General features: G+C 44.5%; 4 protein-coding genes across 4 annotated transcripts; 2 read left to right on the top strand and 2 right to left on the bottom strand.

Moving 5' to 3' along the window:
* The first annotated feature begins 983 nt into the window (after positions 1 to 983).
* Hal (histidine ammonia-lyase) lies at positions 984 to 29,479 on the top strand. The gene is given in 19 exon segments (XM_051172971.1): positions 984 to 1,531; positions 2,026 to 2,086; positions 2,191 to 2,218; positions 2,856 to 2,930; positions 3,040 to 3,112; positions 3,228 to 3,294; positions 3,711 to 3,748; positions 4,306 to 4,431; positions 6,048 to 6,187; positions 8,280 to 8,327; positions 9,483 to 9,630; positions 10,808 to 10,903; positions 11,011 to 11,069; positions 12,657 to 12,737; positions 14,472 to 14,537; positions 14,615 to 14,780; positions 19,334 to 19,468; positions 27,013 to 27,269; positions 29,254 to 29,479. Coding segments are annotated over 19 exon segments (2,052 nt in total). The 5' UTR covers positions 984 to 1,284; the 3' UTR covers positions 29,395 to 29,479.
* A 9,600-nt stretch (positions 29,480 to 39,079) lies between these two features.
* On the bottom strand, positions 39,080 to 50,147 carry Amdhd1 (amidohydrolase domain containing 1). Its single transcript, XM_051139794.1, has 8 exons — positions 49,879 to 50,147; positions 47,495 to 47,601; positions 46,671 to 46,735; positions 44,726 to 45,003; positions 42,013 to 42,238; positions 40,913 to 41,037; positions 40,391 to 40,484; positions 39,080 to 39,645 (listed from the first exon to the last, which is right to left on the bottom strand). The coding sequence occupies exons 1-8, from the start codon at positions 50,013 to 50,015 to the stop codon at positions 39,442 to 39,444; spliced, it is 1,236 nt and encodes a 411-aa protein (XP_050995751.1). The 5' UTR covers positions 50,016 to 50,147; the 3' UTR covers positions 39,080 to 39,441.
* A 4,251-nt stretch (positions 50,148 to 54,398) lies between these two features.
* On the top strand, positions 54,399 to 95,470 carry Ccdc38 (coiled-coil domain containing 38). The gene is made up of 16 exons (XM_051139785.1): positions 54,399 to 54,485; positions 58,163 to 58,263; positions 59,422 to 59,584; positions 64,549 to 64,613; positions 70,603 to 70,766; positions 70,876 to 70,956; positions 73,734 to 73,885; positions 75,735 to 75,815; positions 77,751 to 77,808; positions 80,900 to 80,972; positions 84,540 to 84,691; positions 86,733 to 86,868; positions 91,021 to 91,206; positions 91,963 to 92,168; positions 94,153 to 94,246; positions 94,985 to 95,470. The coding sequence occupies exons 1-16, from the start codon at positions 54,446 to 54,448 to the stop codon at positions 95,096 to 95,098; spliced, it is 1,866 nt and encodes a 621-aa protein (XP_050995742.1). The 5' UTR covers positions 54,399 to 54,445; the 3' UTR covers positions 95,099 to 95,470.
* Positions 95,471 to 95,554: 84 nt separating this feature from the next.
* Positions 95,555 to 101,471, bottom strand: Snrpf (small nuclear ribonucleoprotein polypeptide F). The gene is made up of 4 exons (XM_051172762.1): positions 101,406 to 101,471; positions 100,299 to 100,424; positions 96,611 to 96,675; positions 95,555 to 96,118 (listed from the first exon to the last, which is right to left on the bottom strand). Exons 1-4 carry the CDS (start codon positions 101,469 to 101,471, stop codon positions 96,052 to 96,054), a joined length of 324 nt encoding a protein of 107 aa, XP_051028719.1. The 3' UTR covers positions 95,555 to 96,051.
* Between the last annotated feature and the right edge of the window lie 37,385 nt (positions 101,472 to 138,856).

Consider the following 138,856-nt stretch of genomic DNA (forward strand, 5'->3'; position numbering starts at 1 on the left):
AACGCTGGGTGTGGGTATTATGGGTGTTTGTAGTGCAACTGTTGTTGCTGTTTTCCTGAAGTAGAAAGAGGCCAGAATTTCTGTTGATATGATCACATTTCCCTGAACTGACAGACTACTAAAGCGCACCCATTTCTTAGAATCCCTTCTCATGCTATCGATGGTTCCTTCACACTGGTGGGAAAGAGCTGGGTCGGGGAGGGGTACCCGGGGAGACAGGAAAGACACTTATTTGAGTTAGGGATATCCAGGGCAAAGATAAGGAGTATTCACAAAACAGCTGCAGCCATGTGGGGTGTTAAAGTCCGAGCCCCGGGGAGACTGATCCCGAATGCTTCTGTAGCGTTCTCATCCAGCCGGCGCTGACCTAAGGGCTGTCATCCACGAATTCACTTGGTCCTTCCAGGCGCCCATTGGGATAGGCGAGAAAGCCAAAACCCAGGGAACTCAGAATGACTGCGAACCACGGAGCCAGGATTCACTGCAGGTAGCTGCTGGAAATCACAGCAGTAATCACTTTGCCTCTGGATTAGGAAATGGGATGATCATTCACTCACCGCAGAGCCGGAAGCTGTGCGCTCACCACGCCGCACTGATTCATGCGTCTAGACACAACCTTTAGTTGTGAAAATTGTCTCTGCCTCTTCTCTGTTCTCTTTTTGTGGAGTACTGGCTTCGGACGCACAAGGCAGTGGCAGGGAGGCGTTGCTCAACACGTGTTTGTGGAATAAATAAATGAATGAGGATTGCCACACTCCTGGGTGTCACAATTGACCGAGGGGATGCATTTTATCAATTGAGTAACTCCCTAAAGAGGGGAATCATGGTGTTTATAAGCAGCTCTCAAAGCAGATTCAGAAAGGGGGAAGGAGAGAGAGAGACAGAGACAGAGAGACAGAGAGAGACAGAGAGACAGAGAGAGCGCTGGGGACCCTGGTCAGGAGGGGTGCTGGCAGGGCCTCGGACTTTCCAGGGTAAGAGACCCCTGGTTTTTCTGCATTCAAAGAGGGCTTATTTAACCTAATCTCTCTCCTGCTTTTAGCTCAGCTTCCACGAAGGCCAAAGGATCACCGGAGACCGCAATAAATATTTGTTCAAAGTGTGAACGAGCGAGGGAAGGGGGAGTGTTTTGAAAGTCCATTCTCAGCCTCCCTGCCAACCACACCCCAGCAGGCACTCCCCTCCCGGGTAAAGGATAAAGGCTCTCGCCATCAGGGGCGGTAGGGAGAGAGCCAGCCCTTGGTTGCAGTGGCCTGTTGCTCAGAAGGGTTATAGTAGGGAGCCATGCCTAGGTACACGGTGCACGTGCGTGGGGAATGGCTGGCCGTGCCCTGCCGGGACGGGAAGCTCACTGTCGGCTGGCTGGGCCGCGAGGCCGTGCGACGCTACATGAAGAACAAACCGGACAACGGTGGCTTCACCTCAGTGGATGAGGTGCATTTCCTTGTGCGCCGGTGCAAAGGCCTGGGCCTGCTGGACAACGAGGACCTGCTGGAGGTAGCCTTGGAGGACAATGAGTTCGTCGAAGTGGGTGAGTGGCCGCAGGGGAATGGGAGGAAACGCTGTGGCACGGCCTGGAAGAAGTCACCCTTGTGATCAGGGGAAATGAGAAAAATAGGCTTGAGGGCTTGTCCTGGGGGCGGGGGGTGGGGGGTGTGCCTCAAGTCAAGCCTTAGCATCCAACTTTTGCCCAGCCTGCAACAGAGGTAGAGAGGCAGGTCATATGTGACTGAGTCTGGACTTGAACCCAAGGCTACAAGATCAGAGTCCCCTTGCAATTACGGAACCCTTCTGTGACTTCCGGGGTGGGAACGGAAGCAGCTAGAACTGGTCATCCACCTACATCCCTCATCTACCCTTTCTGCCTTTTGCTTTCCTGTATAAAGACACCATGACCATGGGAAAATGTAGCTATTTCTATGAAATGCAAGCTCAGGACACGGAGGGGCCGTTCTTGGGTCTGACACCAGGCCTAATGTGGCACCCTGTGACCTGCAAGGCCCCTCTCTCCGCTTCTTGTTTCAGTCATTGAAGGCGATGTAATGTCTCCTGACTTCATTCCCTCACAGCCTGAAGGAGTTTTCCTGTATCCTTTCTGCATCCTTTTTTGGGTGGGGGAGGGGCTGGTCCTGACCCAGTTGGGCCTGGGGCTTTTCCATACTGCTAGTACTTTCCTTTACCTGGCTTCAGATACAGCAAATACAGGGAGCCTGAAAAGGTAAGCTGCAAGCTAGTTTCTTTGTGTGGGGAAAGGAAGCAGTGTGACATCTGATGTGCACCCCTCCCCTTTAAGGAGGAGGAGACTATACCTGAGTGAACCCCACACTAAAGACAGGTTTCATCCAAATCAGAATGGTACTGCAGAGAGCCTGCCCTCTGCTTTTCCTGCCCAGTGTTCCTGTAAGCCAGCCATGTTCATTTGGGGGGAGGGGGGGGAAGGGGCGTTCGAGACAGAGTTTCTCTGTGTAGCTTTGGCTGTCCTGGACTCGCTTTGTAGAACAGGCTGGCCTCGAACTCACAGCGATCTGCTTGCCTCTGCCTCCCTGAGTGCTGGGATTAAACGTGTGCGCCACTGCGCCGGCCATGTTCTTACCGTATTTTTTGGACTGTAAGATGCACCTGACCATAAGAGGCACCCAGTTTTTAGAGCAGTAATACAAGAAAAACAGTAAAAACAGCAATTGGACCATAAGGTGCACCCTAACCCCCCCCACACTTTTGGGGGGAAAGTGCGTCTTATGGTCCAAAAAATATGATAATTAGCACATTAATGCCTCAGAACAAAAATAAATATCGCTGGCGTCAGGCTGTGTCCAAGCTCCTCCCACTCACTGAGACTCTCTCCTTCTGTGCAGTACATTGATATAGATGGGGACAATCTGAGCACAGAGGACCTGGTCAGCTTGGGAAAGGGACATTACAAGATAAAGGTATGTGGGAGGGGGAGGGAGGGAGGGAGGGAGGGAGGGAGAGCTCCCTTCTGTTTCCACTGGATGTGGAGGGCTTTCACATGCTCGCTCCTGGCCACTGCTTTCCTAGCTCACTCCGATTGCCAAGAAGAAAGTGGAGCAATCCAGGGAAGTCATAGACCGCATCATAGAAGAAAAGACAGGTATCTTTTCCTCTGGATCTCCTAACAGTATTTTTATGGACAAACGTAAAAATAAAATCTCGGTCATATCTAATCACGAGGGCATCTGTTTTCGTTTTGTTTTGTTTTGTTTCAGTTGTTTACGGCATCACCACAGGTTTTGGGAAATTCGCCAGAACTGTCATCCCCATCGATAAGCTGCAGTAAGTCTCAGGTGCATGCGCTCACAACCCCACATGCCCCAACTTTGAGATCTTTCCTTCCATGAAGATCATTCACATTTTTATACCACACTGACATTTGTTGAGCAAATGTCAACCTTCTGAATGCTGCGCCCCTTTAATACAGTTCCTCCTATTATGGTGACCTCCAACCATAAAAATTATTTTTGGTGCTACTTCCTAGCTGTAATTTTGCCAGTTATGAATCATAGTATAAATATCTGATATACAGAATATCTGACATATGGCACCCCCCTCCAAAGGGGTCATGACCCCCGCGTTGAGAACCACTGCTTTAGAGGGAGCCTTGGGTCTTAACTGTTGTTGCCTCTATATTCCCAGCTGAGGGAGCACGTTCAGCCGTGGTGTCTAAGAGGGTTCTCATCTTTCTCTTCCAGGGAGCTTCAGGTCAACTTAGTTCGCTCCCATTCTTCAGGTAAATTGTTCCTAGTGTCTCTTGTCTCCTAAAGCATGTTAGATCATATGACTGACTAGGATAGTGTGAGTCCTGAGCTGCAAAGCCACATCCGCTGGTGTGTTCTAAATGCATTCCAGTTCTGGGTGCTGGGGACCCTGGAGTGTGAGCAGATAGTATCAGACCAGACTGATCTGCTGTTGCTGCTTAGGGTTGAGATATGAGCACGTGTCCCATCTTATGAAGAGGGTGGTACGTTTAGGGAAGAAAATGAAGGTTAGCATTGGGGCATGAGCTATGTAGGATGAACCCTGAAGGAGCTTGTGCCAAGGTGCTCCCTGCAGTGCTCTGAAGGTGAGGTTCACTGAAGGGCCTGAGGAGAAACTGGGCCTTGAGCTTGGGCTGGACAAGGCTTTGAGAAACAAGACCGGTAACAGGGAGTACTATCCACACAGCTTCAGAAAGCCAGGAGACTGGCAGAAGTAGGGAAAGACCTGAGCGGTGTGTGTGTGGGTGGGGGGTGGGGTGGGTGGGGGCTTCTGGGAGCAGAAAAAGAAAATGGCAATTGTGCTTTGTAGGTGTTGGAAAGCCGCTCAGTCCTGAGAGGTGTCGGATGCTCTTGGCTTTGAGGATCAATGTTTTAGCCAAAGGATACAGCGGGATTTCCTTGGAGACCCTGCAACGAGTTATTGAAATATTTAATGGTAAGACAATGAATCTTTGGTCTGGCGTTTCAGAGAAGTTGGCTACACCCCATGACGGAGACTTGGATGACTGGATGCTGGGATTTTAAAAGGAAAATAATCAAGATGAGTGCAAGAAGAGGTTTGGGAAGGAGGAGATCCAGTTGGCAGTTGGGAGGCAAGAATGGCAGCTCTAGTTATTCCTGTTAGGGTCAGCCCATGCTGGAGCTTTCACCAGCACCAGTGCGCCTGTAAGTTCAGGTCTACACGGAGCTGTCTATTCAGCAGTGCCAATGCGCGGTCAGAGAAACTGCACCAAGTCATCCATGAACATAATTCCTGGATGATGTCCATCCCTAGGGCAGTGGTTCCAGATGGCAACAGGGCATCTGAACTCTTAATTTGCACATGGGAATCTAACTTTGCAAAAAGGGTCAGAAATGTGGAAAGCTTAATAATTGACCTTGTCATGAAGCCATTGTAGGGGAAGATGTGATGCAACTAAACTCAACCCTTAAAAGGGAGCTCACCCGTGCTCGGAGAGATGAGTTTAGGCACCTCTGGGTCCCCAATGCTCTGAGAGTTTCCCAGGTCAGCTATAGTTTGGGAAGCTAGCCCATGGTTGGCACTGGTGTGTATAACTGATGCTATTTAGCACCAGCTAGAGAACCACAAACACCACCATTGGGGCTTTTATTTTAGGAAACAGAAGCCTCCTGTTCTGGGTAACTTTGGGGGAAATTTCTATAAGAAATTTCACATGCTTATGCATAAATGGTGACAATGTATGGGATGGTAACGAGAGAGAGAGAGAGAGAGAGAGAGAGAGAGAGAGAGAGAGAGAGAGCGCAGACAGAGATAGAGAGACAGAGAGTATGTGTGTTTTGCCTGTGAATTTATTGTCCTAAAAGAACTTCATTAATAATGCTTCGGTGTGCCTCATTCTTCTAGAACAGTCCATGGTGTTTAAAGTAAATACTTACATGTTTCTAAGCATATTCTCCAACAGCTTTTAATGACTCCATATAATGTGGTCACCTGAATGTCCCTTAATTCTCTCTTTTGATGATTTCTAACTTTTTGGTCTTATAAACCTGGATGTGATGACCAACAGCTAGTTTACAGCCGTGTTCTGATATTGCTAGAATCCTAGGAGTGGGGTCATGGCGGCCTGACACTATGCCCTTGCCTCTGGGCGACTGTCCCTGCACATACACCCCCACAAACATTTTCTCTCCTTCTTTCTTTTCTTTATCATTACCTCCCTTCCTGCCTTCCCTTTTTTCTTTCCTCCATCCTCACTCCCCTCTTTCATAACATCTCAGCTGATTATTTTTTTTTTCCCCTAGACAGGGTTTCTCGGTATAGCCTTGGCTGTCTGGGAACTTGCCCTGTAGACCAGGCTGGCCTTGAACTCAGAGATCCACCTGTCTCTGCCTCCCAAGTGCTGGGATGAAAGGAATGTGCCACCACCATCTGGCTCAGCTGATTCTCTGAGAAATTATCACTTTTGTATATTTATTCTACAAAGTGACTTTACACTCTGCTGGAAGTGAGGGCTGACTTCACTGGCAATGCAAAGATTATCAAAATGGCATATGCACTCTTGAGGTGACTGGTGACTATTTGTCTTGCAGCCTCCTGCCTATCCTACGTTCCAGAGAAAGGAACCGTGGGTGCCAGTGGAGACCTTGCTCCACTCTCTCATCTTGCTCTGGGACTCATTGGAGAAGGAAAGATGTGGTCCCCAAAGAGTGGCTGGGCTGATGCTAAATACGTAAGCTTTGAGTAACAGCTTCATCCATAGCGATCCTCCTGTGCAGGAGCCAGGAGACCCATGCATGTGTTGTTATGTCACTTCATCTTTATAGCAATCCAGTTACAGATATGTCAACTCAAGCCTAGGAGTCAAACTAGGAAACAATATTTACTGGCTTCCGTATCCACCCACCGGCATCCAAGATATGTGGATCTAGGGAGTAAAGTATAGTTGCTAGCTTTTTGTTTGTTTGTTTGGTTGGTTTGGTTTCGTTTGGTTTTTCAAGACTCTCTATGTAGCCTTGGCTGTCCTGGTCTCACTTTGTAGATCAGGCTGGCCTCAAAATCACAGTTCTGCCTACCTCTGCTTCCTAAGTGCTGGGATTAAGGGTGTGTGCCAGAGGAGTTTTATTCTGCACTCCCAAGACTGCTGGTGCACACTGGGGAGGTCATAATGGGTCACAAGTGCATTTGGGAGCTTGTCTTACAGGTACACAGTGGTGAAAGATAGCATTTGCTATGTGGCTTTTAGAAAGTACAGTGTTTTCCTTGATGAGCTGTTCAGAAAGGCACATTTTATACAAGGATTTTAGTGTTTTCTTGTATGTACACGTCCTGACTGAGCATCTCACAGCATTATGTAAAGTGTCCTCTATGAACAGTTGGTGAGATGTACCCCAAAAGTAAGTGAAAGGATAGAGGACCAAGGAGGAGGAAGAAGAGACTTGATTGTCCTTTGAGGGGCCTGGGTTCCAGGTCATCTTCCTTCCATGAAGCCCATCTTAGTTCTGTCCCTCTGTCCCTCAATGACCTTTACGCAGCAGCCAGCCTGACCTTGGTCAACAGCAAATCCAAACACATCCTAGATAAACTTCTAGCAATCCCCTCATCTTTAGGATAAAGTTCAGACATAATATGGCTTCAGGAGGGTTGATCCCCGACTGGGTGGTGGTGGTGCACCCTTAATCCCAACACTTGTGGAGGCAGAGGCAGGTGGATCTCTGAGGTAGAAGCCAGCCTGACCTATAAAACAAGTTCTAGGACAGGCAGGGCGACACACAGAAATCCTGACTTGGGAAAAGAAAAAAAGAAATGTGTAGTTTTCCACATTATCCTCACAGCCCCTCTTCCTGAGGCCCTGGAGTTGGCCTACAGCTATGTGTTCCCACTAGGCAGAGGCCCTGGAGACGGCCGGCAGCTATGTGCTCCCACTAAGCAGATGGCAATGCTTCCATTCCTTTATTTATTTATTTTTTCTGAAAACTCCTCTAGGAATCTACCCTCTCTGCACCTTGATTCTTTCTAGGTCACCCACACATATGTGGTTATTTCTCATTTGTTTCCTGTATCTGCTCTCAAGCATTCAGCCTGTGAATGGCCTGGTTCCCCTGAGCCTGTCCAGCTCTTCTTTTCCTAACCCCAGCCTAGACCAATGCCCTGCATGAGAAGTATTCAGACCTGGAGAAACGAACAGAGTGAAGTGGCTCCTGTCTGCCTTTCTCCTACTTCAGCTCCACCCTTCCTTTCCCTGACCAAGCGAAGCTCGACTTAGCAAAACCTTTTCTGTTATGTAAGGGAAAGAGCACGTTGCCCTTTTCTTCTTCGCATTCTGGATCTACTTAGTTGAGGAGAGGGGGCATAATCTCCTCCTCATTGAGGTGCACACATTTGCCTCCCAAGGCCTGCTCCGAGGTTCTGTCAGTGACAGCAGATGCAGAGACAGGGGTAGAGGATGATTTGGGGGTCTTGCTTTGGGTATGGTAGCATATGGGCAGCCAGCCCTGAGCCCAGCCTTACCCAAGAGTAGGGATATGTGAGTGAATCCCAAAGCTTGAGGCTCAACACAGAGCAACTTGAAAGCAAACATGTTTCTGTAAGTCACTGAGTCCTTGGTTCAAGAGTCCAAAAGATATTTAAAAGCTAAGTCTGCTTTCAGACCAAATAGGGGTAGATGCTGGCCCTGAGAACCTGGTTAGAACAAGTTTATACAGGCTTAATCTTTTATGGGACAAATTTTGGAACTGCAAGGATTTCATTGGGCTCCACATGAAGTAAAAAACAAACTGGTATGTCCAGTAATAATCACATCCATGCTTTTAATTATTCAATAGGTCCTAGAAGCTCACGGGTTGAAACCTGTTGTTCTGAAACCAAAAGAGGTAAGTCAAGAAAAACTTGTTTGTGCTAATAAATCTTTACATATTCGGTTTTCATCCATAATGCCAGCCTCATTGATTCTTTAAGATAAACACAGCTTATGTGTTAATTGACAATTGCTCACCGAAGAAAGGGCTCCTCGGTGAGCATTTAAGATTAGTCATGCCACAAGTTCCTGTGGGTTCTCTAAGAGCATAAACTTCAAATATAATTTTCTAAGGAGCTTGATAAGATATGCTTGGTCCAGACCCAGAAAGACACGCATGGTATATACTCACTTATAAGTGGATATTAGCTCAACATAGATGTCCTCTAAGAGATTCCACCCAATGGACATGCAGCCAGACTCTGGGTGAAGAGCTACGAATTATATGGAAGAGTTAGAGGGTGAAAAGGTGGGAGTGGGGATGGGGAAGTTGTCAGGAGCTCTACAAGGAGGCGGTCAAGCTTGGCAGATCTGGACCCAGTGGGGCCCGCACAAACCGATGCACCAACCAAGGACATTGCAAGCAAAGGACCTAGACCCCCTGTTCAGATGTAGCCAATGGAAAGCTCACTCTCCACATGGGGTGGGGGGACAGGGGACTGTCTCTGACAGGAACTCTGGTGCCCTCGATTTGATTACTGCCCCTTAGGGGAGGACCCCACCTGTCAGAGGTACAGGGGACGGGAACAGAATGGAAAAGGGAGGGAGGGTGGGAACCGGAAGATAATAGTGAGGGGATTACAATTAGGATGTAATGTGAATTAATAATAATGATGGTGCTGCTGATGCTGATACATTCAGTCAAGATTCCTTAAGATGCTCTCAGCCACAAGTTTAGACCAGGATAGTTTTAGGATATTTCATCTATGATGGTGTGAAGTTAATCAACAACACAACACAGCAGGGCTGATGCTGCTGCACACACTCTGCACTGCAGGGCCACATGGCTGCCTTGACAGGGGACTAGCCAGCTAGTACCCTTTGGCCAGCTCTGTGCTAATGACCCCAGATGTGGTGCCACTCAAGCTCATGAATACGCACGGCTGCCCCCACACTTTCAAAACCACAGACACACAGCTCAGCTGACTGGCTAGTTTCTGTCAAAAGCAGAAGATGCCAAATCTGCTTGTCTGCTCATTGCAGTAGGAAACGTTACTCCCTTCCCCCACAGGGCCTGGCACTCATCAACGGGACGCAGATGATCACTTCCCTGGGCTGTGAAGCTGTGGAGCGAGCCATTGCCATTGCCCGGCAGGCTGACATTGTGGCTGCCTTGACCCTTGAGGTGCTGAAGGGCACCACCAAAGCCTTTGATACCGGTCAGCACGTTCTCTTTGGTTACCCATTCAACCAGGCTGAGGTGGTTGACATTTTTAGACATGGAAGTGGAGGGGGTGGATGGCACAGAAGAGCAAGAAGACCCAGTATAAGCCAGGACTGCCTCCACTTTACCTGAGTTCTGAAGACAGACATTGACCTGGAGGGTTAAGGGACCATCTCCAGGTCCTCCAGTAATCTGGGCATGCTAAACGAAGAGTTGTTTGGGGGAGTCAGTTGGTAAGACTTGACAGTCCAATGAAAGGGGCCGAGGAGAGCTCAGTAGGTGAGGATCTTGTTGGGCAAATATAAGGATCTAAATTAAATCCTCAGGACTGACTTTTTAATAATCAGACTTGGCAGCCAGGCAGTGGTGGCACACGCCTTTAATCCCAGTACTTGGGAAGCAGAGGCAGGTGGATCTCTGAGGTCCAGACCAGCCTGGTCTACTGAGTAAGTTCCAGGACAGCCAGAGCTGAGTGGAGAAACCCTATCCCGAAAACCAACCAACCAACCAGACTTGACAGTGCATGTTTGTACTCCCAGAGCTCAGGAGATAGAGACAAGATCCCCTGGCCAGCCTAGCTTACTTGATGAGCTTCAGGGCAACGAGAGACTCTGTCTCAAAATAAAATTTAAGGGGAGGGGGGGAAGTGGACAATGCCTGAGGAATAACACCCGCACATGTCCTTTGAGTTCCATACACGCATTCATAAACACTCAGTCACCTATTTGGGCGCTCGCACATGCGCAGACAGATGGGCACGCACATGCTCACACCTTAGGATTACTCTGGTAAGAAAACTGGGAAGGCAAAAAGAATATGCCAAAGACTCCATGTTAATAATATGTAGATCAGAAAATACCCAGAACTGAATTGGTTAAATTAAGCCACTGTGTATGTTCCCTGTTGTCATTAGTCCAGGTCTTTGAAGTGTGGGCCTTGAGTCTTGAGTTAAATTTCTAGTGTTTTCCGCAAAGAGTTTGCACTCCAACATGTACAACAGAGAAAATCAAGTAGATAAGGGGAAATTCACCTTTGGGTTGAAGTTCTGCAGGATGGGTGAGAAGCCCCAGGGACTTCAGCGGGCTCAGCACCTTGGATGGCCCTCCACTCTCTGATGTCATCATTCCGCTACCAGAATCGCTCGGACTCCTTTACTTCCTTATCAATTCTAGACATTCACGCTGTCCGCCCTCACCGAGGACAGATTGAAGTTGCTTTTCGGTTCCGGTCACTCTTGGACTCAGATCACCACCCATCAGAAATCGCAGGTCTGGACAAGTTGGTCTGAGTGGGCTCGTTGATGCTATCTGTGTGCTCTGGGGGAGATCAGTAACGTGTTCCCTGTTTTCTGGCCCCCCCACCCCTCCCTGCACAGAGAGCCACAGGTTCTGTGATCGTGTTCAGGATGCATACACCTTACGCTGCTGTCCCCAGGTAAAGTCAAGAAATGAGACCAACAAGGGCTCTTTGCCCAAAGTCAGAGGGGAGAAAAAAAAAGAAAGAAAATCACACACGCCAAATGCAATTCAAATCTCTTTACTGCTACTGTTAAAAACAGTGCATTTTATACTTGCATTTCTCCAGTTATTGTCAACTTCTCACTGGGTAAGCTAAGCCTCCCATATCTTGGCCTCCTATGTTGATGGACTGCAACAATTAAGTTGCATTGGGGATTCTTCCTGGCTCTTCCAGGAGAAAAAAATTATAATCAGCTAGTCTGGGATGTTTATGGGAAAGCCTCATTATGTCTCTCAGAATTCAAGTGTTTGTGAGGCATACCTTATCTTCAATTTACTATCAAGCATAATCATAAATGGATCTCTGAGATGACTTTAAGTAAGAAGCGGGTGCAACTTTTTTAATATGATCAGACTGATGAAAGATTACAGTCATCTCAAGAAATGATTTGTCAGTCAAGTTCTGGTGGAGAGAATAAAAGGGCGTTTTCCCTAGAGTAAATACCTTCATTATCTGACTCACCAAGTCCTACTTAACTGGCTTATTAAACAATAGTTCAAAAGCATCCATGGGAAAGAATTGCCAAATTAACTGAACCATAAGAATAGGTCCTGATTTAAGAGCCCCTGCTACCCTAAAAAAAATGATCACTGGCTCCAAATGACGGGCTCCATTATCAGTGTCTTCAAAATATTAGTTCACTGAATTTTCCCAACTGTGAAGTTGGCTCTTTTTCCCATTTTGCAGTCAGGACCTGATGAACAGGGTTCAGTACCCTCCTTGGCCAAGATCACACCATGAGATCTTTATCTCCTGGACTTCTGGGAGAAGCCCAAAAGTGCACTGTGGCTTTCCCAGGACAAGGTGCTGGGTGGATGCTTAGGAGCATCTTCAGTGTGGTCCTTTGTATGTCGTGACCACCATCCCCTTGATGGCTACCATCTACGTGATCTCTGTGACTCATGTCCAAGAGATGCCTACACTACCTTTACTTCTTATGAACAGTAAGGTGGCTTCCATCGGCTGCTTTCCAAATCCGTTCCTGTTTCAACAAGATTTCAACCTAACTTGCCTGCATCCATCATCCACTGGCATGGAAGTGAAATTCTTTGTTGCTAGCGCCGTCACTTTTTCCTACACTACACTGCTTTGCATATAAATCTAATATATTTTTGTATTTATTTTAATATATTTATTCTAATTTGTTTCACCAAGAACTTACCATCTTCTTGGTGGTCTTCACATCCTAAGTGAGCTAATTATACACTTTATGCTCATAACTGCAAAACAGAAGGAGCTGGGTATAGTGGCACATGCCTGTAATCTCAGCACTCAGGGAGGCAGAGGCAGATGGATCTTTGTGAGTTACAGGCCAGCCTGGTCTACAAAGCAAGTCCAGGACAGCCAAGGTTACACAGGGAAACCCTGTCTTGAAAAAATGAAAAACAAAAATAAAAAACAAAGACAAAAAAGTTACACGGAAAAGCCTAAGGTGGTATCTTAGAAGAGTACTAGCATTTTTATTGGATATTAACCCTATGTCTTATTTTGCTTGTACTTTAGGTCCACGGTGTGGTGAACGATACCATAGCATTTGTGAAGGACATCATTACTACAGAACTGAACAGTGCCACAGACAATCCCGTATCTTTTGAATGCTTGCAGTTTTCTCTAGCTGGCCGTGCTATGATCCGCCCACACAATCCTTCTTAAAGCATCTGTCTTGTGTTGTTTTGCTTCGCAGGTAGATGAGTTAGTCCCTGAAGCTCAACACTTTGGTGGCTTCTGCTAGGTCAGAGTTGGTAGGTAAGTGGCAGAAGCAGACCTGCCACTTAGGTTCTGAGTCTGACATCCCGACCTTTTGAAATCGGCCCCTAAAAGATTAAAGCAGCCCTTGCCGCATCTGTGGATATGCTTCACAAAGACACTGGCTGAAAACCTGCTGCGGAGGTCGCTGGGGGTGATGAGAGCGTCATAGACTGGCCTTCACTTCTGCAGCCTGGTTCTACTGATGCGGGAGGCGATAAGCAGAAAACTCTGTGCTAACACATCAAAATGTTTCTGATGAGCTAAGGCTTCTCCACTCTCAGGTTTTTTCCTGATGTGGGCATGACTCAGGCCTCAGTTTACATATTTGCACATGCAGTGGGGGTGCTTACATTCCTTGTAGGGATGACTACATCCCTTGTGTGTGTGTGTGTGTGGTTCTTAACAGGATCACTTTCCCCCAGAGCATCTGGTTCTTTTTTCTTTGACGCTGAGATGGTTAAGTCAGGGACCGGTCTTCACACAGGCATTGCTGCCTTTGGAAACAGGCAAGCCTCTTAGGAACCCTTTCCTCCATTCCTCAGCTGCCTTCATTCCGAACACTGGGCAAACTGCTGACGGTGCAGCTGGGAGAGCAGATGTTTAGTTACATAACAGCTGCATCAGCCTTCTTACCTGGGGTTTGACGGTGCTCTTTCTGTGTGCTCTTTCTGTAATGTATGCTTTATAAAGCCCCCAGAGGGAACCTGTTGGCTTCTAGAACCAGGAAGGAGGGGCTGTTGCTGTCTTTGTCTTTGTGCCTGCTGGCTTAAGCAAAGTGTTATAGATTGGAACCGTTTCGGAGGGCATTTTCACACCCTGTGAGTCCAAAGTTCCCTCCTGCTGAAGTGGCTCTATCGGGCCTGCTGACTACCAACTGTTGTTGAACACTGGTGCAGGATCTCAGAGGACAGAGTGGGGAAACATCCCCAGCATTGATTCAGACATGGTGCCCTACAACCGAGTCTTCTATTCAACAGCTTCTTCTATGAGCAGGGGTTCACAGCTCCATGGAGGAAATAGACTTCAAACAAGTGGTCCAGGTTCACAGATTTAGCTCTTGACTATAAGTGCTAGACTGGCAGATCAGAAAAGCTACGGGAGTTGGCATCGCTGGTCTCAAAAGAAAACAATCTCCTGCACCATGCTTTCTGGCCTCAATTACATGCACACAATTTCCCTTCAATGTGCATGTTTGTGTGCGTGCGTGTGTGTTCCTTTATGTGAATGGTTCTCTACATTTCTAATGCTGCGACCTTTTATTACAGTTCATGTTATGGTGACCCCCAGCCATAAGATTATCTCGTTGCTACTTCGTAACTGTAACTTTGCTATTGTTGTGAATCGTAATATAAATGTCTGTGTTTTCTGATGGTCTTTTGGGCATCGCAACCCATAGGTTGAGAACCTTTTTTATGTCAACAACTACCTATGGCAAGACTTGCTCTTTCCCCTATCTATTATATCAGTACAATGACAGTCACCTCAATACTGCAAATAAGCAGACGGGGACAGGAGCTGCCTTTGAAGAGGCCAACAGTGTAGCCTTTAAGCCTTAACCTGTTTTGAAAGATGGTCTTTGCCAGCCGAGGAGAGACAATCTCAGGAGGAAATTTCCATGGTGAATACCCAGCCAAGGTAAGCATTCTAAACATGCCCCTGCCCCTGAAGGTGCACCCCAATGCAGGCCACCTGAACTGAGGTGTTCTTTTTAGGCCCTGGACTATTTGGCTATTGGCGTCCATGAACTTGCGGCAATTAGTGAAAGAAGAATTGAAAGGTTGTGCAATCCGTCCCTCAGTGAGCTGCCTGCCTTCCTGGTGTCTGAAGGAGGTCTGAACTCTGGATTCATGATAGCCCACTGCACTGCAGCAGCCCTGGGTAAGGACACTGCTCTTAGCTAGATCACAAGCCCATCCACCAAGGGCCTTTCCACTTTTCCCCAGAGTATCGGCTTTTGCCTTGAAATGAGCCCCGTTTCTCCACTTTCATGTTCATCCTACCTTCCATGCCTAACATAGCAAGCATGTTGACTCTTAACATTTTCTAGAGAAAAGAAAAACTAAACAACGAAATGCTGGAAGATAACAATGCAACAGTCAAGCATAAATGGACAATTGCTCCAGAGAGAGGAATCAGACTATCAGAGGGTGGGGGGCGGGAAAGACAGATGATTTATGGTTGACGGCAGAAGTTGAGCCAACCTGAATGATTACATTTGGAGATATTCTATTAGATTCTCTATCCATTAAAAGATTAAGATGTTCTCTCTCTCTCTCTCTCTCTCTCTCTCTCTCTATATATATATATATATATATATATATATATATATGTACATACACACACACACACACACACACACACACACACACACATATATATCTTCCAAGAAGCAATATGCTTCCGGAAAACTGAGCTATAGTGTAGCTGGCTTCTGACTTGAGATTGCAAGGGGTTCATCAGAACAAAGCCTGCCACTAAGTTAGTGCCAAGGGCCTTGCTCATTTCTCCTCACTTCATCTTAACACCACCCGCAGACAGGAGGCACTGTTAAACCTCATTGGCCAGATGAATGATGGGTGACCAGAGAGGCTAAGTGGCTTTCCCAACATTGTACAGTAGTTGGATGTAGAACGGAACTCAAATATAGGCATATTGGTACCCAACTTTGTGTACTCACTTCAATGAACTCTTTTGTATGATTGCCATCATCACCACCACCACCAGCACCATCACCACTTAAGACCTCATTTGCCACCAGAGGTGCTGGCCCACGCCTTTAATCCCAGCACTCGGGAGGCAGAGGCAGGCGGATCGCTGTGAGTTCGAGGCCAGCCTGGTCTACAAAGTGAGTCCAGGACAGCCAAGGCTACACAGAGAAACCCTGTCTCAAAAAAAAAAAAATCCAAAAAAAAAAAAAAAAAAAAGACCTCATTTGCCATCACTACCACCACTACCATCACCGTCACCATTTAAGAACTTTAATAACAGGTACTTTTCGGTTTGTTGACTTAAAACAAAGTCAAGTAGTAAACTTGTTACAAAACAAAAATGAAATTCTTAAAACAAAAAACTTAAGCGGATATGAAGCAACTTAAAAATCCTTAATGGCATACTGAGAAAAACCAGGCATTTAAAAAGCAAAAATAAACAAACAACAGCAGCAACAAAGCCTGGATTTGTCATCACCAAAAAGAAACCTCTTTAGGTAAAAGTAACAAAAACCACATGCTTCACAGACAATGCAGATAGTTCTATCCTATCTGGTCAAGCAGTAAAGAAAACAGGCCGTAAGGCCTTCAGCTCCCATCTTCTTACTCCATGTTGCTGGACTATCATGTTCCCTAATGCTTTTTTTCCTTGTTGGGTCACTAAACTGGTTGATGGAATTGCTGGTAAGCTTGCATTTCTTCAGGCCCACCCTGCTTTGCATAAACAGACAAATCCTCCGTGGGTGGATTGGCTGCTTGTATCTCTTTGCCATCTTGTGGTTTAAGATTCTCTGGGTATTAGGGTTGTAAATGAAGTTGCAACACTTTGAGGTGGCTGCCGATCCTGGGTCTCATCCCCTTGCCCTTATCATTGCTATCTTCTCTAGGCTGTCTTTGGGGAGACGGGGACCCCAAGGAATCATGGTCTGTAACCCCACAGTCTGTCTTATTGGTCTACCTTGCTGTTCTGCACTCTGGCTGCCAGTACCCTGTGTCTACCCTTCCTGCACAGGAGGGGTAGAATAGGGTAGTCCCAGCATGTAGAAAAAGGGAACCCCTGTCTAGAATAGGGTGGTTGTTTCTGGGGTCTTCTAGAGTATTGTCTGATCCCTGGGTCTCTCCCCAGCTCTCCTTATTCTGGTATCCTGCTGGTAACCAAGTGGAGGACTTCTACCACAAGTGGGCTACATTTCTACTGCCTTGGGCTCAAAGACCACCAGGGCCTGTAACATTGCTTTTGCACATCTTTCTGGTGTCATTCCTCTTGAGGAAAACATATTCATTCCTTACAATGACCCATCTTACTGTTCTGAAAACCTTCCTCCCCAGGCAGGCGCTGCAGATATAATACTGCCTGGGGTCCAGGCCTAGCTGCTGTTGGTTGCCAGGAGGATGGCTGGGGTGCACTGTGGCAGCTGTGGCTCCTCCTAAGTGTGATTGTCACTAGGCTGCTGGGGCAGCGGGACTGCTCAGGGCTCTCTGGGGCCCACTCTCTGCTCCTGCTGCTGACTGATACCAAGAATCTTATGTTTATTGGTACATAAGCTTAAAGCACAGTGACCAGATTCAACAAAAGTGTAAGATGCCTAGTTTTATTTGAATTACTTAGAATCTATTTACTCTAAAAACGAAACCAACAACAAATCCCCAACCAAACAGCTTTTGTTCAAAATCCCAATTTATCTGAGCATCCTGTATTTTCTTTACTGATCCTACCTCACAGGACTAAATAACAAAATGGTTAGTTAAAAGCATCCAGCGGGGCCAGGCAGTGGTGGCACACACCTTTAATCCCAGCACTCAGGAGGCAGAGGCAGGCAGGTCACTTTGAGTTGGAGGCCAGCCTGGTCTACAGAGCTAGCTCTAGGACAACCAGGACTATGTAGTGAAACTCTGTCTGGAAACAACTACAAAAAGCATCCAAGGGAATCTCAAACCCAGACCTGCCATTTATAATCAGCGTGCTTTCAAGCTTCCTTATCCTGTTGATGCATCCTCAGATCTCTGCTGCCCAGAGCACACAAAGACATCTGTACCTAACAGGCCTGTCTTGTGGGTCCAATGAACTAACTATACATATAAAGGCTTGGCGCTCTGCCTGGCATCATGAGCCCTAAAGTAAATAGTAATTTCTGTGTACTAATACTAGCTTTTTTTTTTTTTTTTTTTTTTTTTGGAGACAGGTTCTCACTGTGTAGCTCTAGCTAGTGGAGCACTCAGAGGTAGACCAGGCTGACCTGGAACTTGTAGAGATTCACCTGCCTCTGACTTCCTGGGGCTGGACTTAAAGGCAGGCAACACCATGGCCAACAATAACACACTCTTCAGCCCTTCCTCATTCAGGCTTTACACTAAAAGTCAGTACAGTCAACTAAGAAAGAACCATTGAGTTCACCTTCTGCTCTGGCCCAGCATCACCTATTTTCTCATCCCATTTTCTTAAATGCATCCTTAACACAGTGATCTCTCACTTTATGGTGGTAGCAGGGCAACAGTAATTGATTTCTAGAGAACACTATGGGCCTTGAGAAGACTGGCTTGAGTGAGTTCAGCCTTGTAAGCTGAAGATGGCTTCCTTACTGGGAATGTTTGTTTCTTTATTAAGTCACTTGCCTTTTGGGTACTTGTACATTTGTACTTTCTATAGAGGGTCTGAGCAATACGAACCAGAACACAGGTTTTCGTGACAGAACCTGAGAGATCTTGTCCGAACCAGGACAAGCTGATCACCTCAGTTTAAACCTGGATCTTTGCAGGGTAGGGTCAGTGCCTCTCAACCCCTCCTAACGCTGTGACCCTGTAATACGTCGTGGCAACCTCCAACCATAAAATTATTTCACTGCTCCCTCATAACTGGAATTTTGCTACTGTTATGAACAGTAATATAAATATCTATGCTTTCCAATAATGGTCTTCAATGGCCCCTGTGAAAGGGTTGGGAACTGCTACCTGGCATCATAGGAAAGAGCAGGAGCTATTTTCTAGGTCAGTGGAAGAAAGACATGGAAATCGACCTTTCCTAACATCTAGAGCTGGGGACAAGGAACTTGGATAGTTTTGGTATTTGTTCCTAAGGTGTAGGTCCCCAAGTCGGCAACATGGTGTCACGTGGAAATTCATTAAAGCAATGGGAACTCAGGCCTGAGAGACAACAGTATAGATGCTCCTCACTTTCCAGACATCATTGGCTACCACGAAGCCCTTGTCCAAGCCAACAACGCCTACCTGGTGTTGGACTGGAACCGCCTCAGAGACCCACTATCACCCAAGATTGCCAGGCCCATCATCAGTTCTCAATGCCATGCCTAAATTCTAACGTGGAGCATCTCTCACAGTAAGCAAATCACTCTTATGTAGATCAAGTCACTCATCACACTTTCCCCCACCCCACCCCCTCCTCACCCATCTCCCCGGCATGCTAAATACTTCTAGTATTTTTGGCATGGTTTTACAATACGAACAATTCCCACATTCTCATCTTCATCTTATTTCAGACCTTGCCAGGATCTAAGGATCTTTCCCACTTTGGGAGAAAACTGACCTTGTGTGTTTTTCCACTGTGACTCTGTACCAGTTGGTGCAGCTCAGGCCATGGTCAAGAGCCCCCCTGGAGAGGGCTTTTCATGCTGTGGAGACTTTGGCGGCAGGGTGGGGTGGGGGCCTTGTTATGTTGGCAGTGTTTCTTCTGAGGCATGCTGTGTCACTTGCACTGGTCTCTTGCAGTTTCTGAGAGCAAGGCTCTGTGCCACCCTTCCTCCGTGGACTCTCTCTCCACCAGTGCTGCCACGGAGGACCACGTCTCCATGGGAGGATGGGCAGCCAGGAAGGCCCTCAGGGTTGTCGAGCATGTGGAACAAGGTAAAGCCAGCAGCGGGAGGTGGGCCTCATGGTAAACTGGTGTTCTGGGTCTTCCTTGAAATGAAATCACTGCCCACAGAATCAGTATTCTCTGAAGACTCACTTGAAATGCAGGTCCTCTGGCCCCTCCCAGAAATGCAAGGGAGGGGTAGGAAATGTGGCTCAAGCACTTTCTAGGCCATGGGGTCCCTCACTGAAGATTAAGAACCGAGGAGCTATGCAGCAATAACCTGGGTCCTTATATATCTTTATTTTAAATGAGGTGAGGCATTTGTTTGAATATTCAAAAGTGGAGAGAGTCGGTCCGTGCACCCTCAAAAGCCCCACCCTGATTTTGAGGAGCTCAAACATTTGCTTCCCTTTTTGTTTTCCCAAATTATTTTCAAGCAATTCTCCATAGTGTTCATATATACTTTCTCTCCTACATATGAGTGGCTTCAGGCTGGAGAGGCGATTCGGTGATTGGGAGCATATAATACTCTCGTAGATAACCTAGGTTCAGTTTCCCAAATCCGTGTCATCCAACTGCCTATAACTCCAACTCTGGCCTCCACAGCTCCCGGCACTCAATGCATCTATGAACAGGAGGGCGCAGGCATACACACACACAATTAAAAGTCAATAATAAAAACAAATATTTTGAGATTATAATTACAACATCTCTCCCTTCCCTTTCAGCCTTCCAAACCCTCTTATATGCCCCTCATTTCTCTTTCGAATTCATGCTTTTTAAATTGTTACTGCATGCATATGTACCTAGATACACATATATATTCCTAGGCATAAGCCAGGTCTGCACAACACTAATTGTATGCATGTTTTCAAGCTGTTTGGTACTGGAAAACCAGTTGGTGTGATATTCCATGGGGGAAGACTTATTTCCTCTGCTCTCAGGATTCCGTAGTTGCTGGAAGTTCTTTGTGTAGGCTTTCCCCCCAATTCCGTCAATATGTCTATTGGTGTCTTTATTCACCTCCTATTATGAATGCTTTCCTCTCAGCCAGGAAGGATGTCACACCACACCCAGCAAAATTAAACATCTGAGCCCTGGTTTCAACACCAAATACAAATTCAAAATCTCCCAGCTCCAGCACCTCAGCCTTTCTATTGGGCTTTTCCAACTGAGCCCCGGTTCCCAAAATAACGACTCCGAGATTTTATTATCTGTGAATAAATGCCTAGCTCATAAGCTTGGCCTCTTCCCAACTACGTCATAACTTATTTTACTCATTTCTTCTACTCTGTGTGTGCCACATGGCTGGTTACCTCTCCTCACTTTCACGCGTCCATTTTCCTCTGAGTCCGGGGCGAATCTCCCGCCTCTATCCCAGAGTTCACCTCTCTCCACCGGAACTCCCACCTCCTAGTTCCTGCCTCACCTTTTTATTGACAGGTGAGGCTTCCAGACACTACACAGCAGAGTCTCTTTACAGGTTTGTTCAGTCTGGACCCCAGACCCCTGTTTTAAATTCTGTCGTCATGATTCTAAATTTCTTTTCATCTAGAATCATTCTTTGCCCCCCCCACGCCCCCCTCCCGGTTTTCCTTCTGGCTTTTGACTCAGCAGGAAACCAGACTAGTTTTCCTGTGAAAAGACCAGTGTTGCAGATTCTCTGGTCGCTTCTTTGTGGTAGCACTTTCATGTTTTCTTTTTCCCTAGGCATTTCTGACGTTGTGCCGTTGATTTCGAAAGGTTTAATGACATTTAGATTCACCGGGCTGTCGGGGAGGCATCACTGGCAGAGCTGCGTTAGGTCACCCTCTCTCTGCCTTACCAGTTGCTGCGAGTCCTTGATGACGGTGGAATCGCTGTGCTTTAGATCTAGTCTAAGTTCCCGAGCTGTCACAGACTCGCCCAAGTCCTGTTACAGGAGGAAAGAATAGCCTAGGCTAAAGCTGACGTAAGTTGAGGACTTTTTTTTTTTTTTTTTTTTTTTTTTAGACAGCTATTTTCATTTATAGCCTAACTCCTATAAAGTGTATATATAGTTCGACAGTTTTAGTACACTCACTGAATTGAGCAGCCATAAATCTTGGACCATTTTCATCAACCCTCCCCGAACCTCCCCCCAAAAACAATGAAGTCTTTAGTTTATCACACCCAATTCTCCTGTTTCCCCCAGTGTTAGGCGAGCACTAATTTAGGTCCCTCTAGATTTGCCTGAGGTAGCCCTTTCATGTAAACAGAATCAGACACCAGATATTCCTTTAGTCTGGGTTCTTTTACCTAGTGTCCTTTCTCTCCGGTTTTGTTTTGCTTTGATGGTCCTGAGCAACACTCACATTGACTTTATGCATTCATAGTGGAAGGACTGGTTTGTTTCTACCTTTGGGCTGGCAGGTAATGGTTTTTTATGGAGCAAATGTTTTCACTTGTCTGGATGGAATGGTTGAGTCATAGCTCTCCACTGATCCATCTTTTTTGTTTGTTTGTTTTGTTTTGTTTTGTGAGACAAGGTTTCTCTGTGTAGCCTTGGCTGTCTTTGTTTCTCTGTGTAGACCAAGCTGGCCTTGAACTCACAAGAGATCTGCCTGCCTCTGCCTCCCGGGTGCAGGGATTAAAGGCATATGCCACCATACCTGGCTTCTATCCATCTTTACGAGGAGCCTAAAAAGGTTTTCCGCAGTGGATGCACAGTGCTACATGCCTACCAGCAGAGGTTAAGGACACCCATTTCTCACATCCACAGTAGAACTTGTGACCTGTCTATCGTAGTGTTTATCCAAATGTCCACACACGTCGGACTCATCGCCCTGACCAAACGATTGCGTTCTCACTCCATCCATGTAGCTGCCCAAACTTCTCACACATCTTCCTTGGCCTTGGCTTTTTATTTTTTCCTTATTTGTTCTGATCTGTTCTGTTTTGTTCTGGGAGCACTCAGTGCCTCTGATACAGCAAGGCTTGTTTGTCTTTCCACAATGGCAACGATCTCGTCTGCTTCTACCATATCACTAGATGGATCGGTTTCACATGTATTGCTCGGATGTTAACAAGGCAGTAAAACTGGCACCATCTGTCCAAAGGGTCACCTGGCTCATCAGTGCTGTTCTCTCTGTTTACAACACGGAAAGGGAATCAGCCACTAACCAACAAGCATCAGCTGTATTATAAACTTGTTTGTTACCCAACTTTGTTTTTATTACAAATGGCTCAGCAAATACCTTTAAAATTTGGAATCCAGTAGTGCAGGCTCTCAGAGTGAGATAATAGCCGGCTTATCACAGTGTCCACTCACTATCCTTGCTTCAGTAGCTAGAGTGGGAGTGTGGAAAGTGTAGAAAGGCACCTGCCACTTGAGCAAGTATGTAAGAGAGTGGGTGAGATGCACCCGCCTTCTGCCATTATGGAAACCAACGTCTGTTCAGAGAAGCAGACATTGGCCAACTTGACAACTCTTTGCCAAAAAAAAATTCTGAAAGCCAGAGGTACGGGAGGAAAATACAGAACCTGACTGAGACTGAAGGGACCAGAAATGTCATCTTTAAAAGAGAACTCAAGGTCTGGGTGTGGTGGCACACACCTTTAATCCTAGCACTGGGGAGGCAGAGGCAGGTGGATCTATGTGAGTTTGAGGCCAGCCTGGTCTACAAAGTAAGTCAAGGACAGCCAGGGCTGTTACACAGAGAAAGCCTGTTTTTGAAAAACCAGGGCGGGAGGGAGGGAGGGAGAGAGAGAGAGAGAACCCAAGATTAAGACCTGATTAACATATGGCCAAGTGTGTCTGTGTGTGTGTCTGTGTGTCTGTGTGTGCACATGCGTGTAAGTGTATGAAATGAATTACTGTTATGGGGGAAAGGTAAGGGGTATGCAAAAAGTCAGTTGCTTTAAGATGCATTGCAATGAAGACGTAGGACATGCAAGAACGTGTATCAAAGCTCGAGGAAGGATTGCTGGGTGATGGTCAGTGTGTAGAGGAGGTGACTAGAGGTATGAGGCACAGGAGCATGGCCTTGATGAGGCAGTTGCTTTGGGGTGGAAGAGGACTGGAAGTACAGTAGCTGACTGGAAGAAGGACGGAAACTGGGTCAAAGGGAATGCCTTCGAGATTGCAGGGCAGCAGAGCTCTGAAAGGATGGAGGGCTGTTGCATTTAAATTAGCCCCGTGGGAGCTAGAAGCCCTGGACAGGTTTTCCATGCCTCTGAGTAGCACATGCATTTGCAGTATATTTATGGAGTACTGTAGCATTTTTGCTTAGGATACTTTTTTTTTTTTTAATTCCGAGTAATGTTTTTCTTTTTCTTTTCTTTTTTGTTTGTTTGGGTTTGTTGTTGTTGTTGTTGTTGTTTTGAGACAGGGTTTCTCTGGGTAGCCTTGGTTGTCCTGGACTCACTTTGTAGACCAGGCTGGCCATGAATTCACAGCATTCCATCTGCCTCTGCCCGGCCCCCCCACCGAGTGCTGGGATTAAAGGCGTGCACCACCACCGCCCAGCCCGAGTAATTTTTTTCATACATTATATTCTGATCACTGTTTCACCTCTGATTATGGTTTCCACTCCTCATTTTCTACCAGATCCTCCCCACCCATCCAACAAAACACCTTCCCTCTCTCTCCCTCTCTCTCTCTCTCTCTCACACACACACACACACACACACACACTAAGGCCAATCAAACAAACACACAAGAATAAAACAAAGCAAACAGACATAGAAGAAATAGGGAAATAGGGAGAAAAAAAAAAAAAAAAGAAAGAAAGGAGTTGGAGAGATGGCTCAAAGGTTAAGAGCACTGTCTGCTCTTCCAGAGGTCCTGAGTTCAATTCCCAGCAACCACGTGATGGCTCATGACCATCTATCATGTGATCTGATGCCCTCCTCTGGCATGTAGGTGTTCGTGCAGATAGAGAACTCATATGCATAAAATAAATAAATCTTTAAAAAAGAAAAGCATGAGAAACGCATTCACAAGCAGAGATACGCGTACACATGCACATACACGAATGCACAAACTTGGCTCCAACAAGACCATTGAGTTCATTTTGTGTTTGGCTGTGTAGTGCTGGGCACGGGCCTCTTTTAAGCCTGCTTTCTATACCCACTGAGATTCCCTGGAAGAAAACTAAGTTTTCCTTTGCAAGCATTTATCACTTGGATATAGCTTCTGGGTTAGGGATGGGGGCTTGTGTCTACTTCCTCTCTCAGTTCTGGGACCCCCATCTGGCTTGAACCTGTGCAGACCATGTGCATACTAGCACAGCCGGTGTGAGTTTATATGTATGTGTGTTGGTCCTATTGTATCTGGAAGGCACTGTTTCCTTGATGCCTTCCATCCTTACTAGTTCTGACAGCCTTTCTACCTTCTCTTCTGCATAGATCCCTGAGGCCTGAAGGTGGGGTGGGGGTGTCTGCAAACACATTCCATTTAAGTCTGAGTGTTCTAAGACCTCTCACTCATATTGTCCAGGTGTGAGTCTCTCTGTATTAGTTCTCATCTGCTTCAGTAGGAATCTTCTCTGATGGTGGCTGAGACACTGATATATGCAGTGCAGCAAAACGCTGTTAGAAGTCATTTTTTCCCCTGTTCTTTTATGAGAACAATAGTATTTGGTTTTTCTCCAGGTTAGTGGCCCTTTTTAAAAATAATTTATTTAATTTTATTTTATGTACATTGGTGTTGGGGCAAGGGTGTCAGATCCCTTGGAACTAGGACTACAGACAGCTGTGAGCTGGCATGTGGGTACTGGGAATTGAACCCCTGGTCCTTTGGAAGAGCAGACAGTGCTCTTAACCACTGAGCCATCTCTCCAGCCCTGCTTAGGATGGTCTTAATTCATGTGAACTTTACTAAGATGAAGAAACTAATCCTAAAACTAGATGACACTGCCATGATTCTCTGGTATTTCCAATGTGCTTGAATGACAGCTTCCACACAGAGTAGCCATTGAGCTAATTTTCAAAAGAGCACTGTATGAAAAGCATCCATCTAGATGAAGATGCAGCAAAGCCTTGGCACAGTTGATGGACTTAGGGAGGACTGATGGTTACAGAGCAACATGTGTCACAAGTAGCAACTTGAGAGTTTTTCGAAGTGTTTCGTGTTTATCTTTCAACTATGTGCTGCCTGCCGCTTTCTGTCTTTGGCTGCACCTGTTACGGCACCGGTAATACAGCACATTACCAGTACGTGTCATCTGTTCTCTACCTGCGTCTCATCTCGTAACTCACTTAATTTATAATATAATAATAGAGGATGCCACCTTAGGGAGGCATTGCTGTAGTCCCATTTGGCAAGTCTGGCAACCAAAGCAGAGGTCAGTGTGCCCAAAGCTGTACCATCGTAATGTAGGTGATGAGGTCTAAACCCAGGTTCAAGTCCACTGTCTTCAACACTTCCTGTCAACAGAAGAACTACAGCTCCTGCCTCAGAAGGGATAAGAGACAGTTTACTCTGGAGTGTCTCCTACGAGGGGCTAGGAGCACAGATTTAGGTTACGCCGAGTTCCATGTTCCAACATGGTAACCCTTTGCGTAGTTTTATTGTGCCAGAAGAAAAGAACATCTTAAATCCAAGCACATTGGTGGGAGCATTAAGTAGGTGGGTTACGGTAGAGCAGAAAATTCTCTGCCCTCGTCTCAGATGCTATTTGGTGCCATTCTTAGCTTTGGGGTTGGAGGGAGATAGTGATGTGCTAAGTTAATATGTCCCAGAAGGTTTCACATGATGGTCACAAGGGCACAGGGATGAGCAATAAATGACTATTAAGTACACTCATGATAGCCCAAGCTAGTTTGGATTTTGGATTTGCAGCATTCCAACCCTCAATGGCCACAGTCCATTAGCTTTGTAGAATCTTTAGCTCAGGCATGGTTTTATTGTCACCCCCTGATAACTACAGTTCACAGTGGGTAGCCCATATGGCATATTAAAAAAAATTGACTTCCTGCCTTTCAGTTGACAAAGCACACTACAAATTCATGTGAGTACAGAAAGGTCACAAGGGAGAGAGGACAAATGACCCACTGTGAACCTAGAAGAAAAGTCACATCTTTATTTAGTAAAGCTGGGGCTCCACGTGGAATTCGGGGTGTGTTGGGCTCCTCCCTGGCTAGGTTAAGAAGGCTGGTAACCTATCCTGGTAAATGTTTCCATTCTCATCAGTGAAGATACAACCAGGAGGTTAGAAAAGGAGGTTTAAAACTAACTTAGGGCTGGAGATATATGCAGCTCAGTTGGTATAGTGCCTGCCTCCTAGCATGCACAGGCCTTGTGTTCAATCCCAGAACCACATAAACTGCTTGTAATGGTGTGTGCCTGGAATGCCAGCCCTGGGAGATGAAGGCAGGAGGATGGCGGATTAAAGGTCATCCTTGGCTACAAAATGAGTGGGAGGCCAGCCTGGAAAACTTCAGATCCTGTCTCAAAACAAAACAACAGAAAGCTAAAAAGCACGGTAATAAGGCAGCTTTGTCCTATAAACACACGGGCAACCAGCTGTCTGTGTGGTTGGGCTCCCAATGGTTGCAATTGTGGGTGATTTCAGGCCCTGAAGGAGGAAGCTAGACTTTAACCAACTACTTCCGCCACGTTTTTTTGATTCAGTGCTGGCCATTGAGCTTCTTGCGGCCTGCCAGGGCATAGAGTTTCTACGTCCCCTGAAAACCACCACTCCACTGGAGAAGGTCTACGACCTCGTGCGCTCTGTAGTGAGGTAAGGCCAACAGGTCGTCCACGGTGGGTGTCTGCGGACGAGGGGCTGTGGTGGCTCACGGCTCTGTTTCCTCTGTAGGCCCTGGATAAAAGATCGCTTCATGGCCCCGGACATCGAGGCGGCCCACAGGCTGCTGCTTGAGCAAAAGGCAAGCTGACAAGCTTTATGGCTGTGGGAAAGGGAAGCTGTGGGAGCTGGGTGTGGAGAGACCATCTCAGCTGTTCTCTCCAGGGTGTTCCCGGGGTGGGGCAGGGGGCCACACAAAGATATAGGGCTGATTCACAAGGGACCAAAAGACATTTGATAGTCCCCCAAAGGCCCAGGTTGGACCCAAATATTGACAGTGGAAGGATTAGAAGCAGAAGTGGGTTTTAAATGGAGCGTGGAGACAATTACTCATGGGGAGAGTATAAGGGCAGCAGTTCACTAACCTTCTGTAAGATGTCCTCTGCTGCGGGGCATGGTGGCGCACGCCTTTAATCCCAGCACTCAGGAGGCAGAGGCAGGCGGATTGCTGTGAGTTCGAGGCCAGCCTGGTCTACAAAGTGAGTCCAGGATGGCCAAGGCTACACAGAGAAACCCTGTCTCGGAAAAAAAAAAAAAAAAAGATGTCCTCTGCTATGCTAAAACACTTTCTCCTGTTCTTAGCAGAACTGCCACCACCAAGAGAAGAAGACACAGTGAAATCCCAGGGTTCCACTGTGTCCCTGTACCTGCCTGACTAGGCAAAATACAGTTTTCTTTATTATTTATCTCCTTTAGTTATATTGACCATATCGTCTTAGGTCTTAGGCAACTGCTGTAGATGCCTAAAAGGCCTAGTCATCTTTTAAAACACACACACACACACACACACACACACACACACACACACACACACACACTATGCAAGTTAATACATATGTATATACTACATATGTACTTATATATGTCTAATAAAATATATGCATATCATTAATTTAATATACATAATACCATATATATGTATATATGTTTGTATATATACCCTAATGACTTAAAAGGTTTAAGATACATATGTACATATATATATACACACACACACACACATATACACACACGTATATATGTATGACCTTATATATCTTAAACCTTTTAAGTCATTAGTGTCCCATGCCCTAGAATCACTTGATTTCCCTCAGAACTGTGTGGGGGAACAAAACTTGCCTTGTATGCTTTACATCTCTTACCCCAAATAAACCTTTGAGGGGACACTTCTTCCCTGCCACCAGTACAAAGAAAGGTACGTGAGGGGCTAGCTTGTGACAGAACAAACATTCTTTTTTGGGGGGGGCGGGGGAGAAATTTTTTTAGACAGTATCTCTGGCTGTGTGGTTCAGGCTGGCTCAGAACTCACTGGGCAGCCCGGAGTAGCCTCAAAATTCATGGCAGTCTTCTTCCCTCGGCATAGTCCAGATCCAAGGGTGTTAGGGTTCAGGCAGGAGCCACCACACTAGCCAAGAATGTATTTCATGAGGCTGTAGAACAGGAAAGACTTCGTGGCTGTCAGGGGCCACTGGCAGGGAGAAGGAGGGAGAAGGAAGCTACAAACCCACAATGGGGCCTTAGGAAAATAAGTTTGGCAGATGAAGAGGAAAAATTTGACTATGCAAGTGACTCTCTTATCATCCAGTGCAAATTCCGCTTCCACCAGTAGTTCTCAGGTGGAGGGTGGAGGCGACTCTGATGGGCGGGGACATGGACTGTATTAGCATAATTATGGCCATAGAAATACAGCCTTAGGGGAACTCACTGTACCACGCACACTGCATCCAACACACCCTCCCGATGCATCTAGAATTTCCCCCTGAGCTGCCAAGGCTCTGCTTTGGTTTCTGTGGGTTTGCTTGTTTTGCTCTGGAAGAGGTACAGCTAAAAAACCCTTAAAATCATGAGCACAGTTTTGGACTTCGTATTTTATAAGCCCTTTAACATCTCCGGCAACTAATTGACACGGACTCTGTGTCAAATGGCTCAAAAAAGCAAGCAAGCTGCTGGTATGTGTTTGGCCAGGTACGGAGGTTGCTTGGATTTGGGCCAAAGCTCATGGTTCATCACTGTATGTAGAAACAACCTTGTCCAGATTTCAACTTTGTCCCTTCCTCGCCTCTCAGGTCTGGGAAGTGGCCGCACCGTACATCGAGAAATACAGAACGGAGCACATCCCAGAGTCCAGACCGCTGTCCCCAACAGCGTTTTCACTAGAGTCTCTGCGAAAGAATTCAGCCACAATTCCAGAGTCAGAGGATCTTTAATTGGCTTCCTCCTCACGGCTGGGCAACTCAGAGGCACCTGGGCCGTGTTGAAGGAGAGGCCCAGGAACCGCCCGTGACGTGCAGAGCCCGTCTCTTTTCAAGCATGCCTGGGTTAGCAATACAGCCGCTGAACCCAGAGCTCTCTTGTTGCTGTGTTTCGAAGGGTACTGGGTGCCTTCTGGTTGTGGAGTTTTCTTTCTTGACAATATAAACAGGCTATTTACTTTTAAAAACAGCCACAGTTCCACAGGTGTGTTTTCAGTCTTAGTATTAGGCGAATCGATTCAGAGCATTCTTCTTTAAAACATTGGATTTTTGAGAACGTTTAAAAGAAAAGAACAGTCCTGGGAAACTCTCTACTTGGCAGATTGTACTATACCACAATCTGACAAGGATGTTTCCAGTCAGGATTTATTCTTAAGGCTCTCTTCCTTCTGTTAATTGAATCCCAGAAAAGAGTCTTGAGCAAGGGGAGCTAGTTCAGGGGTGCAGACACATGAGCCTCCAAATTGAGTGCAGATCTCGAGCACCAGGGTAAAAAAACCAGGTGCAGTGGTGGGGCCTCTGAGCCTGAGCACTGGGGGACAGAGGAAGCTCCTCGGGCCTCACTGCTCAGCCAGTATGGAAAAATAGTGACTTTTAGATCCAATGAGAGACCCTGGCCCAAGGGAAAAAAAAAAAAAAAAAGGCGCGCGCGTGTGTGCGTGCGTGTGTCTCCTGGGTGATAGAAGAAGACATTTTGCCGGGTGTGGTGGCACACGCCTTTAATCCCCGCACTTGGGAGGCAGAGGCAGGCGGATCTCTGTGAGTTCAAGGCCAGCCTGGTCTACAAAGCGAGTCTAGGATAGCCAAGGCCACACAGAGAAACCCTGTCTCGGGGGGAAAAAAAAGACATTTTAACCTCCACCTCTGGACTTTACATGTGCACATGTACATTCATGTACACACACACACACACACACACACACACACGAGAGAGAGAGGGAGAGGGAGGTAGGGAGGTAGTAGGCGGGGGGAGAGTAATAAGTAAGCCTGAAGCCATTAACTACAGCGGCTGTCTGTGTCCTGTTAAGTACAGGGGTGTTTAAACCACCCCTCAAAAAATGAAAAGGACTTAGGGATGAATATAATAATTGTCCCTGTCTCAGCCATGCTTTTATATTTCTCAAAACCCTATACAAATCTCTGAAATGCTTGGTGATGTGCTCAAGTTGAAGTGTGAAGTGAGTGCGGTCATCTCCCATAGTTTCTCGCACTGCACGTGTTGGTAGTATTGCTACTAAGGAGTCTCCCATCCCACATTTGAGGGTGAGGGTGGGGGCCAACCCATTGCCTGCAATAGGTAATCATTAAAATGTGCTTTGTTGACACAGACCAGATGGAGCCCTGGGATGGATTGCCCAATCTCTGTTTCTCCCCCAAGCAGATAAAGAACCTTTTGGGAAGGTTTTGTGTAATTGCTCAGAAGGCTCACGTGACCAACTGGCATCCCAGGGCTAAGGTTGATGACTTTGCACCCATCATTGTAAACATGTGCAAAACACTGCATGTGCAGGAGTCTGAACTTGTGCCTAGAAAGACTACAGCTGGTTAACTAACACACTTGCCAGCATCCTGAGCTTGCCCGAGATGTAGTGCCCAGTGGGTCCTCACCGTTCAGAGCAGCCTTCATCCACAAGCACGGCCTTCAGCAACTCAAGAGGTGGAAATGGGCCCAGGATCAGGCTTACTTGCAGGCTACTATTGGAGTTAATTTTTGCTGAGTGTCAACACACACACACACACACACACACACACACACACACACACACCCTTTACCCACCATTCTGGTACCCAAGCTGCAACAGAAGCAGTGAGCCCCAGCAAACGGCTCTTCTCACCCCTGTTTTGGAAGTTCTGACTTTCTGTTTACTCCTGCCTCTCTTTGACAGCTCCCATCCCCAGGTTTTGTAGAGCTCTGTTCAGTCCTAATCTTCAAGACCATGTGGTAGACGGGGACAAACTATACTGATGGCTTGTTACCATTGTGTCCTACGATTTGGGGAGAAGTTGAGCCTCGGGTCTTGTGTGTATTAAGCATATGCTCTAGCGCTGAGTTGCACCCCCGCCTTCTATTTTTATTTATTCTGAGCAAAGTTTAATACCTCATATATGCTTTTCTGCTGCTGTGGGAAAACATTCGAGCAGAAGCAGCTTGGTGGAGGAAAGGATTTCTTTCAACATTACACTCCCCTAGGCTGCGGGAAGTCAGGGCAGCAATCTGGAGGAACACTGCTTCCTGGACGTTGACTGGCTCACTCTATAATTTTCTTATGCAGCCCAGGACCAGCCACCTAGAGATGATGCCACCCACAGTGGGTTGGGCCTTCCCATTTCAAATATCAATCCAGATAATCCATCACAAACATGGCTGCAGACCAATCTGATTGGGTAGTTCCACAGCTGAGATGTCCCAGTTGACTCTGGGCTGTGTCAAGTGGACAAGTGAAGCTAACTGGGACATCCCTCTACCTCTTTAGAGAAAGCCTTTTCCAAGTTTCTGACAGATTCAGTCAGAAAAAGATCATTGGTCTTAGACAAGGTGCTGACCCCGGTGCTTTTCCTGTGAGATGTGGCACAAATGAGTTGGCATATCAGGGCTCCTTTCTGCAGGGTGCTTGCCTGGGTTTCTTTCCTGCGGGCAGTAGGAGAAGGTGACGTCTCAAGCAAGAGGTCCTCCAAAGCTTCTGTTGCTGATTCCCTAGTGACCAACACAAGCCACATGGCAAGCTAGAGTCGGAGACTCAAGGGCATGGGCTTATGACATAGTATGCTTGTGACTATTATCAAACAATCTACCCAATTTATAAAACCCAATACATACTTGGAAAGAGATACTTTTCATACTGTAGTGTGCATGTGTTTTATTTTTGGGTCTGGCCATTATAATACTTTTATTAGGCATTACAGTATCATAAGCCAATGGTTCCCAACCTGTGGATCATGGCCCCTTTGGGGGTTGAATGGCCCTTTCACGGGGGTCGCCGAAGACCACTGGAAAACACAGATATTTATGTTTCATAACAGTCACAAACTTGCAGTTATGAAGTAGCAATGAAAATAACTTTATGAGCTGGGTGGGAGTGGCACATGCCTTTAATCCCAGCACTCAAGAGGCAGAGGATGGCGGGTCACTGTGAGTTTAAGGCCAGCCTAGTCTACAAATTCCAGGACAGCCAGGGCTACACAGAAAAGCCCAGTCTCGGAAAACAAACAAACGAACAAACAAACAAAAATAACTCTATGCTTAAGGGTCATCGCAATATGAGAAATTGCATTAAAGGGTCACAGCATTGGAAGATTGGGACCCTCTGTGATAAATAACTGATTTTAAAAAAACAAAATAAATAAGCAATTGATCATTTTGCCCTTTTTGATTACATTTGTTAAAGGCACTAATTTGTTAGGTGTGAACACTGAAAACAAAGAAAGAAAAGTAGAAGGCATTCACTCTGCTTAGAAGCAGCCCTGCTTAGTATAGATGTGACTATAAATGGCCCTGGCCTTTCTGATTCCTGCCTTAGTTCAGGGAAGTCCTGGGACTGCAACAGGCCTAATGACACGAAGAAATGTATTAGCGCCTTCTAAGAAAGCACTTTTCTCTCCTGCGAGCTAGGGAAGTCATCTTTCTCTCCTGCTTGACCTGAATGAGGACACACGGAGTGGGGCCTTTTGACTGACATCTAGACCCAGGGCATTGCTGGATAGCAGGACAGAGGCAGGAAGGGATCTGGGTCATTGTGTGTTTCAGTTGCTATACGTCCTAAAGGGGGCTTGCCCTGTTTCTGAATTTCCAACAGTGAGCTGAAAAAGCTGCTTTGACTTCCATCTCTATTTCTCCCCAACCCCCCTTTCCTTCCTCCCTTCTTCCTTGGGATTGAATTTAGGGCCTTATTACGATCTTGGTGAGTGCTCTGTCCTTTTATTTTTTTCTTTTTGAGACTTTTAGGTAATGGAGGACCGAGAGAGAGCACTGGTTTAGCACAGATGGCTACTAAGATGTGTAAGAGGCCACTGGGTGCTTTGATAACACCACAAGCAACAGGAGAAGCTAGGGTAGGGGATAAAACTGCAGAACTAAGAGAACTTGTTACTTTGATAGATTTAGGCTGGGAGGGGTCTTGGAGTCTGGTGTCTTAGATAAAGTACTGGATAAGATATAAGGTGTGTTAGTCCCCTCTACAGGGGCAACATCTGTGATCTGACCAGGACAGGGTACCACTAGTTACCTACTCTGTAGGTTAAGCAGGCCTTGCATTCATGCTACCTGTTTCAGCTCCCCAAGTAACTGGGATTACAAGCTTGTACCACCAGGCCTGACTTCCCCTTACCTTTAAAAATTGTAGATTTTTTTTTTTTTGTATTATGTGTGTCTAGGTGTTCTGCCTGCATATATGTCTGTGCAACATGTGGCATGCCTTGTACATGTGGCAGCCAGAAGAGTGCATCAGATTCCCCTACAGTTACTCTTGGGAAGAGTAGCCAGGGCTTTTAACTGCTGAGGCATCTCTGAAGTGCCACCCCCAACACCAACACACACAGACACAGACAGACAGACAGACAGACAGACACACACACACACATTTTTAAAGTTACATCCAGTCAGAGTTTTGACACCTGTCAGGAGTATCGTGACACCTAGCACAGTGTGTGCAACTAAGTCACAGCATCACCTGGCCAACACACTCAAGAACTTTCCCTCTAGTTGAGGGTGACTATTGTACCAAGCAAGTGTCCTAGAGGCTGACGGAACAAGTGCAATGTGACGAGATCATCAGGAAGGCCCAAAGGAGGTGGTCAGACTGGCCTCTGCTAGTGTGAGTCAGAGAAGAAACAAAAAGGAGAAATTGGAGGAAGTGTTAGTGTCAGAAGATATTCATGTCAGGAACTCCTGACCAACTCCTGTGGTTGGTCAATTTCTTAAAAAACAAATATATATATATATATATAAATTAGGCATGAGGTTGGCGCAATGGCTCAGCGGTTAAGAACACTGCAGTTGCAGAGGACCTGAGTTCAGTTTCCAGCACCCATATGGTGGCTCGCACCTGTCAGTAACTCCAGTTCCAAAGGACCCTACACCCTCTTCTCGCCTTACTCACCAACCATGCAAATGGCACATTTACACACATTCAGGTAAAATGCCCACTCACAAAACATACAAATAAATCTTAAAAGAATTTTCTATAAAATCTCAGGTAGCCCAGGCTGGCCTTGAACTCACTGTGTAGCTGAAGCTGACCTTGAGTTCCTGATCTTCTTGCCACTATATCTTTAGTACTAGGATTATAGGCATGAGCCATCACAGGACTTGGTAGGTGAATTTCTAAAAAAGGGGTAACCGACATTACCCGAATCTTTGTCCTTGACAGTTTACAGCCCAGGCAGGGGGCCAAGCTAGAAAACAAATGATCATAGTGTGTAGAAATACTACGGGGAAGTAATTTGAAGAACCAATCAGAAACCAGATCATAGGAGAGAGCATAATTTATAGTAACTGCACAGGTGGGGTAGGGTTGGTTTCAGGTAGGGGTGGGAGTAGGGGTCCTCTAGACTCCTGAAAGTGTCTAACTATGGCCAGACTGACACAAGGTAGTATCCACCACATGGGTTCCGGGTGATGATAGCTTTCATAGAACCAACCAGAAAACATGCAGCTTCATATTTTAGACTCTAAAATTTAGAGTAATTTCCTGCTGGAAAAAAAAAAGATTTCTTGCCAAGATGTGTAACATAGTAAAGGTTTCAGCTGAAGCCATCTTTGGTTTTCACCTGAAATATCTGATGAGAATACACCCAACACTGTTCTAGAAATTCAAAGTTGAAATGCCCCAGCTAACTGCCTGTTCTTGGCTTCTGTGTAACTGTTTGCTTGCTTCCCACTGCAACTGCCAACCTTCTGTGTCCTTCGTCTCTAAAATCTCCCTGTAACATACGTTAGAGGCCTCTCTGTGAGAAGTGTTTCTCTCCAGGCAGTGGCTTGCCTGTTCAATACAGACTCTCAATTTGGACATTAGTCACACTGAGTGATCTCTGGACTTTTACTCCATAACAGAGGCTGGCATTGCCTTTCTTTACCTCTCAACTGCTTCCTCTCAGAACCAAGAGTTGGACATTTCAGTTTCTGGTAAAGCTAATCTAAATGTGAAATTAGTATGTTTTATCAGTGAGTTATTCTTTTAAGGGAGCAAGATTTCAAAGCTGTCTGGCATTAACTTTACTTTCTACCATCCATTTCGCCCCTAATAAGATCATATATTGACTAAAGGTAATACCCAGCTTGGAATCAGAGCTTCAGACAGAAAGGGTGTGGCCTCTGCATTTTCCAGATACATAAAAATAATCCACAGTAATCAAAGCCTTGTGTTTGTCTTTTTTGAATATATTAGCTCAGCACAGCACCCAGCCCACACATTATTATCTCAGAAGGTGATCTCATCTCAGATAGAGCCTCCCAAAGGGAGAAAAGGTCCTTGATAGGCAACTTCTTGTCAGGCAAAAAAGAAACTGAATTGAACTAAGATGACCCATAAGCCTGTGGTTCTTTTTCTTTCTCCCCTCTGTGTTTTGTTTTGTTTGACTGTGTTTCAGACAGGATCTCACTATGTAGCCCAGGCTACTATCTGGTCTAGTAACTCCACCTCCACCTGCCTAGTGCTAGATTTCAGCTTACACATGGTAGAGGGTTGTCTTTGGAAGGGATTAAGGCACTGGACAGTGGTGGCACATGCCTTTAATCTCAGCACTTGGGAGGCAGGGGCAGATGGATCTCTGTGAGGCCAGCCTGGTCTACAGAGCAAGTTCCAGGACAGTCAGGGCTACACAGAGAAACCTTGTCTCGAAAAACCAAAACTAAGCAGGGCGGTGGTGGCGCACACCTTTAATCCCAGCACTCGGCAGGCAAAGGCAGGCGGATCACTGTGAGTTCGAGGCCAGCCTGGTCTACAAAGCAAGTCTGGGACAGCCAAGGCTACACAGAGAAACCCTGTCTCGAAAACTAAAGAAAGAAAGAAAGGAAAGAAAGAAAGAGAAAGAAAAAGCAAAACCAAGCAGAGAGAGAGAGAGAGAGAGAGAGAGAGAGAGAGAGAAAGAAGAAGAAGAGGATGAAGAGGAGGAGGAGGAGGAAGAGGAGGAGGAAGACAGAAGAGAAAGAGACTAGACATTTCTCCTGGGACTGTAGATAGTCATATAGAGGCCTTTCTTATAAAAGTCTGGAGTTGACCCCACCTAGTCTCTCTGTCTTCTGGCTGGAGATGCCGTGCTTCCTACCCATCACTGCAATCAGCCGTGAGTTGACACAGCACCAGAGGTTGGGGATGGGGGCTCTCCAGCTCTCATGACCAGGCTATTTGCAACTAGAACCGACATAACTGTGAGTTAAATAAACCTCTTCACTCCACAGGTAGCATGCCTCAGTTGTTGCAGCAGCAAAGTCTGATTAATGCAGGAGCTTGCCTTCCTTTATACTGGATGTAGCAACACCTCATTAACTCCAGCTCTGTCATCTTGAATTTGATAATGGCTTAGCAAGTAATGTTTCCTTGTGAAATCACTATTTTGTAAACAGGACACCAGTTGATAATGCTATCGTTGTAATGATCACGAAAGCATTTTACAAATTTTCATGTAAGCTGGTGTGGCTTTAGAAATACCAGCTTATGTAAACAGTCATTGATTTTGAAGCAAGTTTGTGATTTGTCCTTTAGACGGTTCAAAGAATTCCACAGACAAAACTGCTGATCTACTTTGAGCTGTCAAGAAACAACAATGGTAATAATGGTGAAGATTTATTGAGAACCGTAAATAAAACCTTTCCCATGGTTTTGTGATATAAATTTTTTTTAACGTAAAGATTTTTTTTTTTAAAAGGCTACTTCATTGGTGTTGATTAAAATGCATCCGTATAGGAGACTTTCCAGGTCTGTGCAAGATACAAGTCTCGAACTCTGTGGTAAAGCTTTATTCCAAAGGCTGACGAGATGTTAGAAATGAAAGGGCATCTCTTCCCCAGAAGGCCCCGACTGATTAGGAAGCATCTCAAAAGACAAACTGTGGGGAGAGAAGAGACTGTTGCTTCTTAGGAAATGGTACCGTCGACCTCATGGGGCCAAAGCACTTGCAGAAACAAAGCAGAGCTCTCAGGCAGAGGAATATCCGCGCTCTCTCATTGTACTTATCTCCGGACATTTGTAGCCAGTGTGTGAAAAACGACTCTGCATTTCACCACGATAGGTTCACCTGTTTGTATGTCCAGGACCATAACATGTTTAGGTCAAATGCGTCAGTCCCTCAGGGTTTCAAGTGAAGAGTAAAACACTGATGTATGATTGGGCTTCAGTGGCATAGTCCTGGCAAGCCACGAAAGTGGTTTCACTTCTATGGCCGTATTTGATGCAGAGGAAGTGTCTTCTTCTCTGTTCTTCCAGATCTATCATTTTTAAAGTGAATTTTTATCTTACTGCATTTACTTATGCAGAGGTGAGGTGGGGTGTTGGGTACATACCCTGTGTGTCTGTGGAGTCAGAGGGTAACTCTCAGGGGTTCTCCCCACCTGCCATGTGAGTCTCGGGGATCGAACTCAGGCCATCAGGTGTGGTGACAGGAGACTTCACCCACCGAGCCATTTCACTTGCCCAGCTCTATCACTTTTTATAGATGACTTTTCCTTTAGCTATAACGTAATCAATTAATTCATGGTGTCCTCCAAACTGGTAAATCAAGTGTTCCCATCTAGAAAGAAATCAAACAGTTGTTTCAAAGGCATAGAAATCAAAAGCATCACCGGGTCAGTTAATACAAATATAAAGTGAATTCGGGTGCATGAGTGTGTGTGTGTGTGTGTGTGTGTGTGTGTGTGTGTGTACATTCATATATTTGAGTACATGTGTGGGGGCATGCCTGCTCACCTGTGTGGGTGCGCGGGGAGGCCAGTGGTCCACATTGGGGGTCTTCCTGAATCACTACCCTCCTCCTTATATTTTGAGGCAGGTGTGTAACTGAACCTGGAGTCTCTCTGTTGAATGAGACCGGCTGGTAGGCAAACCTTAGGTATGCCCCAGTCTGTTTGCCCAGTTGCTCAGAGCACAGGCCTATCCTGCTAAGCCTGACTTTTTTACACGGGCACTGGTGCTAAACTCCAGGCTCTCGTGTTCGTACACCAAGTGCTTTATGAACTTAGCTAGTTCTCTAGCCCCGGAAGTAAAGAGAAACTGATTCATGAGTGACACATGCACATTATCTTTGATGGGAGGAGAAGATTGTTCCAGAAGGAGTGAAATCATGGAGCTGCTCTCTTCTGTTGAACATGGGACCCAAGGGCTCATGAGGCTTAAAGAGACAAAACACTTCCAATATTTAGATTTAGACACTAGGAGCCAACTTGTAGCACTGGTGGCCCAGGTCGTAGCTGACCACGGTGAGTACTAAGAACCCAAGAGTAGAGCTGGGGAGATGGCTCAGCAGTTAAGAGCACCGACTGCTCTTCCAGAGGTCCTGAGTTCAATTCCCAGCAACCACATGGTGGCTCACCACCATCTGTAATGTGATCTAATGTGCATGGTATACATAATATATAAACAAACAAAAAATATTTTTAAAAAAGAGTTAAAAAAAAAAAAAAAAGAACCCAAGAGTAGAGCAGCCAAGTGGAGGCTTTGAGAGCCTTTTGAGTGCATGAATCAGAGAACAAATAAGCCAGAACCAGAGTGACAAATCGAGCTGCAAACAAGCAAAAGGTCAGGAGGCGAGCACAAAACCAAACACACAGGCCCAGGGACGAGTCCCAAGTCCAGGAAAATAGCAGGAATAGGAGGCCCATGAAAAATGCAAGGCAGATCAAGAAACTTGGATACTTGATTTATTGTGTAGTTGAAGATCTCAGGCAAGACTTTCTGGTTGGAAAGGAGTAAAGAGAGAAGGGGCCGGGTAGTGTGGGGTCTACGCAGAGCCCGATACTTATTAATAACAAGTGGAAAAGGCTCTAAAACTTGTCTATATCAACTAAGACAGCTAATGGCTGCTATAGTTAGTGCCAGCCTGGGAGAACACGCACCTGGATGCATTGATGATGATGACATCCCCCTGTTTGCCAACTTCCAACGATCCGTGCATGTGAGATTTTCCCAGCGCATAAGCCGCATTGATGGTGGCAGCGGCCAAGGCCTCTGGCATGGACATTCTCATGTTCACACAGGCCAAGTGCATGACCATTGGCTAAGGCGAGAAGAGAGAGCATCGGAGAAGAGCAACAGAGCAGCAGCTGCTAGCTAGGACGCCTCGCCACACAGCATAAGTGAGGACAATTAAATGTGTGCCTAGAGGGAATAGCTCAGGAATAGTTTGTGCTTAATGTGCGAAAGGCCACAGATTTTTATACCACTCCATTTAATATATATATATATATATATACACACATAAATATATATGATATTATATATCACATAAATATATATTACACACATGTATAATATATGGATTATATTACATATTATACACATATATGCAACATATAGCTAAGTTGCTACTGGAAAATGCGAATTTACACATAAGATTTTCAAGCTTTGGGGAAATTTCCTTTATTATTTAACAGTCCTGTGTGTTTAATATTTACTTACAATTTTTCAAAACCCTTTGCCGTGTAAAAAGTTTGCCTCCACGCTTACTCACTAAAGCATCACTGACTTTGTGCTGCGCCTCAGAGAAGGAAAAGGATTCATTACAAAGCCTTAAGTCTGAATTAGAAGATGATTCAAATCGGGATTTATCTCTTCAGACCCGGATGCATTTGTGTGTGCAGAAAAAGTCAATTATTTATACTCCTTTCTCCTCTTTCTTCTCAGGGAAGTATCTTTATATTTTTAAATATATCTCTACAACTAATGAAAAATTGAAACATCTATAAGATCCATAGTTTACTTTGTTCAGAAAAAACAAAAACAAAAACCTGAAGAGTCGTTACCATGGAAAAGCAGTACGCATTGGGGTTGAAATCGCTGCCCAGGGCAACTATGACTCCCTCGTCTAACATCTTCCTGGCTCGAGGCTGCTTCAGCCTAAGGGGAGGAGAAAAAGGTGTCAGTCTCCAGGTAGAGCTTTTGCAGGATGGAGTCAAGAACAAAGAGAACATTTCATGTTCTAGAAGAGGAAAGAAAGCTGCAGGGTAAGTGGAAGAGTGGAGGAGAGTTCTAACATCACCCAGCATTTTATGGCTTTATCTCTTGTTTGCATCTTTAGGCTGATGACTTTGTACCACTGGCATCTAAGTTTCTACTATTAGCATTCTCAGGTCTTCTTCTTCTTCCTCTTCTTCTTCCTCTTCTTCTTTTTTTCCTTCCTCCTCCTCCTCCTCTTCTTCCTCTTCTTTTTCTTCTTCTTCTTCCTCTTCTTCTTCCTCCTCCTCCTCCTCTTCCTCTTCCAATGCACCTCCAAAGTCTGTATCCTCACAACCTGGACTTGAAGGCATTGTAAGAAAAGTCCTCACCTCAGCATGTAGGCTGTAGTGGGCAGAAGGACAGCCGAACACCCAGCTGCAGCCATGGCGGCAACGCCTTCGTCGCTGACTTCCTCCAGGTGGCTGATCGCCCGTGCTCCCAGTTCAGCCCCAAGCTAGATGGAATGGACAGAGAAGGAAAGGTTTAACATGCAACAACAGCTCAATAAAATACCGTGACGTTGCTTCCCCTGCTGTTAAGAAAGATTCACAAAACCCCCTCCCCGGTGGATAGTGTTTGTCAAAGACAGCCATTTGAAAATGAGCGTGTTAGTGGTAAAACCTAGTCTTAAGGTGGAGTTAGTGGTAAAACCTAGTCTTAAGGTGGAGTTAGTGGGAAAACCTAGTCTTAAGGTGGAGTTAGTGGTAAAACCTAGTCTTAAGGTGGGGTGTGGCGGCTCACGGCTGTAATCCAAGAGCTTGAAAGACCGAGGCAGGAGAATGATCAGGCTAAACTGGCTACATAGTAAGTTCCAGACCAGCCCAGAACAATATAAAGAGACCTTGTTTTTTGTCTTTGTTTGTTTGTTTTAAACGCAAACACACACCAAAAAATGAATCTTAAACATAATTAGTATTTTTCTGAAACAGTTCTGTGACTCTCAGGGATCAGAATAAAAATGAAAATAATATCAGTAATAAAACATAATTAACTCTAGTATTCTCAGAAACAGGACGAAGACGGATACCTTGGCATTCCATCCACTAGCCTTTCTTCCTTTTCTTTCTTTTTCCCAGGGTCTTTTCCACAGGTCTGGAATTCACCAGATGCTTAGGCTAGAGCCCCAGGGATCCGCTTCTCTCCACCCCTCCAGGGCCAGGGTTATAATCACATCCCACCACGCCCACACTGCTTCCCTGGGTCCTGGGGTCAGACTTGGGTCTTTGTACTCCCAAGGCTAGCATTTTACTGAGGGAGCCATCCCCTAGTTCCTCAAGAAAGTTTCTAGAAAGGTCAGGGGTTCCCAGGCTCAGCCAGACCAGGAACTTCCCATTTCTCTATCTTTCCAGAAGGGCACTCCTAGCTCGGAACAGATGAACCGCCTGTCTGCAGCGCACATGTGCGGGAGGGAGCCGATGGCCAGCCATACCTCAGCAGCTTTCATCGGGTGGAGTTCATCCCCATGGAAGTTGATCTGGAACCCCATCTTCTTTCCATCTTCAAGAATCCTTCTGGTGGTATCCAGGTCAAAGACGCCCTTCTCGCAGAACACATCTATGTTGTCCACATGTAGTTCCCCGTTTTGGCCAAGTTCCTTCAGCCTTGGCAGGTGATTACTGATGATGTCATCAGCAGCTTCAACAGCAGTTTTTCCTCTAGTGGAAGAAAATGAGATTATCCTGGGCATATTCTTTATATGTGTGATACTTATATATTTTTAACATGCATATCTTTAATATATGTGATATGTAATGCATTGCTTAATGCCTATATTTATTATGTGCCCTACCTATACATTTAAGAATATATAAAAAAAAAAAACAAAAACAAAAAATAAATAAAATTAAAAATTAAAAAATGAATAAATAAAAAATAAAGCCCAGGACAGCCAAAGCTACACAGAGAAACCCTGTCTCGAAAAACCAAAATAAATAAACAAATAAATAAATAAATAATATATAAATTCAATAAAGGAAGGATAATAAACAAAATAGGAAAATGATCTTAAGCCTCAAAAAGGGAAAGAGTCTAGGAAAGAACTCAGCATTTGACAGTTGTGCCATGCTCACACAGTAAGTGTAGTAACGAGACTTCTGTTTACAGGACCTTGCTATATACAGAGATGTAGACTGCTTGGCCTCACTAAGTCCATAGGAATGCCAACAAGGCCGAATCTCTGTATCGAGGACACTTAAGGACACCCTGGCCCTGACTTTTTTCTTTTCCTCTAGTCACAAGTTTTCCTGGAGCCTTCCCCTAAGGCCCCCCTGTCTCGGAAACAGGAGTGGAACAGGAAGAAGAAAGCCTTGAGACATTCCATACAACTCAGAAGTTCTTAGTCACCAGCAAGGGCAGAGCTTTTGACATCAAATGGGGGGGGGCACCCCTCCTCACTCTGTAACTTTAGGCACATGATTTGGCTGTGATCCAAGCATCAGGGGCAAATCAGTGGGAATCAAGACACAAGCCATAGCAGCTGGCCAGCAGCTGGAGACGGTTTCTGTAAAACTCCAGCACAGTGGCTCTCACTCAGCAACACATGTATGTAGACCAGAACGGGTCACCAAGAAGAGTACTTGCGTAAGTTTTTTTTTTTTTTTTTTTTTACTTCTCACAACGATGATATAGAACAGGGTTATGAAGTTCTTTATTACACGTGTGGTTTTTTCGTGCTTGAAACCATTAAGAAACGCCCTTAAAAATCACTTAGCTAACAGTAAAGGTGCATTTAAACTCAGGTTTCAACACTTAAAAAAATAAAAAAATAAAAAGCGGCTATCTAACACTTTATATTCCACTTGAAAACATCTACAACTTCCAATAGACAGGCTCTTACAAAAAGTCTCAGTTCAAACTTTAAAAAAAAAAAAATGCTAAAAGCTTAAAACAAAGAGTACTACAAATATTAAATATTTATATTTTTCTGCATCATCAGTTGTATGACTTTTTTTTTTTTTTTTTTAGGCAGGCTCTCACTATGTAGCCCTGGCTGGTCTGGAACTTGCTATATAGACCAGGCTAAGCTCAAACACAGTGATCCTCCAGTTCTGCCTTTTGAGTGCTGGGATTAAAGGCATGCACCATCATGCCTGGAATGTGTTTTGTTTTTTAATTGTTAGTGTTAATTTTTTGGTTCCTTTGATTGAAGGCAGTAAGTGAATATCTACACAACACAGCGACACAGCGATAAGCGACGTACTGTATTCTTTCAAACTACTCCAAAACAGATTTGAAGCCTTTTCCCCACAAAAAAAGTGGTAAATGGAGCCATGCCTATGTCAGTGTGAGTCAGCCACTTCACAATGCCCAAATATCTTACAGATAGTAATTATGCCTTTTAAAGCACGAACTTTATTTGATAATGTAACATAATAATTATGTACAATTGTAAACTACCAAACAAAGTTCATGAAGGGGAAAACATTTTTTTAAATAATGGAAATGATTTAAGTTTAGATAGTGTTTGTAACATAAGCCTATGGCTTAAGTCTGTGCTTCCTTCATCAAGCTGAAGACCGGGCAGAGTTTGGAGACACCTGTTCTGCCAACCTTTCGGATCTGGACCCCGGGGCCTTCCTCTTCCTACAAGTTCCAGGACAGAAAGGAACTGCACAGCTAGGTTATCGGTGCCTAAGGAGACAGAGGTCTCCCCATCAAGCCAGGTCTCGGAAATTCTTTACCTAAAGGAAGGGGGAGTGGGGGGTGGGGCGGAAATTACCTGCAATTGAGGAAACAGATTGACAAAAACCCTTCTGCAGACACTTAGACTACACAATTTGGTTTCTTAGACGAAGTAACTAGTAATCTTTATAGTGGTTTGTGTCAGTTGATTATCATCGGAAATTATTTGAATTAGTAGCTGTAATTTGAAAAGACTCGCAGGGGAAAAGAAGGCTTGGCGTATTGCCTCCTTTTTCATCCTTAAGGGACTAGGAAAACTGATGAAGCTGCTGGAACCCCCTTCCCAAAAACATCTGGGCACCACGACTGGCCTTTAGAAGCAAAACACCATTCCAGAAGCTTCTCTGGATGGTCTCCTGGCAAGAGCAGAAGTGCTAGAGAGCCTCCACCCTCCAGAGAGCACAGCCCCGGGCTCTGGTCCCAGTGCCTGAGTGCCTGCTGGACCCCACCAAGGAGATTACTTGGGTACTGAGTGAGCCCCGCAGTAAGTAGCTGAGAGGCTGAGGGGCAGCTCCCTCCGGGCGCGCTCGATGACTCGCAGCATCTTGAGCTCAGTCTCCAAGTTGAGGCCATATCCGCTCTTGCACTCCACCAAGGTGGTGCCGGCCCTCATCATGCGCTGCAGCCGCTGCCGGAAGGAGCTGAACAATTCCTCCTCCGAGGCTTGGCGAGTGTGCTCCACCGTGAAGTTGATCCCTCCTCCAGCCTGGTGAATGTCCATGTACGTGGCCCCTGCCAACTGAACGCATGCATGTCTCCCTCAGGGAGGTTACAGGCAGGTCTACAGAACCTACCTCCCCCAGCGACAGTAGAAGATGATTAAGGGGTTCAGCAGTTAAGAGTAGGTGCTGCTGTTGCAGAGGACTGGGGTTCAGGTCCCAGCATCCTCGTGGCAGCTCACAACCAGCTGCCATTCTAGTTGCAAGGGAATCCATTCTCCCCGCCCCTCCCCCACGTGCTTAAAAATAAAAAGAATGCTAAAATAAAATCAAATTTACAAGATGGTTTTAAGAAGCAGCTGGGAACTATGCCAGCACTCAGGACGTGGAGGCTGGGGGAGCTCAGAAGCTCAAGGCCTAGGCCAGCCTGGCCTATGTGAGACCTTCGTTCAATCAATCCATCAGTCAATGAAATTAGTTTAAGAAACAATAGGGCACAGGCACCGATGGCCAGATCAGAAAGGAGGGCACAAAATTCATAAAGACTGTCTTAGATGTGCAGAAGGAAGTCCCCCCAAAATACTTGAGAGGTAAAGATGGGCCGTGGGGTGGGTGGGCAAACGGGCATCTGAAGGCAGTGACAATTAGTTAGCCCTCAGGTACAGGAGTATTTCGATGTTTCAACAGTGCGTAACCAGCCAGCCCTCAGTTCACTTTGCGTCCCTCGGCATGTTTGAGAAAACAAAGCACAGAGGGTTTCAGGAACCCAAAGCGATCATTCGGTAATCTACTAACCAAGACTAGGGTCAGACTCTATGTCGTTGGGTACCAGAGTTTGGAGCCTAATTGCTGTCCCTCAGGCAAATACAAAGGTTCCGTCTATCATCCCAGTGGCACTAGTTCTCTGGACAGCAGGAAGTGTGGGCCAAACAAAACATGCAGGCCCTTGGGCTAGACTTGGCCTGGCCCAGCCGTCCTCAGCTAGTCTATATCCTCCCTTCCCTAGACCTTGCTTTCTCCAGCGTCTGTACGCACGCTGACAGCATTTGGGCCACGGTCTCTATGATGGCTTTTAGTTCTGAAGGTCGATGCAATAATAAATTTATCTTAAAAGCAGTTCTGATTCGTTGGAAAAGGTGCGTGGGGGCTGAAGAGGAGGATTCTTAGCAATACTGTCACTGCTAGGTTGCACTTCTCCCCCCCACCCCTTAACAATCGCTCCATTTAGGGCCTGGCTATGACTCCTGTAACTGGTAACAACTGTATTTTATGGTCTTCATAAGTCTCATACTTCTGAGGGGGAAAAAAGAATAATGTAAGGCAGTTTATTGAGTTACTTTTTGCTTAGTGATAGGTTTTTCCAAGTTCATCCACATGAAACAGTGATTTTTCAAACTCTTCCTTGAAACTTGTTGCAAAGTTACTTGTTCAAAGTTCCAAGTAATGGTTTAGAATACAAGAAGTGAGCAGAAATCAGCCAGCAACTCTGTTTCTGTTTTTGTTTTTTAAAAAGTCTACAGTTGAAAATCTTCAAACACCTCTTTTTTAAAAAACTGGTTACTAGCTCTACACATCATATAAAGATTTGGGGGCAGTTTCAACTAAGTCAATTTTATTGTAGCACGTGTTCCTTATTAAGACCAGTAAAGATAACCATTAAAAAGATAACACATCATAGGTTGCCCACTTATGTAATCATCGGAGGAAACGGCCTGTTTGTGCTTTACTTTTGGGTCATTGCAGTTACCTTCATTGCAAACTCATGGACTCTTTCACCAGCCCACACGGGATGTGTGTGTGCGTCCACCAAACCTGCAACCAAGGGTGAAGAAACAGAAGGTGCTTAGACCAAGCCTGACCTCATCACACTGCCCTGAGGGCATGCATGGTGATGGCCATCCAGCTTGGAGGAGAGAGAGTGCAAGACTTTGTGAGATTCCCTCTATTTGGCTGATCTAGAACATTCTAATAGAGAAGACTAACTCAAGACAATGCAAATATGCCTTAGAGGCGTCTAGCTCGCAAGTTCAGTACCTATGCTCACCCCAAACAAACCTTGATGCCAGGGCGGCAAAACTATTAACTGAGGAAAACTGAGAACGGTATCACCAAGGGCTAGAAACTACAGTCTGCTACTCTGACAAGGTATCACAATAAGAAAGGTGCAACTAGCTTCAAGAAAGGAATACTTGGGCTGGAGAGATGGCTCAGAGGTTAAGAACACTGCCTTCTCTTCCTAAAGGTCCTGAGTTCAATTCCCAGCAGTCAGGTGGTAACTCACAACCGTCTATAATTAAATCTGGTGCCTTATTTGGTGTACAGGTGTACATGCAGGCAAAACATTGTATACATAAGAAAAAAATTAATCTTTTTTTTAAAGGAAAGAATAATTAAAGAGAATCTGTAATCACTTTCCGACACTGGCAAAGCAGAACTTCAGTACGTGGAAGAAGCCACAGGCACTTTTGAACACTGTGGCTAAGACTCTTTTGTAAACATATCTTCCTCTTTACTGTGCTAGAGCCACTGTTAAAATTGTTTTCAGAGTTTTATGAAAAGGTGTGTCAGTACCTGGTAAGATGCATTTCCCAGAGCAGTCAATTCGTTCCTCAAAAGTTTCTCCGGAAAACTGTCTTTGGATAACGTCAGTGGGGCCGATAGCTTTTATGAGTCCATCCCTGAGGGAGAAAAAGAAAAAAAAAAAAAAAAAATCAAGAAATAGTTACTAAGTTTGGGGAATTTTTTCTGAAAACTCTGGTTAATGATTTAAATATGCTTTGGGTGGCCTAATGCTAGCTAACATTTAATGTAGCTCCCTCTTGACCTGGGTTTTTAGAAAAGAACAAAGACAAAAAGTCAAACCACGTGTAGAAGAGAGTGACTGTCATTTTTACCCCTCAGTGCTCCACTTTCCCACAGTACTAGATCCCTAAAAGATGCCTGAACACAGGCCCACTCAGAGTAAAGACTACATCTCCCAGACTCCTGTTAGTCACTGGTCCCTATTTGTTGTGACTCCAAAGGCTCCTGTGTTCTCCCATGTTGCAGTTTTCTGAAGCATGCCTCTGGAAAAGGAGTCAGGACCAGAAGGTTCTGGTCTCATCAGTGAATTATCTGCTGATGGCTTCCTACGTTTGTTGGGGTGTATGGTGGAATTTAGGAGACGTGATTTAGCCACAGGGAGTGGGTTCTTAGGAGCATGCTTTTTGTAACTGTCTGTTCTCCCAGGCCCCTTTGTCTCTGCTTCCTGGCCTCCAGGGGATAAGCCTCTTTGATCTGCTGTGTCCCCCTTCTGACATTTGACCCCATCACATACCTAGAGCAACGAAGCTGTCACAGTGAAACCCAAAAGACCTTTCCTTCGTTCATTCCCTCTGGGTATCTTGTCCCAGTAATGGACCACTCACACGAGTGCAGGGACATTTTGAGGAGGGCAAACTTAAGAATAGAACAAGAAACTAAGTCTTAATTTTATTTTTTTAAATAGTATTCTGATTCTTGAATCCTGACAGCTTTTAGCTGGCTGAGTTCAATAAACTACCCACTTTGCAGTAAATCTGGTGGCAGAAAGGACCAGCCAGGTCAAACAGGATGCCCTCACTTGGGACTCGCTGCTTAGGAATCCCTTTCTCCTCTTCTATCAGAGGCGTGCCCAGTAGGCCTGGAGCTGAATCAGGCAGGAATCCTGCAAAGTGTGTCAGGAGTGTGATCTGTGTTCTCAGGAGTCCAGCCCTAAGATGGAGGCTCCCTGCCTGTGCCTGCCTGTGTAGGATGACTCTGAAGGCGTGGAGTTCTCCTCCTGGCCACATTAACCACACAGCTCTCTAACGTCTAAGAACAAGGGTTGTCATCTAATGGTGGGTTTCTAGTGTCACCTTGGAACGAAGCACGCATGCAGTATCACAACTTCTCAAGGAAGCTAGAAATCATTGGCCAAGGGTGCTAGGATTTTTGGCATTTTAGTAGCTTTGGACATTCTTTGGGGGCATGGTGAGATTTCATTGTTTACTACTAAGTGGGGATAACAAAAAATAAATAAATAAACTATAAAATAATATACAGTCATAAAAGCCGGGCGTGGTGGCACACGCCTTTAATCCCAGCACTTGGGAGACAGAGGCAGGTAGATCGCTATGAGTTCAGGGCCAGCTTGGTCTACAAAGTGAGTCGAGGACAGCCAAGGCTATACAGAGAAACTCTGTTTCAAAAAAAAAAAAAAAAAAAAAAAAAAAAAAAAAAAAAAACACCAACAGCAAACAAACAAACAAAAACAAAAAACAACAAAACACAGTCATTCCTTTTCTTTGAAAGGCGTGGGTGTTTGTGTCTTTTTATTGACTTCAGAAAACAATCAAAAAGCATGCATGTTAGCGTTAATTCCCTGATTCAGGGTTTGAGTGATTTTGCTGGTCTGCTAGGGTTTTGTTTGTTTGTTTGTTTCAAAACAGGGTCTGACTTGGCTGCCCTGGAACCATGTAAATCAGGCTGGCTTTGAACCTCTTACTTCTGCCTATAGAGTGCTGGTATTAAAGGCATGGCCAGTGTGCCCAGCTACATAATACATACCACAGGTCCTTTTTGAAGGAAGGGGAAGGGAGGATGTGCCGTTAGTATTATTTAAAAAGGTTTCTTTGTTTTGTTTTCCTTTTTAGTTCTTGTTTGTTTATTTATTTATTTGAGCCAGGGTCTCACTCGAAAACTCTACAGGCAGTCAAGGATTACCTCACCTTCTATCTCTTGAGTGTTGGGATTACAGACCTGGATCAATAGCCAGAGTTTTAGGGAGAAAAGGAATCTATAGATTTTTTGTAGGAGCGGTATCCCAATTTCACCAGCTAATAGCACTTTAGAAGCTTTAGTGGGATCAATGATCATAATGAAAGACGCTCTGAAGGTGTTTTGTTGGAGAAATGGCTTCTAGGGAACCCCACCCGGCCTGTCTCCCTACTACTCACGTGCCCACTACCAGGCTGGCGCCCTCCAGCACCGCCAGGCTGCGCAGCGCGGGCCCGGCCAGGAAGCGCTCGCCGCAGGCGCACACCAGCACCACTTGCTGAGCATTCTCCAGCAGGAGGCGGTGGCCACTCGCCATGGTCCTTCTAGCCACTGGCCGGATGCAAGGACTGTAGAGTCCTCCGGCTGTGGCTCTCTGGTGAGGCGGGGCTGGCCAGAGCTGGGCGGGAGCTCGCTAGCAGCCGGTGTCAATGACAGGAGCAATGCCAACAAGAACGGCCTCTTGGCAGTAAACTTTACCGTGGACGCCGGTGTTTTCAGGTTTCCTTTTCCGGTTTTGGGTCCCCAACCCCTAACGTGTGTGTGTGTGTGTGTGTGTGTGTGTGTGTGTGTGTGTGTGTGTGTGTGTGTGTGTGTGTGTGTGTGTGTGTGTGTGTGTGTGTGTGTGTGTGTGTTAGAGAGAGGCTACAGGAGCAGACAAGTGTGGGAGAGCTGCTGTGCCTGTCCCGCGAGGCGACCGGTGCACGGGGTCAGCTACTGGGTCCGCGCGGCCTCCTAGAGCGGCTGCGGGTGCGCACTGTTCGGTTGGTCAGCTCGGCTCTAGGGTCTGCTACCAGGCGGTCCCCAAGATGAAGGGGACCTGGGGTAGGGAAGAATGGAGCTGAGACCCCGAGTATCAGTTTGATGCCTCTCCCTGCTTTGTCCCTACCCTCTACGTGAAGGATAAATCTCAGCTGTGATACAAACTCGTTGAGGTAAAACTAGATCTGATTTCCGTGTCCTCCACAGCCACTGGACTCCCACCGTGGTGTGGTGGCCTCTACACACGTCGCCACCACGCTGAAAGTTGTAGACGGCATCCAGTTTGTTTAAAGGAGGCTGGCAGGCACCAGGACTTGTTTAGATTATTTTAACTTTAAAAACTTTTTTTTGATATTATAATCACAATTACATCGTTTCCCTTTTCTCCTAAACCTTTCTTGTTCTCTTTCAAATTCAAGACCCCTTTTACCTTGTTTAGGAAATGATGTAAATATATATATGTATATATGTATATATATACATATATACACATATGTGTGTGTACACACACACACACACACACACACTGTGTGTATATCTCTGAATGCACAAATACTACCTGCTCAGTCTGTATAAATACTTGTGCATATATATTTTTAGGGCTTTTCTTTCTTTCTTTCTTTCATTGAGACAAAGCCTTACTATATAGCCCTGGCTGTCCTGGAGCTCTCTATGTAGACCAGGATAGTCTTTTAACTCAGAGATCCACCTGTCTCTGGCCACTCATCTCACTTTAAAGCCATTATAAAACAGACAGCAAAAATATCTTTAGATGAACATATTAGAAACAATCATCCTTTAGCTCCACACCATGTCTTATAATAAAATACTAGAAAAACAAACAAACAAACCAACAAACAAAAAAAGAAGAAGTTATAAAATAAGTAGACAGTGTGGGTGAAAAACCCAATGGCTACTCACAAGTAGAAGCACAATCAAATGTCCCTGCTGTGGAAAGAAGAAAGAAAGAAAGAAAGAAAGAAAGAAAGAAGGAAGGAAGGAAATGAATTAGCGGCCAGCCTGGTCAAAATGAAAAAAGGAAGGGGGATGAAGTGGTAGAAATAGCAGAGGATAGAAACTCAGTCACTTATACATAGAGTATTGCTGGATTTTTATAGTATAAAATTTCTGCTGGCCTGCGCACTGGCAGACACAGGCATGAAGGATGGGTTCAGATTGAGGTTCAACAAATGTGTCCTGCTCTTTTTTCCGTTACTTCTCTTCTGTCCTGACTTCAGGGAATCTGATTAGTTTCCCCAAGTCACAGTTTTCTTAGCCTTATATAGGCAGACTTGTTTCTCTTTTGTGGATTTATTTGACCTTCAGATAAAATATAAGTCACTCGGACCAATACTCATGTATAAATGAGTAACGACATTCCCCTTGTTATTAGTTTATTGTAATGCTATTTTCCTTTATCTCAGCTGGGACTAAGGAATAAACTTCAGGCTTACAGTGCCAGTTTCTCCCCTGACTTCACAGAATGTACCACATACTGTGCCTGTGGTCTGTATATTCATGGAAAGCATAAAAAAAAAAATTGTACTTTTTATAAAATGGGTATTTAGGTCAATGGGTGGCCTGGAAGCATCTGATTGGCCATCCAAGGAGCCATTACCTGAGAGACACCTGCAAACAGAGGGTTTGTAGACACAGGAAAGCTTTGGAGAGGCTCCGCTGGTAAGAACGCTTACTGCTCTTCCGGAGGAGCCAAGGTCAGTTCCTAGCACCCACGTTAGGCAGCTCTCTACTGCCTGTAACTCCAGCTCCAGGCGATCGGACCCCTGATAGATACTTCCTTGTGCACACGCATGTGCGCGTGCACACACACACATGAGACACACACACGACACACACACACACACACCATTTCAAACTATAGCATCATCATAGCATTGGCTTTACAAAGCTGCTCTAACGTCACCGACTCACATGAGGACTTCTTGTAGCCTTCCTTCCACCTGACCCTTGACCTTTAGTTTTTTTCAGGTTTTGTGGGGTGATCAGAAATGTCACAGAAAGCAGCAAGCCTGACACCAACAGGACAGAAGAGGTCAAGCTGATGGGCATTGCTTCAACCTTCTGTTCCGCTTCTGACCTAATTAAAAGAGGCGGGGCCGTAGGGTAGGCCAAGGACCCAGGGGTCGCTGGCTTCTAGGTAAACAACAAAGTGCTGCCTCAGAGATAGCCACACCGTTCAAGGCCACAGTTCACAGCTTTTCCTCCTAGTATTTGTCAAAGGTGGGTGGGGAGGAGGTGGGGAGAATACTGGAAGGGCATTGGGTCAGGAAGAGTTGGCCTGATCTTTAGATGGGAGATACACACAGACACACAGACACAGACACACACATAGAGACACAGAGAGAGACGCACAGACACATGCATGTGTATGTATGTATGTATGTATGTATGTATGCATGTATGCATGTATGTATATCATGCTCCAAACAGAAGCTCTGTACTTCCCCCCTACTCCACCCCCACCCCCATCCCACCCCCGACCCCTCGCATCACAGTCTTTTCTTGTTTCCACTGAGGGCAGCTCCATCTGTTCTCAGCCTCAGCGCTATTGGACATGCTCCATCTATACCAACAGTGAGTCAGGGAGGCTCTTAGAAAAAAAATATCTAGAATTCTCCTGCCTCCACTACTGTCCCATGGGACCCTATTGTCTCTCTCCCTTCCGGAAGACTGTACCTGTACCACCTCTGAAAAAAATGATGGCTCCTGGTCATGCTCCACACTTGTGAGCTGCGGGAGTCTCTAAGCTCTCGGTGTTTTCCAGCCACTAGTACAGTGGCTCTCAACCTTCCTAACACTGCGAGCCTTTAATACAGCTCTCCCTGTTGTGGTGACGTCAACCTCAAAAGTATTTCTGTTGCTACTTCATAACCGTAATTTTGCTACTGTTACGAATCATGTAAATCTCCGTGTTTTCTGATGCTCTTAGGCGATTCTAAGCAGTTAAACGTGCCCCCCCCCCCCCCCCGGGGTCAGGACCTGCAGGTTGAGAACCACTGCATTAGATGCTGGCCAGGAACCGAAGACATTACTTCTGTTCAGCCACCGTGATGTTTTCTTATACTCAGGACAGTGCCCGGCTGACTTGTCCAGGGTGGAGCTCCTTGCTCCTCTTCTGTTCTCCCTTGTTCTTCCTCAGACCTCATTAGTCATTCAGGGGATACATACAAAGGAAAGACAAGGGTATCGGGAGTTCCAAAGGCCATAGCACCAATTTGTCATCCATTTTCCTGAGTTAATGTGGAATTTTTTTTAAAAAATTGCATCATCGTTTATGGATGTTCACAACTGAGTTGCTTTCTCAAAATTTTTGTTTTCATTGTCTATCATCTGTCTGTCTGTCTATCTATCTATCTATCTATCTATCTATCTATCTATCTACTATCTATCTCTGTCTACCCATCCATCTGTCCATCTACCTGTCCGTCTGTCCATCTGTATTTTGGCAGTCCTTAAACTTTTACAGCTGAAGTGTGTCCCCCGCCACCCAGCCTCACTCTGAGCCTGTCCAGAGAGAAAGGAGGGTGTGGCAAATCTGTCGCTGCAGGCGCTTGCTCACCAGTCTTCATATGTAGGTTTCTTTACCCACAACATCCCTACACTTTGGAAATACGCTAACTGGTTGCTGATTGGTTGATTGGTTGATTTCACGTATGTGCATGTGTGGAGGTCAGAGGACAACCTAAGGGACTCAGTTGCCTCCTCCTACAGAGGCCAAAAGAGGGTGCTGAAGGCCCCCAGAGCTGGAGTTACAGATAGTTGTGAGCTTCCCAACAGGGGTGCTGGGAACCCACCTCAGGCCCTCTGGAAGCTCTCAGTAGTTGAGTTGTGACTCCAGCGCCTATATAAAGATTGTTTATGATTTTACGATAGGCATATATTTTATGTTGAGCATATTCGCTTGTGTGCCTACAGGATTTTGAAGAGGATGTAGTTCATTTTCTCTGGACAGGACCAGGAGACAAAATGTCATCCCAATTTTTGCAGACACCTACGAACTCTGGAGGTAAGTTGATGTGTTCTTGCTGTGTGCCTGGTATGACCAGGCTCTGGTGGCTAGGGGTAAGGGTGAAAGCTACATTGCCGGCATAAAACGAGAACAACTTGTAAGCCCAGCTGAGAAGTTCGGGTTCGCTGGAGCGCACTAACTCGGAACTGTCAGCTAAATTGCTTCAGCATCCTGTAGCTGAAGCAGTTAACTTAGTTAGGGTCATGATGAAGGGCGGGAGGAGCTGTGCTCTGTGGGAATACGCCATCTTTCTTCCTCTCCTCATCTTTCCGCTTTGTGATAAGATGGGGATTCGAGTGCCCTGACGCAGTTCTAAATGCGACAAATACTTAACACCTAACACGGGTCATGGACACTCTCCAGGCGTGTTCTTCTCTGGAGCTGATAAGAATCGTCAAGGGACAGAGGTAGCAAACATCGGCTCTAATGTGATAAAGGAGCTATTGTCTCAGAGACGGAGCGGATCCGAGAAGGAAAGGAGAGAGGGAGGCAAGGCGGCGTAGAAAGGAAGGAGCAAGGGCGCTTCAGGGAAATGTCCCAAGAGTAATCCATTTTGAGACCCTGTTGGCTTTCCCTTCAAAGCACTCCCAGAGCCCAGCCGGTTCCCTCCAGCTCTAATCCCACTGTCTGAGGCACTTTGGTTTCTACCCCAGCTCTCCTGCTTGTAGTCACTTCTCATTGGCCTGCGAAGAAACCACGTGAGCTCTTTATCCAAAGTCTACTAGCAGTCCATCTTACTGAGAGTCAAGGCATGTGAGACACTGACCTGCCTGGCTACTGCCCCCTCCTGCTCCCCCGCCCCCGTCCCTCCCCCCAATGGCCTCCTCTCTCTTTCCTACTGCAGGCAGGGCCTTTGCACTTATCGTTACCACAGCCAGAAATGCTCTCCCACAGATCTGTCACTTCATCAGTGTATCCGTTCCTCCACTCGAGGCTGCTCACCCCCTGGACCTTGTCACTTGTATCATAAAGCTGTTCACTTGTTATGTTTATTTTTAATCTCTTGCCCCTCCCCCCCATCTACCTCTTCAGCTTAGTGTATGGACAGAGTCTCTGCTTTGTTTCCTTTCCTCTTATTTTAATTTAATTTAATTTTTTAATTTAATTTATTCAGATTACATCTCTATTGTTATCCCCTCATTTGTATCCTCTCCTCCCATTCCCCCTCTCATCTCCCTCTTTCACCCTATTCCCTTCCCCTAGGTCTGTTCTGTTTCCTAACATGTATGTACTACCTGGTGGTATAGGCCTTTCATGGGTATTTGTTGACTGGATAAATTAGAACCAGGCAAACAGAGTGGGGCAAAGATAAGAAGGGAATGGGCCTATAAGTCACAGACAGAATAATAGTCCCCACCAAACCGCACATTATACACCTTGGAACCTGTGAATGTGTAACTTTACTTGACACAAAATGTGATTTTTGTGACATGAAATGTAGACTTTTAAAATGTGATTGAGTCAAAGAGCTTGACATGGGAAGAATATTCTGGATTATCTAATGGGCCTGGGGTAATCCAAAAGTCTGCCCAAGAAGGAGGCAGGTATGTCTTAGAAGGTAGTGCGATCACAGAAACACAGGATGAGTGCGTTCTGAATATGGATGAAGGGGCTGCAAGCATGCATGGCGGAGCATGCTTTAATAAGGGAAGAAATAGGGAGTTTCTACCTAGAGCCTCCAGAGAAATACACCCCTTTTTAGCCCATCATTAGGAGACTTTTTCCAGGCTCCCAACCTCCAGAATTTCAAGCCAGGAGGTTTGTGGTGCTGTCCCAGCCCCCGTGGGACACTGACAGTGAAAGGCCGCTTGTTAGCCATGGATGAGCCTGGGGTGACCGGTGTTCAGCTAGTGACTCAAAGTGGCAAGTTGTAGATCATGGGCCCAAGGTTCAGCTTGCTCTATAGCCTACAGAAGGACCAGGCAGGAGGCTCAGGGTGGGTTTTAATATACAATGTAGGGGTAAGGTGTTATTCGGGGGCCCAATATTAATATTGCCCTCTCTTAAGATCAGTCTACCCAGAACCTGAAAACAGGAACACATTTTCAAAAAGGGTCTTCACAGAAATAACTAAAGGATCATGGATTTTATGGCCCATTTCAAATACAGTTAGTGGCCATTCTTGGTGGTGCACTTACTCCTTTAATTCCTGAATTTAGGAGGCTAGTCTGGTCTTCATGGTGAGTTACAGGACAGCCAAGGGCTACATAATGTAACCCTGTCTCAAAAATCAAAACAAAACACACCCCCCCCCCCAATTAAATTCAACTAGTGTCCTTACAGGAGACTGGAGGCGGGAGGGAGGGTACGTGGGCTGTACCCAGCCTACTCCTCTCTGAGAATATCAGTGGCATTCATCCTTGTTCTGTAGTAAGGGACAGAGGATGGGCACAGGCAAGGCCATGGTTTTAGGCCCAGAAAACAGAACCACTGGGAGGAAGGCAATTCACTGTGAGAAAAGGGCTCCTGTGATTACGGAGACCACAGGCAAAGCTAGAGACTCAAAAAAGCTGGCCTTAGAGTCTAGCCTAGTGCAAAGGCCTGAGCCCAGGAGAGCTGATGGTATTGGGCCCAGTCTGTTGAGCATGGGTGGGGATATGAAGTGAAATGTCCCAGCTCAAAGACCAAAACACTCGTGTGTGTGTGTGTGTGTGTGTGTGTGTGTGTGTGTGAGAGAGAGAGAGAGAGAGAGAGAGAGAAAGACAGACAGACAGACAGACAGACAGACAGAGTGTGTATGTGGGCGAGGGGTGGATATTTCTCCCTCCTCAGCTCAGGTCCTCTGGGGATTGGTTGACAGCCACGCATATTGGGAGGGGCAGCCTTCTTTGCCGACTCTACCAATTTCAAGGCTAAACTCACCTGGAAAAACCCTCACAAACACCCGAAATAACATCTAATCCAGGCAAACCATGGCCTAGCCAAGCAAACATATGACATTAACCACCGAGGCTACTCAGCCCTATACCACTGTCCCTCTGCTGAGCACTGGCCTGTTGTCCATGCTTTCCCACGTCCCTGCTCTCCATGGGGCTCCAGCCTCTGCTACCTAGCTGTCTCTCCTTCATGTATTATGAGGTCTACAGTGTCATCTTCATTGACATCTTTGTGCCCCACAGGGCTCCTAAAGAACCAGCCACGCTTCCCCTGCTTTTAGCAGATACGTGGCCCTCCATGGTTGACACCCCTTTGCGTGGACCAGCCACATTGCACTTGGTCTTGAGTGCAGTTACCTATTGCATATGGTCACTCTATGGCCAGCTTTCTAAGGACCCGGCAGATGTGTGCCAAAAGTGGCCCATACCACATCACAGCCCTGCTGGTGGTTGGTGGGCACAGGATCTTCTCCGCATCTCTACATCTCTAAGTGTGATCTCGTTGTTCTACCAAAGACTCCTTAGCTATGGTTCACGACTCCTGAGACACTGGGTCCTGAGCTTGTGCTGTAGACAGTGGGAACAAAGATGTGGCTCTTACCCAGGAGGTCCAGGGGATATAGGTCTAGTTTCAACTGGAGGTCAAGATCCATCTGCACCCCCACCTTCTTAGAGAGTCCTGCATCCCATTTCTCTGCTCCAGCTGCCAAGATCCTTATAATTCTGGCCAATAAAGCAACTAACAACTCCTTTCTTTGCCCCCTCTCTCTCTTCTTTCTTCTTTTTCCCTCCTTTCAGATAGAATAAAAGAGGATGCAGCCAAAACGGAAAGACCTTACAAGATCTTTTTCAAAGATCTCTTCCTTTTCAAGGAAAATGAGATGGCTGCCAAGAGTAAGGTAAGGTTTTATTAAGACCAGAGTCCCAACAAGGTCATAACCATCTTTTATGCTTTTAGCTACAATGGCTCTCACCGGTGTGTATGGGTAGAGACATGGCGTCAAATGCTGATATGCCTGGTCCTCTATTAGCATCATTTTGGGAAGATGTGTGCACACAGAAGACAGGGGTGAGCAGGGACCGTCAGAGATTGTGACACCTTGTGGGGGGAAGGCAGCTATGCCATTACCAACCAGCTTGACAGACATGGGTGTATCTGATGCTCATGGTTTTCATAGTGCACAGGTGGTATGTCATACCTCATTGGCAAAGCACAAAAATGAAAGCACATCTCACCACAGGTAGCACCTTGGGGACGACAGGCCATGGAATCAGAGCTGTGTAATGGGTCCAGAGAGGTTGGCTCTGATAAGATAAGAGAGAAGGGGAAAAGGAGACAAGAGAAGCCACTGTGGTGAAAGGCGTTGTGTTCCTTAGAATAATCCAAAATATGTCAAAGCTGTTATAAATAAACAAGTCTATAAGGAGTTTTTGGGGAGAGGAGAAGAAAGAAGGGGTGAAGAGGCCAGGAGGATTATTTCTAGAGTAATTTGGGATTTAAAAAACAAAACAAAACAAAATAAACAGACAAACAAACAAAACTCAGCAGTGTGCCTGAGATTCCATTTTCTTCCCAAAGATAACTGATTAGACTCTCCCTAGCACTAGGTAGAGTGACTAGAACAGCTAGAAACACTGCAGCATATTCATCTGAGGTGAATTTTCTACAGCCGTTGTGTTCCTTTGTTGAGCTTAATAAAAGGCTAAACTGAGCGAAGGTGAAAGAAATCCAAAGTCTGGGTTTCCTGTGCCCCACCCCTTAAGTTTTCAGTTCCAGAAAGCTAAAACCTTTGGAATTTTCATGTTTTCCCTAGATTTTACCTGGATAGATATTTTCCTGTCTCTGTTACTGAGATAGTTTTATTAAAGGCTCAACCTTCAGACTACATTCTTCCTTGTCTCCATGAGAAGGAAATGGATGCCGGGCACATGCCTCCCGGGTGAGCTGCAGAGCTGCATAAGGTCAAAGGTCCTTGCTATTTACATATGAGCACTATTGTAACAATATGTTAATTTGGTGCATTAATATTCTGTTTATGCTTTTGCACCTTGGACAGGAAAGAATCATGAGCCGCAGCATGAAAGTCTACCAAAAGTCAACATTCTCATCCCGAATGAAGAGTCGCTCACACCTCGGCCAGCTGGCTCTTTATGAAGGCGGTGGTGGCTCTTACGACAATCTGGGCCTAGACCCTACTCTGATTCTCAGACTGACAGAAGGTAAGTCAATGTTTCTCTTAGTCTTTTTCTTTTTTTTAAAAAATAATTTATTTTTATTTTATGGACATTGGTGTTTTGCCTGCATGTATGAAGGAGTCAGATGCCCTGGAACAGGAGTTACAGTGCTGAGAATTGAACCTGGGTCATCTGGAAGGGCAGCTAGTGCTCTTAACCACTAAGCCATCTCTCCAGCCCCAGATGTTGCTTTGGATATTTGCTGTTCACCAGAGCTTTGGAGGTTTTCTGATGGTAAGAGAGACAGGGTCAATGCTGCTCTACTGTTGTAAGATAAGTCCACCAGGGACCACAGCATAAATACTTCTTTTTTGTTTTGTTTTGTTTTTCTTGTATAACCCTGGCTATCCTGGAACTCACTCTGTAGACCAGGCTGGCCTTGAACTCAGGGATCTGCCTGCCTCTACTCCTGTTGGGATTAAAGGCGTGTGCAGTCATTGCCCAGCCAACACAGACATTCTCAAAGCCAGAGGAAAGGCTTTATTGCTGGCTAGTGGATGCTTGGGGAACTTGCCTAAATCATACAGTCCCAAACCTCATAGTCATTTGTCTTTTACGTAAAAAGAAAACAACAAAAACAACAACAAAATTCATCTTGGTTACTACACTTCAGTTAGCAAGAAGTACAGACGCCAAAAAGCAAGGTTAGTATGTTTGGCGATTTTTTATTTGTGGCCTTTCCTAGAACTATGGACTAGGTCTTCGCTGCCATCTTGGCAAGTGTTGGGACCTGCTTGCTGGGTCTTAAGGTCAGAACGGTGCCTTTGACATGATGTCATTTATGCTAAGTTCTGGGGCCGGTTAGAATATGGCGGGTACGATCTTTGCAGTAAGCTTGAGAGCCAGAAGAAAGAAGCTGAAGTCAGAATACAATTTCCCAAAAAGATCATTACTTCTGCTTTTGGGAAGGAAGGAAGTTAGTGCCAAAGTAACAGTGTTGATATTGACAAAGGCAAATAATAGGAAGGCAGTAGCCCTAGGCACCTGGACTATTTGAGGTGTGCAAATAGCGACATTTCCTAAGGATGGAGGAGCTTGGGGGGGGGGTCCAAACAACATGACTCAGACATGTAGCATCAGGAAGCTGATGGGGTTCTGTAAACTTGCCTGTCATTACAAGAACAGGCCTGGTTTAAGGACCTGGTTATCAGAGATGTCATAAGTATTTCCCAGGCGTCACAGATCAAGAAGCACCTACAAACGAAAAAACAAAACAAAACAAAAACAAAAACAAAACTCTGCAGTTAAAAAGGCCAGAATGGCTGGCTGAGAAAAGGGTCTTTGGGTTCTCCTATAGAGAAAGTGAGCCCTGAGGCTGGAGAGATGGCTTAGCAGTCAAGAGGGTTTGGCAAGACTCTTGCTGAGGACTGGCGTTCAGTTCCCAGCATGCACATTAGTGGCTCACCACCAGTTGTCTCTCCAGTCTGAAGGGATGTAATGCCTTCCTCTGACCTCCTCAGGTACCAGGCAAGCATGTAGTGCATGTACATGAATGTAGGCAAAATATCCATATACATAAAAATAAATGAATAGATCTGAAGAAAAAAAGAGGAGCTGGCTATATAGTCAGCAGGTAAGGGCACTTGTGTTCTTCCTGAGGACCCAGGGTCTGTCCTTAACATCCACATGGAGGCTTGTAACTACCTGTAACTCCAGTTCTAAAAGATCAGACACTGTCTTCTTGCGCCTTCTGGAACCAGGCATATGTGTGGTTCGGAGATTATACAGGCAGGGGAAAAATACTTTACACATAAATTAAGAGTAAATAAATCTTTTTTAAAAATCCTTTAGGCTTATTTGTTTTATTGTTTTGTGTTTATGAGCATTTTGCAATCATATATGTAAGGGTGTGTCAGATCCCTTGGGAACTGAAGTTGACAGTTGATTGTGAGCTGCCAGGCAGGGGTTCGAACCTGGATCTCCTGAAAAAGCAACAAGTGCTCGTAATTGCTAAGTCAACTTTTCAGGTCCCCAAAGCATCTTTAAAAAAGAAGAAGCAAGCCAGCCACATTAATTGATTTAGACCATCCTGTAGGTGGATATCTGACTGAACAACAGTATTCAGCAGGCAACCGTGAGGGTGTGCCTACAGCAGGTACCTGGGCTCCATCTTGTGCGTTGTTGAGTCTTGGGCCATCAAGAATATTTAAAGTGACAGGTGACATCTCTACAGGTCGTTACCAAAGACCTGACCGTGGTGATCCTTACCACCCCAACAGTCTTCCGATCACTAGAAATCACAGCTTTGCAGGGGGACCCAGCTCTCCTCTATGTCATTGCTGTGGAACAGGACAGTGCTGGCTTCTTAAAAGTGAACGCCACAGGGCAGCCTCCTCAAAAGGAAAGGGGAGAACTTTTATGTACCATCGGAGGCTCTGTAAACAATGTGGCAGATTGCACCAGACAAGCCATATGGATTTTTCACCTTAAAGACAGCTCCCTCTGATTGCATCTCCTATCAGGGACTTATCTGAGTGAAATAATTTTCCATAACCTTACAGACTCTGTATGAATTCTGATAAGAAAAAAAAAAAGTCTATATGGGAATGAAACAAGCCAGTGGCCCCACTAGGGAGCCTGGATTCTTGTGTACCTGTGTTTGCACGGGTGGTGAGCGCCTAGGTCACCATCAGAAGAAATATGCAGAGGCCTAAGTGCTGCCGGCAGAGCAGTTTACTTACATCTGCTCATTGTCTAAATAATGACAGGCAGGCTTTGTCTTTGCATTTAAAGGCAACACCTCTAAACCAGAGGTGGTGATGCGCTCCTACCATGCCAGAACTCAGGAAGTCAAGGCAGGGGAATCGGGGTTCAAGGCCATCCTCCACCCTAGATCAAGTTTGAGGTCAGCAGCGGTTACCAGAGATCCTATCAAAAACAAAACAAAACAAAACAAACAAACAAAAAAAGAGCCAGGCAGTGGTGTCACACACCTTTAATTCCAGCACTCGGGAGACGGAAGCTGGTGGATCTCTGAGTTCAAGGCCAGCCTGGTCTACAGAGCAAGCTCCAGGACAGCCAGGTCTATACAGAGAATCCCTGCCCAGAAAAAAACAATACCAAAAACAAAACACATCATCAACTCCGAATAGGCTCTGTTGCAGGCTTTGTCTGCTCAGATATCTCTTAGTGTGCCTCAAAACACCGATCCCTGGTGGAGCTATTTGGGAAGGGTTTAACCATGCATTGCTGAAAAACCTTTCTGCCAGCTGCCAGAGCCACCATTACAATGAGTCTTATTAAAAGGAGAAGATTAAAAGGAGAGAATCTTGCCAATTCAGGCAGCCAGGGCCACGCTAAGTAGCTTGAATTAATATTTGAAGCATGGGCAGTCCAAAAATGCGTTATGGACATTGAAACTGGTTTTCAGCTGGGTTGGAGCATGCACACTTCCCACCCCCCAGACAACACACAGGTGCCAGTGAGCACACACACTTGCACACACACACACACACAAGTGCACACATATACAACCCACGTGCACATACACACTGGAGGGTGGGGGAAGAATAAATTAAATTTGAATCTAATGAAGTAAGGATGAGGAATTGAGGGTCATGTGAAACAGCATTCTCAGGATGTAATATAGTCTGTGGGAGATCCTACAGGAAAATTGGCTTGGTTTTCTGAATGGATGAATGGTGAAGGTTGTGGAGACAGAGTGGCAGAAAGTTGGGTGTGGCTGGGATATAAAAAGATGAGTCTCTAGAAGGACTCACAGACCAAGATGGTCTGACTTTAGATTATAAATTTCAGGATCAATATGATTTTTGTTGTTGTTGTTTGTCATGAGGGTCTTAGGGGCTTGGTGTGTTGTTTTGTTTTGTTCAAGACAAGGTTTCTTTGTGTAGCCCTGGCTGTCTCTGAACTTGCTCTGTAGATCAGGCTGGCCTCAAACTCAGAGCAATCTTCCTGTCTCTGCCTCCCAAGGTATGTGCCACCACTACCCCTGACAAGGTCAATGTTTGTAAGACAACTGGAAAATGCAGCCTAGGTCAGATATGAGATGATGTTAAGTAATTGTTTGTTGGGGGTCAAGGATGGCAGGAACATTGCTTTTTTAGGTCTCTGGTAGAGTTATACACTATAGCACGTACAGACGAACTACTCCAAGATGTTTATTTTTCTGTACAATATTCTAGTAGAGGAAAAGTTAAGGAGAGATATCAATGGGCAAGACCTATCAAATATCAACCATGTTGAAGTAGCTGAACTTTGGGCTGTACTGTTATAAATCTTAGTGATTTCCAGTGTGTGGGATTTTTAAAGTATTAAAAACATAGCTGTTTCTAAGTGATAACCACTTGGGTGTGTTATATTTGATATGCAACAAAATGCTAGGATGTTCTTGCCACCTCTTGGCATTTGGCCAGTGACACTGAGTCACCCCAAATTTCTAAGCAAATGCAGAATTCAAGTCAAGGCCTGCCTGACTCTGTGGTTACCTCCCAATGCATATTGTTATTGGTTATAATAAACACTGCTGCTTGTCTGATTGATCATAAAACGAGATGACTCATTTCAAGTGTATTGTTTGAAAAACAGTAGCTAATTGTTACTGAGAAGCTACTGTGACCTCATTTCCTTTTCCCTACACCATTGGGAAATAAGGGGTGCTACCTTAGGCTTTCACAATAGGCTGCATTAGAATTTCAATGGCTTGCGATCCAGAGGTTAAATTCTCAGTCACTAATAAGACTTCCTGCTCTCCCCTCTGGGTCTGGTGTAGGACATTGTAGAGGCTGCAGCTAAGGGCTCTTGAAGCTTCTTGGAAGCTGATGAGCTGAAGGTGGGAGAACAATCTTCCCACAGACGAGGAAACTGAGGCACAGAGAGGGCGAGCACTTACATCGCTCCTAGCCTCCATGGGGGAGACATGAGCTTCCCAGTAGAGCACAGGCCCGCCGCTGCTTGACTAAAACTTATGTCTGTTTCAATGTTCCCTCCAGGTGCAGACAGAAAGAAGAGCATCCACCAGTTTATTAATGACCAGAGAGACAGATTTCTACTTGAGGTATTAAAAGTAACTTCTTTTTGTTGTTGTTTGTTTGTTTTTCTTCAAGACAGGGTTTCTCTGTGTAGCCTCGGCTGTCCTAGACTCACTTTGTAGACCAGGCTGGCCTTGAACTCACAGTGATCTGCCTGTCTCTGCCTCCCAAGTGCTGGGATTAAAGGTGTGCACCACCACGCCCTGCTAAAAGTAACTTCTTTCTCCCATTTTCCATTACGTGCCCCAAATCTATTGTCTAAACTGAGAGGCTCGTTCCTGTGTTTACTCACTTGAACAATATTTTATTGAGTATTTATTATGTGCCAAACCATTACAAAGCTTTCTCCCTTAGAACTTACATTCAAGTAATCTTTACTTGTTGCCCAGAAAGTAGTAGTTTGGCTTTTGGTTTTGTTTTCTTTTTTTCTTTTTAAGAGAATGTTGGGCCATAAGATCTCTCTCTCTCTCTCTCTCTCTCTCTCTCTCTCTCTCTCTCTCTCTCCTTTCTCCCTTTCCCTGCCTCCCTTGCTCCCCTAATTCTGGCCCTCACACCTCAATAACTTTTGAGAAGCCTACTTTCATTGTGATTTTCCTGACATTCTGATTGACTATGGTGGGAATCAGAACATTCTGGAATCTTCCAGCTCTCTCTATACCCACCTAGACCAGAGAGAAATGGGCTTGTTACAAAAAAGGGAAATATTAAAGCCAGCCAAAACAGCCCCATGAGGCGGGGTTTAGAAGCACTCCGGAACAAAGCTTCTGGGGCTCCCTTATCATGGAGTCAGACTGTGGTACATTCCGGTGTCTGTAATAATAAACACATAGTATAGCCAACCAGGGAAGATGTTAAAGTATCTTATAAAATAACAGAGGGCTTTATGTTATCTTCAGTAACGTTGAACTAGGACCCAGGGCATATGTCACACATTATTATCTTTATATGCATATCAATTTACCATAGATGTGGCAGAGACATTGTGCACACAACAGTGAGAGAATAGTCACAAAAAAGAGTCAGTTGGCTGTTGTTTGCATCTCTGTTGTAATCCCTAAACATTTAAAGATATTCTGTTTCTGTTAAGGTCTAGCATGCAGTGAATAAATAAAAATGCATTTGATCTTTTCTACTTTCATAGCTCACAGTTTGGAATGCAGGCCAAAGTTAAGAACTTCCTCTGAGGCCAGTGGCAACCAGCAGGGACGAGCTCACATAAACTACACCAGACAGTTGTGACTAGAGCCCCATGCCTATGCCTGCTAATATTAGTTCCTGGGTGTGACTTTGGCCTTCACAATGAAGCCTTTCTGATGTAACTAATGCCTTGGCTAGGATACAGGTCTTGGCAGATTCTCTGGGATTTGAACGTGTTTGGAGAAAGTGTACACCATCCTCTGCTCTGGTATTTTTTTTCAATCCCCCAAGGAGGTTGATAACATGCCCCCAAATGATACAATGAAGACAATCTATCACCCCAACTGTAGCTGGAAAAAACCAAAACCAAAACCAAACTGACCTTGTCCAAACAACATCTGGCTCTGGCCTTGTCTTCTAGAAGGTCACCTGCATCACACCTCACAGAGACATCTTTAAGATCAGGCTGGCCACGCCTACCAGTCATAGGATGGCCATGTCAGAAAAACCAACAACTTCGAGTTTAGGGTCATGCCAAGAGGGTCTGGGGACTGAAGACAGGTGCGTCAATTAACTATGCCCAGGGAATAAAGCTTTGCTGGAAACTGGCCAGCAAAGCTCAGCTGACTCCATGGTTGGCTGTACTGTGTGTTTGTGGTTACAGATGCAGGGACGGACTCACGAGCCAACTCCATGAAGAAGGAGCCACAGCTCTGCATCTGCAATGCCGCTAAACCAGTGGTTCTCAACCTGTGGGTCACGCCCCCTTTGGGGACTGCATATCAGAGACTCATATAATGATTCATAACAGTAGCAAATTTATAGTTTTGAAGTAGCAGCAAAAATAATTTTATGGTTTGGGGGTCGGGAGGGGGGTTCACCACAATGTGAGAAATTGTATGAAAGGGTCACAGCATTGGGAAAGTTGGGCACCACGGTTCTAAGCCCTGCCTCATGCGGCTCTTCTGGCTGACTTTAACGTCTCCTTCCCTTGTAATAAACTGTACCCAGGAGTTTTGTGAGACCCAGAAACCTGAAGCTATTTGAGGGGCTCATTAAATTTTCCAGCGGTGTCAGCAGTGACGGCAAACTTCGGATGAGTCCCTCAAATCTTGCAATTTGATTAACGTAATAATTTCCAAAACTAAAATGGTCTCCTAGCACCTTGCTTTGTTTCTTTCACTCCCCGCTCCCCCCCCTTTTTTTTCCTCTGTTCCCCACCGCCACCTTCCTTTTTAAGAATTTTGTGGGATGTGAAATTCTCATTTAAGATGTAAATGTCAACGTAGTGTGAGTTTAATACTGTAAATGACTTCATCCCAGTCACTGGGCATGGATGGAACAGAAATCTGGAAAGTTAAAAATGATCAAAGCTTATCCAAGAAGATAAGTAGCTCTGTGTCACTATGAAAATTGAACTTGTAGCCTGAAGAAAGAAAAATCCACATTCACTGGTTAAATTTTTTTTAATTTTTGCTTCTTGTTTTGTTTGTTTGTTTGTTGTTGTTGTTGTTGTTTGGTTTGGTTTTGGATTTTCAAGATTGGGTTTCCTCTGTGTAGCCTTGGCTGTTTTGGACTCCCTTTGTAGACCAGGCTGACCTCGAACTCTCAGTGACCTACCTGCCTTTGCCTCCCTGAGTGCTGGGTGCACCACCACACCCGGCTCCCCGGTTAATTTTAAGAAATTCATTCACAGACATGTTAAGAAGAGGTAAGCATTCTAATTTTACATATCCTGCTAAATAAAAATTGAGGAAGAAGCAGGAACACTTCCCGACACTCACCAAGAATGCTGCCCTGATCTCTGAGTATCAAACAGGCTTTAGAAGAAAAGAAAGCACAGGCGCCGTGAGATGGCTTAGTGGGTCAAGGCTCCAGGCTTGATGACCTCAGTTCGGTATCTGAGACCAGCATGGCGGAAGGAGAGAACTGACTGCTACAAGTTGTCCTCTGACCTCCTCGCGTTCCTGCCCAACTGATGATAGTGGAGAGACGCACTATAGCAACTAATTAACTAAATAAAATAAATTTTTAAGGAAGAAGAAAGCTAGAGCAACCATTCCAAGCAAAAATTAACAAATCAAATACACACAAAAAGGATAATCCGTTATGGCTAATCGGGCTTACTCTAAGCATGTGAAGGCAGCTTAGCATTTGAAAATGGATAAGAACAATACATACCAACAGACTAGAAGTAAAAAGCCATATGATCATCCCAACCAATGTAGAAAAAGCACTGTCTATATCCAAATTATTATTATTATTATTATTATTATTATTATTATTATTATTATTATTAATTATCCTTTGGGAATTTTATACAATGTACTTTGATAATTTCACACACAGCCTAACTCATCCCAACCTTTGTCTCCTTACCTACCCTCTTTCATTCTTTCTTTCCTTCTTTCTCTCTCTCTTTCTTTCTTTCTTTCTATTTCTTTAATTAAAAATTAATACATTTTTAAACTTTTTAATTTGATTTTTGGTGATGTTAACATTATGCACTTCAATTCGACTCATCCCCCCATCCATTCATCTCTACCCTCCACCCTCACAACCTCCCCTCACAAAGGAAAATAAAAAAATAGAACAAAAATTAAAATGTAAAACAAAAACCTCATCGTGGAAGCTGCAGCGTGTCACACAGTATGCAGTTTTGTCCACACATCTTTGCTTGCAAATGTTCACTGCAATGAGTTATCGGTGTGACTTGAGGCCTCTGGCTTCTGTTACACTATCAACACTGGATCCTCACTGGGACTCCTCTCGGATAACTTGCTGTTGCCCTGTGTCATGGAGATCCTGCGGCTTTGGTTCTGCAGGACTGGCTCATTCACACACTCCAGCAGTTCATAGATGGGATAGACGTTGGGGAGGGCCAACTCAGAGCCCTGGATCTAGGCCTGGGTGGCATGGCTGAGTTGGTCAGCCTGCCAGCTTTCCTGTACCCACATTGCCAGGGTGAGCTCTCCAGCGCTGTCCCGATGAACTCACCCAAGGCCTCAGCCAGCAAGGGGACAGGACCATCTTGGGCTAGTAGTCCTGGGTTCTATAAGAAATCAGTCTGAGCAGGCCAGTAGGCAGTGCTCCTCCGTGGCCTCTGCATCAGCTCCTGCCTCCAGGTTCCTGCCTTGCTTGAGTTCCTGTCTCCACTGCTTTTGATGATAAATTGTAAGTTGCTTTTTTGTCATGGTGTTTCATCACAGCAACAGTAACTCTAACTAAGATAAGAGTTGTTTTAATACTGTGTCCACTTAACAGAATAGCTGCCTTAAGTTCTCCCCTAAGGCCTATGGCCTATCTAGCCACAAATTCTTAACAAGGCCAGGTGTGAGTTCTACCCTGTGGAGCAGGCTTTAGGTCCAATCAGAAAGTGGTTAGTTACTCAAATTATAATCATGCCACTGTTGCACAGGTGAGCATGTCTTGCCAGGCCAGTCTCTATTGTAGTCCATAGAGTTCACAGCTGGATGAGGACAATGATTCCTTCTCTCTGCCAGTAGTAGGCACAGCACTTTGCAGCACTATGAAAGTCATCCTGCCAGGACGAGGCTTCCAGGCCAGCATCAGCTTGATTTCTTCATGTTCTACGACTCAACGTGTGGTGTCTCAGTTAGGCTTCTATTGATATTATAAGATCCCATGACCAAAAGAAAGGACAGGGTTTATTCCATCTCATAGTTGCAGGTAACCGTTCATCACTGAGAACTGGGGGGAAGCTAGGTTGGGAATTCAAGCAGGGCAGGAACCTGGAGGCAGGAACTGAAGTAAAAGCCATGGAGGAGTGCTGCTTCCTTGCTTGCTCCCCATGGTTTGCTGGACCGCCTACTAGGGGTGGCACCACCCACAGTCAGCTGGGCCCTCCCACATCAACTATTAATCAATAAAATGTTTCACAGACTAGCCCATACGCCAATCTTATGGAGGTTTTTTGTTTGTTTGTTTGTGTGTTTGTTTCAGTTGAGCTTTTCTCTGATGAATCTAGTTTGTTCCAAGTTGACAAAAAACTGGCCAACACAGGGTCTTATGGTCAAGTTCTGGAGGGTAACCAAGAGCAATAACAATGGTCCATAGTGTTTGCGGGGGAGGGGGGGTCAGTGGAACTCCACTGATGAACAACTCAGAAAGAGGACTGCATTCCTGGCACTGGGACTTTATTTTCTAGCATGGGATGTCCAGTTGGGGCATTAACACTGAAGGCCTTTACAGGAAGTCATATAGAGCCTTGCTACTGTAGAAGCTTCCTATGATATACACATACACACACACAGGGGAGAGGGGGAGAAACGAATCCACATGGTCTCATAGCTCATATGCTGTACTAAAAAAAAAAAAAGATAGTTGTCAAAAGCACCCCTGAGAACCTCAACAGATCTCTCTGGGTTTGGTTATATAACCCACACACTCAGACCAGCTTGGAGAAATCCATCATTGTGTCCAGAGTTGAAACTGATTTCTTCTATTAGAGAAGATGGAAGGTCTGGTAACTACAGACAACCTGGTTTTCCCATGTCCAGAAAATGGGCATGCATCATGGGTAACAGATGAGCCTATTCTTTGAAGAGTTTTTTGTTGTTGTTGGTTTTTGTTTGTTTGTTTTATTTTGTTTTGTTTTTGACTGGTAGGGAGCAGCCATTTTAGAACACAAAATCTCTTCATGAAAGCTAGTGAGAAGGCTTAACTTCTCTCCTGGCTGGCCCCAAAGCGACCTCATGAGCTAAAGACCCAGCTCTGTGCACACTATTATTACTTCTGACACAAGCGATCCCTTGCTGCAGGACTCACTCACTGACCTCTACGCAGATGCTGCTGAAACATACCTTTAACAACGTGATGGAATGTTCTTGACCCACGCTTTGTTTTCAATGTTCCCAGTACGCCGTGTCAACCAAGAAAAACGCAATTAAAAGGTTTGAAAAACTCATAAGAATGAAAGAGAGGCAACTCCGAAAAGCTGAGAAAAAGCTCCAAGATGATGCATTATCCTTTGAGGAGTTCCTTCGAGAAAACGACCAGAGATCTGTAGATGCTCTTAAAATGTTAGTGTCTCTATGCTGGCCACAACTTTCCCCCCATTCTATGCTTGCTTGTTTTGTTTCTTTGAGAAACAAACAAACTAACTAATAGATTCATGTTCTTTTATTTTAGGGCAGCACAAGAAACAATAAACAAACTTCAAATGACAACAGAGCTCAAGAAAGCAAGCATAGAAGTGCAATCAATAAAGAGGTGAGGGCGTGCTGTCCGGACTCAGCCAATCCCCACGCCCCATTTGGACCTGTCCTGCCCAGCAAAGCCAAGTAGGAATAACTCTAGCAGCTGGTGCCTTAGTATGGAAGGTTTTAAATTGCAAAATCTGTCTAGCAAGGACTGTGCTTGCCTAGATATGGGAACATAAGCCTCTCTCTCTGGAAAGGCCCTCTGACTTGTGGATGCAGAAGGAGGGGAGATCATTGAAAAGAAGCCAAGAAATGTCAGGAGTCAATAAGTTTTTTCCTTCCCATGTGCCTCCTTCTTTTTATTCATTATAGGACAGCCTTCACTCCGACATTTAAGCATCTCAACTGGGATGTATTTGGTGATCTCCTTACATTCATCATTGGCCGTTTTTTGTTTGGTTGTTTTCGTTTTTTGTTTTTTTTTCAAGTTTGTTATTAGAGTATCAGTTTGCTGTTAAAGTTAATATCTGAGAAAATCCACACCAATAGGGGTGGGGTTCATATTCTTATGTTGTCAATCTCCCCCTTTTCACATCTGCATGTTCCTTCTATGTTCAAGGAAAATCAGTGAATAACTTTCAATGTATAAAAGGCTCTTGCGACCACTGTCCAAGAAACCGTCCCATCTCACTAAGTTCATAATCCAAAATATGCCTCTTCTATTTAAAAGTCTAAGGGCGAATCCTCACTTCCCCTATAATAAAATTCCCCAGCATTTTTTTTTTTTTTTAAATTTCTAGATAGTGTTTCGCTATATTGCCCAGGCTGGGCTTGAAGTCGCTCTGTAGCTTAAACCTTAAACATCTCTCCTCAGTTTCCCAACCAGCTGAGATTACAGGGGTGCACAGCCAGGACCACAGAGCAGGGGTTCTCACCCTCCCTAAGGCTGCAACCCTTTAGTATAGTTCCTCATGTTGTGGTGACCCCCCCACTCCCGAAACCACAAAAGTATTTTGTTGCTATGCCAATAACTGCAATTTTGTTACTTTTATGAATTGTAATCGGATATGCAGGAGATCTGATCTGCAAGCCCCAAAGAAGTCACGGCCCACAGGTTGAGAGCCACTAATTTAGATGAACTTGTCCCTTTACAGACTTGTGGAACCAGAGCAGTGGCCATGGTGCTTGTATTCATTACTATGTGCTGCGTAGTGTCCACTTGGTGACACCTCTATACAGCCTTGTCAGAGACCTTGCTTATTGCTTATGTGTCTCCATTCTAGAAGGGTGGATGCTTGTGGGGAGCCTCTTCCTCTTCTGGCTTGAGGATGGAATCCTCTTGCAATCGTTTGCCTCTTGATCTTTGTGACTTCCACCGCCTCCCAAGTACTGAACACAAGGACACTGACCCTTGAAGACCACTCATACCGTGCTGAAGGAAGGGCTCTGACAGATAAAGGACCGAGGCTGAGCTTTAGAGATGACGTAACAGTGATAAGGGCACTAATGAGGTTCTGAATGAGGAAGTCTGGCTTGGGCCTTCCTGTTCTGTTTCCAGCTTTGCTAATGGGTCTGTTTGAAACATGTTTGGGATAAACCAACAGGAAGCTGGGGAAACACTTGGCTCGAGTCTCTGTGCGTTGTTGGTGAGACCATGGGCAGTCATCTAACGTCTGCCGCTACCGGATGGATGCAAGCCACTCATTTCTCCTTCCAAAAGAGGGAGGGGTACAGACACTTCTGTGGTTCTAAGATCTATTGTTAATTATGAGTGTGGTGGACGTGTGCAGTAGTGCACATGCCTGCTGAGGCTAGAGGCATTGGATCTCCCTGGTGGTTGTGAGCCACTGAACATAGGCACTAGGAAGCTCTGCAGGAGCGGTACGCGTTCTTACTCTCTGATCCATCTCCCCAGACCCGAGGATACCTTTTTTTTTTTTTTTTTTTTTTGAGACAGGATCTCCCCGTGTTAGCCTTGGCCGTCCTGGACTTGCTTTGTAGACCAGGCTGGCCTTGAACTCATAGCGATCCACCTGCCTCTGCCTCCCGAGTGCTGGGATTAAAGGCGTGAGCCACCACGCCCGGCACCCATTTTTTAAATGCTGTACTGAGTGCACAATTATGCACCCTTGGCCTTCGGCACACTGCTCACACACATCAGGCCTTTGTGAAATGGTAGTCCCCTTTCTTCCCCTCACACACCTACCGTCTTTTTCACCTTCCGATTTCTCCGTAAGCCTAATGTCTCTGATAGAAATAAGCCAGCAGAGTAAGTCTGCCACCAGGCCATTCTATCCATATATGTGCATGTCACTGGGCCTGTGAAGTAGGGGGGTTTCTATAACCTGTGGTTTCCATCCATGCCCTTGTTCCCAATAATAACGACTCTGAAACATTCTATTTATGAATAAATGCCCAGGCCATGCACTCTGGCTCATTCCCTGACTTGCTCAAAACTAACATCCCATTTGTTCTAGTCTAATTTCTTCCACCTGGCTGGTTACCTCTGCTCAGGTTTCATGAAGTCTATCTTCAGTGCCCTGGGGCGAATTCCCAACATGCTTCACTTCATGCTAGCACACACTCTCTCTACCGGAACTCCTTTCTCATAGTTTCCGCCTCAGCTAAAGGCCAATCAGCTGTTTATTGACAGGTGAAGAACCCATACAGCACACAAGAGATTTTTTTTCAAATCTGTTTTACTGAACTACCAGCCTCTGGGTTTCTTTCTTGTATCCTTCAGAGGTGGATATTTTGTGGCTGTGTTTGCAAGTTTGTTAAGTGTGCTGTTGTGCAAACAAAGGATGGACGGAATGCTGGGTAACCACGTCCTCATTTCTTTTGAAGTGAAATAGCAAAAACCGAGTTCCTTCTAAAAGAGTACATGAAATATGGATTTTTCCTGTTGAAGTTGTCTCCGAAACATTGGCAAGTGCAGCAATCAGAAAAAAGAGCCCAGGCATCAAAAAGCAACCCCATCCTCCCAAGAATCATAGAAAGTAAGTCACGGGTCGTAATTCAAGCTGAGCAAATACTCCCGATGCTAGAGCGTTGTGCTCACTCAATGTTTGTTATTTATTTCAGGAGTCAGAATGTTTTTTAATTGTATGTGCATTGGTGTTTTGCCTGTATGTCTGTGTGAGGGTGTCAGATCCCCTGGAACTGGAGTCACAGGCCGTTGCGAGCTGCCCTATGGGTGCTGGGAATTGAGCCCAAATCCACTGGAAGCGTAGCCAGTGCCCTTAATCACTGAGTCATCTCTGCAGCCCTCTTCCTGTCTTTGTTATCATATATTATTAATCTGGAAAGTGAGGTTAGTTTCAGATATAAACCAAGAAAAATAAACACATTGATAAATGGAAAGTACATTACCTCTAGATGATATAATGGTATCTCAAAAACTATTTAGTATCATTAAAGGCCTTTATAGAAGGATCAATGGTTATAAAGTCAATTATACTTTGTTAACCTAATATACTAGCTTAATAAACTAATTTTATTCATTGGAGACTGCACAAATACTTTGAAGCCAGGAAAAAAAAACTTTGCTGTGTATAACCTAGGGGAGCGGTTTGACAAATAGAAAAATGCATAATGTTTTCAGATAGAAGAGTTGATACTGTAAAGTTACCAATTTTCTTGAAATAAATGTGTGTGATTGGTGGAATTACAATAAAATACTGCTACCAAGGAATTTTCAGGGAGTTGAGTATCAGAGCAGAGAGGACTTTGTACCACAGTCCTGAGGCTCACACAGATAGACAAATGCTTTTAGCTTAAGAAGGTAATGGGCGTGGGTGGGTCACTAATACTACTTTAAATATCATTTAAATATATTATAATTTCATATGCAAATATGTGCTTAAATATTTAACCACGCAGCCTCAATAGTTAGAACAGTGCTGTACTGGCCTTAGGGTGTCCGTTATGGAGCGGAGCTAGAGCCCATTACATAAACATTTCACATATGATCCAAGTAGAGCCACACCAAAACAGAAGAATTTATTCCCGGCAACATTGGAATAGCTAGGACCACGCCCACTTCCTCCTTGAAGAAAATTCTGAAACTTTGGATGCATAGACACTGGTCACCAAGCACATAGAAAAGTTATCCATGGGAGAGGAGGAAAGCCATATGATGAGCGCCGAGATTCTCAGCTAATGCCTGGAGCATTTCCAGGATTCCCTACAAACTAAAAATCAGGGAGAGCCGGGCACGGTGGCACACGTCTTTAATCCCAGCACTCGGGAGGCAGAGGCAAGCAGATCGCTGTGAGCTTGAGGCCAGCCTGGTCTCCAAAGACAGTCCAGGACAGCCAGGCCTCTGTGTAACATAGAAACCCTGTCTCACAAAAAAACCAAACCAAACCAAACCAAAAATTAGGGAAAATTCATCTTGCAAGGAGTTGGCTGTTAGGGACATCAGTAATGGCAAGTGAGCAAAGCTCATTAAATGATGTTGATGAGGGAGAGAGAGAGAGAGAGAGAGAGAGAGAGAGAGAGAGAGAGAGAGGAGAGCATCAATGTGTTTCCATATGACAGTTTCAGATTTAGTCATCCTAGACTCTCATCTAAATGGTGGATACTCAAAACCCAGTATCAATAGCTACAGTGGGATTTCAGGAGCTACGATGGACTGGTGTTGAAAATGGTAATCCCCAGGCCATGAATAGTCTGTTCTCACCTCTTCTCCCTGTGTCAGGGAGCAGCTCTCACCATTGCAGAGTAGGATTGTAGGTCACAGGCTCTCCTTGCTATGTCTCCATCCTTGGAAGCTTGACAGTAATTTGCCTTCACACTTCTTTCTCCGACAAATGCTCCCCTCACCCTTTCACTTCCCATCTTTAGAATTCTCGCTAGGTAGAAGAGAGAACATCATGGACTTAGAGAAGACTTCGGAAGAGCGGAGTGGAAGGAAGGGGAGCCAAGGTGAGAGGCAAAGCCTATGACTGCGCTGACTGGAGCTTCCGAACTCTGGTGTGCTTACAAGGAAGCTCTGATGGGAAATAGAGGGTGATGCCCACATCCCTCCTGATCCCAGGGAGTCAGGTGTTCTGTTCTTTGTGATATGATATGTTATCTTGTCCAAGTGGACAAGAATCTCATCCTAAATGGCCCCCTAGAGAAGCCTCCCCATTTACCATCGTCAACCATGAGCACTCTCTGTCACCAGTCACCACGGCCTATCAGAGATTTGAGTCCAGTAGTTCAGCATTGTTTGACTTGGAAATCAACACTTAAACCCCATCAGATGCCATGAAAATATCCGAATCTATCTTCCCTTGAAAACCACCAGACCTGAAGGAAGTCCTAGCTTTAAGGATGTTTCTCATGGGACAGTTTTCCCTGTTAGGTGAGCCTAGTTCCCACCAGTCCTCCCTTCTTCCTGTGCCTGGCACCACCTAGTGGTCATCTGAGTTTGTGATTTCCCCAGTACAGGTTGACCCTCGGGACCCTTTTCCTCACTTCATCTTGCCACCGAGCAACAAGTGTACTGGGGACAAAAGCAGCGAGATTTGCCTGCCCAGAAGTGACCATGATATCTGAGCCCCATGCCTGTGCACGCAGCCAGCTAATTAAAAGTGGATGGTTTTCTTTTCATACTTATGAGGCAGTTGGAGCCTACACACCACATATTACTTTGCCCGTTGGGGAATCTGTGGTAATGGGTAGGCATGGAAGGAAGAAGGGTGAATATCAATAGCATCTTCTAAAATGTCGAGTGTGTTACTCAAATTAGATAGCACCTCTTAGAAATAGTTTCAGTGGCATGTGCTCAGATACTTACTATTCTAAAAGCAAAGACCATATTGTATGAGCTACTCCACCCCTTTCCCCCCTCCCCTCCTCTTTCCCTCATTGAATTCATATTTATTAAAGGTATACAATGCATTTCAGACACTTTTAAAAACTTGGGGTGCACAAAGACAAACAGAAGACGCTTCTTCACCAAAGCATTATACAATGCAATGAAGAAAGTGACAGAGTAGGGTTAGGCAGTGAGGGCTCTTTGGAAAAAGCCCAGCACGTGACCTCTACCTCTGTGTAGGCCAGGCCACAGTGGGGCTGGGTTTTAAAGAAGGAGTAGGAGCCTACCAGGTAGAAGGTGGCAAGAGTGAGGCTCACTGTGGATTCAAAGTAGAATAGGAAAAATAGTAGGGAGCCATAAAAGGGTTGGTATGACCTGGGCAGGTGGATGGAGACTCTCAGGGCCAACATTGGCCCAGTTGTTAGTTTCAGGTGATAAACACACAGATTCAGGGAAGTTAAGTACAAAAAGGTCCCCAGCTGGAGGGTAGGTCTCTCCATGTGCTGTTAAGAATGGTAGCCGGCCGGGCATGATGGCACACGCCTTTAATTCCAGCACTCCAGAGGCAGAGGGAGGCAGGTTTCTCTGAGTTTGAGGCCAGCCTGGTGTACAAAGTGAGTTCCAGGGCAGCCAGGGCTCCACAGAGAAATCCTGTCTTGAAAAAGAAAATGAAAGAATGGAAGTGGGCATCACCTTTGTTTAATCCCTTAACCCTTTTAAACACCCTTATTAGAAATAGATATTGTTAATATAGGAAAATCAGAAGCATCACTCACACCTCATCATTTTTGTCCCTCATTTGTAATTTTCAGTAGTCAAGTCCCACTCGGCAGCTGTGTTTTCAGTTGGACACCTATGTGTGCAATCTAGTTTCAGTAGAGTGAAAGGGCTCCATTTTTCATATGATCAGTATTTGGATAATAAAATCGGGTTAAAAAAAAAAAAAGAACAGGCATATAGGACCACACAACAAGCAACAAGGCTCATCCCTAATGGTGTTTTTCTTTTCTTCTCCCATTACCAATGGCATGGACCTCACCTGGGCATTTGAACAGGAAGAGGACAGAAAAGACCTGCTTTGGGCACAGACACGAGGAAGTCATCTACTTTCAAGTATGGTCCAAACTTAATGAACTCTGATGAGAACTGGGAATGGCTCTTTAGGAAACAGCTCTTTTTAGCCTTCCTTCAGCATAGAGACCTTGTCTCCAAGCCTGTTGTCACACACAGCAGAGTCAGTGGTGGCCAAGTCTGTGCACTACCAAGGTGTCCCAGAACTCTACTCTCTTTGATGAAGACCTACTGCCCCCAGGCACTGAAACCACCAGATCCCAGATCCTTGGGTCTCGTCTAGCTAGCTATTCTGCACCTGCAGATTCAGCCCTCATTTACCTATGGCAATAAGACCATAAAGTATTTTTATTTATTTATTTTGTTTCACATGCAGTTATAAGAAACAGTACTGATAGGTCCCCTTTAACTCTTGGCCCAATTTCCTGCAACAGGAATCCCATGCCAAACCATAGTGCAGTGCCACAGCCAAGATCTCAACCTAGGCCCAACCAAGTGCAAAATGTCACCACTAGATCCTTTTGTCCTTTTATAGCCATGCCCACCTCCCTTTTCCCCTGGGAAGAATGTGATTCAAGTAAAATCATGCAGCATGTAATCCGGGTTCTAAAAATAATTCCCAGGAGATCCAACAGTGTTAGACCAGGAGTAGTTGGGTCTCTTGTTGAGCAGTGAAGCCCCTGTGGTCAGAATGTTGTGTACTTGAATGGTCACCTACTGAAAGGTGTCTACCTGGTTTATAGTTTGGGGATATAATGAATAAAGCCACTGCAAGTATATTTGTTCAATTAAAAAAATATTTTACTAATCCCAGCAGCCAGGAGGCAGAGGCAAGCGGATCTCTGTAAGTTCGAGGCCAGCCTGGTCTACAAAGTGAGTCCAGGCCATCCAAGGCTACACAGAGAAACCCTGTCTTGAAAAAAACCAATATATATATTTGTATATGTATTGTATATATATTGTAAATATATATATATATATATATATATATATATATATTTACACATAATATGGGTGTTTGGCCTGCATTCATGTATTTGCCCCCATGTGCATGCACTGCTCCCCAAGGGTGGAAGAAGGCACTGGGTCTCCCCTGGAACTGGAGTTAGAGACAGTTGTGAGCTACTATGTGGGTGCTCTGCAAAAGCACGGGCGCCCTAACCACTGAGCCATCTCTTTAGCTCCTCATACAGCATACTGTTCTTTTTTAAGGTATGAAGCTGTTTAATTAGGTTGTCAGCAACTTAGAACACCAGTTTGTGAGGATACATCCCATTTGTCAGATTACCGAGCAGCGCCAGGCTGATCAGAAGACTGCGGACTCGCAGATTTTTGCCAAAGATCAAAGCCGTTCCTCAGCTGCAGGGCTACCTGCGATCTCAGTTCTCCCTGACAGCATACTGTTCTTATTTCTCCGAATGAATGTCTAGAATGCAAGAGTGGGCGGGGCAACGGTGTCAGTTTGTTTCCACAGTGTCTGTACCGTTTTGCAGTCCTGCTAGCAGTGCCTCAGCCTTTGATCCACTGTGTGTGTGTGTGTGTGTGTGTGTGTGTGTGTGTGTGTGTGTGTGTGCACGCACACACTCTGTGTCTTCAGTGCCCATGGAGGTCAGAAGAAGGCAGCAGATCACTGGAAGCTGGAGTTACAGGCAGTTGTGAGCTGCCTGGAGTGGGTGCTGGGAGCCGAACTCGGGTCCTCTGAAAGAGCTGTGAGTGCGCTTGACTGCTGAGCTGTCTCTAGTCCTCATCAACTATTCCTTATGCTCACTCTTCTGACAGACGTGCACCTCTCTCCCCTCCTTACACTTTTACTTACTTACTTTTCTCTCCACGACAGCCCTCTATCAACAGCTACCCCCCTCTCTCCTTAGTTCTGATGTATTAAAATTCTAATCAACTTCAATTTCTCTTTTATAAAGGATTTTTCCAGAACCAATTTCTAAGATATACATTACTTTTTAACCTACTCCCCCAACCCTGTGTGTGTACTTGTGTGCGCGTGTGTGCGCGCACGCGCGCATGCATTTGGAGGTCATAGGAGGACACGAATCAGTTCTCTCCTTCCACCATGTATTCGGAGGCTCAAGCTCAGATGATCAGGCTTGGTGGCAAATGCCTTTACCAGTGACCCACTTCATAGTCCAACACTCTTGCTCTTTAAGGTTGTGTCTTATCACCCACCTAGCTGATACTTCCTCCAATGATTAGAAACTGTTACAAAAAAAACCCACATCTTCTCTTAAGGAGACAGGTAACTGAAAAACATTGTGGTCAGAACATTGTGGTCAGTCTTGAGTGAGCGCTAGTGTTGACCCACTTTGATACTGACAGAATAGACATGGCGTAGGCAGTCCTATTTCTTTAGAGAAAGCACGTTAATTTTTCAATGTCCCACCCCCAAATCCGCCCTGGAGGGCTTGGTGCTTCTGTGTGGTTTCACTGCATGTGTGTGACTCTGTCTGCGACTGAATGTTATTTTCTTTTGCACAGTTGTGGAATGGTGGGTGAGCAGTCCCCTAAAATGATAATGATAGGCAGTCAAATGAAAAGAACTCTGCAATAGGGGCTGATGAGGTTCCTCAGTGGTTAGAGCACTGGCTGCCCTTGCAGGGGACCTGGGTTTGATTCCCAGCATCCATATGTTGGCCCACAACTTCCTGTAACTCCCATCTCAGGGGATCCAACCCCCTCCTCTGGCTTCCGTGGATACCAGGCATGCATACGATACACTGACATCCATGCAGACAAAACACTTGTACACATAAATAAAAATTAAATAAGTTAAATAAAAAAGAACTGTGATAGTTAGGGACTGACTCGGACATGAACTCTGGTGCCCCCTATCTGACCACTTCCCCTTGGTGGGGAGACCTGGTGACACTCAAAGGAAGATTAAGCAGGCTACCAGGAAGAGACCTGATAGGCTGTGATCTTATAGTGAGGGGAGGAGGTCCCCTTCTGTCACAGACCTAGGGGAGTGGAATAGGATGAAAGAGGGAGGGAGGGGGAACAGGAAGATACAAGTGAGGGGATAAACAATTGAGATGCAATCTGAATAAATTACCTAAATAAACAAAAAAGAAAAAAGAAAATGACTCAGAAATGATTTTCTTTTTGCTTTTCTCTCTCACAGTCAGCCTGAACGCATGGCCTCAGAGGACAGTTTGGAGTACTTTATAGAGGACGAGATACTTGACTATGATCTGGTAACCATACTGTGTTTCTTGACTCTACTTGTTTGTGTTCTACATGGTCATCAGCTTCTTCTGAACTATCTTATTCCACACATATCACAAGTTTTCCTGAAGGAAATATGATTTGATACTGTTCTTCAATCGTGTCTAGCACCAATATCTGTCATCAAGCCAACTATAAAAAAAACCCCTAAGAATATAGTAAGAAGATAATATGTCGGCCCTTTTGAGGGTGGGGCAGGAGAGCCACAGATTTCAGGCCAAGCAGCTGGGTATGGCAGAGCAGGCCTGTAATCCCAGCGCTTGGGAAGCAGTCGGGAGGCCTGAGGCGCCACGTCACGCTCAGATGTACCGCAAGCGGGAAGCTGGCCTAGCCTACAGGAGACACCGGACTCAATAAAACAAAACCAAGGCAACAACAACAGCAATAAAAAAAATTCAAGGCCAGCTTGACCTACATAGTGAGTCTCAGGCCAGCCTGAAGTCCATAGTGAGCCCCTATCTCAAAACAAAAAGAAGCAAAAACCCCCAAACAAACAAAACTATTTGGAGCAGATATATAATCTATAGCCATCCTATAAAAATTAATGTGTATGTGTGTGTGTGTGTGTGTGTATATGTGTGTGTGTATGTGTGTGTATATGTGTGTGTATATGTGTGTATGTGTTTGTGTACGTGTGTGTATGTGTGTGTATGTGTTTGTGTATGTGTGTGTATGTGTGTATGTGTGTGTATGTGTGTCTATATGTGTGTGTATGTGTGTGTATGTGTGTGTGTATGTGTTTGTGTATGTGTTTGTGTACGTGTGTGTATGTGTGTGTATGTGTTTGTGTATGTGTGTGTATGTGTTTGTGTATGTGTGTATGTGTGTGTGTTTGTGTATGTGTTTGTGTACGTGTGTGTATGTGTGTGTGTATGTGTGTGTGTATGTGTTTGTGTATGTGTGTATGTGTATGTGTGTATGTCTGTGCCTGTGCGTGTGGAGGCCAGAGTTGACACTATAGGCATGCCTTAATAGCACTTTATTTACTGAATCTTGAGCTCACTGACTTTGGCTCCCTAGCTAGCCAGCTTGCTCTAGGAACCCCCTAACTCTGTCTCCTAGCCACTGGGATTATGGAGGGTTGGGAGGGCTTGTGGTCAGCTGCCACGCTCACCCAGCCTTCACACTCTGAGCCCCATCCTTGCGCAGAGAGCGCTTTAGCCGCTGAGCCAGCCTAGGATTTCATTTCATTTTTCTCGGGTCGCAGAACCACAGTTAGTCCTCTCGCAAAGGACCCCGATATCGCTGCAAAACTGACTGCGCTCAGTCTAAAGGCAACCACAGAGGCTTGGAAGTAATTTTTAAAAGAAATAACCCCACCAAACACCACCCGTTATTACACACAGGCCATACCTTACCTAATCATCCTGCTTTTAAAACCGTGCTCAGACAGTTTTCTACCTTAACACGTTCAGTGTACAATGCAGCAGTGTTGACCATACACACCCTGTTAGCGTAGCACATTCAACGTCGGTTTCCTCTTGCAAACTTGAAGCGCTGTGCTCATCCAACAACAGTCCTCCAGCCTCTAGCCCCTGGCAACTATCGTTCCACTTCCTGTTTCTCAGAGACTGGCTATTTAAATACCTATTTAAATATTTAAATAAGTAGATTGCACACTGTTGGGTCTTTTTTGTGTGACTGGGTTCTTTCACTTACCATAATGATCCTCAAAGATCATTTAGATTATAACATAACGGGGCTGGGGAGCGAGCAAATAGGTACTGTGCTTGCCTTGTGTGCTGGTTTGAATAGACATGGCCTCCATAGACTCCTGTGTGTGAAAGCTTGGCCCATTTGGAGTGGCACTATTAGGAGGCGTGGCCTTGTAGGAGTAGGTGTGGCCTTGCTAGAGGAAGTGTAGCACTGGGGGTGGATTCTGAGGTCTTATAAGCTCCAGTCTGGCCAGTGTGTGTCAGTCTCACCTTGCTGCCCTCGGGTCAAGACTTAGAACTCTCAGCTCCCTCTCCAGCACCACATCTGCCTGCGTGCTGTCACGCTTCCCACCGAGATGATGACAGACTAAATTTCTGAACTGTAAGCCAGCCTTAATTAAAGGCTTTCCTTCTAAGCAGTCCCAGAACCCACTTAAAAAAAAAAAAAAAAAAAAAGGTGAGGCCTAGTGCTGTTTACTTATAATCCTAACACTTGAGGAGCAGAGACAGGCAGATCTCTGTGGCTTGCTGGCCAGTCAGCCTGTCATACTTTGTGAGTTTCAGGCCAGCAAAAGATTCTGTCTCAAAGACACAAAGAATGGCGGGCAATGCCTGAGGAGCCACGTCTCAGGTCCTCCTCCATGTACATGCCTCAACAGTGTGGCATGTGCACACCACACATGCCTGTGCACACATGTGAATAACCACACAAATGTACTGTGGAAGAGAGAATTTCTCCTTAAGGCTGAATAATATCTCCACTGTGTGTATATGTACTGTATTTCCTTTACTCACACACCTATGAATGTTTTTATTGCTTCTGTGTCCTGGCTACTGAAATATATTAATGAACACATGTATTAATATATGCCATCTTTGAAAATGTTTGCTTGAAGTATTGCTTAGTCTTAGAAAGCCAGGACATATAAAATAATTAGCATTCAGAGGAAATGACCTCAATTAGTTTCCTATCTCTCCCTCTCATCTTTCTTTTTCCCCCCCTTTCCTGCCCTCCATTCCTCTTCTCCTTTTTCTCCTCCTTCTTTTCCTCCTTAATATCCCCCCATTCCTCCCATACCCCAAACCATCTCTTCCTGTTCACCATCTCTCCCTGGGAACCAGGTGCGGCTCCCTTACAATTCGGCCTCCCTCATACTCAGAACAGTAGCATGGATTCAGAGCATTTCCCCAAGACATCTGAGTTGTGAGTGTGGTCCCCAACTATTGCTGGGGAGGGTGGGGACACCGCTGCTGACCTTGTGACACTTATGGAGATGTGATGTTCTGGGGGATAGGACCAAGTGGTTAGGTCATTGGGCGGGGGTGGGGGGGGTGCTCTTCGTTACCTTTTTTTTGGTTTTTCGAGACAAGATTTCTCTGTGTAGCCTTGGCTGTCCTGGACTCACTTTGTAGACCAGGCTGGCCTCGAATTCACAGCAATCCGCCTGCCTCTGCCTCCCAAGTGCTGGGATTAAAGGCATGCGCCACCATGCCCGGCTCTCTTTACCTCTTGGTTACCGTGAAGATGCCTCCACCATGTGATCCTGTCACAGGGCACTGCACCAGCACACATCTACAATAGTCTCATACAAAAATAAATGGTCCCTCCTTGAAAGTAGTTTGCCACACGTGTGGAGCGCCGATGCGCATGGCAGCTCCCCCCCTCTAGAGTCTAGACAAGTCACCCAAGTCACGTGACCTTGTGTGTGTGTGTGTGTGTGTGTGTGTGTGAGAGAGAGAGAGCGAGTGTGAGAGATAGAGAGAGAGAGGAGAGAGAGAGAGAGAAGGAGGAGAGAGAGAGAGAGGATGAGAGAGAGGAGGAGAGAGAGAGAGAGAGAGAGAGAGAGAGAGAGAGACTTGTCTTCGCTGTTGATTGGTTAGATGCCGGAGATCTATTTCAAGGAGCCTGAGGAGTTACTGCAGGTCCTCACGGAACTGGAGGAGCAGAACCTCACGCTGGTCCAGTACTCCCAAGATGTGGATGAGAATCTCGAGGATGTCAACAGAAGAGAGAAATTTATACAGGATAAGATGTGAGTGCGTTTTTTCTCTTACTCACCGGTTACTAAGCAGAGACCACAACCGACCCCTCATGACGTCTTCCCCTGGCTTAGGCTGCGGTTTTAATTAATAATGATGATTTCTATGATGGGCATCTAAATGTAAGGTAGAACTGACATTAGTACAGAAGAGACTGGCTTGAGTTTAGTTTTCTTCCTGCTTCGTCTCATGTACTGAAGTATTTTCCTAGCTGAAATAGTGCGCATTGCCTTCATTGGCTCTAGGACAGCTGTCTCTACCTAGACTGGGTGGTAATAGATGCAGTTTCCTTGGGCGTGAATCTCAGCAAAATAGCTTTCTGTGGTTTAATACTATATCCTTTTATAACGTATCTATCAGCAGTGATGTAATGTATCTGTCTCCTAGTGCATCTTAGTGCATCTCTGCCCTAAGATATTTCAGTTTTGAAAAGAGCCTCAGACTACACAGAGCAAAGCTTTGAATCTATCCGTTTACAAAACGTATGGGCTTGTTTGGAACAGTTGTCTGGGTCAGAAGATGGCTTTTTATCCAGAAACTTGTAGGGCAATAGGTCAAGCTACATTTAACGTTGGAATCAATCAATTTGCTCAGAAGAACCTAAAAAGCCTCAGTGCTTCTCAGCAGCTGGCACTGGGCCCTCCTGCGATTTCCTCCCCTAGCCTCAGCGTGTGGTGGCTCAGGCACAGCCCTCCAGACAGGTGGGTGGGTTCCGGAGGGACAAGGATCTAAGGCCAAATCTTTCTCTGTAGGGCTTTTTTCCCCCTCTGAGACAGGGTTTCTCTGTGTAATAGCCCCGGCTGTCCTGGAACCCTCTTTGTAGACATGGCTGGCTACGAACTCACAGAGACCCGCCTGCCTCTGCCTCCCGAGTGCTGGGATTAAAGGCGTGCGCCACAACTGCCTGGATGGATAGGCAGGCATTTCCATTTCACTCTGCTGCTGTTTGGAATCTTGAGTGAATGCACAAAAGCAGAAAAAGGGAAGAAGATGTCTTCTTGTGGGGGGTTAAAACTTGCATTTAAGTATTTATTTGCGTCGTTATAACTTGACTATAGGCTTGAGAAATAACTCAGGGGACAAAACAATTAGTGAACAAGCTTGAGGACTGGAGTTTGAATCCTGGAGCCTGTATGAAAGCCAGGCACAGTTGTGCACATCTGTAATCCCAGTAAAGCCAGGCACAGTTGTGCACATCTGTAATCCCAGTAAAACCAGGCACAGTTGTGCACATCTGTAATCCCAGTAAAACCAGGCACAGTTGTGCACATCTGTAATCCCGGTAAAGCCAGGCACAGTAGTGCACATCTGTAATCCCGGCAAAGCCAGGCACAGTTGTGCACATCTGTAATCCCAGTAAAGCCAGGCACAGTTGTGCACATCTGTAATCCCAGTAAAGCCAGGCACAGTTGTGCACATCTGTAATCCCAGTAAAGCCACGCACAGTAGTGCACGTCTGTAATCCCAGTGCTCCTCATGGGAGGCAGAGACAAGAGACTGTCCAGAAGGCCACAGGCCAGACCGCCTGGCATTTGCTTCAGTGAACAACAAAAACCCTGGGCCACTGAGGCGCTTCAGTGGGTAAAGGTGCTGCCCGCCAAGATGTGTTCAATCACTTGGCTCCTTACAGTAGGAGCAGAGAGGCAAGTCCTCCACGTTGTCTTTGACTTTCACATAAACCATGGCATTCATCCCCCACTAACACAAACAAACAAACAAACAAACAAATGTTTTGGAAGAAGGAAGAAGGCCTGGCTCAAGGTGGAAGTGAGACAGCCCCTGAGGTTGTCCTCTTGACCTCCATGAGTGAATGGCAAGGACAGGCTCCCCCTCTCTTACACACACACACACACACACACACACACACACACACACACACACAGAGTCGTGTGTGCTTTGGCCATGCCATCACACACTGACTCCTTACGCAGCTGCTGGGTGCCAGCTCCTGACATGTGTCCAGCAAGAGGCCGAGTGGCCGAGTCCTTCAACCTCGAGTTACAGAAAAGGGTCCCCTCCCTCTTTTTGCAACAGAAACAACAACATCGAGTTCCTGATGGAGCACAAGCAGATGCTCAGGCAGAACTGTGAACGAGAGGAGGAGAAGGCAGCGGAGCTGGAGCTGCGGTCCCGCCTCTTCAGTTTCGGAGAATTCAATTTGGATGCTCAGGTACACCCTTGGCCTGTGGTTGTTTGTTTTGTCTCCTGGTAGTAATCTGGCCTCCGGGTGTGCTGAGCACTTGACAAAGCAAGCCACAAACAGTCGATGGGGTGGAAAAGGAGCTTGGAATTATTTTGTTAACAAGAAAGAGTCAATTTCCTAGACAGGAGTCACTCACGTGACCTTGGGGGTCCAGGTCAAATGATCTGGTTATTTCAAACTGCCTTTGTCAGTCTGTGTTTGCGTGTAGCAGTTCACTGCCTTTGATGATTTGGGTGGCAATTCAAGTAACCAGTCAGTAACAGAAGACACAGTGAATCCACACACTTAACATTGAATGGAACATTTGCCCAAGCACCAAGCCTAGACCATATGTCAATTTCTTTGGGCCTAAATAGATTGGCTCGTTTCTCAGCACCTGTGACACATCCCAATACCCTATTAATTGACAAGCTCATCTCTCCCAGCTGGATGCAAACCCTTCCACACAAGGTCTACCCTCACCTACTGTTAGCGAGCTCACCTCAGTGTCCCCACAGTGTCAGTGCTCAATAAATGTTTGTTGAATGAATGATTGGGTTAGTTTTCAGGCCCACACGGAACTCTCAACAACCACTGGTTTCTTGGAAAAAAGCTCAAGTGAAGTAAGAATCCAAAGCTGCTATGTTGGGGCTAAGGTCACATTGACGGCCGTGAACTTGACTTTTAGACAGAGGTAGCTTTGGGGAACGGTCTGCATTAGAAAACAGGCGACCATTTTTGCCTACGTACATATGGGCAGGATCACTAAAAACAAAAGCTGTTAACAGCTGCCAGGCACACGCGTGTCCGAAGGTTTGACAGCAGGCTGGCTTGGCAGCAATGGCAGGGAGTGTTGGTTCTAACAGTTCAGTTCTTCATTTTTTGTTTTTAATCAACCATTTCTTTTTTCTACTGTGCTACAATACAAATAAAACTAACCCTTTAACCATCCCGAGTCTGCGTTAAGTACATTCATATACCCTAACTGTTACCATGGTCTATTTTCAAAATGTTTCTTTCCACCATCACTTAAACACCAACATTTAATACTGTAACCATTTTTTGAGGGTACAGTTTGGTGTTGTTAAAGACATTCAGACTGTTTGGTAACCAATCTCTAGGATGCCTTTCATCTTGTACAAGAAAAGCTGTTTACCCATTGGACACGAACTGACCCTCCCATCCCTTCACCCCAACATCTGCTTCTTGTCTCTCTGAGTTTGACTTGTTTTGCTATCTCATGTAAGTGGATATGTGCACTATGCATCCTTTCATGTCTAGCTTGTGTCTCAGAGCATGTTCCTGGAATTCATCCACGATGTAGCATGTATCAGAACCTTGCCCTTTTAAAGGCTGAATATATTCCACCCTATGTACTGTACTTTGTTTATCCGGGTTGTTTCTAGCCTTCAACTCTTAAATCATTCTGAAGCTGACTACCCTGTAAAATATGATAAATTATCTGTGATATCAAATGGTATCCACATTGCAATCAAATCCCTTTAATTTCAGTTTAGGGCAACTGACCAAAAAAAAAAAAAAAAGCACCTTCAATATTTTTTAAGACATTGAGTTAACTAAAAAAATGGAGAATCTAGTTTGTGAAAGAACACAGAATTGGCTTGAAAATTCCTTAAGATTATCCATAAAATATTAGTCACAAGTATAAGTTCGGTGTTCATGCATAATTTGCAGGCATACTCTGGAGCATGGGGTTAGTAATCATGGTCTTCCAAAAATATAAAGTATGGGATACAGAAGGAAGGAGAAAAACAAAACAAGACAAAACAAAACAAAACCCCTGAAAGTTAGAAGCTTTTTTGGTGATGGTGTTCGGGTGTTTTGTTGTTTGAGTCATGATCTCATTATCCAAAGCTGTCTTTATACTCACCAAGTCACTGAGGATGACCTTGACTTTTCCACCTACACCTCCCCTTTGAGGCTGGGATTACAGCGTATGCCACCATACGCAGCTACATACAGTTCTGGAGTGCCTCACACACATGCTAGACAAGCACTAAGTCAGTGGTTCTCACCTTCCTAATGCTGAGTCCCTATAATACAGTTCTTTATGTTGTGGTGATCCCCAGGCATAAAATTATTTTGTTGCTACTTTATAACTGTAATTTTGCTGCAGTATGAAATGTAATGAAGATCTGATATGCAGGATATTTGACATACGACCCTATGAAAGGGTGTGACCCACAGGTTAAGAAACACTGTACTAAATCAATTAATCTGCACCTGCCCCAAACCCACAAAAAAGTATTCTTAGTTTTCCTGTTTCCTCAACCCTATTTTCTCAAATCTTAAAATCTACAAAACATAACCCTTTATGAATAAACATCCATTCCTAATTTTTAAGCCACCCCCCCCCCAGATGCATCGAGAATTATGTAGCACTTAGTTTTGGTATCCATAAGTAATTAGGGACCTCAAACCTATGAGTATTTTTACTTTTTTAAAACCTTCACAGTTATAAAAGTATTCAATTCCTTAAAATTTTCCCAATACGGTATTTTCAAAATAAAAATTTAAATTCTAGAATAACAAAACATGAGAAACATGTAAATTTGAGGTGTACTTCTTGAGGAATCTTCAAGGGAACACAGGCCCCTGCAGGCCACAGATGAGGAAATGAATGGACTCCTATAAGAACCCCATCCCAAGCTCCGCACTCCTCAAAGATGATCATGGTTCTGACTTCTTGCCATCAACTAGCGTTGCTTTTTTGAACTTTAGAGAGACAAAATTATGCCCCGTGTCTGCTTTTTCCCTCTCGTCATGTTTGTGGGGTTCATCCATGTAGTTTTCAGTAGCAGTGGTTTGTTGGATGGAATGTTTGCCAGCCCATTGTTCAGTTTGCTGGATGTGATCATCTCTGGCTTTCTGTGCTCACGCGCACATGGTAGGAGCTCAGGAAGATCAGCTGGGAAGTGTATACTCAGTATACCACAGAAAGAGACATGGATCGGAAGTTCAGACTCCTTGGGAAGAACACCTGATGACATCCCGACAGCCCTCTAGTCTGAAATACTGCTCTGCTCCTCTCAGGTTCCATTCACTGTTGACAGGCACCCTGTGTTATCCCGGTACCCAGCCTTGGATCTGTCTTCCTGCCCAGTGACCCTGGTAAACACAGCCTGCTGCCAGAGCTGCCAATCTGGGTAGCACCTCACCTCCAAAGCACTCTGGCCTGATCCCGCCCTCTACTGGCAGTTTAAAGGACCCAGGTTGCACATCTCTCTTGTCTCTAGTTGGCCTCAGCCTAGATTGCTTTGCCCTGCAGCTGCCCTGGCCCAGGGGCTCAATCTCATAGTCACAATAAGCCATCTTTTCATTTCCTTCTCTTAGTTCTTAATCTGTTCTTGTCTTGTAGTTCCCTATCTTTTCTGGTGAGGGAAACTTAAAAGACAAACAGAAAGCACCATCTAAAGTGTACATCTGTCCATCCCAAGCTTTTGTTTCCTCTTTCAGAAACTTCCATCAAAATGGTCGTTTTCTTATCATTAAATACTTGAAATCTGATGTAGATTAGAGCAAGATCATTTTTTCTCCTTTCAAGATAGGATTCCATTCTATAACCCAGCTGGCCTAGCCCAGGTTGACCCACTTTCATCAGTGTATGTGCTAGGACCGTCATCAACATGAACTACATCCTCTACCAAGATTCATTGTTTTAAATATATGCAGTGTGTTACCCCTGCCTCCCCCCTTGGTGGGGTACTTCCGCATTTTATATTTTTCTGCCCTTTAGCTGTCTCCAAGGTTTCGAAGAAGAAATGTGTGGGACTATAAATAGGTTAAGGAGTAAGACTTCATGGCAAATAGAATTTATGGTATTTCTCTTAAGTTTTCTTGAAGAAGAAAAAAAAAAGACTGGCCTTTTAATATAAATGGAAATAGAGTAAGTATTGAGAAAGTGAGAAGCCAGGAGCTTTGTAATAAACAGGATTGTTGGAACATTTGTTAAAGAGACGGGAGCAACAAGCTGCCGGAAGTCGCAGACCTTGGCTTTAAGCGATGGTGGATCTGTGAGGCATTAGTGGTTCCAGGATGGGTCTCCCCAGTTGGTGGGAGTCACATCGGCCTTGGGTGTGTTTTTCTTGACTTTATGCTCATTCTCATCTTCTTGAGCAGAAGCAAGAAATCCTGAGGCAGGAACCTACATGGAAGTCGGTTTACTTTGCTGAGAAGTTTATTGAGTTCCTCTTGACGAATGTCAGCCACACAATGGAGATAAAGGATGAGTCTTTACATGTCCCGACCTATGTTGTCTACCAGCTCAAGAGACTGCAACAGCAAGTAAAAGAGCGCAGTGGCGAGGTACAGGGATCGGCGGGCTTCGGCCTAAGTGCTCTCTAGACTAGACTTTACAGCAGCATGGAGAGCCTTACAACTAAACTCCTGAAAGGCTCTATTTAGTCAGCCTAGCGATCTGCTTGCTCGTACACATTTCTCTGGAAGAATGCAATCATTTATTCAACAAACATTTATTAAGTGTGTAGCTATGCAAGGCACTGTTTTAGGTATGCACGGTAGTCCAGAAGGGCACTGGGCGCATGTGCAAAAAGCTATCATGAGGCATTATAGACTTGGAGTGAGTGTATTGCAATAAGAAGAAGTGGGAAAGGAACACATTATACCACTGGTGGTACAAAGTGATGTGAAATGGGCATTTTATCTGCACTTGGAACATTTAAGGAATTTGGTCCACAAAACACTTGAGCCAAAAGATAGTGTCTTGTAATTACTTTTATACACATACTTGTCTATGCTGTACATATTTTAACACAATCCAAGGTGTCGCTGTAATAATATTATCTGACTATAAATTACAACACAAACATCCCCTGCTACCTGTTCTCACCAATCTGTCTTTTAAAGAAGCATTTAGGGAGCTGGGAGTATTGCTCGGTGGTAGAACATTTGCTCACCATGCATTAGGCCCTGGGTTCTATCCCCAGCACTAAATAATTATAATGATGATTAAAGGACTTTTCGTTGTAACTCAGTAGAATGGAGTTTTGCAAGTTGCCATATAGTGACAGAGTGTTTTCTGCTCTTTCTTCTTGAGCTCAGGAAAAACTGATAGAATCACTCAGTAGAAAGATTAATCAAGTATACAGATTCTGCATCGGAGACGCTGAGGTTGGCAGCCTGAATGCCGTTCAGAAACTGATCAAAGTTGAGTCTCGCCTGGTGGAGCTGAGCGACCTCATCGAATCTATTCCCAAAGAAAACGTGGAAGCAATCGAAAGGATCAAACAAAAGGAGCGACGGCAAAAGTACTGTGACAGTCCCCTCTCCCTAGTGGATATCTTAAGTGCTTTATACTGCATGAACCCCACCCCACTGTTAGCAGTCTCTCTGTATGGCAAACACTGCAGTGTGGGGGTGCAGGGGGGCTCAAACTCATCCCTACCCCCAGACAGAATATCTGTAGGAAATAAGTGTGTTACTCTGACTACAGGTAATGAGCACTGTGAACCATAGGAGCTGGGCAAATAGAGGTTACCAGGGACAACTGGCCTAATTAGGATGGCAATGGGGGGACAGGAGAGGGGGTTCACTCATATGAACATGTCTCAAGGGCTATCACATGCAGGAACTGAACTGCACGCAGCAAAGGTTCTATCATTAGAAGGCCACAGGGCAACTCAGTCTATGGAAGAATGAATGGCTTGTCATTCAGAGCTACACTGAGGGCCCCGCCCCACCGCCAACAACACTTAGCTGGCGCTCACACCCCCACTCATTTATTCCTACAGACAGCCTTACATGACTGTTATCCTTGAAACCTCGCCCTTCCAGACTTCTACAAGTTTAAAATAAAGCTTTTAATAGGCATTTTGCTTGGAACAATTATCACTATACTGTGGTTGTTACCATCACATGACACGGAGGCAATGCTGCTGCTAAGTGGAATGGTGTTCCTATTCAAGCAAAGGAAAACACTGAGGCAGATAAGCACCATGGTCCTGGTGTGGGTGCGACACAGGCCTGCCTGGCCTTTTAGCTGTAACTACTGTAACCTAGAGGAAGGAGCACCTGTCTAGTCTATTTCATTATGTTAAAAAGGCGGGGGAAGAGAGAGAGAGAGAGAGAGAGAGAGAGAGAGAGAGAGAGAGAGAGAGAGAGAGAGAGAGAAGCTGTGACAATTACTTCATAGGGTTGGGGTACCAAATAATCAATGTATACTGTTAACATTTCTGATGCACGGAGGATATCCCTCATGTAGAAGTGAAGGTGACTCAGACAGATCTTACAGAACATAAAGCAGATTTAATCTAAGCAAAGGACAACTCCTTCCAGGTGACCTCAGATTTGTTATAGCAGCAGACAGTACAATTACAACTTATTGTCAACAGCAATATGCATCCAGTTCCAGTGTTCAAAAAAGAACTTTCTCCCGTGGTTTACAGCAGTGGCTCTCAGCCTTCCTAATGCTCAGAGCCTTTAATACAGTTCATGTTGTGGTGACCCCAACCATAAAATTATTTTCATTGCTTCGTAACTGTAGTTTTGCTAGTTATGAAGTATAATGTAAATACGGGATATGATTCAGGATATCTGTGACCCACGTGAAACAGTCATTGGACCCTAAAGGGGGCCTTGACCCACAGGTCGAGAATCACTGGTTTAGAGGTACCTAAACACCCAATTCTGCACAAAAAGGGATCAGTAAACACCACCAATTCCCTGAAAACCTTACACTGGGATTACTATTACCCAGGTCCATAAGAACCATCACTCACTGCCTTGTCAGAACCAAGGCTCACACTGACAGACAAGACAAATGGCATATATTGGTCTTAAATTGAAAGCATCATTTTGCTGAGCAGTGTATGGTAACACACTAGGGTAAAGAAACTTTAAAGGCAGGTTGGTTGAGGAGGCCAGGAGCTAACGTGGCTGTGGCATAGAAAGTGCTTCAGTGGGATGGAGAGAGGGAAGGGGCACTAAATTAAATGTCATTGCCTGGATATTCAAAAGCCAACGTTATGGATTTTTGTTTTTGTCTTTTGAGACAGGGTTTCTCTGTGTAGCTCCTGGTGTCCTGGAACTCACTCTGTAGACCAGGCTGGCCTCAAACTCAGGATATCCGCCTGCCTCCGCCTCCTGAGTTTTAAAAGTGTGTGCCACCACTGCCTGGCCATTATGAGACTCTTATACTTGGATACTTTATTACCAAGCAATAATAATGTAGATGTTTTACTTCTTATGAGTTATAGTATTTCTAACCAGCACGCTCCTGCTCACCCACTACAGGCTGCGTGAAGAGAAAGTAAAAGAAAAGCAAAGATACCAGGAGGAGCGGCTAAAAGCTGCTCTGGAAAGAGCCGTCGCACAGCCCAAGAAGAAGGTTTGTGTTCTGCCACCATGGGTCCCTGTTCAGTCCCACAGAACTGTCCAGCCAGAAAGGTCATGTCTCCCCATCAACAGAATATGGTACTGCCCGCATCTGTGTGCCTGAGTTACAAAAGCAGAAAGCAAAGGGAGAACACCATACAGGGAAGGGAGAGGCATGAATCACAGGTCCTTAAAAGCCACTCATGCAAACATTCCAAGATCCAACAAAAACACCCATGTCTAAAATGGTCTTCTCAAACCTGGCTCAACACAGCAACCTCTTGTGACTATGGAGGAACTCCCAGGTACAGTGCTGAGCGCTTTCTATGCCAGCCATATCTGAGCCATATGCTGCTGCCTTCTGCGTACGATAGGTCCTCAACTTGCCAAGCATACTGGACATTCACTAGGTTATGCCAATCCCCTGCAACTGTATTTACTATTTTAAACATTTAGTTCAGGGCTAGAGAGATGGCTCAGCAGGTTAAGAGCACTGGCTATTCTTCCAAAGGTCTTGAGTTCAATCCCCAGCAACCAAATGGTGGCTCATAACCATCTATAATGAGATCTGGTGCCCTATTCTGGTGGGCAGACACACATGCAGGCAGAACATTGTATAATAAATAAATAAATAAATAAATCTTAAAAAAAAATTTAGTTTGTGTAAAAATTCAGGTTAATATTGGCATTATACATAACTTCAGTAGAAAAGTTATGCTAAAGAAAATGATTTTTGTTTTTCCTGTTTCAGCTGGGAAGACGACTTATCAACCGCTCGAAACCTCCATCTGCAGGCAAGCAGGAGCTACTTTTAGTCAGTGATCAGAGAACAAAATCACAGGAGGAAGACTATTTTTTTAGTTGAACAGGAGCATGAAGACACTATTAGACAATGTTTTATGTGGATGTGGCTCTCGGCGATGCAACCTTGTCCTAACAAATTCCGGGAAGGCAGAACTTTATCCCAAAGCTTACAGGAGTAGGAACAGCAACTGCTTTCTTGGGCTAAAGCTCTCTGTAACCCATTAGCATTGTCCATGAGATAAGCAATATTGAATCTAATTTGTCCCTGTTGGAGACACACACCACTGTCCATTTACTGAGAAAGTGTGACTCACAGTAGAATGGTGTCCCTCAAAGAGTAAAGCTGTAATTGTACTTTCTAGAGCATTAAGGAAGTTCGGGGATTTGAATATACATTCCAAAAACTGTATATTCTTAAAACAGCTGGACAGGGCTAAAAAGCCAATAGACGATGGTCTCAGAACCATCATGAGACTGGTTCTATTTCACTTTCATTTCTGAATACTGTACATTCCAGCCTAAATATCAATTTGTACTAAGCTCTATCTCCATAATTACTTCAATCTTAATGTTCTGACTTAGCTACAATATGTACATTATTTAGTCTACATTGATAATAGAAATAACTTGTTAATACTATATATTAATACTAAGAAAATGTTTAACTTTATGCATGTTAAAAGTGGTTTGAAAACCTTATATGACACAGCTGCTTTTAAAAGGTCTCAGTTAATACAACGATAAGGGCTGAAACTCACCTTCAAAAAAATTCTAAAGAATAAGAATCATCCTTTATAGGAAAAAAATTAGATAAAACAGAAGTGGGCTTACCAAAGTCACCTTAAATGAAACTGGGTGGCTTTTAAAGTATCAGTTCTATGAATTATCCATCCATTGTTTTAACATTTGTGCTTTGCATATGTCTGCATATAAATAGTTCACAAGTCAAGTTGAAAAAAAAAATCTTTATTGTATAGAAATACATATATATAAAAAAAAATCCCCCCAAAGATGCTATTCTCTCATTTCCCCGTCTTCCTCCTCCTCTTCAACACCTCTGATGTAAAGGACATTATTACACCTGTAAACAGAAAACACGTCCATTTAGTGCTTCACTCAGAGCATGCTCACACAATTCATCACTGCTCCGCTTCAGACTGGGCCCTACCTTACAGCTGGCCACTCTTCTGCCTGTGTTAGACAGCGGTGTTTATATGCACACCACACACATTTTTACCACCCTCATCACAACAACATTTCTATGACTTAGAACGTAAGAAAATGAGTACCACAGAAAGCCTAAGCAGCTGGACTCAACTAAAATTCAAATCTAAGCTCCTGTAACCAGGACATTGAAACAGGTTACATATTATCAACAGTGGAAAACCCTGATGATGAACAGAAACCTTCTAACAACTTTAGTAATTTCAAGGTTTCTGAAGTCTAGTTATAGAGTATTGCTAAATGGTTTGCTTTCTTAAAAAAAGTAATTCCCCCCAAAGTAAAGGACTAATTTATTTCTGCAGATATTTCTATTAACCAATAACTGCTCACACACAAATGCACTTGTTACCTTATCAGAACTTCACCCAGATGCCCAGACAATGCCCCATCTATGTATTCTTCCGTATTCGCAAGCTTTAGATTAAAAAAAAAAAAAAAAAAAAAAGATATTAGTATAATGACAGGAAAAAAGCAGCGCAGCATACCCACTCCTGGGGAGAGCACACTAACTGAGACCACTCTCCAGCAACAACTCAGACTGTGTCCGTAAGCTGTAACTAGATTAGCTTTCTATTACTCTTGTATCTTTGGACTTCATATAGTCATTACTACATCCATGAGCATAGAACTAATGTATAATAAAGCTTGTTTCAAACTTGTTCTGCCTTCTAGATGTTATTTTTACCCGATATCAAAGTGTCTCAGAAGAAAGCCTCCAATATGAGTCATAGTTTTCAAATTTTCTGAAAATTCAGTTGCAAAGAATCAGACATTAACTTTTCTCAGAGCAAAACATTATGAATGATATTGTTATTCAAATGGGCATGCAAAAGCTATGACTAAAATATACTAGCCAACAACCAAACCAAAGATATAAGATTTTGAAAATTTTATGAACTCAACAGGGGGAAAAAGAATGATGTTTAGGATTACTTTGGCAAACTCTATTCTAATTTTAAATTTAAAATGTTTAGCTACCGTTCTTGATTTTTTGGGGGAGGCGGTGGAGGGGTGGGAGGCTTTTTTGAGATAGGGTTTCTCTGAGTAGCCCTGGCTGTCCTGGAAGTCACTCTGTAAGCCAGGCTGGCCTGCCTTCTGAGTGCTGGGTTTAAAGGTATGCCCAGCAGAAGCAACTGTTTTGACATGTCCCCTAACACTTAGCTGGCTTCTAAGTTATCTACAATAATGCCCAAAGCTTCCTATTGTACCTCAAACTCAAAGCCCTCCTGCTGCAAAGGCCTTCAATGACTGCCGCTTCAAACCTCCGACTTTGGCCTTCTGTTGTACTGTAAGCATACCAAATTCACCCCTGCGGACCGAAGCTGTGCACCTGCTGTTCCTTCCAGCAGAGCCACTTTCCCTAGGTGCTCACGGTCTCCCTGTTGAGTACGGCACACTTATCAGCTTGTCTCTGCTTTGCTGTCATGCTGTGTATCACCCCTAACTACCCATGTTACAGTACCATCTCCCACCACTGGGACAAGCTCAAGGATACACACTTTGTTTTGCTCGCTGTTATAATCAAAGCACCAAACAATTAAAAAAAAAAAAAAAAAAAGAAAAAAGATTTATTTATTATTATGTATACAATGCTCTGCTTGCATGTAGGCCTGCAGGCCAGAAGGCGGCATCAGATCACATTATAGATGGCTGTGAGCCACCATGTAGTTTCTGGGAATTGAACTCAGGACCTCTGGAAGTGCAGTCAGTGCTCTCAACCTCTGAGCCATGTCTCTTTTGACTGACTGAAGCAACTCAGGAACTAAGCTCACTCAGAGATACAGTTTGTAACTCAGGGAAGCTACACTTACTGGAACAAACATTAGGTGTTTATCTATTTTTTTTTCCCCTGACAGGATCTCATGTTATTCTAGGCTGGCTTCCATCTCCCCATGTAGTTGAGGATAATATTCAATTTCTGATCGTCCTACTCTGTCACCGTGTGATGGAATCATAGGCTTTTATCACTACACAGATTACATGGTGCTGGGGATGAAATAAAATTAACTTTTAAATCATACACTCTGTGGTGTTCAAAAAATTGAACGTTTACCACTAATTCCACAATAAATTTACTTTTCAGATTTTTCTACACTTTATAAACAATTTTCCAGACCAAACCCCTCAGTATTCTCATTAGCTGAATTTCTGGTTGACCTATCTACTCATGCAACCTTTAAAACATAGGCAGAAACTACAACTAAACCACAACACACACACACACAATTAAAAACAGGCAAAGCCACTAGACATGTTAATTCCAACACTTGGGAAGGAGAGGCAGGCAGATCTCTGAGTCCAAGACCAGCCTGGTCTACATAGCAAGTTCCAGGCTAGCCAAGGCTACATTATGAGACCTTGTCTCAAAAACTACAAATAAAAATAAAAATAGGTAACAGATCTGCATACACACTTTTCTAAAGATGATAAGCACGTGGCTAATAAACATATGAAAAGCTGCTCAGTGTCATTGGGGAAATGCAAACCAAAGAGACTTGACTTCAGATCCAAGAGAATAGTATTTTATACATTAAAAAAGAGGAACCTCATAGAAAACAAGGGTCAGTGCAGGTGTGAGCAAACTGGAACCCTTGTGGTGCACCACCTGAAAGAATTCAAACCATACAGCTGCTAAGTAAAACAATATGGCAGCTACTCAAAAACAAACGATGAACCATTAATCTCACTCCTGTGTGTATACTCCAAAGGATTAAAAGCAGACTTTTAAAAAATGCTTGTTTGGGGCTAGAGAGTTGGCTCAGAGGTCAAGAGCACTTGGTTTTTTTCCGGAGGACCTGGGTTTGATTCCTAGAACCCACATGGTGGCCTACAATATCTGTAACTCTAGTTCCAGCGTGTCCAATGCCCTTTTCTGACTTTTGTAAGTACCAGGTACATACACGGTGCACAGACATAATTGCTGGCAAGACACCCATAAACAAAAGAAATTAAAAATAGCAATAAAAGCAATAAAATGTACTCATACATCATCCCACAGCATTTTGGAGACATAAGCATCTAAATGGGTAGCCAATTTACACTGTCTATAATTTGTAATACCAATGAATCCTGAAAGCATAATCAAACGAGACAAAAAGACAAAATACCTGTCTCAAGGTATCCACTGGTGGGGGGGTAGTTTCAGGGTCTCTCAGAGTGAAGGATGTTCGAGCTCTTTATTAAATAGCTGTGTGTTTCCATATAACCTGACGTCCTTCACATCATTTCTAAATTACTCATACCCAGTTCAGTGGGGATAACAAAAAGACTATTATCTTGAGCACAGATATAATGTCTCTTGAGTGGTCCTGACCTGAAGTTAGCTGAATCTGTAATGCATCCCATTTCCATGAGGTGCTGAGAATCGACAGACTCGGAAAGACTGGCCACTCTTACATGAGTGTGACTGGATTGGAGGAGGCAGGTCACGGGGAACTTTTCTATGGGTAGAGTTCCAGTTGTGAATGATGAAAAGACTGTGCAAATGAGTAATGGTGATAGCCAGAGCCCTGTGAATGTACGAATGCCGCTGCATTATAGAGCTAAATGCCTAAGCAGACACATTTTAGGACATCCTTTATTGCAAACAGAAGGACTGGCTGAATCATTTACAGAAACCAAGAGGCACAGCAGTCAGCTGTCAGTTCCTCTGATCTATGAAACAACACTTTCATGATGCGTCCTTAAAAATCATTAAAGCAATCTACAGTGTTCCCTTGAAAAAGTCTTTGAAGAATCAAGCGCTGGAAAGTTTGGCTTTTTGTAATAGACTAGTTTTCCTTGGTGGGATTAGAAACCAAATGCCAAAGCTCTTTTTTTCTGTGGCTGCCATAATACAGTCAATGACTGGGTTCTGGCGCAGTGTGGGGTTTTAGTACATCAAAATTTCAACATCCTCGCTGGAGTATACTTTAATCCCGATTCTGCTTTCTGTTTGCCAATTTAACTGTGAGCTCTTACTAGTCACAGTAAGCCTTTGAGGAGTAAGGCGACACAACCGAGACACAGCGTGGCAGCCTGGGAACCCTTTAGCTCACCTGCATGTTCATGTAGCCGTCCACAGAGACCAGGTAGCCCTTGTATTCCATTCCCCACTTCAGCTTTACCATCACTGGCTTTCCTGTCAGTCCATTGAGAAAAGGCTTGGGATTGAGGGGTAAACTCTGTACAAAAACACAAAAGCAGCATTTAGTAACTCTTGCTTAGCTCTGACCATCAGCCCGCTACCAAAACACCAAGACTGTATGGCATCCAGTTAGGGCGACCTCTGACTCACTGTTACTTTATAATTTGTTGGAGTGTCAGAGAACTTTAAATATCCAGAGTCAATTTCATATTCAGCTCACTGAAGCAAAACACTAATCCTGCAATTAAATACCAGATGCCCAACGCCAGGTGGGGGTGGGCGCAGGTGTGTAGCACAATGGCGGGACACCGGCCTAGTATGCTTAAGTCACTGGCTATATTCCACCCAATGCAGAGACAATAAACCCCTGAATAGCCACATCACCGCTCACTCTCCAAGCTCTACCAGGTGATCTCTGCAGACCTAAGAAACAATTCAGTGAAAGTGTCAAATGCAAAGCTGCACTAAGACGCTGAGGGCAGATCACATTTGGCAGGCTTTCCCTGTGGGAGGCAGGGCTGGGTCCTTTTTTTTTTTTTTTTTTAATCTTGAGTAGTGCCTCCTAATGCAATCATATCTGAGTTTATTCTGCGTAAGGAATTTCCTCCCTTCATACATCATTCCAAAGAATTTTGGAGGACATAAGCATCTAAATGGGTAGCCTATTTGCACGGTCTTATAATTTATCGTCAACAAAGCAACTATTTTTGAAGTGTTACGCTCCAATGCTCTCTAGCTGCACTTGACGCAGACTAAAAAACTTCCGAGCAGCCGTTGCGAGCGAGGTCCCAGTCTTATTTCAAAACCGCTTTTTCTTGTTAATTCTAGTCAATCCCAACTAGTCCAACCTACATTCTACTTAGAGCTCATGCGTGAGATACTCTTCCACCGGCTCCGTCACTTAAGATTTCTGGTTAGATGCTACCTTCTAGAAAAGGGCGCTCTTCCGCAGACCTGTAACTTACCAACGCGCCTCTCAGGGCATCCTGTCAGCTGCCTGCTTAGCCATCACCACTACCTGTAATTGCTTATTTCTGTTACTGTTGCCTACTTCCCACACCCGAGAAAAATGCAGGGTCTGCATTAGTACTTGGCAGCCCACCGTCCTGGCGCCCAAGAACAGCATTAAATGAATGGAAGGGTAGCCTGGGCTTTCTGTTCCAGAGGGACAATGAGCAAGGATGGTCAATATCAAGGAACGAAAGGCGTACTGTTGGGGTGTGCTAAGTAGAAAGGGGGGGAAAAAAGTCGCTTCAGTTTACTCCTTCCCTGTGGTCCCCAAGCAAGGCTCCGGGTCAAACGGAGCGGGGAAAGACAGCAGGAGATCTCGGGGAGGGGGAAAGGCTCCAGGGCGCGAGCCCCGGGGCCTCGGGAACCGGGAGCAGCTGGGACGAGCGACCGGCCGCGCGGCGCCTCGTGCGGATGAATGGAAGGCGCTGCCGTCCGCGGGCCCCGCAAGGCTGCTCGTCCTCTCGCCCCGCAGTGCTCAGCCTCCTTACCATCGCGAACACCCGCGAGCACTGCACCCCACTAGCCGCCGACCCCGCCGCTGCCGGCCCCTCGTGACTGGAGCAGCTGCCGCTAACCGGAACGGCCCAACGCTAGGAGAAATGGCCGCCAAAAGGCGGCGTAACCTTTCACCTTCCGCCTCGTTCTCTCGGCTTCTATGATTGGGGCCAAAGACCCGCTTTGCTGATTGGAGGAGACGGCGGGGCCGTCTCCTAGCAACCGGAGGCAAGGCGCGCTTTTGTGTCTAGCTACGACAAGTAGCCGCCCCGGGGTGCTAAGTTCCCAGCAGAGCGGACGCGGTTTCTTCAGTTAATGCAGGTTTAGTGGGCCCTTTGGCTGAGAGTACGAGTTCGGCTTTTGGGGGTCCCTGCTCATCCTCCCACAGATCCAGCGCTTGAGGAGAGCCACTGGCACGGTCCTTAACAGGCGAATGTGCTCTACTCTAGAAGGCCCACTTGAGGGTGTATAAAGGAAGCAAGACTCCGTGAGTGTAAGTGAAATACATCCGAGTGGATCTGTACAAAAGCTGAATCTGGGATATTGTATAGTGTGGCCTCTGTCGTACTGGTGTCTAAGCATTCCCAGACCCAGAACACAGAGGCGGTTCTTTTATATGTGTTTGTAAATAAACATGTGGGGATTATTGACGCTGTCATGGGTCAGTCTCTCTGATGGAAAGATAGCGATCAGAACCCCATTTAATTTCCCCATAATCTCAATATTTCAGATATCGGTTCAATTGAGATATGAAACCCATGTTTTTTGTTTTTTGGGTTTTTTTAAGTACATTTTTTTTTTTTTTTTAAATCGGGAGACAACGCTATGTGAAGCTGAAAATTGCTTTGCATGAATTTTCCAAGTAACTAAAGATTTGAGATTAGCCTACATCTAAAGATTGTCATTTACATTATTAAATTAGGCTGACGCTTGCTGGAGTGTTGGCACTTCTTGCAGAGGACTTGGGTTCAATTCCCATACCCACAATGGTGATTCACACCCACGACAAACTTCAGTTCCAGACTATCTCTCTCTCTCTTTTGATTTACATGGGCACAAAGCACTTGTGCGGTGCAATTACACATATGCATACAAAATAAGAAAGAAAAAATTCTAAAATATAAATAGTATACTGATAATTTCAGAGATATATTTTGAGCAGAGAGCAATCGTAGCCCTGACTTTTACATGGTAATAGAAGAATATTAATGGTCTGAAACTTAAATATGCTCTATAAAGTCAGCATTGACAAATCCATAGATTTTAAACTCCCAAACCCTGGAGACAACTAGTCTGACTTTGAAATTAATTTCACAGGTGACAAAATACTGGGAGTTAGACTCAGAACAGACTCATGTTAGCATTTTTCCTGTTATATTAAGCTATCTGCTGTGTTCTGCAAAGGACTTAGTGCCTTGTGAAATACACGTGGAGAAAGTAACAGTAAAAGCAAACAAACACAGACTGCACATTTGTTTCCTAGCTTTGTGGGGAAAACCGAAGTTACAAGATTGGGGTGTGTGCCAGTTACAAGATTCAAATTTTCTGCAATACTTTTACAAAGTCCAGTCACCCAGAAAAGGCGGTGGCTTCAGTTCCTCCGATCTGCAATGCCTCTGCTTCTAAGTCCCATCATTAAAGAACAGACCGTAGACCATGGTTCTCAACCTGTGGGCCGAGACCTCCCCTAGGGTAAAACCACCCTTCCATAGGGGCTGTCTAAGACCACCGGAAAACACAGATGTTCACATTATGATTCATACACTAGCAAAGTTACAGTTATGAAGAAGCAACGAAAATAATTTTATGGTCGAGGCTCACCACAAGACGAAGAACTGTATTAGAGGCTTGCAGCGTTAGGAAGGCTGAGAACCACTGCTCTAAAGAAACATTTAAATGAGAATATTTCATTGGCAGACAGAATCCCAGGGTGGTGAACAAGACAAAAAAAAAAAAAAAAAAGGGGGGGGGGGATGGGGGAGGAAGGAGACTCAAATGCTAAGGTTCATGGTTTTCAGCTTGTCATTGCTATTTCAAGGAGATAAAAAACTAGTTGCTTAGCCATATGGGACAATATCTAAATGGGTTTTGTGGAAATTGATATTGGGGAATATCAGAGAGAGGAGAGGAGAGAGGCATGGGGAGGGGAGAGGAGAGGAAAAAAGTGAGGGGAGGGGAAAAGAAGAGAGGAGAGAAATTGGGAGGATTTTTCTGTCCCTCAGTCCGCCTGTCTCCAAGTGCCCAGTGGAGAGTTCCTACCTCCTTACTAAGATGGAGGTGAGGAGGTCAGATCCCGGGCCTTACAGTTTAACCGGAGTGTGGATGGGGCAGAATGAGCCTTGGGTATCCGTGTCAGGTGGAGGGACTTTGAGACCACACTGAGTGGCCAGTCACCGCAGAGGCAGCAGCCGTCCCCTTTGTAGTGAAGATCTAGGAGACACATGACCCTGAGAAGATCTGAGTTGACACATAAACTGTGTTTATATGCAAAGGTTAGAGAAAAAGCGGTGACGAGGGAGCAGAAGAGATAAAAAAAAACCACAGTTATAAGCTACTTAGTAGGATGTGTGACTGTCGTCATGGCTTTCCATCCCTGCCACAAAACACAGAGCAGAGGGTTATTTGGGCTCACGACTTTGGGGGTTTGAGTCAGTTTCTCCTGTCCCTTTAGCCCTGTAGTAAGCGGAACTTCATGGTGCCAAGAGTGTGTGATGAAAGCAACTGCTCACCTCTTCCAGCCATGAAGCGGAGAGCTAAAGATGTGCGGAGCAAAACACACTCTTCATAGGCATGTCCTCAAGGACCTACTTCCTGCACCTAGGCCCTTTGACCTGCATGACCACCAATGCCACCTCAAGTGGTGGCTTCCTACACTGGACCATCCTCCTGTGTGCGTACCCTCCTGGGATCCCACACTAAGCTGAGCTGACTACATACATCATGGTGCTCAACCTCACTCCTATTATTTTGGGCCAAAAACAGCTGTGTGTGTGTGTGTGTGTGTGTGTGTGTGTGTTATGGGTTTAGGTACATGTGTATTTGTGGATACTAGGGCATACATATGGAGACAAGAAGAGGTCATCTGGGAATTCTTTGCTCTCTCATTGTCCACCTATTTCTTTAAGACAGAGTCTCTCATTGAGCCTGGAGCGCGGCTAAGGGCCAGCAAGCTCCAGTGGCCCTCCAGTCTCCACATCCCTGGGCTTACAGACATGTGCACACATACCTGGGTTTTTACACAGATGCTGGAGAGTTCTGTTGAGGCATCTCAGCTTCCTCCTAATTATTCTTATTATGGGTGTTGTCTTGTGCCCTGTTTAGCAGTGTCTCTGACTTCTCTCTAGTAGATGCCAGCAGCACCTTCTTTCTTCTTGCGAGAAACACACACACACAACAACAACAACAACAACAACAAAATGCCAGTTGTTCCCTAGGAGATTCAGTTGTCCATGTTACTGGAGACTGTTTATAAGCAAAGACCCTGGGCCCGAATCACTTTGCTGGTAGTATTGCAGCTTTGAAACTATTTTCATTAATAACAAGCAAAAAGTTGGCACACCGTGCATTTATTTTAATAGAGGCTCTATAACTTCTGATGCTTCTTCACTTTTTACTAGAACAAAATAGACTCAAAATATAAATTCTGGTTGATTATCATGGGTCCAGCTGATTTGTAAAAATGGGAAGAAAAAAAATCATCAATAAAATGTTCTTTATCTTGTAAGTTCAGGAACCTGTAGCTAGCACAAACATTTTGGGGCAAAAGAGATCCAGAACCATTTAGCGGAAATACCAACTTTAAACTTTGCCTCATTTCCACAGGGTGGCAGTGGCGAGTTTGGAGTAAAAGGACACCTGGCTATTAGTAATCAGCCAACTGAGGGTGGGCGCTTGAAACACAACACACCATAACACAACACCCCCTACAAATTTCCCACAATTCACTGCGCCACACGATCTACTGCCTCAATTGTCTCCAACGAATACAGCTTTTGTTTTCGAAGCAGGGTTTCTTTGTGTAGTCTTGGCTGCCCTGGAACTCTCTTTGTAGACCAGGCTGGTCTCGAACTCGCAGAGATCAGCCTGCCTCTGCCTCCCGAGTGCTGGGATAACAGGCGTGCCCCACCACGCCCGGCTGAATACAGTTTTTTCTTAAACGAAGCTTTTTATGCTAGTTCTGCATCTGTCATCTGTTGTTGCAAATATCTCTCACCTACACACACACATACACACACGAAAGAAAGAAAGAAAGAAAGAAAGAAAGAAAGAAAGAAAGAAAGAAAAAGCTCTAGACCCGTGTCGGATGTGGATGCTTAGCGACCTCAGCTGGCCACCATCACCAGCAGCCTGAAGCGTTCATTTCGTCCCACAGACCACAAGGTCTGCTCTTGCACCACACGCCATCCTTTTTCAACACTTTAATCACTTGCTCACGATATTCCCTCCACCCAGTGATCTCTTCCTTGGCCTACTTTCTTTGCCTGGAAGATTTGTCCCATTTTTACCTGCATATTTTTGCTTAAATGAGCCCCACCCCCACCCCCTACTCCCCTGCACCTCCCGGGATTCAAGCACTTTAGGGATTGCACTCCCTAGCCCCGCTCCCTACCCCAGGGGACTTTTGCTATCTGAGCTGCCGTGGATTCTCAGTCTCTAATTCTGTCACTCTAACGCTGCACCATCACAATGTAGTCTCCATGTCAGGGAAGAGTTTGTTCCTGAACTCATTTTGTGGCTCTACTAGCCATTCCTCCCGACACGTAGCCGAATATTCTCCCAGCCCCCACTCCCACCCCCACCCCAGCTTACCTTTCTCTCTCCTCAGTCCATAGTCCAGGATGGTGTCAAATTCTTGCCTCAGCCTTCCAGGTGCGAGGGTTACACTCTCCCACAGTGTAGCAGTGCTTCAATGGTTGAATAATTCGGTTATTAGGATTATACCTTACTTGCTGAACATTTAGGCTATGCCCTGATTTATTACTTAAAATACCAGTCTGGAAATATTAAATATGTGTGTGTTTGTTTCTTATTCACCATCCGTATCTGTGTGAGTCTTTCAGAAGCATGGATAGATACCTCTGTTCTGTTAGAGGTGGCCGGGTGTCACCGTTAGGTGTAGGATCCCAGCGTCTGACATGGCTCTGGGCTTTCTGACTGAACTCCTTGTTCATAAACATAGGCCAGCAACGCTTTCTACCTCCCAAGGTCTAGACCAGTGGTTCGCAACCTTCCTAATGCTGCGACCCTTTAATGCGGTTCTGCATGTTGTGGTGACGCCAAGCACAACATTATTTCATTGCTACTTCACAACTGTAATTTTGCTACTGTTATGAATTAAATGTAAATTTCCAATATGCAGAATATCTGATATGTGAACCTGTGGGGTTTCCACCCAGAGGCTGAAAACCACTGGTCTACACAGATTTAATCAGTTGGAGCATTCATATTTATTTATTTGGCTTCACTGTGTAGCCTTGACTGTTCTCGAACTTACTCTGTCCACTAGGCTGGCCTCATACTCACAAAGATCTGCCTGCCTCTGTCTGTTGAGTGCTGAGATTAAAGGTGTGCACCACCACTGCCCAGCTGAAACCTTAATTTTTTTCAAAAAGTATTATTCACTCAGTGTCACCATGTCCCAGTCACTATAAAGTTCCAACAGAAAGGAATGATACATAAGCCGTTTCCTGCGGCATGCTGACTGTGCTGAGACAAACAGAAACGTCTGATGGATGGCCTTTCTAGATCTCTGTGGGTGACTTGGCAACAAGCTGGCTGGGTTTTCTGGCTTCGTCTTGCCTTCTACAAGGATCCAAGGCTTGTAGCTCTGGGCAGCTGGAGTGTGACTACACTGAGAAACTGGTACCCAAGTGCAGACTGTGTTCTAGTCCCTAGCCCCTTTCCACGTGGCCGAGGCAGGCAAGGCTGCTTCTGGAGGAGTCTTTGAAGTTCATACCTCCCCCAGGCAAATGTGTTAGGGAGGTGCCAGGCTTGTGGGGGACTTGTCTGCCTGTAGGTTCCTGCCCGGGTTTGTGTAGCCTTCTGCTCAGTTGGACGGTAGCCAAGGTACTATTACACCTTACCAATATGGAGTGAGTGGGTAAACATGTAGAAGAAAAGCAATGACTAGATTCAGCTCTGGTCTAGATTATTTTATAGATGTGCTAAAGAGTAGAATATGTAAGTGGGAAAAGCAATACACTGCCATCTTAGCACATCTCTTCTTGCAATCAGGGGCTTAAGCACAGGTGCTGATTTTTGCTGTACACTAAGGACGCCTGCTTTGTTGATGTCATCTTGACTTACATTCCTATGATGGTTTTAGAGCATGGTGACTCTTTTCTTTCTTTCTTTCTTTCTTTCTTTCTTTCTTTCTTTCTTTCTTTCTTTCTTATACAATACTCTGCCTGCATGACAGAAAAGGGCATCAGATCACATTATAGATGGCTGTGAGCCTCCATGTGGTGGCTGAGAATTGAACTCAGGACCTCTGGAAGAGCAGTCGGTGCTCTTAACCTCTAAGCGACCTCTTCTCCACCCTGGTGACCTTTTCTTTTTGCCTTTACCTATAATAAACTAAACACCTACCCTCCCCCATTCCTTAGAAAAAGAATGAAGTAACATAGACGCAGAACTGTTTTTGTTTTCGAAATCATTTCAAACTTAAAATAATGTTGCAGGTATAGTACCTAAAACCTTTATTTGTCCTGAACCATTTGAGAGTAAGATGCCAATGGGCTGCTCTGCCATCCTCAGTCTACAAGTGAGGACAGTTTCCTACTTAAGCACTACAAAGGGAAAATCAGGAAACACAATGTCACATTACTGTGATGTGGATCTGTGTTAGCCCATTAATGACCCATCATCAGGATGTTATTCCATTAATGCCCTTCGCAGCCACGGTATCCAACCCAGGATCACTCTCCCGGGCAATTACTTTGTCTCAAGTATCTTTCAACCAAGAAGAGGTCCTTGATGTGGCCTTGGCTTTCATTACTTTATTATGGTGTTGCGCATCTCTCAGCTCGGGTTTACTTGGTATTTCCCTAAGATCAGATTCCAAAACTGCATTCTTAGCTGGAACATCATAGAAGCAGGGTTGCGTTCCTATCTTGTAACTGATTTGGTCTCGTACTTTTTTTTTTTAATGAAAATAATTTTCTTTTGTACAATGTGTTCTGGTCATGGTTTCCCCTTTCCCACATTCTCCCAGAATCTCCGTACTTCCCACCCATCCGACTCCAAGCCTTCTTTCTCTCTTTTGTTAGAAAACAAACAGGCAAAAATCAATTAATCAAAAGAAAAAAATCACAGTAAGCACATACACAAAAAACGAAAACCACAAAATTAGAAATCATAATATTCAAGCAAAAGACCAATAAGATAAAAAAAAAAAAATGCCCCAACCAATTAATATGAGGCAAAACAGAAACAAAAAAACAAAAACCCAAACCTCTACAAGACACAATTGAACTCGGTTTGTGCCGGCCATCTACTGGTAGGCATATCCAACTGGCAACTGCTTGCAAAGGAAAAATTAGTTTTCTCCAATTTCACTGGGTATATAGACCACACCTAGGGGTAACAAACATTTTTATCTGTTGTGTTACTGGTGACGTCAGCGCAGACCTCTTGGCTTGGAAACCATTGTCAGCCTTCCCATTACAGCTCCTCTTTCTCCTTTATTGTTAGTAAGTACTTTGTAAAGGTTCTTTGATGGTATAAGATTCCTTGAGGTTACATATATCTTTTCCTCATTGAACTTTGACCTATTATAGAATAGCATCCTGTATGTTCCTCGACTTAATCGGGTGCCATGGTGATTGCCAAATGGTGATTTTTGACTCTAATTCCTTCCACATTCATCTGCTCATAGTCAACTGCAAGAACTCCTTTATTTCCCCATGTATTTATTCACTTCTTTATATTGGTATGGATTTATGGATCTTATTTTATTTAGTGGATTATAATGCCACAAGGAATTTTTAAAATTAAAAGAAAATGCCCCCAGATCTAGCCAATGGACAGGACATTCTCCACAGTTGAGTGGAGAGTGGGGACTGACTTTCACACGAACTCTGGTGCCCCATATTTGACCGTGCCCTCTTGATGGGGAGGCCCGGTGGCACTCAGAGGAAGGATAGCAGGCTATCAAGAAGAGACTTGATACCCTATGAGCATATACAGGGGGAGGAAGTCCCCTTCAGTCACAGTCATAGGGGAGGGGAGTAGGGGGAAAGCGGGAGAGAGAGAGAAACGGGAGGATACAAGAGATGGGATAACGATTGAGATGTAATATGAATAAATTAATAAAAAAGAAAATGCCTCTCAATTTTTTCATTTGTTTGTTTGTTTTTTGTGTGCACATGTTTGAGCATACAGTGTTCACAGAAGCCAGGAGAGCACATCAGATGTCCTTGACTAGAGTCACAAGTAGTTGTGACTCCTTGATGTAGGCACTGGGAACCAAACCAGGTCTTCTTCTAAAAGAGCAGTAAGTGTGGATCTGGAGGGATGGCTCAAATGTTATGAGCACTGGCCATCCCTCCAGAGGACCCAGATTTGCATCCCAGTTCCCACAGGGCAGCTCACAGCAAGCCGAGGCAGTATGTCAGAAGAGAACACGAGCTGGTGCACCAGAGGCCACTGCTAAGTCAAGATAGACGAGGTCCTGATGAGTCGATGAGCTCATTGGATTATGCAACACCGGGGCCATTGGTCACTTTCAGAAGAGCATTCCAATGAAGTGTTGCGACCCAAAGCTTAGTCAATATGGTTTAAGAGTGAATAGAGGGAGAGGCAGAGAAAGAAACAAATGAAACAGGAGTTGAGGGTATCTGCATATTTGAGTGCTGATGCGTAAGTTAAGAACCTTTCCGGTGGTGACACACTCTAAGGAAAGCTGTCGTAATGAGCCAGAAGGACTGGGGCTCTAGTTCTCCCTCCCCTCCCTCTTCTCCGCGTCTCTCCTGAGACAGTATCTCATGGAGCCTTCAGACTCACGTATTCACACTTTCATGCATGGTGCCTGTGGGGGCCAGGTGATGGTGTGGGATCTCCCCATGACTGCCGTTGCACATAGTGGTGAGCTGGCATGTGGGTGCTGGGAATCAGACCCTGATCCTCTGGCCATCTCTCCAGCCAAAGTGCCCATATTTTAGGTAATGTCATTAGGATCTTTTTGGGTACTTTGGTGTGATATATATTTTTTTCATGAAATTGAAGTCATTCACAAGTATTATTTTAAGTTGGTTTATATTTTATCACATAGAAATATTTCATAGGGATGTTCCTTAACCAATCTACTATTATACATATATAGTATTAAAATTGAAAGCCAGGCATGGTGGCGCACGCCTGTAATCCCAGCACTCGGGAGTAGAGGCAGGTGGATCGCTGTGAGTTTGAGGCCAGCCTGGTCTACAAAGCGAGTCCAGGACAGACAGTCAAGGCTACACAGAGAAACTCTGTCTCGAAAAACCAAAAATAAAATATAATAAAATAAAATAAAATAGAAGAAACTAAAGTATAGGGAAGGAAAATACATCCTCTAAGTTTGGATAAAGCATTGCTTTGTTTAGAGGATTCTTATCAATTCAGCCACACATGGGTAATGACATTTTGGTTAACTAACTGGTTAACTGTGGGCCACAGGTAGGGTAGGTGTCCCATGAGATTACAATAGAGCTGAAATATTACTATATCCTAGCATCTTCACTGAACCCTTCCTGTGTTTAGATAGAGTCCCAGTTGTCCACAGTCTTCGGTCCAAGAATATGTCATATAGGTTTCATCTTGGCAAACTCAGGATGAAGTAGGTGCTATAGTCCAGGATTCTGTGATGTTTGCACTTAGCACTTATTAACATCTGTGTGCATAATTCCTTTCTCCAAAGTTATATCCCATACAAAGATCCACTGTAGGCTGTCCTACATTAATTCACTTGCACGTACAGACATCCTCGCTTACACATGAAACTTCTCACTGAACACTGCATCCATAGAAGGGACCAAGCAGCGAATCTCTCCCTGATAGGTGGCAGAAACACATTCATTCTCCGGGTTAGCACTAGTATGTCTATAGTGTGCCCGTAATCCCAACTGTAGGGAAGCAGAGGCAGGAGGATCACACATTTGAGGCCAGCCCTGGTCTATATAGAAAGCGTTAAGCCAGCCAGGACTATATAGTGGGACCCCATTTCAAAAGAAAACCATTACCACTAGTAATAGTATAATCACAATAGTTTAAACTAATCTAGTTTAATAGTTTTAACTAATCAACATTAGCTTTTTCTTTTTCAAAACCATTACAGAAATGACTCGGTGAGTAAAGGTGCCTGCTGCCTAGCCTAACAGTATGCGTCAGATTCCTGGAACCTACATGGAGGAAGGAAAGAATAGATTCTTGAAACTTGCTTTGGCCCCCACATACACACTGTGATACAAATATGTGAATACACTTGATCTACAAGCCTGCACAGCTACTCGTTTGTTTTATGAGTAATATTGCCTTCAGTAACATATGAGCCAGTATTGACAAATACTGGGAATTAATAGAAGATCAAAGGGAGGATTTCGCCCCAAGACGATTTCCCATGCTTGTGCTGTGCTGTGGGGCAACGGGAGCACTCTGTTGGGAGCACTCTATTCTTATGCACTTATCCTGGCTTGTGTGACTAAGCCACGTTGATGCAAACATGACTAATTGGAATTTATGGGAATGCTGCTGGAGCTGAACTTAGCCATTGTTCTCTGAAAAGAAAAACGTATTCAGAAAATTACTTGCATAAAAAAGAATGCCAAACGACTCCCTAGCAGGCCATAGAGACATTGTGACTTCTAAGAGGCATCCCAGATACTATCAAAAATGTACAAGTGTAAACAAAGGCCCACAGCTTCCAGTAAGATCACCTGACAAACAAGTCGGTACCTCGCATTTCTATTCTTGGAGCAAATGCTCTGGTAAGCCAAGTTTATTTATTTCATGTGTAAAGCATTAAGTGAAGTTTATTTTAAAAAATAAGCTACCTTCTCACTGAACACTGCATCCATAGAAGGGACTAAGCAGCGAATCTCTCCCTGATAGGTGGCAGAAACATATTCATTCTCCGGGTTAGCACTAGTATGTCTATAGTGTGCCCGTAATCCCAACTGTAGGGAAGCAGAGGCAACTTCATTAAGAGTCTTGATCATAGCCAAACAAAATTCCTCTCCCCTTCCCCCAGAGCCCCTCAGCACGATCCTTCCCAATTCCTGTCCTCTCCTTACACACACACACACACACACACACACACACACACACACACACACACAGACACGCTCATGTGCACACACGTGCGCACATACATACATACATACAGACACACACACAGAAAGAGAGAGAGAGACGTTCATGTGCACACACGTGCGCACATACACACAGACACACACTGAGTTCAGTTGGTGTTTCCTGTTGGAATGCTGGCTGATCTTCTATGGGTAACAGCTACAGTAAGGTTGTAAGTACAATGGCCACATCACACCCGGAAGACAGCATTTCAGGGCACTGCTCCACATCCACCAGCTCCTACAGTCTCCCCACACACCCCTCCCCACTTCTACAAGGATTGCTGAGCCTTGTGGTGGGGGACTGACATAAATGGCCCCTTCAGGGCCAAACACTTACTAGTCACTTGCTGACTTTCAGCACCTTTGCCCAGTTCTGAGTATCTGCTTTAGCTGCTGACCAACGTTGAGAGAAACTTTGCTTGCCAGCATTGAGGGCAACATATGTCTACATCTATGTCTATGTATCTATATATGTACTTATTATCTATCTCCTATCTGTCTACACAAATAGATATAAATATATAAGCAGACAACATGCTGATATAGCAAAACAGCAGTAGTAGGTTCCCCACCAGAGGACCTGTGACCCCCCTGGCCCTGATGGGTCTTTTATCACATTTATAGCACCAGGCATGAATTCTCTCCTGTGACAGGCCTTAAATATGACAACCTGGTTTTGGTCCCCAGGACTCGCGTGATGGAAGGAGATACAGACACACATGCCACACAATGAATAAATTAAAATATAACTAAAATCTATATTAAAGAGTTACGATTTTTCTAGATATGGGGAGGCTGAGGCAGGAGGGTTATCATGAGTTTGAGGCTAACCTGGGCTCTATCATGTGTTCCAGGACAGCCTGGGCTACAGAGTAAGATCTTGTCTTTTAAAAAAGCAAAATAGTTAAAAATTATTAACAGCATCATAACATATATATATATATATACATATATATATAGTGCAGTTACAGAAAATAAGACATCATAGAGACACTCTTGAGGGGTCTACTCACTGAATGACAGGAAGCTTGTGGAATTTCCTAGAACCAAATATTACCCTGGGTGTAATGCCCCAAAATATCTAAATTGGGGGAGCCTGGGCACTGTTTTAATGTCACCAAGTAGACACCAGAGAGCACTTCCCCATGCATTGTAGAAATGACTTGGGTCATTGTATAGGAACTATAGAGAGGCACAGCATTTAGTCTTAACAGCAGTGTTCCAAAGAGCTGTGCTTTGTCTCTGGGTGTCGAAAACCAGCAAAGATTGAAAAAAAGAAAATAGTCATCACTCCATGTCCCCTCTTCAGCTCTAGTATCTGCCTCCCACCAGCTTCCAGGGGTTAGCACTTATTATTAGCTTTTAAAATGGTGGGTTTCTGCCTGACATTTTCATAAATACTTTGGGGGTTTTTTAAGGCATTAATTTTTTAAAGATAATTAATTTCTTCACTTTACATCCTGGTCATAGCCCCATCCCTCCTCACCTCCCAGTCCCACCCTCCCTCCCTCTCACCCATCCTCTTTCCCTATTCTCAGAAAAGGGGAGCCCCATTTCTAATCCACCCCCCCCCCCGACCCTGCTCATCAAGCGTGTCCTCTTCCCCTGTGGCCTGGCAAGGCAGTCCTGCCAGGGGAAGTGATCAAAAATCTGGCAACAGAGTCCATATCAGTAACAGCCCCTGCTCCCCTGCTTACTAGGGGACCCACATGAAACCTCAGCTGCCCAACGGTTACATCTTTGTAGGGGGCCTAGGTCCATGCACGGTCCTTGGGTGATGCTTTAATCTCAGCAAGCCCCTCTGGGCCCCAGTTAATTGGCTCTGTTGGTCTTCTTGTGGAGCTCCTGTCCCCTCCAGGTCCATGCCATGAAAGTTCAAGTCCCCATGAAGGCCAGAAGAGGGCATCACATCCCCTGGATCTGTAGTTGCAGGCTGTTGTGGCCGGCCTGATGTGGGTGACAGAAAGCAAACTCAGGTACTATGGAAGAGCAGCCAGTGCTTAGCTGCTGGGCCATCTCCATATACTTTGTTCTTAGTTGAACATTTTCCCCTCTCACCTCTCCCAGCCATGTCTTTCTGGTCCACTTTCTCCAATAGTCCAACAGTTACTTCGCTTTCCCTGTTACATGTATTCTATTATCTTATTTTCTTTATTATTTATAATTACAGCAATTCTGGGAACAATTAAACTTGGCACCATTGCCACTTTATAATGTCCTTCACCTCTCCAGGACTTACTTTTGTATCAGTCAAATGAAAGGATGATGCATACAATCCTGGAGACCTTTCCAGCTTTAGTATTATTTTTAATAATATTAATATTTAATATTATTTTATTTAGCATTTAATATTTAACAATATTGATATTTAATATTAATTTAATAATATTAATATTTTATTTAACATTAATGTTTAATATTATTTTATTTAATGTTTGATATTATTTTAGGTCATTTAAATTAATAACTGAAAAAATAAAGATAAAAAACAAAAATAAAATAAAGATAAAAAATACAGAATATCTTTGAATTTTTAGCCATGCTCTTAATGATAGGTTACATAAAGTTTCTAAAATAAGCTACTATTTCAGTTAAAGTAATGAGGTGTTTTTTTTGTTTAGTTTTGGCTGTTTTTTTTTTTTTTTTTTTAGATAATACTTTAATTTTCTCTATCTATCTATGGTAAGGAGGGTAGATACAGTGTTCTCACACCATACACCATGAAGCAGAGTTTTGCAATCCTTTACCCTTGCAAGCAGTTAATATATTAGAATAACTGGAAGTGCAATACATTAAAGTGGCCAACAATTAGTGGATTATATATCTGATAAATTGCATGATTATGTATCTATGTCTGATCATAACCAGCAGGCTAGATTATATTACTGTCATTACAAAAGATAATGTTTTATAAAATATTTTATTTGCAATCCCTTGATCCATGATTATTTGGATTCAATGAAAGTTGTCATCTGCACACAGGTACACCTCTGATGGGGGGAGGGGCGAGTCTGGACTGTACTTGGACACAGTAACGACATTCACAGAAGCACCACCGCAGTGGTCTCCGCTGACACTTCACACGCACTGTCTGTGAAGTGGGTGATACATCGTCTGAAATCTCTAAGTAACTTGTTCAAAGGTCCACAGGGGACACACTACAGAACCAGGATCTGTCTGTCCCCAAACGCTATTCCTTAGATCTTTTAATACAGACTATAAGATCTTCTGGGGAGGGGGAGGTGCTAACCCTCCCCCCAAAACCTTTCATTTTAAATTTCGCACATAATTAAATAGCCTCGCTAAGACTATGGCATCCCTACGTGGGGCAGCCCAACTTCGGATTATTTTCAAATATGTGGTGGAGGGCAGCATCCCACAGACACGTGACCTGTACAGTACCAGATGTATCTTCACATCTCCGATGAACACTCAAAATTAAGAACACTGAAATTAAGTCTGCGAGGTTTTGTCTCACTCGCTGTCTGCTAGCCTGTGAGACAGGGTCTCACAGAAGCTTCTGGAGTTTAAATTGGAGCAAGAGTCTCCGAGCCTCGGACGAGCCCACCCCCTCCTTTGAACGTCAGTCCATCAAACGAGGCTTGAAGAATTGACGTTTTCCCACGGTCCCCTGCTGATCTGAATGAACAGATTCTTCGGCCTCCTGCCGACTGGTGAATATGTTGCTTATCCCCATCCTTGCTCTTTACTGACAGCCTTCATAAAAACTTGCTCCCAAGACAAACGGCACGGCGGAACCTCTGACAGCTCATTAAGGAAGGGCACCCTGGCCTGCAAAGCATCCCTGCCATTTTAACATGGCCTAACAGCTCTGCTGTTGTGTTAGAACAAGGAGAGGGTGGTGCTAACCGTAGCCTTTGGTACGAAATAATATAATGTCTGTTCCCGCTGTTCTCCAGGAGCGAGCTAGCGGAGGCTGAGGGTATGACTATCGGTAGCACACGCCTTTTACACACGTTGTCTTCTTGCCGTTGTATACCGCCTCTGACTACCGCCCTGCTACCTTACCACAGCCAACCCCGAGGGGACATCCAACAAGAGCCTATCTCCCACGGAATCACTCTTTTCCCTGGCTGCCAACACTAGTTTGTAATTTGCCTACCAATTATGCAGATCTTATTTTAACTTATTTTAGGCTAAATGCACTGTGTGTGTGAAACAAATAAAGGTCTTTACCAAACCTTTAAATTATGATAATAGGGGCTGGAGCAGATGGCTCTGTGTTTAAGAGTGCTTGCCGCTGTTGCAAAAGACACGGGCTTTCTTCCTGGCACCCACGCGATGGCTCACATCTTTTAACTCCAGTTCCAGGCATATCTGATGCCCTCTTCTGGCCTCTGCTGGCACTGCAGTCTCATGGCACACATACATGCACACAGGCAAACACACATAAAATAAATACATGTGTGACAGTAGCAGCGTGACATGTTGTGCTCTCCTTTAGATGAGTTATTGCATTATATATCCTTACAATGATCCTGCTCCACCTTACTGAGGTGACTGTCACATGCTTGAAAACTACTTGGCCAGAACTTGATCCAGTCGTCAGAAGCCAGAGTAGGGTCTCTAATTGATCTTGAAACTGAAAAAAAATTTTTTGATGGTTGAATAAATAGATGAAATTCCATGCTCAGAAATTTTATTTATTTTATCAATATTCTTTGGGGGAAAAGAGACCTCTGCACCTACAAGTGTCTTCCTAAAAGAGAGACTACCACAACCCTTATGAGATTTACTTTACTCTATTTCAATGGTATAACATTGTTTTCTGTATTCATTATGTGTTGACTTTAATTTCAGGCACTATTGATTGCAAAATTCCAAATTTTAGAGACAATAAAATATGTGCCTTAGGGTAGGTAATATATGTAAGGTTTAAATACACAGGTTTTCCAATATGGCAGTATTAATTTCTCTACAAGTTCTGAGCCTACTACAGTGGTTAAGCACACAGACTGAAAAGCCAGTTTTGCTTGATACCTGCTTAATTCCTTTGACTTTAGATATCTCACCTACAACATGAGAATAGTAATATACTCACCAGAATCACTCAAGATACACTGGTGTAAAGGGTGGATCAAATAAATTGTTTAAAACATCGATCTGCTGCTGCAGATACAGTTCAGCTCAGTGGTAGGGTGCTTGCCTAGGTGTGCAAGGCCTTGGTTTTGATTCCTCAACACTGAGAGAAACACACACACACACACACACACACACACACACACACACACAATCTATCATCCATCAAAGAGCAGCTATTTAGAAGCAAAAACACATATTTATGCTTACATTTTATTTCAAAGACTGTATTTTATTTTGTTCTGTTTTGTTTGAGAAAGAGTCGAATGTGGGCTGGGGAGATGGCTCAGAGGTTAAGAGCATTGGCTGTTCTTCCAAAGATCCCAAGTTCAATGCTTAGCAACCACATGATGGCTCACAACCATCTACAATGAGATCTAGTGCCCTCTTCATGCAGGCAGAATACTATATAAATAATAAATACGTCTTTTTAAAAAAAAAGAGTCTGTTGCATCCAGGGGAGCCTCAAACTTGCTAGGCAGAAAACCAGTGACCTTGAACCCCTGATCCTTTGCCTTCACCCCTCAGATGCTGGTATTACAGGTGTGTCAATCACGTGTGCAGTTTATGTAGCTTAGGGCACTGAACCCAGGGCCATGTGCATTCTAAACTACATGCCCAGCTATTCAAAGGCTGCCTCGTAATGAAACAGCTTTAAAGTGTCTTCAGAAGGTCTCCATCCAGATTATCCTAAAAGATACCCTCTTTCCAGGCTATGGACAGTAAATGAGCTGACGGTTGGGGTGTGGTTTAGAAAGACACACCTCCATGCATTCACTTTCCACCAGAAGCCAGGGAAGCCTGTGCTAGAAAGAGCTCCGGTTCTGTAGCTCTAGCCTGCCGTCCTCGCTTAGCCCTCCCAGCTGGTGCCTGCTTCAGGTGCCTTTGCGACGGGGAAGGTAAATAGCATTAGTGCTTCCTTGTCCCTGCTTCTACTTTACCAGCCTTTATGCAAATAAGTGCCTTAGTTCCCATCACACAGCAAGCAAACAATTTGTTTTTGTTGGACGCGGCCCACATCCCAGGGTACGTGTCTGGAACTGGATGAGCTAACTATTGACTGAGGTAAGCCTGCAGTGCATTCTTGAAGGAAAATAGAAAGAAGGCTTCTTTCAGTGTAAGGTGACGTGGGTTTGGTTCTGTCTGGCTGTGCCGCAGGCAACTATAAAGGTTAAGAGAGAACAAAGGTTACATTTGGGCAGAGGCTGGACGAGGGCCTGCTCTCTTCTGTCTTCTCCCTCCCTGGGAGCATCTCTCCTGGGAAGGGAAGGTTGGACTCCCCTTTCTATGAGAAGGCTGGAGGCCCCTTGCTGAAAGGACGATTTTGCCATCTTCACTCAGAGACCTTAACAATAATGATAGACCATGTTCCAAGGATTCTCATCAAACTAATCAGTGAACAAGTGCGTGGCCACAAGCCAAGGGTATGTGCTGCCCTCTTGAGGGTATTGTGTTGTATATGCCAAGGCACTTGAGAAAGTTTGGGGGAAAAAAAACCCCAGAACTTGTCATAGTCAAGGAAAAAGCATGGAAGCCAGTGGATGCAAAGGGACCAGATGGGCACTGAGGAATTCTAACTCATGTCCCACGCTGGTGGTCTCACTCTCCTGCCCTTTGTTTACTTTCTTTCAGTATTTGTGGAACTAGCAATATCCTACAAGTAATATTTTATGCCCTTCACCTACAAATACCGTTTGGGACACAGTAAAAATAAGAGAGAAACTTGAGGGTTTCTTTCCTAAGCTGTAGAGAGGTGCATGGATGAAAATGAAGACCTCCCTTCCATGTGGTGGGATTCTGAATGCGGTGCAGTCGGGTGCACTATTCTACCTGGGGCGCAGTCAGGTGTGGAAGTGTGCTATTGTACTGCATTGATCCTGGCTGTCTCCCCTATATTTTGTTCAACTGAGACATCAACAGCTCATGCCGTTACAAGCAGGCAGAGCTCTGATCTGAGCTCTATAACATGCAAACTCCAGCGCACGTCCTTCATATCTTCATAAGCTCCTATCTTCAGGTTTCTATTGCTGTCAAGAGACACCATGACCAGGCCAGACGTGGTGGTACACGCCTTTAATCCCAGCACTCGGAAGGCAGAGGCAGGCAGATCGCTATGAGTTCGAGGCCAGCCTGGTCTACAAAGTGAGTCCAGGACAGCCAAGGCTACACAGAGAGACCCTGTCTTGAAAAACCAGAGAGAGAGAGAGAGAGAGAGAGAGAGAGAGAGAGAGAGAGAGAGATCATGACCATGGCAGCTCTTATAAAGAAAACATTTAACTGGCCCTGGCTTACAGCTCAGAGGTTTAGTCCATTAGCATCATGGCGGGAAGCATGGCGGCGTGCAGGCAGACATGGTGCTGGAGAAGGAGCTGAGAGCTCTACACCTGGATCTGTAGGCAGTGGGAAGAGACAGTGACACACTAGCCAGGCTTGAGCGTCTGATACCTCAAAGCCTGTCCCCACAGTGACACACTTCTTCCATCTGGGCCACACCTACTCCAACAAGGCCACACCTCCTAATAGTGCCACTCCCCACGGGCCAAGCCTTCACACACATGAGTCTATGGGGACCATTGCTGTTCAAACCACCACAGCACCGTAAATCATATTAAGCCCAAAATGACTGCAGGCCTGTAAGAGGCTAGGTATAATAGACTCCACCAGAAGTTCAGTTAGTACAGAGTGTAATCCTGTATATGCAACGACAGCAATGCCCACCTCAGTAGAAATCAAAAGAAAATGTAGCTAAGAGGCATGGCTTTAATTGTTTTGTGTCAGCAATGTCACAGTTCTAGCCAATTAAATAAATCCCTTACCCAATCGGTGGAATAATTTTTGAGACCTTTGGACAGAGCTGTAAATGTCCAAGAAGGTCCTATCTGAAAGCTTCTGGAGAGATGGCTCACTAGGTAGGAGTACTTCCTGTGCAAGCACAAGGACCTGAGTTCAAATCCCCAGCACCCACTTAAAAGCTGAGCTGGTCAAACATGCCTGCAACCCCAGTGTTGAGGACTAGACAGCAGGAGTCCAGGAGCCTCTTGGCCAGCACTTTAACTAAACCAACAAGTGGCACGTTTGAAGAGAGACCCTGCCTCAAAAGAATGAGGTAGATGATAACAGAGCAAGGTATCCTGCCTTCTCTTCTGGGCTCCACATGTATGTGTCATGGATACCTGCATGCACTCATATGTGTCCATACACACACACACACACACACACACACACACACACACACACACACATGCACTCTCACACATATACACAAAGGAACTATATGCATATGTGTAAATGCAGCATTTGACATATAGTATTTGCTCAATAAATGTGAGTCAATGATTGATGAGCCTGAGACAACCTACAACCTCAGAGACAACCTCTGAAGAGTCAGAGGTCACTATAGAAGGCAGGTGAAAGTGCAGGTCAAAGTCAAAGTGAGTACCTATCCCTGCCCAGCTTATTGGGCACATCACCTTGGGCACTTTAAAAACAAATCGTGCACCATCGTCTTGGGAAACTCCTTGGTCCGGGGTGAACAGGAATGGCTAGTCACCATCGCTCAGACCTCAGAATAAGAGACTGGAAGTATCCTAAATGTTCACTAGGTGTAATGTGGGCACTGTGATATCACTCATTCCGTGAGCAACTGCCAATGTCACCAAACTCCAGAAGCATGTGGAACTACAGGAAGCAAGCCATGGAAGGATTTGCATAACACGGTATCATTTAAAGTACATGTAAAACCACAACATTATGAACATATGTATGCAAATATATAATACAAGCACAAAAATAATCATGGAGAGGAAATCAGGGAAGAGCTCATATGTGTTCATTTTGTTTTATTGGTTAAATATCTGAAGGAAATAAACCAGTGTATTAAGAGCACCTGTGGGATAGGTACACAGGGGGATGGTACATAAGTGGATTGGCACACATGGGGACAAGTACATGAGGGCAGGTACATAGAGGAACAGACACATGGGGGATAGGTACAGAGGGGGTTGGGTACATAGGGGATAGGTATATGGGAGACAGGTATATAGGAAGACAGGTAAATAAGCATTATTTTATCTTCCATGCTATCTGTGTACTTTGAGTATTTTACTTGAGTTAAAAATAATCAAAGCAGTGGCATTAACATTTACATTCAGAACTTGATGGCCAATGTCACCAAACATCAGAGTCACTCAAAACATACAAAAGTTAAAAAAAAGAAGCCACTATGTTTTTAAGAATTGCCCATGTAACAAAGCCAAAACAACATTATTTCCAAAACAAATAAACAAAAGCCACAACCAAACCCAAGTGCCCAGTATTCCAGTGGAGACCACTGACACTTAACCAACACTAGATGTCACCTTACTTCATGCCTTGAGTTGAGTGGGAGCCTTTCTGGATGAGATGAGATGGCTTGGGCTATATTCTTCAGTTTCTCCGGTCAATCCAGAAAAATGAATTTTCAAATTCTACTAGGGCGTGTGTAAAGACACCAGGAATCACTGGGAAGCTTGAAACGTACTCACTGTCTTTGCTTCGGGTTCGTTGTTAGAAAGAGGACATCCTAAAAGCCTGCCAGTTCTGTTAGCTGTGTTATCTGTCACATGGGAGCTGGATGGTGGATCCACACAGCTCCTCCTTATTCACATTGCTGAGGCCATAGCTTCAACAGCTAAACTGGACAGTTTGTGTAGGTTTTTATGGGGCTTACAGTGCAGCCCAGGCAGGTTGGCCCCTAACTGTAATTCTCTGCCTTTAGTGCTGGGATTAGAGGCCTGTGCCACCATGCCTGGATCTCAATTTTTTTAAAGTAAGTATTATTTTCCTCAGTATACATTATACCAATGCTGCCTGTAAGATCGCTACAGTGGGGCTTATTTTCCTTCTACCATGCTGTATGTGCACTGCCACATGAACCCAGAATCAGTGCAGGGGCTTTCCCTCGCCCCCTCACAGCTAGTCATTGCACTATTGTGAAATGATGTACGGAAAATGGACGTTGTTTAAAAGAAAGAGACTCTGACTTGGTTTCTAGTATTCAGCCTTCTAAGTCCATAAGGCGCGCATTGGAGACAGAAAGGGCCCCGAGACACCCTTTAACTTAATGAATTGAAGGAAAATTCAGCTACTTTCCTGAAGGAGGAGGGTACCAGAACCAACACAGTGATACCTTGTCTTGAAAAAACAAACAAACAAACAAACAAACAAAAAAAAAAAACCCCAAAAACAACAACAAAAGAAAACCCTGAATACTGACCTCACATTACAATTGGCAATGTCTCTAGGGCATTTTATTAAAGAAAATTGTCAGCATGAATTTTTAAGGCTATGGAAAAATTCCATTTTCACAATTAAGGACTTGATAATTAGGCAAGCATGTTTTAAACATTTTGGTTTATTCATGACTCTCTGGCCTCCCCAGTTTCTCTTTCCAGAAAGCAAACCCGCAAGAACGTGATCGAAAGCTGATTTCTGGAGCTCGATTGACAGTGGATCCCTTTCTCTGGAGCTCGATTGAAGACAGTTCTCTCTCAGGAAGAAGTCACTCACTTGCATGAGTCACTCCAGGCTCACGAATCACACTTGATTTCTCCATCTACCTGTGTGGCTGTAGTCACACACTGAATCACCCTGACAACTTCTGCTTCTATGACAGAGTGTTTTGTTGGCATATGTTAATACCAGTTACCATTTTTAAAAGTTCATCTTGCCATTACTCTTGGCAGCTTGAAAACCATTACCAGTCAGAATTACTCACTTGAGAAGACATTGAGTGCGGCTGCCAGCGGATGGTAAGCAGGCAGTACCGAAGGCTCCCTCCACTTCTTGAAGCTGCTTTCTTTCTCTCTCTCTCTCTCTCTCTCTCTCTCTCTCTCTCTCTCTCTCTCTCTCTCTCTCTCTCTCGTTCTTTTCTTCTTTTCTGTAGTGACTAGAAATATATGAGGATTATTCAGCTCTTTCCTCACTTCCTTAAGGGGGTATATATATATAAGGCCAAGCGTTTTTCTATTGCCCAGGCTATCCCGAAATTCCCTCCATAGCTCAGAGTGGCCTCAAAGGCACTGAAATCCTCCTGCCTCAGGAAGGATTATTCTGGATTAATGACATGAGTCACCATGCCAGTCACTTTAGTATAAAGTAATTTTAGCAAAACAGAAAATATATACTATTCATGATTAACTTCCACTCCTGTTCCACCCCCATTCTCAAAGAATATCAGTGTTGAGTTTGCTGAGGCCTAGGCTGCCCCATTCTCCAGGAAATTGTCAGTGTCTGAAACAGTGGTTGAGAGAGGCCTTGCAAAGAGCTCAGTCCGTACCAAGTGAATGAATGAATGGATGAATGAATGAATGAATGAACAAGCCCAATATTTAGGAATATGTTGTTTTGGTTTGGAGATAAACTTATTGCACTCCTGTTTGTTTTCACTCCCCAAGAAGCATCATGGCTTTAAATACCCAGAGGAATTCTTAATTGCAAACATTTTGGCATTTGTGCAAAAAAAATTCTGCCTCAAAAGTGACCCATTTTTCAATAATCTGAGCCGCTGGGGTGTCAAAAACTTTTTACAAATAAATAGAAACTTACTCTTGCATAGAGAATTACTAAATTTGATAACTTAGATTCACTTTATATGTTTAAAGAGAATTTCTGTTTCTATTTATTTTGTGTTTGTGTTTGTTTTAAGTCAAGGTCTTATCATGTATCCTAGGCTGGCCTGGAACTTACTATATAGGCCAGGCTAGCCTCAAACTGATACTTGCTCCACCTCTAAGGGCTGGGATTATAGGTATCTACCACCACACCTGAGTGTAAGGGAATTTTTAAAGGTCTGCTCATCACTATTTTTGGCAGTAAACAAGAACTAGGTGACAGTATTCTGTCACAGTTTTAACTCACAGAGATCCAGCTTCTGAAGGTTGTACGGCATATTTGCTTGGAACCAGTTTGCACGATGAAAATCCACACCGCTTACAGTACCGAAGGGCAGGTGATTTTTCCTACAGCTTCCCAACTTCCAGCTGGTGTCTGAGCTGGCTAACAGCAGAGGAGCCATCGGTCCTGGGAAATGGTGAGTACCTGGCCATTTGTGGGCTCAGCCACTTAGGGACTCACGGCTTGAGGCAACTTACTGCTCCTTGTCTACAAAGTGGGAATGACGACTGTATTTCTGTCAAAAAGTTGTCATGGGACCAACCAACCACCTCAGTCGGCATTTGACAGTAGATACTAAGTGGCTATTTTCTAGTTATAAATACGTCCGCATGCTCAGAAAAGTTAACCCAAGAGGCCCTTAGGCTTACAGTACCAAATTCTATTAATTCCACAAGACAGAACTACCAAATGTCCCCTAAACCTGCCCACATTCCTATGTCTTCACACATACCTTCCTGGAAGGCCTTTCTTGCCACTTTCTAGCCTACTCAGATGTCACCATCTGGTCTACTCACGCCCTTCCCCGAGGCACCCCAGTCTCTGGTGTGTTTTATGTACAAAGCTTTATTTGTTTTTTGTTTGAGGGGATGTTCTACTTTGTTTAGTTGAGACAATGCCTTACTATATAACCCAGGCTGGCCTCAGAGTGACAACTTTCCAACTTCACTCTCCTCGAGTGCAGTTGATAACAGGCATGTGTCACCATGCCAGGCTTCTGTACAAAGTATTACACACCAAGTCCACAGAAGGCCTCTAAAGAACTTCCAGGTCTTGCTACAAGTAAACTCTCCAGCACAGGGGGAAACTCTCACTGAGTGAATAACAGTAAAGGGGAAAATGCAAGTGAAGTCATAATCATCTATTTGACGTTGACACTGTTAGTACGCAGTCTCTGCTTGAGGGCTCTATGCCCCCGTTGCGGGTCTGATCTACTACTGTAGGCAAAGCGTTTGTAGATTAGCTGGTTTCCCTTCATTCCTTCTCTTCTGAAACGTGTGGCAAAGCAAAACTGCCCCAAGCCATCATTTGTGGGTTAAAAAACAAAACAAAACAAAACAAAACAAAACAAAAACAAAAAACAAACAAACAAACAAACAAAAAACAGCTGCACATGAAAAATAATTGATGTGGTTTAAAAATTATTTGGAGGTGGAAAGTAAAATGCCTTCTCCAACTGATGTTCTTCAAAACAAAACAAAAAACAGTGTAAAGCTGAAACCTTAGGAATCACAGCATGGAAGCAGGGCAAGACACATTTTTTTTTTGGACAGTTGCTTGATTTTCGACAAGTGAGGCTTTAACATTTGTGTCCGAATGTTAGAAAATATTCAGTCTGCTGAGAGGACGTAGTTGGGGTTTAAAAGTGGCATCTTCATCATTTGATTAATGCTTTCCATAATTATAGAAAGGAGAGCGGATCTCTTTGGCTTCGTTTTGTTGTTGCTGTTGTTGATTTTTGTTTTGTTTTGCTGTTGCTCAGTGAACAAGGGTCGTGCTGTGCAGGCCCAATCCTTCTCACCCCCACCCTCTTCCTGCTTTAGCCTTCCAGGTCCCCGGATTACAGAAGTACCCCGCCCCACCCCGTCCCGCCCCGCCCCGCCCCTGCCACAATGGGTACTTCTGCTTCTTTCTAAATGAATCCTTTTCAGAGATACCTTGTGATCCTGGTTTTTTCTATTACGCTTCTGGAATTTTCCTGGAAGTGAACCAAATGGGCAAACACCGTTCATTGTGTTCCCCTCAAGGCACTGTTATCATTGATAAGTGGCCCTAATGCCACCTACACCTGGCCTGCAGGCATATGTTCATACTAGATATTGGATTTAACAAGATACGATCGTTATATCTCAACAAAGGTGATATTTGATTGTTTTTCTTTTTTTCAATTCCTATGTTTGAGACTGAGTCTTGTTATGTAGCCCAGGCTAGCCTTGAATTTGTGATCCTTCTGTCCCAGTATTCTTTGTGTTTGGATTATAGGTATATGCCAACACATCCAGGTGGTTTTTTTTCTTTTGAGTTTTTATATTTATGTATGCATTGCAACCCAAAGATCTGCCATTCTTCCTCAGTTGGGAGCCTGGGTTTTCTCGGGGACTCTCCAGGGAAGCTCCACTCATTGAGCACTAACCTGGAAGTATATGATCCTCTGCCAAGTCAGGGCGAGGTCAGATTCCCAGTGAGAAGAGGTGAGGAGTAGGGTGAAAGGAACTCAGGGCTCTGAAACCCGAGCCAGGAGGCAGCAAGAGCCTAGTCTGACTCGGGTGAGTCGGTGGCTGTTTCAAGAACAGCTGGTAACAGGCTTGGAGCTCTGAAACCAAGAGGCAGCGGCGGGAACCCAGTTTGGTTTGGGGAGACAGAATGGCTGCTTCGAGAACAGCTGGTTTTTCACCTTCACAGATAGGCAACCGTGCCTGGGCAAGAGAGGCATGGAAAGATGGTGAACGGCTGAAGTTCCAGAGTTGCAAAGGCTGCGGTGATACCGCAGTGTGACAGCCCTTCAGTTAAGCCACCATGCCAAGAGCAGAGGGTATGGGCAAATGCCTGTGCCTGGTCAGTTTATGGCCTGGTTGGAACACAGGTCCCGTGGCTGCTCCATGGCAAACAAGAGCTTGCGACTTCCAGATTCAGCGGCGACCAGGGCAGCTATGACTGCCTGGCCAGCAGCCAAACAAGGGCAGAGGGGATCCCTTCTTTCCCCAGAATAAATGACCAGTCTCAGACAGCCATGGTGGAGGAATGGAGTGAGTGAGAAAGCTTATTTGTGAATCAGGGCCATTTTAACCCTTGGGCAGTGGGAGGGTTTGATTCACTGCGGCCAGGAGTGCCAGGGATACCTCCTTTACATGCAGGAGCACAGTACTTAATTATCCTATGGGTAGCAGGGGTGGGGGTGGGGGTGGGGAACGGGGAGGAAAAACTCCAGGTACCGTTAGAGGTATAGAAAGGGGTCATCGGTTGAAAGCTAAGGTACCAAGACATCTCATCAGCAAGGAGAGTATTTCCAGGAATCTCCAGGTTTCCCCGGATCAGGTGGAGAGGAGGGAATACAGCCTATAAAGGGGCGTCTGTCGTTTTAGAACCAAGCTCGGGGGCTTTCCGCTACTGCCAGACTGCAACCTTAACAGCAGGGTCCAGCAAAGAGCTTTTAATTATTTGCGTCCACCTGTTATGCCACGGATTCATAGCGACTGCGCACATCCTCTGGAGCTTCCTTCCATCGCTTTTCCCGGGCAGAGAGAGCACTCTGACACCGTAAGGAACTCAGGCACCTTTCTCTTTGTCTCTCCTTCTTTCTCTATTCACTTTCCCTCATGTATTTTAGGAAATTATTTCTGCTCTCAAAACGCTTCTGTCTGTAAGCCCAGTGGTTTATGATGTTTAGCAATGTCTGTAGAAAATGATATTTTAAAAACTAGTTTATACCACATTTGCTATAGTTTAACAGTTTGTGGGTTTTTTGTTTGTTTGTTTGTTTTGTTTTGTTTTTTTTTTTAGTTGTAGTATTTGCTTCTAAATTATACAAACACTGACATTTAAACCTATGTCTGGGTTTGTGTGCTCTAAACATGTTTAATCCTGATGGTGAGACCCTTCATACTGCACTTGTTTCTTTAAGACAATGCCAATAGCATTGTGGGTAACACTCAAACGTTCACTTTTGCCATAGTGACATTGGTCGTTATTCGTTTTTGAACGACACTATTCTTTCAACGTTACATCACAGTAACACTTCCTGTAAATTTGTATGTGGGAGCACAACACCGTGTGTCCTTAAAGGCATACAGAACATACATTGGGTACCTCGCCTCTTTCCCTTTGTATCTGTCAGTTTGGTTAATTACTGCAAGACGGCTTCTCCACCCCACCCACTCTCAGCTTATAAAAGCAGTTTTCATGCTGATCTGTTTCTTTATTGTAATCTTAACTCTAGAAGATATGTTTATTAAGGCAATTCTGATTCCCTTAGTCCTCTTTACATAAAGTGTGTCCAAGTATCTTTTCTTCAAAACACGTCGCTTTCAGAAGACATTTAAGCAGGAACTAGAGAAGATTTTAGTCATCATCCTTTAAAAATTGCTGTATCTCTTAGCTAATTCACACAGGAAGCCTACACATTAAGCAGCATTAGAATGTGATGAGTCGCTGGCACCCTTCACTGCTGGGTTTCAGCTGCTGCTGCTCATTTCTGTATTTCATAAACAGTAGTTACACCCAGAGACTAAAAACACATTCACGTACTTTTAAAGATCCGTATGCCCTATGATTTATGATGGTTAGCAATGTACGTAGAAAAAGATAAAAATATTCTAATTATATACCACGTTTGCTATAGTCTAATGGTTTGCTTTTGTTAGTTGGGGAATTATACGAACATCGGTGTCTAAGCCTATGTCTGGATCTTAAGGAAGGTAATGGACTGGACCAATGGAAGGGAATGATCCTGAATACATGAGGATTAAAACAGTTAAAGGATGCAATATATTGGGGCTATAGAGATGGCTCTGTGGTTAAGAGCATTTGCTGCTCTCGCAGAAGATCTGGGGTTCAATTACCAGCACCCACATCATGTCTCACAAACGTCAGTAACTACAGTTCCAGATGCTCTCTTCTGGACTCTGAGGGCTCCTGCACACATTTGCTGCACATAAACTCACAAGAGCACACATACATATATGTACCTTTTTTAAGTTAAACACTTTGAAGATGAGGAAAGTTGGGCCTATAGAAGGAAGGTCAGGGAATTCCCAAAGTCATTGCGGTCATGAGTGGGTGCTACAGTTTGGATCTGAGATGCCCTGCAAAGCTCATATGTTGAATATTCAGTTCCCAGTGCATCAGTGTGGCAAGAAGGAGCCTTGAGATTAGATCATGAGGCCACTGACCTTATGCATGGATTAAACCGCTTCTAGATTCACAACCTAATGAGTTTTGAAAAATGCTGAAGACTTCAGGAGGTAGGTGGGCCTTTGGGGGAAGTAGGTCACTGAGGGCACGATCTTGAAGGGTGTACTTTGTCCCCAGCCCCTCCGCACCTCCCTCTCTCTACTTCCTAGCCTCCATAACAGGAGCAACATTGTCCCGTCACACGTTTCCTGTCGTCATGTTCAGTCTCACCACAGGCCCAAAGCATGAAGCTAAGTGGCCATGGAATAAAGGCTCTGAAACTGTGAGTCCAGAGAAACCCTTCCTGCTCTGGCTTGGCTTTCTCAGGCATTTTCCACAGCAGTGACAGATAGGCTGATACAGAGTCTAATCTAGGAGCTACAGCATACACATGCATTGTATATAGAATACACAAAACTATTAGTACCCGTAGCTAGTACATACACAATACAGGAACTAGAGACCCAATGAAATTCCAATACTGAAATTTTCTATAGTCTAATAAGGCAAAAGAAAGAGAGATTCCACTGTACTTTATAGGGAAAAAAAGTACTCATTAACATTATTAAATACTTGCTAGGTGCCATGCATTATTCTAAGTGCTTTAATTAATGTTATTTAATCTTTCCAGATTCTGAAAAGAACCTGTATTATTAGCCTCACTTTGTGAGTGAGGTTAAATGGGAGGGTAGCATGCCCACCTCAGCTCCCTTGATTCTTTATCCATGGCGTTTCCAGATCTGTAGGGTTTCTTCTCTTACCTCAGTGAGTGATTTGGAAACTTGGAGTTGACTTTTTCTGCTGAAGAAGGTTGAGGAAGAAGAAGACTTAGAAGTGGTGTGAAGGCTGATGCTTGTTCAAAAATGCTTGTTCAAAACAGAATAAGAAACAAAGCAAAGCTCTGAGGACCTCTGGGTCAGCCACCACTCGTTAGCACACGATAGAGTTTAATGAGAAGATAAGGCCAGCTGTCTTACTCCCCCTGTCTTTACCTATTCTTACTTGAGTAACAAAAACAAAACAAACAAAAACACACACACACACACACACACACACACACACACACCATCTCAGACTAAGTGATCTATACCCAAGAGGATTCTACTTCTCAGAGTTCTTGAGAGTCTAAGAAGCAAGTGCCAGTTGGAGTCATTATCTGGTGAGGGTTTGCTCTCTGCTTCAAAGATGGCATCTTTCCACAGGTGAAATCAGGCTTTGCTGGGTCCTTCTATAAGAGCAGGAATCCCATTCAGAAGGTGATTCCGTCACCTTTTGAAGGTTCGCCTCATAGTTTTATGGCCTTGGGCATTAGGTTTCGGCCACAAAACTGGTTTTGAGAAACCCATACGCCCCATAAATAATGGTTTCTTCTGAGGCAATCCTGTGCTGGTTCACTTCCAAAGATAGTGGAAGTGGATAGGGGGATATGCCTGCCTTGTTTGCGCTCTTGAGGAGGGGGGTACAGGTAGAAGTCAAGGTGAGGGGGAGTAGAGAGGCGGTGTTGTATATTCCCACTACCTATTTGATGCTTCTATTTGTATAGTGGTGAAAACAGACTTCTGTGAGCTTCTTCTCAAGCCTAGGAGAACTTTCTAGAATGGACATGCTTGCATGAGAACTGACCTTCAGGCCCACCCAAGCTGTTATGGTGAGATCACTTTGTAGCCCTTGTTCTGGGTCTGTTTGCCTTCTTTCCCTAAGGCGTCACCAAAGCTGTCTGTGAACCACACCCACAAAAACAACTCAGAGGCAGATTTTCCCCTTAACCACTTATGGCACTGGTGGATCTGGTTATTTTTAACTGGGTCACATAGCTATCTAATTGATCATTCTTCCTCTACTTTAAAGGGTATTTCCTGAGAATTTCTCCTTGATACCTTCTCTATTGGTGCCTGGTGCAAGGAATAGAAAGATGAATTAATCCCAGTGGTGTCCTTGGTCATTTCATAGTAGCAGCAAGCCTTGTCCAAGGGAAGAGTGCTTGAAAACATCTTTCCAAGCCCTTCTTTGTCTTAGGACCCTGAGCCTCTGTTAATCTCATATGCTGACATTATCACTTGTAAATACTTAAGAGCATCCAAACTTCAGTCCCTCTTTATCCAGAGCAGCCTTGATTTATACTCTGGCTTCATCCAACAAGTTGCATGCACTTTGGACACTGTAGTCCCTTTGTGGTGTTATCTCCCTGTGAGAACTAGTTCTATACTATCCAGCTCTGAATTAATGAGTGGATGAAATAGCGTATACGTCTGTCAATGTGTGTGTGTGTGTGTGTGTGTGTGTGGTGTGTGTGTGTGTGTGTGTGTGCATGTGACTAAGTGTTAGATGTGTGGCTACAAAGACAAATCACTGGCCTCCTCACCAATCTCAGTTATGACTTAAGGCTTGCCTTTCTGAAGAGACATTGATAGTTTTTGTCTGAAATTAATTTTTACCCAGAGTGGGCATGGGAAAAAAGCTTTATTATTTTACATTTATTTATTTTGGGTGTGTGTGCACATACGGAAGTTGGAGGCTGATTTGGAGAAGTTGGTTCTCTCTTTTCACTGAATGGGTTCTGGGTATTGAACTCAAATCTTCAGGCTTGGCAGCGAGGAAACTTTCTCACTGAGACTTCTCACCAGCACAGCATGAAAGTTATAAATGTTATAATGTAATTGAAGCAATTATTCTGTATATATGGCGACAATGGTATCATTAAGAGTGGCTTTTCTTATCAAGAAGCAGTTAGTGTCACTATGTAATGTTGTACAGGAAGAATAAGCTACCACTTGGCTTATTTAAACTTAGAACTGGGCCAAACAATTCAGCTTCATGGGTATACCATCATCACCGTCCTTATCATTTGCATCACCTCATCAATACCATCATCGTCATCCTCACCACTTGCCATCACCACAGCAAAAACATTTTCAGTACCATTAATGAGAAAAATTAATTGTATTATTTTTATATTGTTTCTTTTCTCCAAAGAACATCTCCATTCATTCCTTGTTTCTCTAACCTGACTGAACTTATCAAAACAGAAGCTACAATTTTTAAATTACAAAATATATTCCAGATATTTTCCTCTTGCAGCTGGCAATATAAACCTCCTTGAGTCCCAATAGGAAGTCCAGCATCTATCCCAATCTCCTGCTATGTGAAAACTTTCAGGGGACATCCCTGTTGGGCTGGTGTCCAATTATAAGTGAGTATATACCATGTATATCTTTCTGGGTCTATGTTAATTCACTCAGTTCCATCCATTTGCTTTCAGATTTCAGAATTTCCTTGTTTTAATAGCTGAGTAGTATTCCATAGTATAAATGTACCACAGTTTTTTTTATCCATTCTTTGGCTGAGGGATATCTTAGGTTGTTTCCATATTCTGGCTATTGGTAGTCCAGGTTAGAGAGGTATGAGAGAATGGGGAAATAGAAGGATCCAGAGGGTCCTAGAAAACTACAAGAAGACCATCAAGGCTGGAAGATCTGGAACCAGAGGGGTCTGCTCAAACTGCTATACTAAGTAACCAAGGACAATGCATGCAGTAAACCTAAAACCACTATTCAGATCTAGCCACAGTTGTGTTAGAGTGAGGACTAACTCTGTATGAACTCTGGTGCCCCCTATTTGACCACTTCCCCTTGGAGGGGAGGCCTGGTGACACTCAGAGGAAGGGTAAGCAGGCTACCAGGATGAGACCTGATAGGCTGTGATCATATAGTGGGGGAGGAGGTCCCCTTCTGTCACAGACCTAGGGGAGGGGAAGAGGGTAGAAGGGGGAGGGAGGGGGGAATGGGAAGATACAAGTGAGGGGAAAACAATTGAGATGTAATCTGAATAAATTAAATAAATAAATAAATAAATAAACCTTCTTGACACACGTTTAGGGGTGTTTTGTGTAGGGATAATCTTTTTGCCCCCTGTGTAAAGATTATTTTTATATTATTCAAATGTTGAGTTCTGTTACAGCAGAGATCTGGTTACAGTCTGGACTTTGGTTTTGTCATTATTACAAAGCATTTCCTGTCTCCGTATTTTGTAAACATTGTTCTCCATCGCCTTCTGATTGGTTAAATAAAGAGCTGAGCAGCCTATAGAAAGGCATGAGGGAAGAACAGAACTTCCGGGCTGAAAGAGAGGGTCTCAGATGGGAGCCAGAGAGGCTGAGTCACCAGCCAGACATGGAGAAAGAAGCAAGGACGAAGAGATGGAGAATGAAAGATACACATGGCAGGACATTGGCCAGGCTGGTATTGCCAGGTTAGAATTGCTCAGAATCTGCCCAGGTATAGTGCTTAGGCTAATAATAAATATACTAAGTCTCTGTGTTATTATTTGGGAGCTGGGGAGGACATAGAAAGCCCCCGAGGTTACACTTTTGGAGTCAGACCTTAGCAGGTTATCATTACTGCAGAGAGGTTAAACTTTCAGCTCCATGTACTGTGTCCTGTAACATTCCTGGTCACACCACTCACAGAGGCATAAACAACAACAGTCTCCCAAGGTCGCACAGGAGAGAACCCGGAGAGTATGCGCCTCCACCAAGATACATCGCTGGGCATGAGAGAAGTAACTGTGAACCACCAGCTCGGGAGACAAGGAATCTAACAGTAGGGAAGGTCAAGATGCCAGGTGATTCAAGAGAGAACTGACTCAAGCAGCTAAGTGGATAGACATCTGAATCTATCAGCCCCAAACACCGGGAGCTGGGTAGAAACAGACATGATTTTAAGCATTCTCTTTACCTCGCAAGACAATAGGAGAAACCAGAAGTCCCCCAATATTGTGACCTTTCAAAACACTAAATGTTCTAGCCAATGTAGCTAGGAAAGAAAAACAGAGATATTTGAACGCTTTTTTTTTTTAAGTCTTAATAAACTTTCTGTTCATACAGAAAAAACATCAAGAGAATACAGATGATTGCTAAACATTTAGATGGTTGCTAGATGCAAGATGAATGTACAAAATATGGTGATTTCTATACACCAAGAACAAAGAGTTAGACAATACCATTTTTTTTTAAAAAAAGATGCCATTCAGGGCTGGTGAGATGGCTCAGTGGGTAAAGGTACTTGCAGCCAAGTCTGGCGAGCTGAGTTTGATCCTTGGAACCCACACAGTGGAAGGAGAGACCTGACTTCTGTAACCTCAATTGTGGCATGCCACTCCCCAACACAAAATAAACAACAATAAAATTAGACATATATCATTCATGGAAAGCAACCATAAGTAGGCCTAAAGTCAATCTAATGAGACGTTGGTACTACTGTTATGAAAAAAACTGTTATCAAACTGTTGACATGTTTTAGGGAAGACCTAATTGCATCCTCGTGAAAGTATAAATTCAATTCCTTCAGAATATAAGGCCTCCCTAAACTAGCTGAAAATACAGCGCAGTTCCAGCGCAACCCGGCCCATGCGAACAGGTTGAATAAGCATGATCTGCCAATACAAGAGGCGAATCTTGACTTCTTTGGAGAGCCTAGTAGAATCTATGGCATCTCTTGTAGAAGGTTCTTCCCTGTAAATTTTGTTATGAGAAGGATGGATGCAAAAAGAATGCAAAGGATGTTACAAAAAGAAATATATATATATATATCTTACTTATCAAGATGTATTTTGGAATATTTATGCCAACATTGAAAAAATAATGTGATTTCTTGGCAAAGCAGCCATTCCTTGGGCGCGAGATATCATCTTCCAAACACAACTTGGAAGGAAAAGTCTTGAATCCCTGCCCAGTATCCAGTATGGATATGACCCCCGAGGCCTCCAGACCTAGAGAAGAAGGCTGTAAGGGTTCACACTGCCACACGTGAGAGCATCCAGGGGTATCTGAGTGACCGAACCTCACCCAGAGGCTCCTTGTTAAAGTGTAACAGGCATGCCACCTGTCCCTTCAGAGGCCGATAAGTGATCTTTGAACACAGTTGGAGTTAAAGAGTAAACTCCAGCTTCATGGTTCTGCATTGTTATAGATGAAGGGCTTGTGACAACGGACTCAGTGTGAGTGTGCAGCCAGTGTTTGCTCCCCAGATGGGCTCACTGTTTACATTTTGATGGCAGAATGCATTTACTATTAAAAAGGTTTGCCTAACAGTCTGATAGCTTTGGAAGCAGCTCTTTAAAAAACTGCAACACTGTATAACTGGACAAACTTCTGCAGCATTGACAGCACTGGGGTTTTGGTATTTTCAAGTACAAAAAGGATCCAAAATAAAGAGCTATAAACGCTCTCTCTAAGAGCCTTATTATTATTTTCCTATTACAAATTACCAAGAACACAGATAAAAGCCTTTGGCACATGAGACTGACATAAAAGTGTCATGTAAAATATGGGAAAAAAGCAACTGGTGACGTGGCTCGCTTCTACCCCTCCTTTCCTTGCACACGTCCTTTCTATTGTTGGAAACAGATGTCAGACACAGACTGAAAACTTGATGGAGAATGTGTCTGGCAATCTGCTTTGTATCTTAAGTGCAAAGTGAGTTTTATTTGCCTTTTCTTGCCTTGTTTACTAACTACTAAAAGCATCATTTGAAAAAGATGACCATAGTAAAGCTGCACATGATCTAAGCAGAGAGATCAATTTGGTCCACTTGAACTTTCTAGAACACTCCATCTGACAACAGTTTCATAATGCCAATTCTCCTCATACTCGCATGGAATATACAGCAAGACAGACCGTTGGAAAGAACATGAAGCATACAGAACGCCTTCTGAAACCACAATAGAATTACTTCTGCTGAGTAACCCATGGGCTAAGAGAAGTCTCAAGAACAATAAACATCCTTTAAGTTAGCTGGACAGAGTGGCTTATGCTTGGACTGGCCGACCTCAGGGGGCAGAAGCCAGGAGCTTCATGAGTTCCAGGCCAGCCTGGGATACAGAATGAGACCCTGCCCCAAAACAAATTCTTTAAGGTAAATAAAAATATGGGGATAGCAAACTCTGTAGAACTTAACAGAAGTCGTCACCGGAGGGAAACTGGGAGTGTCGGGAGCTTCCATTCGAGTAGCGGTTTCCCACCTTCCCGGTGCTGTGGCCCTTTTAATACAGTTCCTTACGTTGCGGTGACCCCCGGCCCAGCCATAAAATTGTTTCCGTTGCTACTTCATAACTGTAATTTTGCTACTGCTATGAATCATAATGTAAATATTTATTATGTGATTCCTATGAAAAGATCCATCAGCCCTAAAGAGATCATGACCCACAGGTTGAAAAGTCCTGCTTTAATGCATGCAGCCTCCCCTGAGGGTCAGGACATTTTGCCCTCAGAGGTCAGTGAAGGAGCAAAATAGAACTGGTTAGCAGACATGGGGGGCGGGGAATCTTCTTCAAGCACAGTTGAATCATTTCTGAATAAAAATATCATTTTCCTCATATTGAGCTGGGAGGCATGTTTTAAAATGTGCTGGAGTGGGTAAGAGAGAAGCACACACCATATATTAGTGGTGGTGTACAAACATGTTGATAACTGTGAAAATGTAATGACAATCCTGCACATTTACAAAGGTTATAAAAGGTATATAACCTTCTTGGAAAATTTGGAATTTAACCTAAATGTACTTTTCCTTTGACCTGGTAGTTCCAATTTAATGGGTGATCAGGAAACAATCTCAGACTGAGAAAATAATTCACAGAGCAAGATATCAAAGTATTATTAATAAACTGAAACTATTCCGAGTCAAAAAAGCTACAGTATTAAGGAGAACAAGATCTATTTGCACCTTGGGACAGCAGAAAGCCATGGAAATTGATGGCTTAAGATTCTCAGTCTGTAGGTTGTGACCCCTTTGGTGACAAATGACCCTTTCACAGGGACCACATGTCAGATCTCCTGCATATCAGATATTTACATTAGACATTTACAGTTATGAAGTAGCAACAAAAATAAGCTTATGGTTGGGGGTCACCACCACATGAGGACCACAGCATTAGGAAGGTCGAAAGTCACTACCTTAAGAGAATCATTAGTAACTTAATCATGTGGGGAAATGTAGCACAGAGGAGATATACCAAAAGAAAAGCTTATTTCCTTGTTTAATGGGTTTTCTTTTCCTAATCCTTTGCTGTGGTTTGACCCATGGTGAGGACAGTAGGTTTGCTCTTAGTCGCTGGGGTCTGAATGGGAGCCTCTCCTCTGACACTCGCTTTGTATGTCCATTCTCCATATCAGGTCTGAAGATTATGTTTCAGAGTGCTTAGCACAGGACCTGCTGGACACTGAGGCACAGGACATGCTGGCTAATGTTATTGGTTATAGTCAAGGAGAAAGGTCTATCCACAGTAGACACCTGAGGACAAGTGCATCCAGATTTGAACAAGCTTGGTTCTCCATAGCAAGCACTCTGTTTATTTAATCCTCTAACCGATCTGCAAATGCAAGACTTTTGATACTGACTGCAAGGGATTTTGTATCCATAAAGGGGCAATTAAATTTTATGTGCATATAAAGCACGCACTAGAAAAACATAGTGTCTTTGACTCTCTTTGTGTGTTTAAAAGTGCTGTGCCCCAAACACCAGGGACACTGAGAGTACTCAAACTACTGACTGTGGCTACTTATTACCTCAAGGTTGCAGGTCTTGATTTTTTTTTTCCAGAGTAAAAGATAACAATTTGTGTCTCCTTTATCCTGTGGGTGCGTGAAAGGCCCTAAAATACAGTTTTCTACAGAATAAATCTCTACAAGGTCACTAGTAGACTAGGAAATCCCCCAGTGAAT

The sequence above is a fragment of the Acomys russatus genome, chromosome 31, assembly GCF_903995435.1.
Source record: "Acomys russatus chromosome 31, mAcoRus1.1, whole genome shotgun sequence".
NCBI classification, from domain to species: domain Eukaryota; kingdom Metazoa; phylum Chordata; class Mammalia; order Rodentia; family Muridae; genus Acomys; species Acomys russatus.

What these genes read in the sequence shown, in the direction of transcription:
- Ccdc38 (XM_051139785.1), top strand. Translation starts at nt 54,446, where the DNA reads ATGTCATCCCAATTTTTGCAGACACCTACGAACTCTGGAG. An exon ending in CCTCCCAAGAATCATAGAAA is followed by an intron (nt 73,886 to 75,734) that starts GTAAGTCACGGG and finishes TCCCATCTTTAG; the next exon opens with AATTCTCGCTAGGTAGAAGA. An exon ending in AGGAAGTCATCTACTTTCAA is followed by an intron (nt 77,809 to 80,899) that starts GTATGGTCCAAA and finishes TCTCTCTCACAG; the next exon opens with TCAGCCTGAACGCATGGCCT.
- Snrpf (XM_051172762.1), bottom strand. Translation starts at nt 101,471, where the DNA reads ATGCAGACCCTGCATTTTTCTCGGGTGTGGGAAGTAGGCAACAGTAAC. An exon ending in ACAGAAATAAGCAATTACAG is followed by an intron (nt 100,425 to 101,405) that starts GTAGTGGTGATG and finishes GTTTTTGTACAG; the next exon opens with AGTTTACCCCTCAATCCCAA. An exon ending in CTGGGTGAAGTTCTGATAAG is followed by an intron (nt 96,119 to 96,610) that starts GTAACAAGTGCA and finishes TTCTGTTTACAG; the next exon opens with GTGTAATAATGTCCTTTACA.
- Amdhd1 (XM_051139794.1), bottom strand. Translation starts at nt 50,015, where the DNA reads ATGGCGAGTGGCCACCGCCTCCTGCTGGAGAATGCTCAGCAAGTGGTG. An exon ending in TGGGAAATGCATCTTACCAG is followed by an intron (nt 46,736 to 47,494) that starts GTACTGACACAC and finishes CCTTGGTTGCAG; the next exon opens with GTTTGGTGGACGCACACACA. An exon ending in ACCCGATGAAAGCTGCTGAG is followed by an intron (nt 41,038 to 42,012) that starts GTATGGCTGGCC and finishes CATTCCATCTAG; the next exon opens with CTTGGGGCTGAACTGGGAGC.